At 45.0% G+C, this 144179-nt stretch overlaps 1 long non-coding RNA gene across 1 annotated transcript; it reads left to right on the top strand.

Moving 5' to 3' along the window:
• Positions 1-41458: 41458 nt before the first annotated feature.
• On the top strand, positions 41459-126620 carry LOC146858047 (uncharacterized). The gene is made up of 3 exons (XR_014979644.1): positions 41459-41509; positions 126135-126239; positions 126516-126620. It is a non-coding gene; the product is annotated as an uncharacterized LOC146858047 (long non-coding RNA).
• The last annotated feature ends 17559 nt before the right edge of the window (positions 126621-144179 follow it).

Here is a 144179-nt window from a genome sequence, read left to right as displayed (position 1 = left end):
GGGCGTGGTGTCGCATTGCATCTAAGCCTCATCGGAGAAGTAGTCCCAGAGATAATCTCTATAGGGTTGCTCATACTGAACACAAAAATAAACCCTCATTTTAAGTGTCAGTGCCTTACTAGAATTCACCATTGCTTAGTTCAGATAGTGATTATTGCCTTGTACTATGTGTCACACTTGGACTACTCATCACATGCTTCTATAGGAAAGACATTATGTTTCAAGAGAAATTGATGTCCAGTGCAGTGTACCTTAATCATCTCTTGTCCCTCTATTCAGTCCTAGGGGATTCATAAATGACTGACACTAGGACAGGGACTGAACATGGTAAAAACCTTTCCTTGTTGTCCAGAGCAGACACTCAATAAGATACGTTGTGTGTTTAGCCTTATCAGTTTCTTTCTCATTATGTATTGCAAATGTCTCCTAAGTACTATTTTCTAAGTATCCATCTATGAGAAGACCAGTCCTATAAATCTTAGGGCAGGGAAGAATCACATGTTCCTCCTAGCCTGAAGCCTGGCGCCATTTTGTATATTGTAATACCTCCTGTATTTTTTATATCTACGTGGAATAGATAGGTTGTGCTCGTGGTATGTCATCATTCAGTCTGACGAGATGGGTTTTAAGTCTATAAACAGCAATGTTGTTCCCGTTCTAGGAGAACATTTGTCATGTCAGTTCTATTCCCAAGTTTTTCAAAGACTGTCCATTTTATGTCATTCTAAGTGTGATTCAACTCCATAAAGTGTGCAGTAAGTTGTGTGGTTATGCGTCTGCACCGGATATTGCTATGATGTTCGCATATGCATGTTTTTATTTTGCTTGCTGTCATGCCAGCATACTTTTTTCCACATAGACATTTAATCAAGTATATCACATTCATGGAGTTACAGCTGGTATGAAACCGCTGTTCCCAAGGTGACCTTAGCCCTAAGTTAATTGTTTTAGGCCCCCCCAGCTCCACAGGGCCTGTGGGTGCTAATGTTACACCGCTGGCATCCCAATCTTGGCGCAGAAGTATTTCCCATGGAATTACCATGCTGTTGTAGGTAAATGGTGCCTTCTAATTCAAAAACATTTTTTGTTAGTGTTAGTCTCGCTAGACTCATGATTCAATGTGCAGGAGCTTTAAAGGGTCTTTCTTTTGAACTTAGCATCCCTTCTATGACCCATAGGTTCTCCTACTGAGGAATACTTGTGTACAGAGCCTCTATATCAAGTGTCATGAGCAGATAAGTATTGGGGCCAAAATCAATCCCAGGGAGTATGTTGGGCATGTGTTTAGTGTCTTTTATGTAGTGTTCCATTTTTGTAACTAAGGGGCGCAGAAACCAATTAACAAATTCAGATAAGAGTTCTAAAATGGACCCAATCCCAGAAACAAATGGTCTGCCTGGGACAGGGATGTGTTGTTTATGAATCTTTGGAAGGGTGTAAACGTATGGCAACCCTGGTTTGATTACAGTCAGAAACTCTGCCTCTTTTTGTGTAATCCACCCATTGCCTTTGGCCGAGTCCACTACAGTCCTCATCTCTGTTTGTAATGCAGTAGTCGGGTCACTTGTAAGAATCTTATAATTCCTCTCATCCCAGAGTAGGGTGACGCACGCTTCACGATAATCATCACTTGTTTGGATAACAATAGCTCCTCCCTTGTCTGCTTGTTTAATTACAATATTTTCTCTTGCTTTCAGGAGGGCTACACCCTGTTTCTCTTCCTTACTTAGGTTATGGCAGTGGATTTTGTTGGAGTCTATCCTCTCAATATCCCTACTCATTGTTTCTTCAAAGGAAAATACCTCAGGTGTATAGATGTAGTGGGTGTGTTAACGGTCAACTTTATTTTGAATCCTGTGAATCCTGGTTCTGAGTTCTAATCATCGATGTTTTGAAAAAAAGGTTTTAAGTCTTATATGGCAGTTCTGTCATTTCACAGTGTAGTTTAAATGTTTTAATGTTGCTGACAGGTACAAAACCCTAGCCCCGATTCAGAACTCTTAATTCCCCTGAGGTAAGCATTTCGGTGCTCAGGTTAGGTTTTGAGTTGTAAGGCGCCGGTAATTTAAAACGTGATGGCGAGCTATATATGTACTTGGAGAAATCCCTATTACTTAAGCTCTTTCTAAATTAATACAGAAATTATGCAGAAGGTAGCACACTCTTTGAAATCCGAACCAACTCAGATTTCTGAGGATAGGCAAAAGAGCAATGCTGCTGTGAAGAACACCTCTCCTATTAGAAAACAGTGGATCTCCTAGCTCTGCATGAATATAAGAAAAACATCTGCTTGGTTAAAACTTTTTGAAGGAAAAATTGACTCTCAGCAGCAAAGCGTACAAGCCTTCAAAATCACCAAAGATCTTCTCTCTTCCTCAGGTTTTTCTTCCTTCCCTGGCTCTCTGTGATGAAATCTTGCTATTTTTTAAGACAAAATCATAAAAATACTACAGTTAGTCACCTTGTAAAGAAAATTGCACGGACACCGCAGTGGAAGGGGCAAGTGGCTTCATTTCAGACAACAGCTCAGAGCGGATCTCCTTTGCTGGCTAGTGGCTAACTGCCCCTCCAGGAACATTCACACTCAGACCATGATCTGGAAACCTGCAGTGACAGGATTCCACCAACTCAATTGCATGAACATGTTTAGCACGAGACACAAGGCACCCGAGCACTATACAGCACATCCCCTTCCGTTCTGTATGAACACAAAATTACAATAATGTATAAAGAAATACCCTTTGGCGATCAGGACAGACGTTTGTCCCAGCATACAAGCAAATTAAAATATTAGGAGAAAACAACAGAAAACAGGATGATAAAAACAAAGCTATAAGAACTTCAAGCATTTTGTTAGTTTGCAAAATTAAACAAGATAAACTTGATAGATTAGACATTAGTTATTCAGATGGTTCGCAAACATAAACACAATACCATAAAAGCATTAGCAAATATAGGGGCATATTTACAAGCCCCTAGCACCACAGAAATGCCACTTTTAGTGAAGTTCCTGCGGCAATAGGGCTTTGCCTTATTTACAAGGCAGCGTTAAGTCACTTAGCATCGCTTAAGATGACTTGTAAAGAAGACACCCTTTCTCCCTATACTTAGAGTAAAAGGGGTGGACAAAGGGTGTTGCGGTGGTTGTTCCACCGTAACACCCATTAATTTTGTCACTGTCCCCTATTTACAAGGGCCATGTAAATAGGAGGCTGCGCCAAAATTAAAACCAGGGAAAACCTGGTCTTAACATGGTGAAGCAAAGAGAAATGCTTTATTTCTCCTCGTTTTTGCTGTTTCTCTATGTGCTGCATTGTGCAACACAATAGAAGCAGCAAAACGCCATGAATGATCATTTATGTGCAGGAAGGTGTTCCTTCCTGCACATAATCAATAATTTTAAAAAAGACGATATGCAACTTCTATGTGTGCTGCACACAGAGGGGCTCATTAAGAAAGTAGTGAATCCGCCACCGGCAGCCTATTTTCAATTAGAAAATATTTAGAAACAAAAACATTAATTGTTACATAAATTTTTTTGTTTATTTCCTACCCTCTAACACCGTACAATTCACAACCCACATCTAAATTTTAAAAAAAGTACTTCCATAATTAATATAATTAATTACCAATTAAATAAATATTATTAATTAAAAACAAATTAAAACGCATACAAATTAATTAACTTCCAACACTTTACCCCTATAATCCCCACAACCCACACCTACAATTAAACTGTAAAAAAAATGAATTACACAATTAAAACTTATTTTCAATTAAAAAACTAAAAGTATTTAACAACTAATTATAACGTAAGTAAAATTAATCCACTCCCCACCATTTACCCCAATAAAATTTAAACCCACAAACAAAAAATAAACAATTTCCCTACTTAAATATCAATTACGTAATTAATAATGATCAACTAATTATTAATTAATTAAACTTAAATTAATTCCCACCCTTTACCCCTATAAACTCCACAACCCACACCTAAAATTAATTACACAATTTCCATATTTAATTTCCAATTAATTAATTAAGATTATTTAACATCTAATTATTAATTAAGTATACATAAATTACTTCCCACCCTTTACTGCTATAAATTCCACAACCCGCACCAAAAAATATTACACAATATCATATTTAATTAGTAATTATTTAATTAATTAATGTCAATTAACAAGTGATTAATAATTAATTAATAAACATTACTTCCCACAATTAACACAATTAAATCCCAATTAAATAAATATTATTAAATTAAAAATATTCATTAATTTATTATAATTAAATAACTTCCCACCCTACTCTCCTATAAACTCACAACCCACCACGGAACTAAAAAAACAAAAATGTAATTAAAATAAAATTGATAACTACTACAAATATAACACATAAATTAAAAAACATAAACAATTCTTATTCAACAAAATACATCACATACATTTAAAATGTATACTAAAATACATAACACTAAATAAAAAATCGATGTTTTAAATAACTATTTTTGCAAATGATATTAATGACTTCTATATTTTAAAAAACAGTATTTCTTACCTTAAAATCGATATTCTTGACCTCAATATTCTTGCTGTTGATATTTCGGACTCACAATATTTAGGACTAGATATTCTGTCTGTGCACCCTCAATCAATCAATCATTACATTTGTAAAGCGCACTACCTACCCGTGAGGGTCTCAAGATGCTGGGGGGAGGGAAATGCAGCTACTGCTCGAAAAGCCAGGTGTTGAGGAGTCTTCTGAAGGTCAGCAGGTCTTGGGTCTGCCGTAGGTGGATGGGGAGGGTGTTGCAGGTCTTTGCAGCAAGGTGGGAGAACGATCTTCCGCCGGAGGTTGCTCTTCGGATGCGGGGGACTGTGGCGAGGGAGAGGTTGGCGGAGCGTAGTTGGCGGGTTGGGATGTAGAAGCTGAGTCGTCCATTGAGGTACGCTGGTCCGGTGATGTGGAGTGCCTTGTGTGCGTGGGTGAGGAGCTTGAAGGTTATCCCCATGCTGACGGGAAGCCAGTGCAGGTCTCTCAGGTGGGGTGTGATGTGGCTGCGGCGAGGGATGTCAAGGATCAGGCATGCAGAAGCGTTCTGGATGCGTTGAAGCCTTTTCAGGAGTTTTGCCGAGGCTCCTGCGTAGAGTGCGTTTCCTTAGTCCAACCTGCTGCTGACGAAGGCCTGGGTGACCGTTCTTCTCGTTTCGGTGGGGATCCACTTGTAGATCTTGCGGAGAATGCAGAGGGTGTTGAAGCAGGAGGAAGAGACGGCGTTGACCTGCTTTGTCATGGAGAGGGTGGAGTCAAGTATGATCCCTAGGTTGCGTTCATGGTCGGTGGGTGTTGGAGCTGTTCCCAATGCGGTTGGCCACCAGGAGTCATCACAGGTCGATGGGGTGGGTCCGAGGATGAGGACCTCTGTCTTGTCCGAGTTCAGCTTCAGTCGGCTGTTCCTCATCCATTTGGCGACAGCCTTCATTCCTTCATGGAGGTTGGTTTTGGCGGTGTCGGGGTCCTTGGTGAGGGAGAGGATCAGTTGGGTGTCATCGATGTAGGAGATGATGTTGAGGTCGTGTCGTCGGGCGACGTGGGCAAGCGGTGCCATGTAGATGTTGAGCAGCGTAGGGCTGAAGGATGATCCCTGGGGTACGCCGCAGATGATCTCGGTGGCTTCGGAGCGGAAGGGGGGGAGGCGGACGCTCTGTGTTCTGCCGGAGAGGAAAAAGGTGGTCCAGTCCAGGGCCTTCTCTTGGATCCCGGCATCGTGGAGGTGTGTTCATAGTGTGCGGTGGCAGACTGTGTCGAAGGCGGCTGACAGGTCCAGGAGGATGAGGGCCGCGGTTTCTCTGTTGTCTAGCAGGGTTCTGATGTCATCGGTGGTGGCGATGAGGGCCGTTTCGGTACTGTGGTTGCTGCGGAACCTAAACTGGGACGGCTCCAGGATGTTGTTCTCCTCGAGGTAGCGGGTCAGTTGTTTGTTCACGGTCTTCTCGATGACCTTCGCCGGGAACGGGAGCAGGGAGATGGGCCGGAAGTTCTTGAGGTCCTTGGGGTCCGCCTTGGGTTTCTTGAGTAAGGCGTTGATCTCGGCAGGCTTCCAACTCTCCGGGAAGGTTGCTGTCTCGAAGGAGATGTTGATGGCTTTCCGGAGATGGGGTGCGATGGCGATGCTGGCTTTGTTGAAGATGTGGTGTGGGCAAGGGTCTGATGGAGAAACTGATTCCTCCTTCACCGCCATCCCCTGTGTTGGTGCCGTAAGGTTGACAACGATGTGTGGGTCATATTGATGTACCCACCCTAAAATTGGGAAACCTTGCTCTGCCACGTATACTTTTTCTCATATGCTCCTACCACCAAATCCTATATCAGCTTACACAAACTCTACAATATCGATAACCTCCCCTTGATATCCAGCAGGCAAAATAACCTTAGGTTGTAATGTCATACCTCCCCAAAATTGCTCAAATAAAGCCTTAGGCAGAATGGGGTACATTGAATCCATGTCCACCCTAAGCTGCACCTCACAACCATTTGTTTTTAACCTAGCGTAAAGAAGCACGACACACCACGTTCTAGACCCAACACCCCCCCTCCCTTCACAGGAATGATAACAAAACTAATCTAACACAAAATTAAAGGCAAGAAATAGAATGAGAACCGTTAACAGAAACTAAACATGAAGCATATTATATACAAAGAATTGAGAAAAATAAGTATCCAAAACAACACATAAACAATGGCTAATACCTGGTATAATCCTGAAATTTTACAGGAGCAGTTCTTACTCTGGACGAAACTCCCCTATTGGGAACAAAAATAGAATTGGGATGTACCCCAATCTTGTCATTCACATAGCCGGCTTGGAATCAGGCACCACTGAGACCGCACACTTATTCCACGTTTTTCCATTTTTCAACACTTCACCACAATCATTTACCTCCTTTACCTAAATAGGTGCAGAAACGCCATGATGACCCCTTGTGAACAAACCCTGTCATCTTAACCCTCACTCAGTCACCAATAGTACTATACTTCTTCTATACTGCAGCTCTCACGTCCACCACTCTTCCCACTTTTCCCAGGTCGACAGGTCAAAAATTTTCCTGGACATCCTGGACATCCAATCCTTGATAAGCTTGGATCCTGCAATCCTTCCCCTAAGTAACGTAAATAGAGACATCCCGGTCCTGATGTGTGGTGTAGTTCTCACAGTCCACAACATATCTGCAACTGCCATCTTCCAATGCAACCCATTAATAAGGGCCAAAGGCAACTGGTCCTTGATAACGCGGTTCATCCGTTGCACTAAACCGTTACTGTGAGGGTGATAAAGTGAGGTGAGGATGTGTTTGATAACATTCTCCGTAAGAAAACTCCCCATCTCCCTGGATACCAACTGCGTACCATTATCAGTCACCAATTCTCCAGGGAATCCTTCCCTAAAAATCTTACGACCACATCAGAACACACGCTATCCACAAACTTCACTTCCTGCCATTTTGTCATATAGTCCACCCAGACTAAGGCATGCTTAGGTGAGCTACCTGTAACACCAAAAGGTCCTGCAACATCAAGTGCAAGTTTACACCAAGGCACGTTTTTTACAATAATCGGTTCAACAGGGGAAGGGCATGTAACTTGTGACTTATCACTAAGGACACACATGCAACAATCCGGAACATAATGTTCAATGGCCTTTCCCACACTGGGCCACTAAAAAACCTCCCTTATCCTACGCTTCATGACCCGAATGCAAAGATGACTCTCATGGGATAAATCCCAAACTTTCCAACGCATACAACCTGGAACCACTAACTTACCCCACCTGCACAAAATCCCCCCTACACTGGACAACTCCTCCCTAAGTCTCCTGCATGGAATCATGCAGTGGGTGTATCCTTATTGTTGGGCCAACCGTCATCTCTAAACTCAATTCTTTACTATATATTTGTTGTTTGAGTATGAGATGTTGATCTGACTTTTACGTATTTTCACCGTTCACCAAAAAGTCACTTTTTAAGTCACCAGCCTGGGTTAAGGAAATCGGCTGATTTCCCTTTTAACCTCCTCACGGCTAGTTCACGTATTGTTTTGTTCATTATGTTTTTCGAATTTTCATCATAAATAATTTTCTTTCATAAATTTGCATTGATTGCTCCTTTGTATTCCAATCTCTCATTGTAGAAATTGTGATAACAATTTTTTACCACTCTTGCATGGGACCACTGTTCCTTTAAAACAAACGTGTTTACCCCATGTCCCGTCAGACCCTTAGGGTTTTCCTTGTCTCCTTTTTGGGCCAACCTACAGCAACAAAATTAGCTATCGCCTTAAACTTGTCATTCAACACTGCCTCCAACCATTCCTGGTCTGACAATTCCCCTTACACTGCATCAACCACAGAACACATAGCACACACCATCTCTAATTCCTCAGTTCTTTCATTACTCTCAACACTCTTCTCCAGAGGTAACCTCGACAAACAATCAGCCACATAGTTCTTTGCACCAGCCACATACTCCAACCTGTAATGGAACTCTGCCCCCCCCCTTTGTGGTGAAAAGATCCACCAACGGTTTGTGATCCGTTCTGAGAACAAATTAATTTCCTCAAAAGAAGTTTCTAAAACGCTTCACACCCCACCACAACGCCAGAGCCTTTTCTGTATGGTTGAATATGTGCTTTCAGCACCTTGTAATGTTATAAATGCAAAAGCTATGGTTTTTTCATTGTCATCACATCTTTTTTGCATGAAAACAGCGCCAAGACCCATATTGCTCGCATTAGTGGAGATGATACATAAATCATTGATGATGACCAATTTGAGAGGGCGGGCTTGCACAATTTCTTTCTTAATTAGTTTGAAACACATTGTCATATCTGAGAAATTGCTCACAAATTTACCTTAATACTCCACCAACCTCCCCAAAAAAGTGGAGTTGCTCCTTGTGTTCGGGTTTAGGTGCACTTTTGACGGCCTCCAAAATCTTCACTTTAGGTTCCACCCAAAATATGGGGACCCAAATAATACACCCCTTCTTGGAAAAATTTACGTTTGTCTTTTCTCAGGGTCAATGCAGCCAGCCGCACAATCTCCACAACCTGCCTTACCCTGTCATCATGCTCAGATTCAGTTTTACCAAATATCAAACTGTCGTCTTCAGAAAACATGACCCCCACAGTGTTTTAAAATAAATTTCCCATCAATCGCTGGAACACAGCCGATGCCAGCACAAAAGGCATCTGGATATAGTGGTAAGCACCCTCTGGCGTAATGAAAGATGTGAGATCTCTGAATCCCTACTTAATTCAACCTGGTGGTAAGCTTAAGAAACATCTAAAGAAGTGAAGAAACTGACACCATCGAAAGTCGCCAGCATTTCATTGATATTGGGTAGAGGCTGGCGATCAACCCAAATATTGGAGTTGTGATCCCGCAGATCCACACAAAGCTTCAAGGACTTATCTGCCTTGCACGCGAAAACTACAGGGGCCAACCACTCCATATCTTTAATGGGCTCAATTATGCCCATTGAACGCAATCTTTCTAATTCCAGATTCAATTTGTTGCGCAGGCTTAGTGGTGCTTTGCACACTTTGTGAGTTACCACTTGTGCTCCCTCTTTGAGAATGATTTGATGTTGGAAACCCTATAGTTTCCCCAAGTTCTTACTGAACAATTCAGGATAATTTCAGACCGACTCATAAGCCATTAAATGCCCTATCACAATCACATTTGGTGGAGTAGCAGACTGCGGCACGCAGCAAAGCTTCTTCACCTACCATCTAGATAACACCATGTCAGGATGATTGGGGTCCAAGATAATCCTTAGCTCTCCTGCTCCTCCGACCCCCAACAAATTCGCTCGGTCCTTGACAATATAAACAGATCCTGTAGCAAAATTTCCACCAAATTCCTCATCAGCCTCAAATTTCCCTAGGACCTCCTCCCTCTTGCCCCCATAAGCAACAATTCTTATGTTAGATTGGTGCAACTGAATGTCCCCCAATCCTTCAAAATCCTTAGCATTAATGAGCGTGAAAGGGGAACCAGAATCAGCCAAGAAATTAACCTTCTTGCTGTTTACAGTGATCACACAAGCTGGAGATTTCCTCTTCCGTGACCCAACTATAGACGCTATTTCCACCACACCATTCGCCTGCAAGGATGAGGAAGACAACATTAATAACACATTGTTCTCATCATTCAGGTTATCAAGGTCTTCCTCAATGGCTTTAACAGTTTGCGCAGTAATTTTCTGTGTTGAAGTAGCCTTACACATGCGCGCAAAGTGTTCGTTTTTCCCACACTTAAAACAAGTCTGATTAAGGGCAAAGCAGAATTTAGCATTCCCAAGATATGACTTGCCACCACAATGGAAACACGAAAGTTCTGCCTTCTCATTTCTTGCTCTAACAGATCCTCTTTCTGAATTCCGCACCAAGCTATAACTGGTTGCCTTTGTGCGTTTATCATTGTGCTTCGCACTAAATTGCTTAACTTACCCAGATTTAGCAGTTTCATTCATTTTTTTCCTGCAAAACTGAGAATGTTCACTACCTCTCTCCTTAACCCCTGGATAGACTCACCGGTGTACCCATGATGTGGATACAGGAGACATCTTGTCTGTCAAAACAAAGATCTATTGCCAGTCTGACCAGGTTAAGGAGAGCATCAAAGCTGAAGTAAGCTTAGTTATGGTTAGGGTTTATGGAACTCTGTGAGAGTTCCTGGGCCAACCCAGTGGTCTTAGTCCCCAAGCCTCACCCACAGGTGGGAAGAGATAATTGAGGTTATGTGTGGACTGCAGAGATCTCAAAACTGTCACCAAGACAGATGCTCCCCCTATACCTAGGGCTGATGGGCTGATGTGCTGATATGCAAATTGGGTGCAGTCAAATGTCTCAGTACTTTTGACGTAACTGCAGGGTACTGGTAGATTGGCAAGGCCCCAGGAGCAAAAGAAAAGACAGCATTCTCCACACCAGATGGGAATTATCAGTTCACTGTTATGCCCTTCGGCCAATAAGAATGCCCCTCCCACCTTCCAAAGGTTAGTGAATCAAGTCCTTGCTGGGCTGGAGACCTTTAATGTAACATATCTAGATGCCATTGCTGTCTTTAGCTCCTCCTGGCAGGATCCCCTGGTCCACCTTGGGAAGGTTTTGCAGGCCCAGCAAGCAGCAGCCTTCACTATTAAGACATCTAAATGCCAGATAGGGTAGGGAACTGTTGCATACTTGGGCCGCCTTATAGGTGGAAGCCAAGTGCAACCCTTGCAACCCAAGATCGAGACAATTCTGGACTTGCATCTCCAACAGCTCAGACCCAAGTCAGGGCATTCCTTGGCATGACTGGGTATTACAGAAGGTTTGTGAAGGGGTATGGTTCCATTGTGGCACCCCTCACAGAACTCCCCTCTAAGAAGACGCCAGAGAAGATAAACTGGACACTTAGGGGCATATGTATCAAACGATTTTTTAATCGCAAACGCTGCGATTCGCAAAATAACAGCGTTTGCGATTAAAAAATCGGTAATCGGGATGTATGAGCCAAATCCCATCGCAAAATTAAGGAATTGCTAATTTAGCGATTTCTTAATTTTGCGTAAGCATTTAAGAAATCGCAAATTGCGATTTCTTAAATGATATGTAAAAAGCACCCAAGTTGTGCGAATTATCCTTCAGAAATCGCAAATTACCACCAACTTCCAGTTGGTGGTAATTTGCGATTTCCTTTCAAAATTCACTTTTTTGAATTTTACAAAGTGCCACATGGCGCTCATACATGCCCTTAGGGCATGTATGTGCGCCATATGCACACACATGCTCATTTCAGCGGTGCATCAGGGTGTCATCATGACACCCTTGCACCTTTGAAATTATTCTCAAATTGCGATTAGCAAATTGCGATTCGCTATTTGAGAATTACTTCCCATTCATTCCTATGGGTCTCCTGGCCCATAGAAATGAATGAGCAGGTATTCCTTAATTGCGATTTCGCAATTTGCTAATCGCAATTAAGGAATTTTAAGAAATCGCAAAAAGTTTGCAATTTTTTAAATACATCCCGTTTTGCAATTCTCAAATAGCGATTCTTTAAAAATCGCTATTTGAGAATCGCAAATGGAGATGTTGATACATATGCCCCTTGGTTGTCAAAAGGCTTTTGACACCATGAAAGAGGCAATATGCTCAGTATTCTCAAAGCCCCAGATAACTTTAAACCTTTCATTGTGCAGACTGATTCCTCTGAGCTAGGGATAGGAGCCGTCCTATCCCAAACCAGAATGATTGGCAGGACCAGTGTGTTGCTTTTATTAGCAGGAGGTTACTCCCCAGGGACCAGTGTTGGAGTGCCATAGAGAGGAAGGCCTTTGCTGTGGTGTGGTCTGGTCCTTGAAGAAGTTGAGAACATACCTGTTGGTACTCACGTCCTTGTTCAAACAGAACACAGACCTCTTAGATGGCTTATGCAGGTGAAAGGTGAGACCCTAAAACTTTTAAGGTGGTCTATCTCCCTACAGGGAATGTACTTTACAGTGGAACACAGACCTGGGACTGCCCAAGCCAATGCAGATGGACTTAACAGGTTTTTCCACTCAGACAATGAAGACTCTCTTGGGAAAGGTTAGTCTCATCCTCTTTTGTTTGAGGGGGGTTATAGGAGGGTACTCCTTTTGGCATGGTTACCCTCCACATTTTGCCTGACTCTGATGTATCTTTGACTGAATGTGCACTGGGTTCCTGCTAACCAGGTTCCCAGTGCCTTTGCTCTTTCCCAAAACTGTACCTTAGGTTCAATATATATTAGCAAACCTCTGGAACACATTGAAGACTCATGTAAAAGGTACCAGTGGTATCAAGGGTCTTGTGACCAGAGAGGGTCTCTAAGGGCTTCAGCATGTATTGTGCCACTTTAAGAGATGCCTCACCAAACACAAGCATACTGCCTCTTCAGCCTGCATGTTTTGGTGAAGATAAAAGTGAAAAGTCAGCCTGGCACACATCCCTGTGTGCCAGGCCTACCAGCACTGCAAGAGGCATAGGTACGTCGCTCCTACACCAGGCCTTACAGCCCTAAGGCAGGGTGCACCATACTTCATGAGAGGGCATAAGTGCATGAGCAGATATGCCCCGATAGTGTCTAAGTACATTTTTAGACATTATGAGTGACCAGTAAAGCCATATTGAGTACATGAGCTGGGAGCTTGTCACTACGAGTGCCACAGCTCCATGATGGCCTCACCAAATTCCAAGATGTTTGATTCCAAACATCTCAGATTAATAAAACCACACTGATGCCAGAGTTGGATTCATTAATAAATGCACTCAGAGGGTAACTCAGAGATGCCCCCTAAAAATATAACAACCCACTAGTGTGTGCCTGACTGTTTTGCATCAGCGTGCCACCCCTAGACATGTTTCTGACCCCCGTGAGTTGGGAGCCTTTTGCTCTTGTTGGTCAAAAAGAAAGCCTGTTCTGGGTGGAGGTGCTTCAAACATACTCCCAAGCAGGTACAACATTGAAAGGCGGGGAGCCTCAAAGTCTTCCCGTCCTTTGTTATGCTGACCAGGGCATCTCCAACTAGTGGAGATGCCATCCCCCTGACCAAGCCCCACTTTTGGCGGCAAGGTCGGTGGGAAAATTAGTAAGCAAGAGAGGTGTGTCCCCTCTCAGCCAGGGCCGTCCATAAGGTACCCTGAGGTTAAGTCACCCCCTCCTTTGAAAATCTTCCATATTGTTTTGGAGGATTCTTGCCAATAGGTTTAAGGATATGCCCCCCCTTCCCAGAGGGAGTGGTCATACAAAAAGCGTAGCCACCTTAAAGGTAAGTAGCTCAATGGCTCCTACCTTCTGACCCCTGCAACCTCCCCTAAAACTAGTATTTAGGGTCACCCCTGAACCTTAATCCTCAGTTTACACACAACCTATGAAGAAGAAGACAAAGAAGAGTTGAACCTTGCACGACAAGAATTTCCAGCCACTGACTTGGTCCCAGCCCCACCAGCCGGTCTGTGAACTTCGAACTTTGCAAGCTTCCAAAATTCATCCCGCAGACCAGAGACCTCCAAAACCCTGGGATGACTGCCTGCTTTTCAGAAAACCTCCTGATCTACCGTGGAAAGTGGACCTGTCCAAAAGAAAAACAAGTTTAGGATTGTATCAATTTGTATTGTTTTTCAAAAGGAAGATACAGATCGTTCACCTACAACCAGAGGCCAGCGAAGGAAGGAGGAAAGAAAATGAGGATAATAACAAATGAATTACATTTATAATCCAATAATAAACGTTGACACAGTACAAGCTATGCCCATGTGTTTTGTCTTAATGTCCGTGTTCCACCCCAAAGAGACTCGTGTCAGGTTGTGTATCAGCCATGAGGCGCAGGATTTGTAGGTATATCGGGCAAGTGAGTTCTCAGAAGATGCGAGATAAGTAATTTAGGCAAGGGTCCCATGTTTTCTCAGACTTAGGGAGCATTTGGTCTACGACTGCTGTCAGCTTCTCAATGCCTAATAGATCCCAAAGTTTGTGCAGCCAGTCTAGGTGTGTGGGTATGGAGTCAGTTCCCCATCCAGTTACTAAAACTTCTTTTTCTGCGCACAATGCCAAAGTAAATGCCCTGTCCCTAGGGGAGCGAAGTGGGTATGTCAAAGCGTTGGGGAGCCCTAACAGGATGTAGCTAGGGAAGCGTGGTAATTCAGTTCCACACATTTGGTCAATATCAGCCAATATTTCTTTCCAGTAACGATGTAGTTTGGGGCAGTGCCACAATAGATGTGCTAATGTTGCCACAATGGTGCCAGTATTTATCGCTGCATCCATGTTTCCACTTGGATAGGCAGGCGGGTCTTACCAATAGTGCGCGAGTTTGAGAAGTGTCTCCTTCCCAGTTGCGCTGCATGCGGATGTACGTGTCCGATGCAGAATGTCTGTCCACTCTTTGTCCGTGAACGTGCGTTCACAGTCCGTTTCCCATCTAGACCTTGCTGGTAACAATAAAGGATTGGTAGAGGTGTTCAAGAAAGAGTAAATGTCAGACAGCAAACGGCGATCATCACTCCGCGTCAGGAGCCAGCGCTGAAAGTGTGTGAGGAACCTGTTAGCGTGAGGTTGTACGTATGGCTGAGTCACCCAATGGCAGACTGCTACATATCACCAGTGCCCTGAGTCTTGAATACCAAAATCCGGTTGAATCCCTGGGAAGTCCCTGGGAAGTCTTGTAGTCCCTGTTCATCAAAAAGATCACCTATACGCTTGCAATTAGCCACCTGCCACCAAGAAAAATGTTGTACTGTGTGTAGCCGGGGGGAAATCCAAATTCCCAATGATTGAGTGGTGAGGTCGGGGTAGTCAGGCCTTTGGTCAGGCCTTTGGTAACACTCAGTTTGAAGAACATATTGCATGGATTATTGCTTGATTTCTTTTTTTAAATGAGTGTTCACGTTGGATTCTTTAAACTGTGAGTATATGGGATCATACTGTACGGATATTTTTGATGCGAAAGAATTTTGTATTTTCAACACAAGAGGGTATGTAAAAGGTTTGTCACAAGGGATTGTGGAACACGTAGGTCTTGTTTTTTTATTTTACTCGGTGGTCATAAGCAACAAAAGTTTCACTTTGGGATTGCGAAGGAGGAGTTAGCCCGCAAAAGTAAGGGGAAGTTGGACATGAGGTTAATATGAGATTCAGCTGATGGGAATCAGGCTCTGTTAACTGGAGGAACCGATGCTTTGGGAAGTATTTAAATCGCGAAAGCAGAGAGGAGTTATTTGATTGAGCATTGGTTTGACATCGAGGTTATGGAGTAAGGAGGCGTTAGCAGCGACTACGGGGCATGAGCAGGTATGGGATTGAGAACGGGACCGAGGCAGGTTTTTAGCAGTCTAATGTGAGTGGTTATGGTTTTGGGTACTAGATTCACACATTGGGTTTTAGAGGTATGCTAGTAGGGAGGGGTTACAAACAGAGATCAAGGTAATGAGGGGAAGGAGGACACGCCAGTTTATCAAGAATCTAACGGAGTAACGCGGCAAGAATGGCAGGTTTGGCATCGAGGATGGATGTGGGGGAGGTCACTGCGTTCAGGGTAGACTCAAGAAGGTTTTATTTTTTCATTTTCCATTTCTTACACTGACTGGTTATTTGTTATCTTAAGATTATGTTGCTTAAAGTGTATGGGTTAGTCACTTGCACAGGTTTCACTTTACTTTTATGATCGGATGCACTGTTGCAAAAAGGACGTAGTGTCCTAATGTGGAAAACTAATAGAGGCTCTTTTTAATCTATACAGCTACCCCTGACGAAGGGCTAATAATAGCCCGAAATGCATTGGGATATGTCGAGAACTTCAGCTGTGACAATATGAATTGATATAATCGTCATGATGCGGTAAAAGGCCTGGATTGGCATACCTGCCTCATTTGAAAACATTGTGAGTATGGACAGCCCGTTTGTGAACAGTTAAGAAAAGCATGATTAACTATGAATAATATGGAATAAACATTGATTTTGGAACATGAAAAGCTTGGAATAACTTTTCATTAAAGCTGTGCAATTGGATATGCATCACAATGTTGTTGCTATCATTTTTCAACGCTCAGTTTGTCCCAGACGCCCATGGTAGCCCTGACTATCGGAGAGATATACACTCCCGCTGGGTGGTTCTTTCGCGGCAGCCAAGGTATCTTCCAGATATGAATTCCGGCCACTGCCTGGTCTAAAAAACACCAGTGCTTTTCCGTTAGTGGGCATTGCCACTTCACCAGAAACCTCAACTGCGCCGCCTGGTGATAAAGTATCAGATGAGGCATCGCCAGTCCCCCCTTAGCCACTGGGAGATGTGCACGTTCTCTAGCCATCCAGGCTTTTTTACAGCCCCAAATGAAGGACTCCAATGTTAATTGCAGCTTCTTTAGCGCAATAGAGGGTGGTTGCAATGTCTGCACCGGCATTACATATAAAATCTTAGGTAAAAGAGGCATTTTATGGCAGCTATTCGCCCTAACCAGGAGATAGGGCCCCTGTGTATGGATTGGATGAGCGAGCGTGCTAAGGCCAACAGTGTGTCATAGTTGCGTGAGATGGATTCATCGATTGTGGGGAATAGCTGAATGCTTAAGTATGTAATGCCCTGTGCAACCAAGGAGAAGGGAAATGTGGTAGCCAAGTACGTCTGTTCGGCTTGCGGTATGGTGAGGCTGAGAGCTTGGGATTTGGAGGCATTCATCTTAAACCCAGATGCTTCCCCAAATGCTGCCAGTTCCGCAAGCAGTGGAGGCAACAACTGACACGGTTTAGTGATTGTGAGCAGGACGTCATCGGCGTATAGTGTTATTTTGTGTGCCTGGCTACCCATCTTCACTCCTTCAATGAGAGGGTGCCCTTGGATTTGCTCTGCCAAAGGCTCCATATAGAGCGCAAATAGGAGGAGGGAGAGGGGGCACCCCTGTCGTGTTCCCCTCGTAATTGGAAATAATGGAGATAGAATGTTGTTGACCTGGACCATTATGGGTATAGAATGTTGTTGACATGGACCATGGCCTTGGGGTCTGTATAGCTGGCCCAAATCCACTGGTGGAAATAGAGGACTAGACCTATGGCTTCCAACAATTCTTTCAAATAGGGCCAATACACTTGATCAAACATTTTTTTGGCGTCAATTGATAAAAGTAATGTGGGTGTCTGTGCGTGATTGGTTTTATCGATGAGGTGGAATATCCGCTTTGTATTGTCCCCGCATGTGCATCCCAAAATGAAACCCGCTTGGTCCGGGTCGATCAGACCAGGCATGTACTTACCCAATCTGTTAGCTAGGATCCCCGTAAATAGCTTAGCATCTATGTTTAGGAGGGATACGGGGAGGTAGGAGGCACATTGCCACGGATCTTTTCCAGGTTTTGGAAGGACCGTTATTATGGCCGTTTTCATGGTTTCCGTGAGTGTTCCAGTAGAGCTAAAAGAATGATACAGTCGGGCCACTACGGGGGACAGTTGTTCTGCGAATATCTTGTAAAAGACAGCTATAAAGCCATCTTATCCTGGAGCTTTGTCTACTTGAAGTCCCCCTATCGCGCCGAGGACCTCTTGTGTGGTTATGTCTGCTTCTAAAGGCGCAGCTACAGCCTCCGTCAATTTTGTTAGGGAGGCCTGCTCAACATAGGAGGTGCCATGTGCAGGTTGTAGATCCTCCTTTGTGTAGAGTTGGACATAGAACTCGACGAATTCCGCTGCGCTTTCGGTGTCCCTTGTCAGGGAGCGTTGGTGTTGATCTGTTATAGCTTGCACATGGCAGGCCTGTGTTTGAGAGTGTAATCTATGTGTGAGCAGCCTGCCCGCTTTGTTCTCCCCAGCATAGTATCTCTGCTGTGTGCGGATCAAGGCTTGTTCCCCCACGTCTGTATATAGAGCCTTGAGTTGCTTTCTGGTGGTAGTCAATTGCCACCGTGCCTTGTGGGTCCCATCCGTCTATGAGCTTCCTCTAGGTCTTTTACCGCCCCCACTTGATATGCACGCTTAGCCCTGTGGTCCCTATTGTGCTTTGCCGCTATGGCTATTAAAGTTCCCCACACAACCGCTTTAAGTGCATCCCACAGTGTGGAGATTGGTATGTGTGGTGTATCGTTGATGGTGAGTGTTAGAGTCGGGGATCTCTGGTTGGCGCAAGGTTGCCCTTGAGTCAAGCAGGAACCCTCTCCTCCACGTCAGGGCGCAGGATAACCCCTCGCGAATGACCCTTGCTCACCCTCTAGGTGCGTGGCGTGAGCAGCCAAGGCGATTCCTCAGGCGTTGTTGGTTAAGCACTTACAATCATACACACAGTAAATACATCAATCCCCCCAGAAACGGACACTAGACTTGGATATATATAAAAATACGCTTTCTTTATGTAAAAATAAGGTATATATATCTCAGCAGACTTATCACAAGACCAATAACGTTTTCGCTAGGCCGCCAGGTTATACAGCAGGCAAATGTTCTGGGTTCGTAGTTTCAAATGGATACTTTGTAGTCTCTTTACTTGTAGTTCCAGTACTCACAGAGATCGGTTCCTGCGAACGGGGAAATAAGGCGTTGCGGGCCCCGAGCCCGGTACTGGAACTTCTTTCGTGATGTGGAGAGTCAGCACAGGTCGGTGCGACTCGCAGCTCGGGAAGTGTTCTTGGGTCCTCAATCAGCAGGTGTGGGCACGTAGGCAGGCGCGGCCAGCGACCCTGTAGCACGGCGGTGCAGGAGGGTCTCCACAGCGGGGGCGGCGCGGCCTGAGATGTCCGGGGATAGCGAAGCGGGGTCGCAGGGCACGGTCAGTGCAGCTGGATGACCCGGCGTAGATCACAGTCGTCGGACGGCTTCCGGCAGGAGGGGTGATAGCGCGTTCAGCGCACTCCAATGGCAGGCGGTGACAGGGATGCAGGCGGCCTGGCCCGGGAACAGAGAGCGGCTCGGGACGGAGCGGGGCTCTCACGGGTTGGAGGCAGGCGAGCTTCTGAGTGTCACGGCCCTAGGAGGGGCGATGAGGGGCGCAGTCTCTTTTCCAGCGGGATGCACACACGGCTCGAATTGGAGGACGAGCAAGAAGCACAGAGAACCCACTGTTCCTGGGGTTCAGTTCAGGGGGCAAGCTCAGATCAAGCCCTTGGAGAATGTTCAAGCACAAAGTAGCAAAGTCTTTTCAGTAAGTCTCTTCCTCTCCTTTCTCAGCAAGGCAGGCAGCAGGCCAGCTCCTCCAGCGTCTCCTTCTCCTTCTAGTCGGGCAGAGGTTCTTTGTGGTAAACAGGATTCTGATCTCTTAGGAGCCAGGCTCCTACTTTTATACCATGATTCTTTTGTTCTTTAGCGCCAGGGGGCCTAGGCCTGGCTCAGTCCAGTTCTGGAGCACTTTGTTATGGTGACTCTGCTCTTTCCTTTCAGCAGCAGGGCAGAGACATCAGCCGCCCCACAGGGGGTGGCGCCGGCTTTGTGGTGGCAGAGCACAGGTCTATTCAAGAGTCAAGGTGTACTCCTCCCACCCATCCAGGTGTAATCTCTCTACCCACCACCTGGCAGCCAACCTGTCTCTGGGGATTCCCCAACCCTGCTCCTTACTGTTGCCAGGCAGAACACATACACACAGCAGAGGCGGACTGAGATGGTCAGGTCAGTAAATACTAACTTTCTAAAAGTAGTATTTACAAACCCAGGATACTAAAATAGACTTGACTACAAGAAGTATTTTATCATCCTGAGTTCAGGCATACTAAACTTGACACTTCTACCATGCTCTCTGAGTCCACTGGGGTCACAGCGTCGGCGTGATCCCGGCAGCCCATTCTGGCCTATGGAGAGCAGGTAGCCTTCAATAGTGAAGAACGGAAATGGCTGTAATTCACTACTAAGACATGCCACACACATCAGGGCCTGTCCTACCTTATGCCTACAATGCACCCTGCCCTTGGGCCTACCAGAGGGGTGGCTAATATGTAGGTAAGGGAAGGTTTAGGGACTGGCAAGTGGGGGCACTTGCGCAGTCAGCGCGACGGTCCCGGACCGCGCACAGGGTCTGCGGTGGCAGACCCTAGACACATTTTACAAGGCCGCTTCCGTGGGTGGCGCAACCAGCGCTGCAAGCCCACCAGCAGCATTGGCATTCACGAGCCCTGGCACCCCTGGTGCACTTTACTGGGGACTGACAGTGAATCCAATAAACCAATCGTGAACATCAATTACAGGTACACTTTACCTAGGGAGCACTTGCACTGCGGCACGGATTAGCCGTGGCGCAGTGCCCTGAGCGGACAACACCAGCAAAACAATCGAGGCACACCATCAAAAAGTGGAAGGGAAACTCACGCCAAGGTGCCAGGTCTAACACGTGTCCCCTCCAGCTGAAATGTGGGGAGAACTACCCTTGCCCAGGGGGTTCCTCGTCACTAAGGCGGAAATACCTGGACAGACCGTCAGCGTTGGCGTGATCTGTACCAGGACGGTGTTCCACCGTAAATTCCATACCCTGTAGGGAGATGGACCACCTCAACAGCTTCGGGTTTTCACCCCTCATTTGCATCAACCATCTGAGGGGCCTGTGGTCCGTCTGAACCCGGAAGTGAGACCCAAACAAGTAGGGTCTTAGCTTCTTCAGCGCCCAGACCACAGCAAATGCTTCTCGCTCAATTGCACTCCACCTACTTTCCCGTGGAAGTAACCTCCTACTGATGAAGGCTACGGGTTGGTCCCAGCCCTCCTCAGTCATCTGTGAGAGAACAGCCCCTACACCATGCTCTGAAGCGTCTGTCGGTACTAGGAATTCCTTGGAGAAGTCAGGGGCCAAGAGCACGGGCGCCGTGCACATGGCAGTCTTCAGGGTGTCGAAAGCTTTCTGACAGGTGTCAGTCCAAATCACGTTCCTGGGCTGCTCTTCGAAGTCAGCTCTGTCAAGGGGGCAACGATCGTTCCATAGCCCTTGACAAACCTCCTGTAGTACCCAGTGAGCCCCAGGAAGGCCCTCACTGCGGTCTGCGTCTTGGGGGGTTCCCAAGCCAGGATGGTCTCAATTTTGGGTTGCAAGGGTGCCACCTTGCCACTCCCCACTTGGTGTCCCAAGTACACCACGGAACCCTGCCCGATCTGGCACTTGCTTGCCTTGATCGTGAGGCCTGCTCGGCGCAGCGCCATCAACACTTCCCAGAGGTGGCGCAGGTGTTCAGGCCAGGTGGCACTGAACACTGCGATGTCATCCAGGTAGGCGGCACTGAACGCATCCAGCCCAACCAGTACCTGGTTGACCAACCTCTGAAAGGTGGCAGGGGCATTCTTCATCCCAAATGGCATGACTCGGAACTGGAAGTGCCCATCTGGTGTAGAGAATGCGGACCTCTCTTTGGCCCCATCGGTCAAGGCGATCTGCCAGTACCCAGACGTTAAATCAAACGTACTGAGGAACCGGGCAGCCCCCAGCCGATCAATGAGCTCATCAGCTCTGGGGATGGGGTGCGCGTCAGTCTTCGTGACTGAATTGAGTCCTCTGTAGTCCACACAGAACCGGAGTTCAGGTGTGGCTCCCGGCGCAGCAGCCTTTGGGACCAAGACCACGGGGCTGGACCAAGGACTGCTGGAGGACTCAACCACCCCTAGCGCAAGCATTTTGGAGACCTCCTCCTTAATGCAAGCTCTGACCCTGTCAGTTACCCTGTAAGCCTTGTGCTTTACAGGTAAGCTGTCTCCTGTGTCCACATCATGGACGCACCAATCTGTGACACCAGGAACCAGGGAGAATCGGTCGGAAAACTGTCCCAGCAAGTGGCGGCAGTCTTCCTGTTGTTCGGGCGTCAGGGTGGGTGAGAGGTTAACTCCATCCACTGACCCATCTTTCTCAGAGGCCACTAAGAGGTCAGGAAGAGGCTCGGTCTCCTCTTCCATTCCATCATCAGTGGCCAGCAGCATGCCCACTTCGGTCCTCTCTAAGTGGGGCTTAAGGCGGTTAACATGTAGGACCCTCAAAGGGTTCCTGGGAGTCTGCATGTCCACCAAGTAGGTGATAGGACTTTTGCGCTCCACAACCTCAAATGGACCTGTCCACTTATCCTGAAGTGCACAAGGCTCCACTGGGGCCAAGACCCACACCTTTTGTCCAGGTTGAAGCTCTACCAGAGTGGCATTCCGGTCGTACCACCGCTTCATCTCTTCCTGGCTGGCTTCCAGATTTGCCTCAGCAAGTTGCCTGAAACGCCGAGTCTGGTTTCGGAAGGCCAGCATGTAACTATATACATTCTGGGGAGGTTTCCTGGGAGATTGCTCCCAGCCTTCCTTTACCAAACTCAGAGGTCCTCTTACCGGGTGACCATACAGAAGCTCAAAGGGGCTGAACCCTAGAGACTTCTGCGGCACCTCTCGGTAAGCGAAGAGCAGGCATGGCAAGAGGACGTCCCACTTACGCCTCATTGGACCGTCCAGGCCCATGATCATGCCTTTGAGGGTTCGGTTGAATCTCTCAACCAACCCATTTCCTTGGGGATGGTAAGGAGTGGTGAACTTGTAAGTTACCCCACACTCCTTCCACAGGGATTTCATATATGTGGATATGAAATTGGTCCCCCTGTCGCTCACCACCTCTAGAGGGAATCCCACTCGGGAGAAAATTCCCATCAGTGCCCGTCCCACCACGGGGGCCGTCACTGTCCTCAGAGGGATGGCTTCAGGGTACCGGGTGGCATGGTCCACCAAGACCAGGATGAACCTGTTGCCCAGGGCTGTCTTGGGGTCCAGAGGCCCCACAATATCAATACCCACTCGTTGGAATGGCGTACCGACCACAGGGAAAGGTTGCAGAGGAGCCTTGTGCTTCCCTCCGCTCTTACCACTTGCCTGGCAAGTCTGACAGGTTCTGCAGTAGGAATCTGAATTCTTATGCATTTGGGGCCAGTAAAAGTGGGTGACAAGCCTGTCATAGGTCTTGTCCATCCCCAAATGTCCTGCTAAAGGCACATCATGAGCCAGCCCCAGTAGGAAGGTTCTGAACTTCTGGGGTACCACCAGCACACGGGCTGACCCAGGTTCAGCAGCCTTAGGCTCGGAATACAGGAGGTCACTCTCCCAGTACACGTAGTGTGTTTTGGCCTGAACACCATTGGCCTGGTCTGCAGCCTGTTGCCGCATACCCACGAGAGAAGGGCATTCTTTCTGCTCCCTGCAGAATTCCTCCCTGGAGGGACCTCCTTCTTGCTGCCAATGGGTCAGCTCAGGCAGATCTCCCAGTTCGGCAATCTGTTCCCCGGTAGGCTCCAGAGCATCCCCCTCAGGGTCTACTTCCTCCCGGGCCGTGGGAACTTCGGGGGCCGGTTTCCCGCGCCTCCTGCGCCTTCTCCCTAAGGCCGGTTCCTGGACCTCTCCCTCAGGCTCCAGGACCCTCTCAACACCCCTACTGGCTGCCATGGACCGGGTGGTCACGCACGCCCAGTCGGGTAGACCCACCATCCTCAGATGCGTGGTCTTCTCCACCTTTTCCCAAGGGGAACTCTCCAGGTCGTTCCCTAGCAGACAGTCTACAGGCATGTCAGTTCTCACAGCGACTTGTAGAGTACCAGAGACCTCCCCCCACTCAAAGGGAACTTGAGCCATTGGACAACGACTCTCTACGTTGTCAGCATTGACAACCCTACAGTAGGCATTGGGTACAATTTGCTCTTGAGACACCAGGTGTTGCCTCACCGAGGTCACGCTGGCTCCTGTATCTCTAAGAGCCTCAACCTTCTTTCCATTGATGGTCACCACTTGCCCATATTTCTTAGTGTTAGAGGGCAGGTAGGTTACAGGGACCATCTCACTGTCTCCTAGCGAGACTAGGGTCATCTGCCCGGGACCCCCACCCTCCTGGACTGCTACCTCCTCCCCAAAGTTAACACTAGCTACTTGCCGGGGTGGAGCACCAGTGGGTGCGGTCTTACCAAACAGGCGACACTTAGGATCAGAGGCAATGTGACCCGGGTCACCACACTTATAACAATTGAAGGGCCCCTTTGGAACAGGTCTACCTGTCGGGGCCCCGTTCTGCTGCGGGGGTGGGGGAGGCTGAGAACCCTTCTGCTGGTTCCCTTGGGAATTACTTTGGGGGCCTTTTTGGAACCCCTTCTGTTTACCCTTGTCCCCCCCACTCTTCTGCTGGGGACCCTGCCCACCTTTGGCGGAGTCTCCCACTTGACCCTTGTGGACCCTGGTGCTGAGCCAGCGGTCCGCCTCCTCAGCAAGCTTCCTCGGGTTGGACAGCTTGCTATCTATCAGGTGCTGGCGTAGCTCAGGAAAACATTGACTGGACAAGTGCTCCCATGCAATTAAATCAAGTAGCCCTTGATAATCATTCACTTTGCTACCCTTCACCCAACCATCCAGCGCTCTGCAGAAAAAGGTCACATACTCCACATACGTACTCTCAGGGATCTTCTTGGTCTCCCTGAACCTCTGTCTATATAGCTCAGGAGTTAACCCATACCTGGTCATTAAAGCTTCCTTCATATGGGGGTATGAGGTCTGGACTTCTAAGGGCAAATCTAACAGTGTGTCCCGCCCTTCCGCAAGGAACCTTCCCCACAACCCCGCTCCCCAGTCTTTCTCAGGGACCCGGTGTGAGGACATGGCCACCTCGTAGGCTCTAAACCACTGCCCTATGTCATCCTTTCTAAAATACTCCTTTACTACATCTTTGGGGATGTACACCTTGGACTCTACCTGCGCTGGTGGAGTGCTGCCACCAGAAGGAGCGGTGTCCAAACTTTTCGCCTTCAGCTCCAACTCCTTCAATCTTATGTCATGATCCATTTGGCGTTGTTGTGCCTCCAGGGCCAACTTCTGCTTTTCCATTTCCATTTGTCCGGCCAACTTTGCCATCTCCATTGCATGCGCCCTGTCGGCTGCCCTGTCTGCCAGCTCCTCTGGCGACCGGACCCTGCTGGGCTCCTCAAGGTTGTCGGGTGGAACGATGTCCCCCGCATTCCGTGGGTCTCGTGACTCCTTCCAGGCTCTCAGCGCCTTGGCGTACTGGGTTCTCCTCTTGAATCCAGCATGGGGGACTCGGAATTTTACACTGTAGCCTTTCAATTGCTCCATCGAGTAGCCTTCCAGTCTCTCCCAATCCACCTCATCTATTCCAGAAATCACAGAGAGTGCTCTTCCAGCGGAGTGCGAGCCAGGCATGGTTGCAGTAATGGCAGATGTCTCAACAAATTTAAACCTGTGGCTGCGTTATTTGGTCTGCTCTCACTATCTGGTGATTAATAATTCACTGTATGCAAATTACAAGTGCAAATCCGAAATCCCACCGCTGCCACCAATGTTAGAGTCGGGGATCTCTGGTTGGCGCAAGGTTGCCCTTGAGTCAAGCAGGAACCCTCTCCTCCACGTCAGGGCGCAGGATAACCCCTCGCGAATGACCCTTGCTCACCCTCTAGGTGCGTGGCGTGAGCAGCCAAGGCGATTCCTCAGGCGTTGTTGGTTAAGCACTGTTAGAGTCGGGGATCTCTGGTTGGCGCAAGGTTGCCCTTGTGTCAAGCAGGAACCCTCTCCTCCACGTCAGGGCGCAGGATAACCCCTCGCGAATGACCCTTGCTCACCCTCTAGGTGCGTGGCGTGAGCAGCCAAGGCGATTCCTCAGGCGTTGTTGGTTAAGCACTTACAATCGTACACACAGTAAATACATCAATCCCCCCAGAAACGGACACCAGACTTGGATATATATCAAAATACGATTCTTTATGTAAAAATAAGGTATGTATATCTCAGCAGACTTATCACAAGACCAATAACGTTTTCGCTAGGCCGCCAGGTTATACAGCAGGCAAATGTTCTGGGTTCGTAGTTTCAAATGGATACTTTGTAGTTTCTTTACTTGTAGTTCCAGTACTCACAGAGATCGGTTCCTGCGAACGGGGGAAATAAGGCGTTGCGGGCCCCGAGCCCGATACTGGAACTTCTTTCGTGATGTGGAGAGTCGGCACAGGTCGGTGCGACTCTCAGCTTGGGAAGTGTTCTTGGGTCCTCAATCAGCAGGTGTGGGCACGTAGGCAGGCGCGGCCAGCGACCCTTTAGCACGGCGGTGCCGGAGGGTCTCCACAGCGGGGGCGGCGCGGCCAGAGATGTCCGGGATAGCGAAGCGGGGTCGCAGGGCACGGTCAGTGCAGCTGGATGACCCGGCGTAGATCACAGTCGTCGGACGGCTTCCGGCGGGAGGGGTGATAGCGCGGTCAGCGCGCTCCAGTAGCAGGAGGTGACAGGGATGCAGGCGGCCTGGCCCGGGGACAGAGAGCGGCTCGGGACGGAGCGGGGCTCTCACGGGTTTGAGGCAGGCGAGCTTCTGAGTGTCACGGCCCTAGGAGGGACGATGAGGGGCGCAGTCTCTTTCCAGCGGGATGCACACACGGCTCGAATTGGAGGACGAGCAAAAGCACAGAGAACCCACTGTTCCTGGGGTTCAGTTCAGGGGGCAAGCTCAGATCAAGCCCTTGGAGAATGTTCAAGCACAAAGTAGCAAAGTCTTCTCAGTAAGTCTCTTCCTCTCCTTTCTCAGCAAGGCAAGCAGCAGGCCAGCTCCTCCAGCGTCTCCTTCTCCTTCTAGTCGGGCAGAGGTTCTTTGTGGTAAACAGGATTCTGATTTCTTAGGAGCCAGGCTCCTACTTTTATACCATGATTCTTTTGTTCTTTAGCGCCAGGGGGCCTAGGCCTGGCTCAGTCCAGTTCTGGAGCACTTTGTTATGGTGACTCTGCTCTTTCCTTTCAGCAGCAGGGCAGAGACATCAGCCGCCCCACAGGGGGTGGCGCCGGCTTTGTGGTGGCAGAGCACAGGTCTATTCAAGAGTCAAGGTGTACTCCTCCCACCCATCCAGGTGTAATCTCTCTACCCACCACCTGGCAGCCAACCTGTCTCTGGGGATTCCCCAACCCTGCTCCTTACTGTTGCCAGGCAGAACACATACACACAGCAGAGGCGGACTGAGATGGTCAGGTCAGTAAATACTAACTTTCTAAAAGTAGTATTTACAAACCCAGGATACTAAAATAGACTTGACTACAAGAAGTACTTTATCATCCTGAGTTCAGGCATACTAAACTTGACACTTCTACCATGCTCTCTGAGTCCACTGGGGTCACAGCGTTGGCGTGATCCCAGCAGCCCATTCTGGCCTATGGAGAGCAGGTAGCCTTCAATAGTGAAAAACGACAAGGGCTGTAATTCACTACTAAGACATGCCACACACATCAGGGCATGTCCTACCTTATGCCTACAACGCACCCTGCCCTTGGGCCTACCAGAGGGGTGGCTAATATGTAGGTAAGGGAAGGTTTAGGGACTGGCAAGTGGGGGCACTTGCACAGTCAGCGCGACGGTCCCAGACCGCGCACAGGGTCTGCGGTGCCAGACCCTAGACACACTTTACAAGGCCGCTTCCGTGGGTGGCGCAACCAGCGCTGCAAGCCCACCAGCAGCATTGGCATTCACAAGCCCTGGCACCCCTGGTGCACTTTACTGGGGACTGACAGTGAATCCAATAAACCAATCATGGACATCAATTACAGGTACATTTTACTTCGGGAGCACTTGCACTGCGGCACGGATTAGCCGTGGCGCAGTGCCCTGAGCGGACAACACCAGCAAAACAGTCGAGGCACACCATCAAAAAGTGGAAGGGAAACTCACGCCAAGGTGCCAGGTCTAACACGTGTCCCCTCCAGCTGAAATGTGGGGAGAACTACCCTTGCCCAGGGGGTTCCTCGTCACTAAGGCGGAAATACCTGGACAGACCGTCAGCGTTGGCGTGATCTGTACCAGGACGGTGTTCCACCGTAAAGTCCATACCCTGTAGGGAGATGGACCACCTCAACAGCTTCGGGTTTTCACCCCTCATTTGCATCAACCATCTGAGGGGCCTGTGGTCCGTCTGAACCCGGAAGTGAGACCCAAACAAGTAGGGTCTTAGCTTCTTCAGCGCCCAGACCACAGCAAATGCTTCTCGCTCAATTGCACTCCACCTACTTTCCCGTGGAAGTAACCTCCTACTGATGAAGGCTACGGGTTGGTCCCAGCCCTCCTCAGTCATCTGTGAGAGAACAGCCCCTACACCATGCTCTGAAGCGTCTGTCTGGACTAGGAATTCCTTGGAGAAGTCGGGGGCCAAGAGCACGGGCGCCGTGCACATGGCAGTCTTCAGGGTGTCGAAAGCTTTCTGACAGGTGTCAGTCCAAATCACGTTCCTGGGCTGCTTCTTCGAAGTCAGCTCTGTCAAGGGGGCAACGATCGTTCCATAGCCCTTGACAAACCTCCTGTAGTACCCAGTGAGCCCCAGGAAGGCCCTCACTGCGGTCTGCGTCTTGGGGGGTTCCCAAGCCAGGATGGTTTCAATTTTGGGTTGCAAGGGTGCCACCTTGCCGCTCCCCACTTGGTGTCCCAAGTACACCACGGAACCCTGCCCGATCTGGCACTTGCTTGCCTTGATCGTGAGGCCTGCTCGGCGCAGCGCCATCAACACTTCCCAGAGGTGGCGCAGGTGTTCAGGCCAGGTGGCACTGAACACGGCGATGTCATCCAGGTAGGCGGCACTGAACGCATCCAGCCCAACCAGTACCTGGTTGACCAACCTCTGAAAGGTGGCAGGGGCATTCTTCATCCCAAATGGCATGACTCGGAACTGGAAGTGCCCATCTGGTGTAGAGAATGCTGACCTCTCTTTGGCCCCATCGGTCAAGGCGATCTGCCAGTACCCAGACGTTAAATCAAACGTGCTGAGGAACCGGGCAGCCCCCAGCCGATCAATGAGCTCGTCAGCTCTGGGGATGGGGTGCGCGTCAGTCTTCGTTACTGAATTGAGTCCTCTGTAGTCCACACAGAACCGGAGTTCAGGTGTGGCTCCCGGCGCAGCAGCTTTGGGGACCAAGACCACGGGGCTGGACCAAGGACTGCTGGAGAACTCAACCACCCCTAGCGCAAGCATTTTGGAGACCTCCTCCCTAATGCAAGCTCGGACCCTGTCAGTTACCCTGTAAGCCTTGTGCTTCACAGGTAAGCTGTCTCCTGTGTCCACGTCATGGACGCACCAATCTGTGACACCAGGAACCAGGGAGAATCGGTCGGAAAATTGTCCCAGCAAGTGGCGGCAGTCTTCCTGTTGTTCGGGCGTCAGGGTGGGTGAGAGGTTAACTCCATCCACTGACCCATCTTTCTCGGAGGCCACTAAGAGGTCAGGGAGAGGCTCGGTCTCCTCTTCCATTCCATCATCAGTGGCCAGCAGCATGCCCACTTCGGTCCTCTCTAAGTGGGGCTTAAGGCGGTTAACATGTAGGACCCTCCAAGGGTTCCTGGGAGTCTGCATGTCCACCAAGTAGGTGATAGGACTTTTGCGCTCCACAACCTCAAATGGACCTGTCCACTTATCCTGAAGTGCACACGGCTCCACTGGGGCCAAGACCCACACCTTTTGTCCAGGTTGAAGCTCTACCAGAGTGGCATTCCGGTCGTACCACCGCTTCATCTCTTCCTGGCTGGCTTCCAGATTTGCCTCAGCAAGTTGCCTGAAACGCCGAGTCTGGTTTCGGAAGGCCAGCATGTAACTATATACATTCTGGGGAGGTTTCCTGGGAGATTGCTCCCAGCCTTCCTTTACCAAACTCAGAGGTCCTCTTACCGGGTGACCATACAGAAGCTCAAAGGGGCTGAACCCTAGAGACTTCTGTGGCACCTCTCGGTAAGCGAAGAGCAGGCATGGCAAGAGGACGTCCCACTTACGCCTCATTGGACCGTCCAGGCCCATGATCATGCCTTTGAGGGTTCGGTTGAATCTCTCAACCAACCCATTCCCTTGGGGATGGTAAGGAGTGGTGAACTTGTAAGTTACCCCACACTCCTTCCACAGGGATTTCATATATGTGGATATGAAATTGGTCCCCCTGTCGCTCACCACCTCTAGAGGGAATCCCACTCGGGAGAAAATTCCCATCAGTGCCCGTCCCACCACGGGGGCCGTCACTGTCCTCAGAGGGATGGCTTCAGGGTACCGGGTGGCATGGTCCACCAAGACCAGGATGAACCTGTTGCCCAGGGCTGTCTTGGGGTCCAGAGGCCCCACAATGTCAATACCCACTCGTTGGAATGGCGTACCGACCACAGGGAAAGGTTGCAGAGGAGCCTTATGCTTCCCTCCGCTCTTACCACTTGCCTGGCAAGTCTGACAAGTTCTGCAGTAGGAATCTGAATTCTTGTGCATTTGGGGCCAGTAAAAGTGGGTGACAAGCCTGTCATAGGTCTTGTCCATCCCCAAATGTCCTGCTAACGGCACATCATGAGCCAGCCCCAGTAGGAAGGTTCTGAACTTCTGGGGTACCACCAGCACACGGGCTGACCCAGGTTCAGCAGCCTTAGGCTCGGAATACAGGAGGTCACTCTCCCAGTACACGTAGTGTGTTTTGGCCTGAACACCATTGGCCTGGTCTGCAGCCTGTTGCCGCATACCCACGAGAGAAGGGCATTCTTTCTGCTCCCTGCAGAATTCCTCCCTGGAGGGACCTCCTTCTTGCTGCCAATGGGTCAGCTCAGGCAGATCTCCCAGTTCGGCAATCTGTTCCCCGGTAGGCTCCAGAGCATCCCCCTCAGGGTCTACTTCCTCCTGGGCCGTGGGAACTTCGGGGGCCGGTTTCCCGCGCCTCCTGCGCCTTCTCCCTAAGGCCGGTTCCTGGACCTCTCCCTCAGGCTCCAGGACCCTCTCAACACCCTTACTGGCTGCCATGGACCGGGTGGTCACGCACGCCCAGTCGGGTAGACCCACCATCCTCAGATGCGTGGTCTTCTCCACCTTTTCCCAAGGGGAGCTCTCCAGGTCGTTCCCTAGCAGACAATCTACAGGCATGTCCGTTCTCACAGCGACTTGTAGAGTACCAGAGACCTCCCCCCACTCAAAGGGAACTTGAGCCATTGGACAACGACTCTCTACGTTGTCAGCATTGACAACCCTACAGTAGGCATTGGGTACAATTTGCTCTTGAGACACCAGGTGTTGCCTCACCGAGGTCACGCTGGCTCCTGTATCTCTAAGAGCCTCAACCTTCTTTCCATTGATGGTCACTACTTGCCCATATTTCTTAGTGTTAGAGGGCAGGTAGGTTACCGGGACCATCTCACTGTCTCCTAGCGAGACTAGGGTCATCTGCCCGGGACCCCCACCCTCCTGGACTGCTACCTCCTCCCCAAAGTTAACACTAGCTACTTGCCGGGGTGGAGCACCAGTGGGTGCGGTCTTACCAAACAGGCGACACTTAGGATCAGAGGCAATGTGACCCGGGTCACCACACCTATAACAATTGAAGGGCCCCTTTGGAACAGGTCTACCTGTCGGGGCCCCGTTCGGCTGCGGGGGTGGGGGAGGCTGAGAACCCTTCTGCTGGTTCCCTTGGGAATTACTTTGGGGGCCTTTTTGGAACCCCTTTTGTTTACCCTTGTCCCCCCCACTCTTCTGCTGGGGACCCTGCCCACCTTTGGCGGAGTCTCCCACTTGACCCTTGTGGACCCTGGTGCTGAGCCAGCGGTCCGCCTCCTCAGCAAGCTTCCTCGGGTTGGACAGCTTGCTATCTATCAGGTGCTGGCGTAGCTCAGGAAAACATTGACTGGACAAGTGCTCCCATGCAATTAAATCAAGCAGCCCTTGATAATCATTCACTTTGCTACCCTTCACCCAACCATCCAGCGCTCTGCAGAAAAAGGTCACATATTCCACATACGTACTCTCAGGGATCTTCTTGGTCTCCCTGAACCTCTGTCTATATAGCTCAGGAGTTAACCCATACCTGGTCATTAAAGCTTCCTTCATATGGGGGTATGAGGTCTGGACTTCTAAGGGCAAATCTAACAGTGTGTCCCGCCCTTCCGCAAGGAACCTTCCCCACAACCCCGCTCCCCAGTCTTTCTCAGGGACCCGGTGTGAGGACATGGCCACCTCGTAGGCTCTAAACCACTGCCCTATGTCATCCTTTCTAAAATACTCCTTTACTACATCTTTGGGGATGTACACCTTGGACTCTACCTGCGCTGGTGGAGTGCTGCCACCAGAAGGAGCGGTATCCAAACTTTTCGCCTTCAGCTCCAACTCCTTCAATCTGATATCATGATCCATTTGGCGTTGTTGTGCCTCCAGGGCCAACTTCTGCTTTTCCATTTCCATCTGTCCTGCCAACTTTGCCATCTCCATTGCATGCGCCCTGTCTGCTGCCCTGTCTGCCAGCTCCTCTGGCGACCGGACTCTGCTGGGCTCCTCAAGGTTGTCGGGTGGAACGATGTCCCCCGCATTCCGTAGGTCTCGTGACTCCTTCCAGGCTCTCAACGCCTTGGTGTACTGGGGCTTCCTCTTGCACCCAGCATGGGGGACTCTGAATTGTACACTGTAGCCTTTCAATTGCTCCATCGTGTAGCCTTCCAGTCTCTCCCAATCCACCTCATCTATTCCAGAAATCACAGAGAGCGCTCTTCCAGCAGAGAGTGAGCCAGGCATCGTTGCAGTAATGGCAGATGTCTCGACAAAGTTCAACAAATGAAAACCTGTGGCTGCGTTACTTGGTCTGCTCTCACTATCTGGTGATTAATAACTCACTGTATGCAAATTACAAGTGCAAATCCGAAATCCCAGCCGCTGCCAACAATGTTAGAGTCGGGGATCTCTGGTTGGCGCAAGGTTGCCCTTGTGTCAAGCAGGAACCCTCTCCTCCACGTCAGGGCGCAGGATAACCCCTCGCGAATGACCCTTGCTCACCCTCTAGGTGCGTGGCGTGAGCAGCCAAGGCGATTCCTCAGGCGTTGTTGGTTAAGCACTTACAATCGTACACACAGTAAATACATCAATCCCCCCAGAAACGGACACCAGACTTGGATATATATCAAAATACGATTCTTTATGTAAAAATAAGGTATGTATATCTCAGCAGACTTATCACAAGACCAATAACGTTTTCGCTAGGCCGCCAGGTTATACAGCAGGCAAATGTTCTGGGTTCGTAGTTTCAAATGGATACTTTGTAGTTTCTTTACTTGTAGTTCCAGTACTCACAGAGATCGGTTCCTGCGAACGGGGGAAATAAGGCGTTGCGGGCCCCGAGCCCGATACTGGAACTTCTTTCGTGATGTGGAGAGTCGGCACAGGTCGGTGCGACTCTCAGCTTGGGAAGTGTTCTTGGGTCCTCAATCAGCAGGTGTGGGCACGTAGGCAGGCGCGGCCAGCGACCCTTTAGCACGGCGGTGCCGGAGGGTCTCCACAGCGGGGGCGGCGCGGCCAGAGATGTCCGGGATAGCGAAGCGGGGTCGCAGGGCACGGTCAGTGCAGCTGGATGACCCGGCGTAGATCACAGTCGTCGGACGGCTTCCGGCGGGAGGGGTGATAGCGCGGTCAGCGCGCTCCAGTAGCAGGCGGTGACAGGGATGCAGGCGGCCTGGCCCGGGGACAGAGAGCGGCTCGGGACGGAGCGGGGCTCTCACGGGTTTGAGGCAGGCGAGCTTCTGAGTGTCACGGCCCTAGGAGGGACGATGAGGGGCGCAGTCTCTTTCCAGCGGGATGCACACACGGCTCGAATTGGAGGACGAGCAAAAGCACAGAGAACCCACTGTTCCTGGGGTTCAGTTCAGGGGGCAAGCTCAGATCAAGCCCTTGGAGAATGTTCAAGCACAAAGTAGCAAAGTCTTCTCAGTAAGTCTCTTCCTCTCCTTTCTCAGCAAGGCAAGCAGCAGGCCAGCTCCTCCAGCGTCTCCTTCTCCTTCTAGTCGGGCAGAGGTTCTTTGTGGTAAACAGGATTCTGATTTCTTAGGAGCCAGGCTCCTACTTTTATACCATGATTCTTTTGTTCTTTAGCGCCAGGGGGCCTAGGCCTGGCTCAGTCCAGTTCTGGAGCACTTTGTTATGGTGACTCTGCTCTTTCCTTTCAGCAGCAGGGCAGAGACATCAGCCGCCCCACAGGGGGTGGCGCCGGCTTTGTGGTGGCAGAGCACAGGTCTATTCAAGAGTCAAGGTGTACTCCTCCCACCCATCCAGGTGTAATCTCTCTACCCACCACCTGGCAGCCAACCTGTCTCTGGGGATTCCCCAACCCTGCTCCTTACTGTTGCCAGGCAGAACACATACACACAGCAGAGGCGGACTGAGATGGTCAGGTCAGTAAATACTAACTTTCTAAAAGTAGTATTTACAAACCCAGGATACTAAAATAGACTTGACTACAAGAAGTACTTTATCATCCTGAGTTCAGGCATACTAAACTTGACACTTCTACCATGCTCTCTGAGTCCACTGGGGTCACAGCGTTGGCGTGATCCCAGCAGCCCATTCTGGCCTATGGAGAGCAGGTAGCCTTCAATAGTGAAAAACGACAAGGGCTGTAATTCACTACTAAGACATGCCACACACATCAGGGCATGTCCTACCTTATGCCTACAACGCACCCTGCCCTTGGGCCTACCAGAGGGGTGGCTAATATGTAGGTAAGGGAAGGTTTAGGGACTGGCAAGTGGGGGCACTTGCACAGTCAGCGCGACGGTCCCAGACCGCGCACAGGGTCTGCGGTGCCAGACCCTAGACACACTTTACAAGGCCGCTTCCGTGGGTGGCGCAACCAGCGCTGCAAGCCCACCAGCAGCATTGGCATTCACAAGCCCTGGCACCCCTGGTGCACTTTACTGGGGACTGACAGTGAATCCAATAAACCAATCATGGACATCAATTACAGGTACATTTTACTTCGGGAGCACTTGCACTGCGGCACGGATTAGCCGTGGCGCAGTGCCCTGAGCGGACAACACCAGCAAAACAGTCGAGGCACACCATCAAAAAGTGGAAGGGAAACTCACGCCAAGGTGCCAGGTCTAACAAGCACTTACAATCATACACACAGTAAATACATCAATCCCCCCAGAAACGGACACTAGACTTGGATATATATAAAAATACGCTTTCTTTATGTAAAAATAAGGTATATATATCTCAGCAGACTTATCACAAGACCAATAACGTTTTCGCTAGGCCGCCAGGTTATACAGCAGGCAAATGTTCTGGGTTCGTAGTTTCAAATGGATACTTTGTAGTCTCTTTACTTGTAGTTCCAGTACTCACAGAGATCGGTTCCTGCGAACGGGGAAATAAGGCGTTGCGGGCCCCGAGCCCGGTACTGGAACTTCTTTCGTGATGTGGAGAGTCAGCACAGGTCGGTGCGACTCGCAGCTCGGGAAGTGTTCTTGGGTCCTCAATCAGCAGGTGTGGGCACGTAGGCAGGCGCGGCCAGCGACCCTGTAGCACGGCGGTGCAGGAGGGTCTCCACAGCGGGGGCGGCGCGGCCTGAGATGTCCGGGGATAGCGAAGCGGGGTCGCAGGGCACGGTCAGTGCAGCTGGATGACCCGGCGTAGATCACAGTCGTCGGACGGCTTCCGGCAGGAGGGGTGATAGCGCGTTCAGCGCACTCCAATGGCAGGCGGTGACAGGGATGCAGGCGGCCTGGCCCGGGAACAGAGAGCGGCTCGGGACGGAGCGGGGCTCTCACGGGTTGGAGGCAGGCGAGCTTCTGAGTGTCACGGCCCTAGGAGGGGCGATGAGGGGCGCAGTCTCTTTTCCAGCGGGATGCACACACGGCTCGAATTGGAGGACGAGCAAGAAGCACAGAGAACCCACTGTTCCTGGGGTTCAGTTCAGGGGGCAAGCTCAGATCAAGCCCTTGGAGAATGTTCAAGCACAAAGTAGCAAAGTCTTTTCAGTAAGTCTCTTCCTCTCCTTTCTCAGCAAGGCAGGCAGCAGGCCAGCTCCTCCAGCGTCTCCTTCTCCTTCTAGTCGGGCAGAGGTTCTTTGTGGTAAACAGGATTCTGATCTCTTAGGAGCCAGGCTCCTACTTTTATACCATGATTCTTTTGTTCTTTAGCGCCAGGGGGCCTAGGCCTGGCTCAGTCCAGTTCTGGAGCACTTTGTTATGGTGACTCTGCTCTTTCCTTTCAGCAGCAGGGCAGAGACATCAGCCGCCCCACAGGGGGTGGCGCCGGCTTTGTGGTGGCAGAGCACAGGTCTATTCAAGAGTCAAGGTGTACTCCTCCCACCCATCCAGGTGTAATCTCTCTACCCACCACCTGGCAGCCAACCTGTCTCTGGGGATTCCCCAACCCTGCTCCTTACTGTTGCCAGGCAGAACACATACACACAGCAGAGGCGGACTGAGATGGTCAGGTCAGTAAATACTAACTTTCTAAAAGTAGTATTTACAAACCCAGGATACTAAAATAGACTTGACTACAAGAAGTATTTTATCATCCTGAGTTCAGGCATACTAAACTTGACACTTCTACCATGCTCTCTGAGTCCACTGGGGTCACAGCGTCGGCCCATTCTGGCCTATGGAGAGCAGGTAGCCTTCAATAGTGAAGAACGGAAATGGCTGTAATTCACTACTAAGACATGCCACACACATCAGGGCCTGTCCTACCTTATGCCTACAATGCACCCTGCCCTTGGGCCTACCAGAGGGGTGGCTAATATGTAGGTAAGGGAAGGTTTAGGGACTGGCAAGTGGGGGCACTTGCGCAGTCAGCGCGACGGTCCCGGACCGCGCACAGGGTCTGCGGTGGCAGACCCTAGACACATTTTACAAGGCCGCTTCCGTGGGTGGCGCAACCAGCGCTGCAAGCCCACCAGCAGCATTGGCATTCACGAGCCCTGGCACCCCTGGTGCACTTTACTGGGGACTGACAGTGAATCCAATAAACCAATCGTGAACATCAATTACAGGTACACTTTACCTAGGGAGCACTTGCACTGCGGCACGGATTAGCCGTGGCGCAGTGCCCTGAGCGGACAACACCAGCAAAACAATCGAGGCACACCATCAAAAAGTGGAAGGGAAACTCACGCCAAGGTGCCAGGTCTAACAGTGAGGTAATCCTGAATAGCCCCTAGATCTCCTTGAAGTTTGATATGTATGAAATTAATTTAGGGTTGAGGAGCCACATCGTGGCATTCTGTCTGCTATGGGGCAGGTGCAGTACCAAGGATATAGGGGAGTTATCTGGAAAGGGAAGCGACTTCAATGTCAGGTTTTATTGCTGACCCCAGCAAAGAGGTGAAGACTAGAAAAAGTCAATTCGGGAGAATGACTGGTTTACGGCAGAGAAATGTGTAAAGGATTTTGTTGAAGAAAACCAACTTTAAAGACCAAAGCTCTGCCTGTGGAATTGCGAAACCGATCACCTCTGCACCTGATGCCCACAGCCCGATTTCCAGTGGCTCATCGGTCCAGCAGAGGTTCCCAAGAAAATTAGAGCAAGATTCCACCGTGGGTTCACCCCTGTCAGATTCCACATCAACCCCTGCAGCCTCTGCATGATGACTCCCCTAACAGCGACCGCACCAGTAAGCTGATTTCCCAGGCCAAAGGACACCCCTGCACCCAAAGCCCCTGGGCCTTGAGGAGATCTATAGATGGTGTCCTGATGCTCCCAACTTACCTGTGTAGCAGTAGATTTCTTTCGTCCAGCCTCCTAGCCTGGGCCTGCAGCCTTTTTCCGACTTCAAGATTCCCCATTAGTTTGCATTGGGTGCCCGGTGCTGTGTTAGCACTCTGTGCCCGGCCGCCCCGTGCCGCTGAGGGTGTAAGTCTAGTGCTGCCTTGTGGCCTCCCCTGTCTAACCTTAACCCCCAGCGACTGGGTTACGAAACCGTGCTACTTACCTGTGAGTAGTACCACTTCAATTACCCCCTTTCTTCATTGCATAACATTGGCACCAGATCCCGAAGTTGATCTCTGCACCCGGCCACCCCAGTGCCACTGGTGGTGCAGTAAGGGCACTTACCCATTCATTGACTGGTACTGATCCTTCATCCAAAGGCTCAATAAAGTTAATTGTTTACTTGCATATTGCTGATTGTGTTTCCTCTCATAGGATAACATGTATTGGTTGAAAAATGCACTGTGTACAATTTTTACATTGATAAATAGCGATATTGCAAAACATATTTTACTGCAAAAAAGTATCTTTGGTTCTATGAAATAAATATACTAAAAGTATTATTTTTACAAACCATTGGTCTGGGATTTCGTCATTGAGTGTGTGTAATCATTTCTTGCCTGGGTGTGTACAGCAACTTAGTAACACTGCCCTCTGATAAGCCTAACTGCTTGCCCACACTACCACAAAAGAGAGTATTATTATTATCTACTTTAGTCTCTGTAAAGGCTCTGGGTTTCCACTGGTCTCTCTGTACACTATACCTTACTTTGGTTTAGTATATACAGAGCCAGCTTCCTACACCAACCACCTGCAACACTGCTTGCTAGCCCAAAGAACTGTCACCCCCCTCACTCACCTCTGCTTTAATGTTCATAAAATTTAGAAGTTGCCTTTGACATCATTCTTTCCTTTTAAAGGCACATTTTAAAAAATATTGACCTTATTTTGCCTTTTAAAAACTTTCTAAGTAAATCTTCCCTTCCATACCTTACCAAAAAGGAAAAGGGTCATCCAAGTCATGATAGCGGCTAAAGGCGACTATTGAAGCATGATCCTCTTAGGCCTCCCAAAGAAACAGATTTCACATCTGCAAATCATGCAAAACGCTGCTCCACATCTGTTACTCGGGCTACATACGTTTTGCCATATTTCTCTGCACCCCAAGAAATGTCATTGCCCACCCATAGAAAAGAGGTGTCTTTTTAAAGCACTGCACTTTTGTTATCAGGCCATGACGTGTGCTGGCCCTAAATACATCCAGCTGTTTCAACTGTCACCTTCCATCATGTGCTTTGCTCTATTCCTCAGCCAATCTCTTCTCGAGGTGCCAGAGGCTCAGAGGCTTCTTTTTTAGCTCTCTCATGGCATCATCGGAAGTCTCACTCCATGTTCAGAAAATTATTTTAAATGCATATTTTTACGCTTTAATTATCATTGGTCTTTTAAATGCTGTTTCCTCTCGTAACCCCAGTTTTCAGGTCCTTTTCTTCCTATCTCTCACTCCCTTGCATCCTGTTCTGTCGTTACAAAAAGACACCCATGAGGGTAACTGCTGCTATTGCTATTCATACAAGTGCTTGTAATTTACTTGCTGTTGAAATAAAAACATTTATTGCTTCAGTGCAAAGGCCAAATTCAAGTTTATTACCAAAACTGACATGAAAAACGCTGTTTACCTCCCTTTATAGCCAGGAAGGCTCATTGGTGAGATTTTACCTTGCTGTACAAATTTAACCATTCGCATCCTGGTATTAGGTAAATGGCTCTTAGTAAAGGAATCGCAAATGAAAAAATGCCACGACATAAAACAGATATGCAGATGCACGGAGTAAAAAATGCTATTTATTGTCATTGTTGAAGGGGAAGGGCACCATAACGCACCTGAGCCTTCGCCTTTCCTGAATCATGGCCTCCCTCTCTAACAATAGATAGTGAAATAGCATGTTACACTCTGCTTATCAACATATACATTATATAATTTAAGATATGTTGTAGACATAATATAGATAAAAAATGTAAGTTCATATTTATCTCATGTATCATTGTGTAGTATAAATATAATAAGGTGCGACTGTTTTATTACTTGTTGTTTTTTTTCCTTACCTTCAAGATCCTTGTCAATTCTCAGCTTAACATGCCTCTAATCCTGTCCCTTCTGCCCATCTGGTGAACAGTTACATGACAGTGTTGAAGCAGTGCTAAAAAGAAATTATGAGGTGAATGTAATGAGGGTGCCAATTTGCAACATACAGCAAACACAGCCAAACCCTATCCTGGTATAGTTCTTTTTAGGTCTCGCCTAGGCAGCGCTTGCGCTGTCTCGTTGAGACATGCAGTATACACTATAGTGTGGAAGCTTCATGGAAGCTCCGCCCACTCTCCACCCATCATTTCCATTGGCTTGTGTCTTAAATGCTGCCTTCCGATTGGGTGCAGGTTTGTTAGTCCCTCCTTTTGATGGACATGTCTTCATTTGTGTCCTTCCACGGCTATTGGCCCCTTTACTGCACAGACTACTTTCTTCATGTGCCACTCCCCTCCCCATTGCATTGCCTATGCTTGTTTTATTTGTGTCTCCCCACCCCATCCGAGAACTCCATTTATTTATTATTAATACAGCCCTCACTCGAGTCCTGTTCTCGGCTGCTTATAAGCTGTGCCACAATTCCTCCCTTCGATTCTGTGCACCATTTGTTTCAGTTGGATGCTACATTTGACAGTGTTTGTTTTAATTTTGCTACATTTGACAGCGTTTGTTGAAATTGTATCTGTTTCACCCCTCAATGCGTGTTGTGTTTTATTTGTCTCTCCCCTCCACCCCCAATCACAATTTATTTATTTATGTATGATTAGGTGATACAGCCCATGCTGAGGCTCGAACTCTGCTCTGCAGCTCCAAAGCCGGCAGCTTTATATGTTAAGCCACCTCCTCGCTTCAAGACAAGCCCCTTAAAGGGGTTTATCTTTGTTTCCCTCACCGAGTCACCCTCCCACCATGCACACACCCGTAACCCCTTCCTCCCTCTCGCTTTCCCTGTGCTCTGATTTTTGAACAGAGAAATTCCTTTCTACTTGGCTTTAACTTTAAAGGTGGCGCTGCTCCTGCAAGCACATAAACGCACGCACGATTCAGCTGCTTGGTTTCTTTTCCAGACCTTAAGCAAGCAAGCTCTGGCTCTCCTTAGCCTGCCCCCCCCTTCCTCCCTCCCCCAAGTCAGGCCCCGTCCCTCTCCTATGAGGCAGCAGCAGGCTCACACACAATTGATACACGTAGTTACTTTAAGGCGCGAAAGGAAAGCGCCTTAGGGTAACTACTTGTGTCATTATTTACCGAGCCCCGGAACCACAGTAGTATTTGTCTGCAGACCCGTCAATATATTAGATCGCGAGAAAGCGCTTGAAATGACGGCCCTGTTTAAAAGGCGAGAGGAGCTGCTGATTGGCTGAAGCTCCGACTCCTGTGCTCAAAGTTGTGCAAAGCGAGAAGGGGTCAGTCAGGCCTGCCTGCTCCCCCAGCTTGAAATAGGTGATAACCTCTGCTAGTCTGTCAGTTTGCTCGCATGTGTTATTTCCAGTTATGGCTTGTCCCATTTGTGATGCTTTTAAATCAGGAACCCGCTGTACAAATGGACCGTGGTGTTTTGTTATAATTCTCACATATAGTGGGTTCATTTTTTAAAGGATTTCAACCTGAATGTTTTCTTTTTTTATTGGCACCATTTTTCACTAGTTTTCAGCTATTTCCTTGCTACCGGTAACACGCAGACAACCGTGGCCGGCATAAAGGTTCCGTAAATGTCTCTGCAGCTGTGTTTGGCAGTTGATTTTCCCTTCATTATGAACACATTGAAAATGAGTTGGTGCTTTTTTAAATGGTCGCATTAAAGTCTCACACCGGGTTCACCGGCAATAATTTGAGTTTATGTAGCGCTCGCTGATGCAGTGTTCTGTTTCGTACCGCTGTAGATAACATATTTCTGTTGCACCAAACGTAATGGTATTTCATCACCTCAATAGGACAAATGCCTGAGGCGGGTCTGCCAGTATTTGAGTATTTGATGTGCAGGTTATGGAGTGAGCTTCCTAATTATTTTGAATTGCATAGATCGATGTCTGTCTATCTTTCTGCCTGTCTGTCTCTCTGCCTGCCTGTCTCTCTATCTATCTGTCTCTCTCTATCTCTCTATCTATCTGGCTCTTTATCTATCTGTCTCTCTACCTCTTTATCTGTCTCTCTATTTCTCTATATTATCGGTGTGTATATTTGTATCTATCTCGATCTTCTAAGGAACCCCAGAAATCTATGCACGTCTTTGGCTTTCAGTCCTATTCTATTCTACTCACCTACTCTTACCCTTTGCCCCTGTGGATTGTCTACTTTATTATACTTTAAAATACGTGTGTTTGCAAATTTACCAAATTTCAATGTTTTCCCGCAGCAAAACCGTTTAACCACGTGGAGAAAAACCTTTATCTACAGAATATGAAAAAAAGGGGTGCTTGTGGCTCTGTCTACCCAGTTTGCCCACTTAGGTTCTGCCCTTTTTTATAGGGCACAGTTACCTTTGCAAAATGGATAGAAACTTCCCTGGTAAAAGGTTAGTGAATGAATATCCATCACATGAATGTTCCCAATTACCAACTTCTTACCCCTAAGATGGAAACGCGCATAGTTCTTATACTTTGACTCCGGAAAATCCACAGTTTATTTTGTCTTACGGAGAGGGGGGTTTTAAGTGGAACTTGTGCCAGTTGCATGCTGTTTTCTTAAGGATTAAGGTTTGAATGAGCCCTGGAGTGTCACGGGGCACTACATCAGCTGGTGATGCACATGTGGCAGTGGATAGTTTAGCTCTTTGTGTTTGCAGATGGAGGGAGCTTGTGAACAGAATTTCTATATTTGAATTCATCAGGAATGCAGTCCTTGTGTTTTATTGTTCCCTAAATTGCTTATTTAGCTATCTCTTGTTTTCCTTCCTTTCCTTGCTTTTTTACCCCTTTGCATGGTTTCTCGTTCCTCCTTTGCATGCCCTCTTTGGCTTCTCCTGGCATTCCTGACACTTTTCAGATTTTCCTGACCACTCTTTCTGGCTTTCTCACACACTTCAGCTTTCATGACTCACACCATTGGCTTCCTCAATGCCCCTGTTGCTTTTGCAACCCACCTCCCCTTATTACTTTCTGGAAGCACTTCTTACTTTCTCGACTTTACTCTTATTTTTCACTTCATCCTTTTATTTCCCCTGTGACTCCTTTTGCGTTCCCTGTGACTTTTTTTCCTTTTCTGGTACTTTGTTTTTCACGTGCCCCAAATTATTTTTGGTATGCCTTAGATTGGCTTTTTGTCTTGCTCCCCATTTGGAATTTGTCTTGCACCCGATTTTGCTTCATTCTTCCATTTATTATGGCTTTTCTTTCTTTCTGGCGCCCCCTTTCAGTTCTCTCTTTGCCACTTTCTTTTCTGCCTCTGTGTTTGCATTATCTCTCTCCTTTTTGATTATTTACTATTATCTTGATCTGCTCAAGCTTTGAAGAAAGCTGTTCTAGATTGCTGCTTATATTGTTCGTTCACTCATCTTTTTTACACTTGTCCTCTATTGCTCTTTTTCTTTTTTTTTTTTCAGCCAGTGCATTTTGGCTCATACACTTCTTTTTTAGGTGAAGCCTGCTGGACGGACAGTGCATGTGCTGTCTGTTGCAAGGCATATTGCCAATTACCAAAAACACGGGGGAGGAGCACACATTGCTTATCCTTGGTTAACCTTCCTTGTCATTCTCCTTTACCTGCTTAGTATTGCCTCTTCACCATCACTGTGAATGGCTAACATGGTAGCTTCCATTCCTTGCATTCTTTTGTGTCAAGCAATCCATGAGAGTGCATGTGTTTTCCGGCTGTCTTCATCATGTACTACTTACCCCTGCTTTGCTCTCCGTCACCTGCCCTTCCCTGTTGAGTTCACCCACATGTTTCTCCTCATTGCCTCCTCCCACCTGCACCCTCTGTGTTTCTTACCCGTCGCTCCTGCCCTCTGTGTTGCTTAACTTGACTCTCCCTCTTTGTATTGTTTTCTTATCAGTTTTCCTTCATTCCCCCATTTTGCTTTCGCATTTGTCCCTCTCACTAGGCCTGGGCAAAAATTTCGTTCCGTTCGCGGAAATTGCGATAATTTGACATTTTTGCGTTCCGCGGAGAGCGCGAAAATGTCAAAAATTCCGGTTTCCGCAGCTTGGCGATAATTTGTTTCTTGCTCGCGCTGTAAAATGATACATTCTCGCGCGCGCGCGATCGCCTTACCTGAATCCCTGCGTTCGCCGACAAGTTTTCTTGATCCGGTCGCGTTCTCCATGAGATGTTGTATTGTTTTTAGCCATTTGCGCTGTCTCGCGACAGTTCGCGCCCGCAGTGACGTCATGTGTCGCGCGATCACGTCTTTCTTCTCGCGATCATGCACCGCGAGAACAACTCAAAACAAGATGGCCGCGCCCGCAAGCAACCACATGGGTAAGTTGGCGACCCGCAACCATGCAGAAAATCTCGCGAACATGCCGGAAAAAAACTTCCGCATCTTCGCGATATTTCTGCTTGTTTGCGATAATTTTAAACATTCTCGCGATAATTTGCGAAGGTTAATTCCGCAAATTCCGCCCACCCCTACCTCTCACCCTCACCTGTGTTGCTTTCACATTTCTTACCAGTACCCTTCACCTTGTTTCTCTTGCCCCCCAATTACTTCTGTCTACTCCCTTGCTTCAGTTTCTCCTTCTAGCCAGTGGATCATTTCAAACACCTCAAAAACTCTGTTTCCCAACTCTCTCCTTTCTATATTTCGAAGAGAAGGCTTCAGAGGGCCCCTTTTCTGCTTCCACTGATGTGACATTTAAAATAGTCCTTGTAGTGATAAAGGAAATCAGATGGCTCATTGGTGTGTTTGGTTGGGTTGACTTGCAGAACTGATTAGATTGAATTCCTGCATTTCCAGTATCGTCCGCTGATGCAGTTGTAAGATTGTATTTGATTTGCTTCCCATGGCAGCTCCCACGGCCCACCGAGCCAATGAGAGCAAAATCCGGTCCTCAAATATGCAGCTGTTCTAGAATGTTTATGATTGCAATTGTATTTGCATTTTTCAAATGCATGGAAAAGCTTGCTTCAATTAGGGAATACGAAGAAACGGAAATTGGCCTAAAGAGATATAAAAAATCAGTACACATAAAGGTTATTCTACTAAACAATGATAAAGGAATATAAAGCCCATTAGCTCCTGCAGTATAATCAGACAATCTAGCCGGTATAAAACGGCCGTACATGTCGGCCATTGTGTAAAGTGTTGCTATGCAGAACACACTGTAGGAGTGCTTGTGCCTGTGCTGTAGAGTGAGGCTTTAGAACAGGTGGGTGTGTCAAGAACACAAATAGGTAACATTTTGACACAAAGTGGGTTTGTTATCTGTATGCCGTATATGTGGAATTTGTGCAAGCCGAGGTTCCTTTTTTGGCCTCTAGTATGAGACTCCACATTGTGACCCAGAGTTGTCATCTACAACGTATTCTTCATATTTGTTTTCATCTAGGAGTAAAGTCCAATTGAGAGGATATCAGTGGAGTCGTTCAACATCTGTTTACATCATTAGTAATATTTAGGGTTTATTGTCCTTTGTCCACAGTACCACATGGTTTCTGATAGAGCAGTACCCTCGTGGCATGTGTTAATGTGAGCGTATGAGTAACGGTAAGTGTTTTACTACACAAAGATTGTGTGAGTGATTGGATGAATACATGTATAAAAGTTGTGTTGCTTAACGCTATGTGTGTGAACTCTATACAACAGTGCAGCGCCCATTTCACAAGGCCGCACTTTATCTTTAACTTGTAGCTCCGAAGCTGCATCTCCCCGTGAGGTGCCCTCCCTTCCACCACCCAATACAGTCTGCCTATTCTACGCTCCTCCCACACCTGCTGCCAGGTTAGGGAGACTGTGACTAAAAAATATGCAATACGCCTGCACACAGAAAGCATTATTTGTCTCTGCTGAAGAATTACAGTTTGTTACCAACTTTGTATTTATTGAAAGACGAGGTTAGCCAAAGTACACAGCTGTGTGCCTACAACCATCTTGGCCGGCAGCGGAAAAAGTCCAATTCCATCATACAAAAGCAATGAAGCGTAGCATGACTGCCGGCCCAGCTTAAGCGAGACTAGTTGAATCCGCCAGACTCCCCCACTTTGGCATTTGGCGTCCTGCTTCCCCTCCCCCGCCACTCTCCTCCGTTTTTTGTTTGCTTGGTTTGTCCTGTCTTCAGGACCTAAGAGGTTAAACTATGTGATAGTGCCTTGGTGACACAGTACGGTGGCACTACGCCACCCCGTCCAGTCCCTCCAAGGACTGCGAGTTAGCCTGGGAACATTGTACTGCACTAAATGAGCTGTCTGGGGCATGACACATGAACGTAGCATAGACCTGGCATAGAGAGTAACAAATACTTGTCCTGGGCAGGGTAAAGACACTCACTAGACTTGGAACTGAGCCCTGTTGGCCTCCTCCCGCGGGACCCACGTTAGAGAATTACAGTTTATGGTGGTAACGTCAGGGTTTTTTTTTGGACTCTGGCACTAAGAAAAGAAAGAAAAAAGCAGCACATTAGACGCAAAATAAAAAGCGGCATCGATTAGGACGATGCATGCCTCCTCTGCTATAATCCTTAAATGCATGGAAATCGGGGTTACGCCGCGGACACTAAGAACACACTGTGATGAACAGAGGAGCCGTTAGATAATTAGCTTAAGCAGAGTATGCAGATGTTGCTCTTTGGTACTGTCATGTTAATGCACATTTGCATAAGTGTCTTTATTTCCAAATTATGTCATAATAAAATCATGACAATTGGTTACAATTTCCCAAGGCACAATGCCCACATTTTTCAGAGGCAATTAAATGCCAGAGCTCTACAGAAGTTCAACTTTTAATGACTCTGATACAGATTGCCTAAAAGAGGCAAAAAAACATCAAAGCTTTCAGCAAATTAAGTTTTTCCCATTGAAACTCAAACACTGGCAATTGTTGCAAAACAAGTGGAGCGTTTTCTTAAGTAATTTATGGGCACTTTCTCCTGCCCATGGATCAAATTTTCAAAAGTAAACTGCATTAACATTTAAGACAATAATGGCTGTAGAAAATGGGGGGGTTCGGGCAGAGGGAAGGGCATCCTGTGGCTGTGACAATTTGTCTCCACAGGATACGCTCCATTTTGTAATGTTTTGCCCCTACATCAGCTGGCCTAGGAAGCGTTTTTTAATCTCCTTGCTCAAATCATTGAATTTTAAACAAGTTAGGCATGCCCTGATGTATCTACAGATGCTTCCCTCTGAATGGGTGATTCTGTTGGTTTTATCTTTTTTACAAGCTGTCTGGGTGTCCAAGAAGTCGAGACCAGATTAATTGTATTAATTGTTGCAACATTACTCCAATTTTACGTTACCATATCATCTCCTCAAAGATGCACGGAGCTCACTGACCAATCACGACGCTTATTATCCCTTGTGAACCAATCAAATATCTACATCCTGAGTCTCAAACCAGAGAAGGCTTTAAATACAAGCCTTAACAGCCCCTTGATTTCCAGTATGCTCACTTTGGTGTCATAAGTAGTTCTTTTTACAAGTAGAAGATCTAGTGTTGTTCCTGCTGGATCTGTAGTGTGTTGAAAGCATGCAATGTTTCATTGGTGTTCCTATTAGCATTAAAGCTTCTATGTTGCAGCACCCAGGCTAATGTGCTGCATGGCGAAATACTCAACAGGTCCCAAAGGCGAGACCGAGTGCATTGCAAATGCTTGTTCATGTTATGTCACAGTTCAGTTTGGGATACACTAGTTATTTTCAATCTGCTGTTATTGCTGGCCTAGTTTGAGCTTCCGCGCTAGACCTCTCCTCACCTACAGGCAATAACTCCTTCCCAAATGTTGTCTGCCCACTTTGCACAGCACAAGGAAACCTAGCACAAAAAATAGAAACAAGCAGTGCTAAAATCAATATGACTTTTTTGGACTTGGCCCTCTCTACAGGGTCACCTCCAAACATTTTTCTTTCAAACCTTCTGTTCTCTGAACCCATTTTTTTTGGCTTTTAGGACTCTGTGAACTTTACCACTGCTAACTAGGGCTAAAGTGATTGTGCTTTCTCTTCTTTAAACATTGTGATATTGGCTCAGACCGAATTGGCACATTTAATTTACTTATAAGTCCCTAGTAATGTAGTACTACATGCATCCAGTGCCTGTAAATTAAATGCTACAAGTGAGCCTGCAGCACTTATTGTGCCACCCACTGAAGTAGCATTTTCTAATATGCCTCAGGTCTGCCATTGCAGCCTGTGTGCACAGGTTTAAACTGCCATTTTCACCTGGCAAAATAAACCTTTCGCCAAGCGCAAACCATCCTTTTTAATGCATATAAGTCACCCCTAGGGTAGGCTCGAAACAGCCTATGGAGAAAGGTGCTCTGTATTTAAAAGGTTGGACATTTTCTTTTAAGTTTTCCATGTCCTAGTAGTAAAAAACTCCCACATTTTCTTTTACTTTTGCAAGGCCTATCTCTCCCATACGGTGACATTGGGTTACCTTATTACATAAATAAACTTTTTTTTTTTTTTTTTTTTTTGAAACCGTTTATTACAAAATTAAAAAAATATACAAAGATGGGCCTACAACCTTCAGGCCGGCCGCTAGCAAGCAAGAGGAGCATGTGATACAAACAATAGCGCGCATGCCGCGGCAAAGGGAAATGCACAGAAGTTAGAAGCAGTGGTAGCCACACCATCCGGGCCCACATAACGGTTTCATTTTAATATAAATAACAACAAAAAAAAAACAAATCCACTAGGCAACCCACAATCGGAAACAGCAGCATGTGCTCCCCTAGCGGGGGGACCCTACCAATCCATAGGAGTATCAAGGGGGGGAAAAAGGTCAAGACTGGGATTAGGTGGACTCCGTGCCCGGAACCGGGGAGATAAACTGGCTAAGGGGACGGGGCCGGTGACGGATCGGGCAATAACGGCGGGGTACAGATTCCCCCGCGGTAGGCGTTCCAGGGGCCCCACACGTTCACCCATGTCCCAGGCTTACCTCTCGCAACATACACCACCTTTTCCCGAAACATGCACCAATCCATGTTATCCTTCCATGCCGAGACAGTCGGTGACCTCTGGGAACCCCACAGTTGAGCAATGTCGCGTTTGGCCACTATATATCCCAGAATCACCCACCGCGTCTGCGGCACCGAGTAGTCGGTTGGCTCCCACACATTCAACAGGCATCTCCTCGCTTCGGGCAGCAGCGACACACGCGTAACCACCCGCAGGACCTCATGCACACCACGCCAGAATCGCTCCACCTCCGGGCATTCCCACAAAATGTGGAGAAAGGTCCCCAAAGAACCACACCCACGCTTACACAACCCGTCCACAGCATAGCCCATACGCAGTAGCCTTGGCCCCGTAACATAGACCCTATGGAGTATCTTGAGCTGGACGAAGCGAAGGCGGGCCGGTATGGCCACCTCTTTCGGGGAGGCCACCGCCGATACCCAGTCCTCGTCATCCAGCTCCAATCCATCAGCCACCCATGCCTCACGAAGGTTAGTCAGCAGTCCCGAGCGGTCATTGATAAGTTTTTTATAGATTAATGAAATCGTGCTGTCCGGCACATGTCCATCTAGCACTCTATCCTCCAGAGGGGAATACTCCGGGATGGAGGCAACGTCCGGGAATACGGAGCATAGCGCATGACGGATCTGCATATACCGAAAGTACTCCCTGTCCTGCAACTGGAATTCTGTCTGTAGCATCTCGAACGTTTTGAATCCCCCCCTCGTCCAGAGATCACCCACCCTGCTGATGCCTATCATGTCCCACTTTTCAAAGCCCTTCGAGGTCCACAGGGAGCCCAACTGCTCAGATGCGTATAGTGGCGATGCCCGGGTCAAACGATCTTTCCACCCCATCGCCACATTAGCCGCGTGCCACACTCGTACCATGACACGCGTGGGGCCCGTCAGACGTGCGTCAAGCGAGCTGGAATAAAGCGCTCGGTTATAATCACCACCCGGCAGTAACATCTTATCCATTTCAAAGGCCGGGTTTAGAGCGGGCCCGTACAGGCCGTGATTAATCGCAGCCAGCTGGGAGGCCCAATAATACCGTTTGATATCCGGGAGGGCGATCCCCCCGTCATACCACGGGAGCGTCAGCTTCGCCAGGGCGATACGCGGTCTACCTTCCCAGAACAGTCGGCGCTGCAAACTCTCCACCTCGCGAAAGTAGCGCGCCGGGACGACGTCCATTGTGTTCTGCAGAGCGTATAGGAAACGCGGCAGCGACATCATCTTAAACAATGCCGCCCGGCCGAGCGGCGAGAGCGGCAAGCGCCTCCAACGCGCAACATCCTCCTTCAGGCGCTGTAGGGGGGGAAGCAAGTTCTGACTATATTGGGCCTCCGCGTCCAGGGTAATGAAGACACCCAGGTACCGAAATCCCCGCGGGGCGATCTGGATAGGACAGCCCCGCGGCAGGATAGGATCCTCCCCAGTGAGAACATAGACGCATGATTTAGCCCAGTTGATGACAAGGCCGGAGTTAAGACCAAATGAATGCAATACATCAACCAGTACTATCAGTGATTTACGTGGGGAAGCCAGGTACAGGAGAATATCGTCAGCGTATAGAGATACGCGGTCCTCATACTCGGGGGTCCAGCGGAGACCACGAATAGAAGGTTCCCACCGCAGCCACTCCGCCAGGGGCTCCAAGGCGAGCGCAAAAAGGAGCGGCGATAACGGGCAGCCCTGCCGCGTGCCCCTGCCCAGCTCGAACGGAGCCGACACTCTACCGTTCACCACCACCTGCGCCAGCGGGCCAGACTACAACAATTTTACCCAACTGATGAATCCTGGGCCAAACCCAAACTTCGCGAGCGTCGCCCAAATATAAGGCCATTCGAGCGTGTCAAACGCCATAGTGGCGTCCAAGGACGCCAAAATGGCCGACTCTCGCATGAACGGGACACGTGCGAGCACCCCATGCAAACGCCGCAGGTTAAGCGCTGTATTGCGATGAGGGATAAAGCCGGACTGATCCTGGTGAATTAAGTCACACACTACGCCGACCAGCCGATTGGCCAACACCTTGGCGAGGATTTTGGGCTCCGCATTCAATAGCGAAATAGGCCGATAGGATGTGACCCGGTCCCGTGGCCTCCCCTCCTTATGGATAACCACGATAGTAGCTAGACGCTGGTCTAGCGGGAGGGAACCCGCCGAGTGGGCCGCGAGGAACATCGCACGGAGATGCGGCGCCAGCGTATCCGGTCGCAGTTTATACAACTCGATGGGAAGACCATTAGGACCCATGGCCTTGCCGGAAGCGGCCGAACGTATGGCGAGGGCAATTTCTTCGGAAGTTGGAGCGGCGTCCAACGACACTCTGTCCTCCTCCGAAAGGGAAGGCAGCGCGATATCCCTGAGCAGGGCGTGGGAATCCTCTTCAGAGCGGGAGGACACCGGGGAATACACCCCACGGAAATAGTCTGCAAAGCAGGAGACAATTTCTTCTGGTTCAGTGACACACACACCATTCTGTTTCTCAATCAACGGGACAACTCGACTCGCTCTCTCCTTTTTGTCCAGCCACGCAATCAATTTACCAGCCTTATCACCCACATCATACAGTCTCCCCTGTTGCTCTCTACTGAGGCCCCTGGCCGCCTCCGTGACGAGGGCCTTATAAGCCGCTTGCTTGAGTCGGAGAACATGTAATTTGTCATCCGTCACCCCCTTCTAGATCACCCTCCAACTCGGTTATCTCAGCTTCAACACGGGTCACCTCCTCCCGCTCGCGCCTCCGGGAATGGGAAATAAGGGACAAGGCCTCTCCCCTGAGTACCGTCTTGAACGCCTCCCACAATGAGATCGCCGATAACACAGACCCCACATTCTCGTCAAAGTAGCGCTTAAGGGATTTAACCAGCTCTGCGCGAATGGTGGGGTCACGCAGGTACCAGGGATTAATCGGGACCACCCTACCCTCTCCCCTCGGAAGAATATCAAAGTGCAACAAGAGCGGGGAGTGGTCCGAAATACCCCGTGCCAAATGGCGCACCTCCCCTATCCTCCCAACGTGCGCCGCCGGAACCAGGACATAATCTAGCCGTGAGAGACTACCATGAGCCCCTGAATGGAAGGTGTACTGTAGCTGCGTGGGATGTTTCAAATGCCAACAATCCACCAGCCCCAAGGTATCCAAGAGGCCAGACAACCACGCCTGGGCACGGGGGAGATCCCTAGGGGGGTGACGATCCACAGTTCCGGAAACCACAGCATTAAAATCCCCCCCCACCACTAGAATCCCCTCCGGAAGGCCAAGGAGGAGGCGCCCCAGATCCGCAAAGGTGGTCGTCTGCAGCCCCGGCGGGACATAAACAGACATGAAAACGACCACTCTGCCCTCCATTCTACCCACCAAAACCGTGTAACGTCCCCTGTCGTCATGGTGCACCTCATCAATCTCCAACGGGAGCGAGTACTTAACCATAATGCCCACACCCCTTGAACCAGACGTGAAGCCCGACTGGGCCACAAGGCGGTAGCCCCGTCGATTCATGGCACAAAAGGAGTTGCCAATGAGGTGTGTCTCCTGCAGAAAAACTATATCGGGCGAAATTCGCTTCAAGAACTGCAGGACCACACCTAGTTTTATCCTGTCCCCCAATCCATTAACATTCCAGGACAACAGACTCAGTCCCCTACCCCCCATCATAAACAGAAGCCATCACTCGTCCCCCAGAGAGCACTTTAGAAATAACACAACGATGCTTTTGCCTTGTGGTAGAAACGAACAACACCCCACCCCAACCCACCCACCCCAACAAAACTCCCCCCTCCCTGCACCCCTGCATGAGCCCAGACAGCCCCCCAACTTGCAGTGTGCCTGTCGCCCATATATAATGAAACTAGCTAGACCCCCTAGAGGAGGAAAGAGTACCCCTTCTAGACCCCACACAACCTCCAAGGGAGGGGAAAGAACAAAAACAGAAGCTAGGTCGAAAGTGGCATCATAGTCGTCCAGAGTGAGGCCCAATATCAACCCCTCAGTCCCGATCCAGTGGGCCGTCTCCTCCCGCCGCCCCCCCACCATCTCGAGCACTACCCCCAGACAGAGTGTCCAGCCAGTCCCCGGCCGCTTCGGGACGATCAAAAAAGTGCGTGCGACCATCCACCTCTACCCGCAGCTTGGCCGGGAAGAGCATGGCGTATTTTAAGTTCATGTCCCGGAGCCGGCGCTTAACACCCAGGAAACTCAGTCTCTGTTTCTGGACCGCTTGAGTGAAATCGGGATAAAAGTTCACCTCCATATTTTCCAACTTAATCGGCCCTTGCAGTCTGGAGGCTTGCAAGATCGCGTCCCTGTCCCGAAAGTTAAAAATCCGGGCAATGAGAGGCCGCGGAGGGGCTCCGACCTTCGGCCTTCCCCCGGGAACTCTGTGGGCCCTCTCCACGGCAAAGAATTTACTCAGTCCCCGAGGCTGGAGATGAGTAGCGATCAGGTCCTCTACAAAAAGATCCGCCGCCGCTTCCTCCAGTCCCTCGGGTACTACGATGATGCGGATGTTATTCCTCCGGGCCCGACTCTCGGAATCCTCCAGGCGCCGATCCATAAGCGCACTCGCCTGACGAAGTCGGTGCACCTCCGTTTGGAGGGCCGCCACCTCAGTCGTGAGGCCCGACGCGGTTCGGGCCAAAGAATCAACCCGGTCGTTGGTCTTGGAGAGATCAGCCCTCACCAGGCCGACATCCACGAGGACCGCGTCGATCTTATGCGCCAAGGTGTCGAACCGCTGGCCCACCTAGGCCTTCATCTCAGCAATGGCGCCCATGACGTCTTGCAGAGTCAGATCTGTGGGCAAATCCGGGGCATCAGGGGGGCCCTCAGAGGACTTGTGCGGTCCGCCGGGAGATCCCTTCTGGAGGGTATAGCGGTCCATGATGTTGGCCTGATGTACGGCGCCACGCCGGGTCGACTTGGTCTTCGACCGATCTCCGTCTTGTTTCGTGGCCATCGCCACGGGTCACACACCCGCACCAGCTACGCCGTAGAGGGCAGGCAATCAAGGCCACGAGCTCCGGGGGGGCCACCCCAGGTCGACGGGTTGGGTCACAGCCGGCAGGCAGGCAGGATCTCCCGGCGAGGCCACACCAACACAAAGAGCTCCGCGATCTCACTTGCAGAGACGGCAAGGGGGTGCGAAAGTGAAAGCGAAAGTGTGGGGTACGCGATTCGCCAAGCCCGTCCCGCCGTTGTTGTTCACTTTGCCACTGGATCACCCCCCAGCGCAAATCCGGGGTCCGGCGAGAAGTAGGCCGCAAACTTCAATCGGTGCCCACTCCGGTACCCGAAGTCCGATTCGAGAACGGGAAACGGGTACCACCTCAACTCAGGCTCACCGACACAGTCCCCTCAACCGAGGCAGGATGGAGACAGGATAAACGTAGGAGGTTGCGGAGGTCCTCGGGAGCCTCGCACCTACGTGGCCATCTTGGTTGCGCGCTAGGCTCCTCCTCCATAAATTAACTTTTGATTGGGAACAGGCAGAAACATCATGTTTGGTGTCTGAGGAATTGTAACTTAAATCCCTCTTCATTAGTAAAACCGGTTTTTAAGTCACAATTCAAAAAATGCCACTTTTAGAAAGTTTGAAACCTGAGGAAGGCTTGGGTCCTGAGCTAAATGGATGGAACCACCAATAATGATATGAACAAGAGTATCCAGTAGCTACAGTTAGAGCTTATTCAAAACCGAGCCAGTGAAATGAATTCATAGGCTCGTGTGATTTATGTCACAGTTTTTTAAAATACTCCATAAATTCATTAACAATTAAATCATGTGAAACATTAAGGGCAACACAAACTGATGACATTTTTCAACATATGAATTACATGAAGAAATAGCACATATAAACAAATATTTACAAATGTGTATGATACATCAGCAATTTATGTACAGTTGCAGAAACAAAAAAGGGTAATCCAGGCACCAGTCCGTAAATCAAAAGTAGCAATCAGGCGAAGTGGCAAGTCAAAACCTGCAAACCACTATACTTTCTCCTGCCTATATGCACAGCTCTGGGGATCCTTTGAGTCAAGTTTTGGGTAATTAGGGAGGGAAATTAATTAAATTAATTGAAAAAAGAACTTGGCTAAATAAATTCTCATACAGACGGGAGAGAAACCCAATAATAGCTCTTGGTTTTCCCATCGAGATTAAAGTTGAACAGAGCAAATTATGGTCCACCACATCAAAAGCACTACTGAAATCGTCAAAGCATAGATATAGAGAGCCTGCCTTTGCCCTGGTATACTTGCCGATAAGTAGTGCTAAGTTTGTGCATTGCTCAATGGTCCCTATTCGCTTTCTGAACCCATATTGCACTGGGGTTAAAACAGAGTATTCAATTGCCCATTCCTCCAGTCTTAACAACAGGACCCTACTCATCACTTTCATGGCAGTATCTAAAAGCGAGATCGGACGATAATTTCTAGGGTCCTCTTTATCCCCCCTTTTGAATATCGGTATAACAATAGAATCTCCCCATGTCTTCGGGATTATATCTATGGCAGCTGTATTAATCACTCTAGTTAGGATGGGTCCCCATAAAGTAGAGGCAGATTTGAAAACGTCCACTGGGACGACATCTGGCCCTGGGGCCCAACCCCCGGCGCTTGCATGAATTGCCAGGATGACTTCCTCATTAGTGACCCATTAGTGATGTTCAGGGGGAGGTTTCTTCCCTCTTCTAATATCGCTTCCTGCGCCTCCGTCTTGTCCCCATTACTATTAAAAATTTCAGAGAAATGGTTCACCCATTTATCTGTTGAGACAAAAGAGCAGAATTCTGGGATATCGTCACTCTTCAGGAATGGGGCATTTACCCAAAAGAGTTTGTTATTTTTAATTTTTGCAGCAATAACCAAGTTTTTCCATGCCTCATCCTTAAGTGTCTTCTTCTGGGCGGATAAAGCTAATTTATACTTGCACCGTAAGTATTGAATAAGTAATAGGTTTTGTGGCGATTTAGACAGGGCGTGCTTCAAGCCCCGAAGGGCTTTCGTGCAGGCGCTGTTAAACCACCCACTCTTTTTATTACATGGATGCCCGGGGATCTTTGTTAAAATTGATTTAATCAATTTTGTAATGGTGAAAAAATACTCTACCACTAATTGTGGGGTAATTTCGTCCTGGAGACAGTATGTAATTTCCCATTGATTATAAACTACTATTTTCCTCATTATCAAACCTGGGTCAACGCCCGACCATTTAATTCTGACTGTTTGTTCCAGCCGGGTTTATATAATTTACTGTATCAAATACATCATTCCTTCTCCCCCAAAATAAAAAGGATAATTTTAGCAAATTATGATCACTAAATAAAGAGGGTACAACACTAAGATTGCCACATGGACAGATAGCGAGGGCAGATACTAGTATGTGGTCTATAATAGAGTGGTAATTTCTTCCTATGAAAGTCGGATCAAGAACCCCATTCAGACCACAGCCCCCCTAAGAAGTTGGAAATCATATTTGGCGATCATCTGGTTGAGTGCCTCCCTATAATCATTGTGACAAAAAAGGTCTGTTTCCTTTCTCTCATTTATATGACCACAAGGCTTCAGATTGGGTGCTCCACATGCCTGTAAATTAAAATCACCTGCACAAAATATAACATACTTCGTGTTAATTGAGGATAAAAACATTTCCAAACCCTGATCGAGAGCTGCTACCACATCGCCTCATGAAGAGTCAAAAACATTATTGTAAAAATGTACAATTATTAAATCTTTCGCCCTCTTTTTACTTAACCACAGCAGTTGTGCATGGGGACACAGATTTACAGCTTTTTTAACGTTGACAGAGTGTTTATTGGAGATAAGTACTTGTAAACCCCCCTTTGCTCGTCCTGCTTGTGAACTTATAGCTGCCAAGAAGTAAGAGGAGTACCCTTCCACATGAACCGGACTAACGCACCAGGTCTCTTATAGGCATATGATGTCATAACTAGAGATGAAGTTAGCCCATTCAATTAATGAGACCTTGCTTGCTAGCCCGTTCACGTTCCAGGTGGCGAACTCGTACCCTTCTATTTGGGGACTTCCTACCCAGTCATCTGTTAATAAACTGTTGGGGATGCTAGAATTAACATCACTGGTATTTATAACATTATTGGCTACTACCATCCCCTGAATTGAGGGTTCCTGTAATGTGGGTAATAGTGTATGAACCGTCCTAGGGTACTGCTCTATCTTGGTGTCCAAAGATATATCTTTATCGTACACAAACAAGTGGTCCCCGTGAACCCCGGCCCAGCATGACTCAGCACTGAGTTATTTGTTGTCATCGAATCTGCTCAGTGCTTCGTATCTATTGGGCATAGCAAATAATAGGGCATATGGTGGGCACAAAGTTTGCTTAAACCTTTCTCTTTGGAAATTTGGTACGCCATTGTGGCGTCGGTCTATGCTTCTTAAGTGGTGATAGAAAAATCCCAATGGGAATATACTCACATCTAATGGCCTGACAGGTATTGCCTCTAAATTGTTTAGTAAACCTTCGGCAGTTCTGGAGTTCTTAAAATTGATTATAACACAGTCACCCCTATGACTTTTTTCCAGAGGCCCAATCCATCCTACTCTCCTTGTGAGTAAGATCTTGTGTACTCTATTCGGAGAAAATAGCTGTCTGTCACTAAGACAATGTACTACTTTGTTCGTTAAGCATTCTGTAGTTTCTCTAATCCCTGGTTTAGGGGGGACATTAGCTAAAATGACCGTGTCTGGACAGCTAGTGGGTGGCAAGTTGATGGTAGGTAGGTCTTGTATGGGCGGACTGTTATCTGTATTATGAGGGTGTTGGTTATTATCTCTTTTATGTTCTACCCTACGGTCACTCCTATGAGGTCTACTACTAGATTCTGGGATGTTTCTACTCAGCATCACATCTGATCTGGGGCAAGTTAGGCCCTCAGAATTAGGAGGCTGACCACTTGGGATCTTAATCGTATCACTTCCTATTTGTCTGTGGTTCTCATCCTGATGCACTTGGGTCCCGAGTGGACTTTTTTCCAGAGGCCCAATCCATCCTACTCTCCTTGTGAGTAAGATCTTGTGTACTCTATTCGGAGAAAATAGCTGTCTGTCACTAAGACAATGTACTACTTTGTTCGTTAAGCATTCTGTAGTTTCTCTAATCCCTGGTCTTAGGGGTGACATTAGCTAAAATGACCGTGTCTGGACAGCTAGTGGGTGGCAAGTTGATGGTAGGTAGGTCTTGTATGGGCGGACTGTTATCTGTATTATGAGGGTGTTGGTTATTATCTCTTTTATGTTCTACCCTACGGTCACTCCTATGAGGTCTACTACTAGATTCTGGGATGTTTCTACTCAGCATCACATCTGATCTGGGGCAAGTTAGGCCCTCAGAATTAGGAGGCTGACCACTTGGGATCTTAATCGTATCACTTCCTATTTGTCTGTGGTTCTCATCCTGATGCACTTGGGTCCCGAGTGGACTTTTTTCAAATCCTCCTCCACACTACATAGCCTTTCTTTCAGTGGATTTAATAATTTGTTAATAACAGAGGATAATTTATCACAAAATGGTGTCCAAATATAAGAGTCCATGTGATCTTCTTCTTCGGTTCCCCCTCCAGATACAAGGAGTGCGACTCGGGTTCAGGAGTCAGCAGGGGACTTTCTCTTCCTTTTTGCTGCTGGTTGGTGGGCTTCATTTGAAGATTTTACAGCCCTTAGTGTTGTTTCGGGGGTTGTATGTATCGATCCCTGTTTAGGTTCGGTCATAGTAAAAGACTGACGGATAGGTGCACTAGTGTCATTTGCTTGATCAAATTGGTCAATTTGGTCATTACCTGGGCCCACAAAGTTATTTACGGTAATTGGGTTTTGGACACATCCACTTTCTCCGATCTCCCCATTTTGGCCCAATGGGCCAACAGACAGGCTCCGCTCAGCCACATCAATTTCCTTAGTTAAGGCCTCAACGGCGCAGGCCAAATAATTGTCAATGTTGGTGGTATGCTTGGATGTACTTAGTGGGGTAGTTGCCCCCACCTTTTTCTGACCCATCTTGTGCCTAGGCTGGGATGCCAATGCGGCGACTATGAGCAGGAAAACTCTGTGTCAAATCTTATTGCTGGGGCGAGATGGCAATCAGGGCAATAACAAATAATATATTGATTTAACTCACAGTTTTGTGTTTTGTTCAAATCTGGAATCCCAGGGTCTCAGCCTGATGGTTTAATATAGGGACCAAAATCCAGTGGGGGGACCCTGCCCTGCCTCTTCCTGTCGATGACGGGTGCAGGATGGGCCCGCCCTTGGCTCAGGCTTTGCCCGGGCACGCCCGTGCGCGTTCCATGCTGCAGGAGCCGGCGGCCGGATTTCTAGCACCTCCCGGCGCTGTGCTGTGCGCCGTGATTATTCCTGGCTCTCCTCCCAGTCCACCAAACAATAGGCAGCAGGTTCAGCGGTTCCCGCGCTGTGGGAGCCCGCGGCCGGGTTTCTGGAGCCTCCTGGCACTAGCGTGATGTTGTGGGTGCTGTGCGCCGTGAGGATTCCTGGTGCTCCCCCCAGTCCACTAAACAATAGGCAGCAGGTTCAGCGGTTCCCCCTCTGCGGGAGCCCGCAGCAGGATTTCTAGCACCTCCTGGCACTAGCGCGATGACGTGGATGCTGTGCTGTGCACCGTGATGATTCCTGGCGGTCCACTAAACAATAGGCAGCTGGTTCAGCATTCAACAAGGAACTGACATGATTCATCGAAGAGCACATCATCCTCGACCCCGTCCGAAACCGGATTCTGAAGCAACCACAGCACACAGACTGCCCTACTCGCCGCCACAGACGACATCTACACCATCCTAGACCAAGGCCACTCCGCAGCCCTCATCCTCCTCGACCTGTCTGCAGCCTTTGACACCGCCTCTCACCACACAATAGTCGCCAGACTTCATGACGCCAGCTATAAGGAAATGCACTGAACTGGATCAGCTCATTCCTCAACGGAAGAAGCCAGAGGATCAGGCTACCGCCCTACCTATCCGTCCCCTCGGAAATCACCTGCGGGGGCCCACAAAGGTCATCTCCGAGTCTGACCCTCTTCATCATCTACATGGCCCCCCTCGCAGCCATCGTCTGACAACACAACCTCAACATCGTATCCTATGCCGGGGACACCCAGCTCATACTCTTCCCTCATCAGAGACCCCACCACCACAAAACTCAACTTCCAAAGGGGTATGCCAGAAGTCGCAGTCTGGATGACCAACAGCTGCCTAAAACTCAACGCCGAGAAGACAGAAGTCCTCGTCCTTGGAACCACCCCCTCAGCATGGAACAACACCTGGTGGCCCACCACCCTCGGAAGCACACCCATCCCCTCAGACCACGCAAACAACCTCGGCACCGTACTCTACTCGTCATTCACCATGAACCGGCAAGTCAACGCCGTCACCTCCAGCTGCTTCAACACCCTATGCATCCTTCGCAAGACCTTCAAATGGATACCCACCGAATCAAGGAAGACAGTCACCCACGCACTCATCACCAGCAGATTGGACTATGGCAATGCGCTATACGCCGGCATCAACAAGCCCCTACTCTGCAAACTCCAAACAATACAGAACACCGCGGCCCCACTCATCCTCGGCATCCCCCGACATGAACACGTCAGCTAGAACCTACAGAGACTTCACTGGTTCCCCGTGGAGAAGAGAGTCACATTCAAGATCCTCACTCACGCCTAAAATGCCTGCACAACAACGGACCCAAATACCTCAACGACAGAATAAACTTCCACGTACCCAAAAGAAACCTACGATCATCCAACCTAGCCCTGGCTGAAACCTCTCGCATCCACAGAGCCAGAGAAGGTGGAAGATCGTTTTCTCACATTGCTGCCAAGACCTGGAGCGAGCTACTGGTAGAAATCAGATGCGCTCCCTCCCTGAACAGCTTCAGGAAGATCCTCAAGACCTGGCTCTTTGGCTGAAGGGTGCTGCGCCCCCCCCCCCCAGCACCTTGAGACCCTCACGGATATGTAGCGTGCTTCATAATTCCTTGATTGATTGATTGATTGATTGATGGATTGATTGATGGAGTGCATTGGGAGTACAGAGTAGAATAAAAATCAAATTTCGCTGAGAAAACAAACTCTGAACTATTTCTTTTATGAACATTATGCTTTCCTAAAGATCTTTTTTTTTATTTTTTATTGAGCAGAGCAGAAGGGCAATTAATACAGTATACAATCATCAATAATTGGGATTGAAGAAAATCATTTTTTTAGACGAGACATTCAAATTCTAGTAAGATCCTTGGTCAAAAAAACCAGAAGAAAACAGAGTTCCTACTACCATAATTTCTAAAGTACTAACAGTGATAAATATAAAAATAAAGCAAGGTTGATCAATAGCATATATTATTATTGCCGTTGGCCTGTATCCCCCAATGCAGGTCATATTCAATAAATGCATATACATTTTATCTAATCGAGGAACCCTGCTACATTAAAATACAATTGAGTCTTTCCTAAAATATATAACATTAAAGTCCCATGTGCTAACAATCCTACCATCCTAATTTTCAAAAGTGCTGGCAATGCTCAATATCTAAAATGTTGCAGGGTTGGACAACGTTCTTTGTTGTTTATTTAACTCTCCCTCCCCCCAATGTCGCTCGTATTCATTTATTGAGTAAGCATTCTACCTTGGCAAGAAGCCCTGCAGCATTAAAGTGAAACCGTGACTATCCTTAAGTATGTAACAATAAAGTGCCGAGTGCTGAAGTGCTAAAAAAAGGACTCCCAGCTATCGGAGGATTTCCAAACATTAGTAAATTTTTCGTTGCGCCGACTCTTTTGACGCAAGCCTCTTTGAACCTCCTTGTCCTTAGCATTTTGTTCACCCATTTTAGGTAGGACTATACCTCCTCGGACCTCCAATTTTGGAGGATTAGGGAGCGAGCTACTAGGGAACAGATCTCCGTGTATGTCTCTTTGGCTTTGGTCAGGTCAGACCTTTTTTTGGAGGTTTCTAGCTACATTGTTTGACTAGCCAGTGGACGTCAGGAGGGCAGGTGATCGATGCCCCACCCACCACAGCAAAGATCGCAGGGCAGGCTCGAATGGTGACCGCTCGAGAAAGCGGAGCCGCCGAGAGCCGCCGTTGTGATTTATCGCAGTTACAGGGATAATCCTGAGGCTGTATTTCACTCTGCTATAAGCGCCGTAAGAATGTCTCTGCAGACCTGAGAGTTGCGGGCTGATTGCCAATCCGAAAATTTTGTGGAAGGAGGACCGCAGGCAGGGTGAAGGGCTGCAGGCTCAATGGTGCTGGCGCTGCATCTGTCCCCCAGCGGTAAGAGCGTGGGGAGCATTGTGCATTGTGCAGCCTGAAAACATTATGGCCTGAAGCTTAAGGTGAAAGCAGTGAGGCTGTTTATACAGCAAAACAGAAGGTACAGACGCTCCCTGGGTAGTTGATAGGAGCTAATTACATAATTAGGAGCAGTAAGAGGAGCTGAGGCGGCAGTGTGGCACTGGATGCAGTAAAGATTGCAAACTAAAGAAAAAAGATTACAATAAAGTTGTCAAATTCTCAGCATTGGACAATTTGAGGTCAGTTGTTGAAGGGAAGAGAAAGGAAAAGGAGAAGGAAAACTTTTTTCGGCCTTGTCTGGCTGTTGTTCACCCGCAGCGCTGCCCACGCCACCAGGGAGACAGGATTGGAGTGAGCCACTGAAGTCACTGGAGTTGTTGAGGGATTATCGCATCCAGCACCACAAGCGGTGCACGCTGCAACATCACCATCCTGTGCCCGGAGGTACCTGTCAGCGGCAGGAGGAGGCAGGGCAGGGCAGGGCCCCCTCTCATAAAACTGACAGCACGGACAGGACCAAGGGGCGAGGACCTTTCTTGCCTGGTACCACAGTGCTGTTATATCCTTTGTCATAGCTGGATGTTGTTTTCATCTGTGATGAGGTGGTATTGATCATCCTATTGATCCTCCTATTCCCTCATACAATGAGTAAAAGCAAGGGGTCTGTGGGGGTGAAAGGGACACTGGATGGATTTATTATAAGGGCCGAATCACTGATCAGTCATGAAATTGAACTTACGGAGAGGAGGCTATCTTTAGATCCCTCTTCCCTGCAGAGGTGCTCCTCTTTAGGTATTGCTGCTTCAACTACCCCTTTAGCCTGTTTGACAGCTACTCCGCAGGGGACATCCCAGGCTACATATAGTTATGAACCGCAGACCCCCACTATGGACACTTCCAACGAGCCAAGTATAGCCTTAAGGACTCGAACCTCCAAATTTCAGAGCGATCAGATGAAAAAAGACTTTTCTAGCGAAGGGTAAACGGGGCAAAGGCAAGGACATACATAAGAGTAAAGTACAAAAGGATCCGCAGCATATTTACCCTGCATTGATCCAAACAAACTCTATAAGCACACAGACCGATGATCTCTTGCCCCTAATATCCAGTATCCCTCTAAATGCGACTATCGAGGCTGGCAAGTCTGCTCCGGACAATGCTCTAAACCAGCTTACAGATCGGATTGACATTAATCTTGCCAAAATGAACGAACGTCTAGAACATATAGACATGGTCTTGAATAACTTGAAGTTGAATGATCGAAAAGTGCTTCAGAGTGTGTCTTCTTATATTGCTGATGCTAATGCTAAAGGGGAGGGTTTGGGTGTTGATAATTTATTTTCACTAGTTAAAGTTCCAATCGAGAAAATACTGGATAGGGTTTCTGCTATTGAGGATGTATTGAGAAGAGATCAAGGGGCACGTTCTGCGAATAATTCAAATACCATCGTAATACCTTCTCCTATATCGGATAACGATAGGACAATTCTTGCCCCTCGTGAAGAGATTTCTCATGCCTTAGCAAGGGTACCTGAAGGGCATGAGAATATCATAAATATGAAATACACCAAAACCTCAATAAACAGTAACTCTAGCTGCTCCCAACCACTGCCTAGGCCTCATGTAGCCCACACGAATTGGGAGAATAAGGAAGGGGCGAGATTGCACTTGCCGCCAGAAGCCACACCATACATAATAGTACTGGCAAATGTACCTTCTCTTACTCCCCTAGCCAATGAAACCTGGGAGGCACTAAGGAACAAGGCGCTCTGTTGGCTTGGAACAAAGACTGGGCTAACAGAAGCTCTGTTTGCCGAGTTCAAAATGGTAAGAAGGGTGGGCTGGGTAGGGACGAGGGAGAAAACACTACCTGGCGATTGTGTAGTTCTCACACTTAGATCGCCCAGTTTAATACAGGAGATCTTGCGAAGACTTGGTAGTGTTCATGTGACAACTAAAAGCATAAACGTAGTTCCTCTAGGATTTTTCTACCCTCCAACAGTTCATGTCCAGCATCAAGTATTACAGCAGAGACCTACACCCCCAAATATTGATCTTCAATCTAATATCCCACTGCACAATAGATTTGACATATTCTCTTCCCTGGAGGAGATAGATTGACTCAATCAGACACCTAGACATGTAGTGCAGAGTAAGCCCATTGTAAGCCACCCACATGAGCCAACTCCAACTTCGAGCTCCGCTCCTCCCAAGCAGATAGATGACCGAAAATCCTGCGATGTCATACAAGATGACGGAAATTTGTGCAGTGCTGGGCCATCGGCTGATATCCTTTTAGATGTGGAGGGTGAAGGTGATAGTAATGAATTCTGTTATAAAAAACACAGATTACATCAGCTAAATATAATGATTCCCTGTGTACCTTTAATTACACCATATAATAACAGTCCTCCGCTCAATGCGTCTCCCCCCCTGCAATAATTATGACGCTTCCAGCAGGAACTGTGAAGATCAGGGTGTCCACAAGTGTAGTGCAGAAAAAATAATTCCCGGCAACTTGGCTCACAATACTATTGATCTATGTATGCCAACTCCAAATAATATTGTTGCCACTGGTGATGACAATAGGACTTTGATAACCTCACCAGGGAATAGCTTTAGTATTGTAAGTTGGAACGTGGCGGGGCTACGCAGTAAATGCAGTAATCCGGAATGGTTGGAGTTTATGACAGCCTTTGAGATCTTGATGGTGCAAGAAACCTGGGCTAATAATCCTATACATCTTAATTGGTCTAAGACCTTTCACTCCAAAGCAACTCCATCCAGCCACGGAAGATCTAAGGGCGGCCTCTGTGTTTACGTATCTAATAAACTGGCCTCAACTAGTGCTATCATACACCCACCCAAGTTGTTTTATCAAATAGTCCAGGTCGTGTGAACAACCTCCATTTCTTTGATATTAGTTAATTTTTACAATAATGCTCGTGACCTGGACATAATAGATTCTCTCTGCCAACTTGATGAGGATTAGGAATCTATTCTGGACAAGGGTCCTAATGAAAAAATCCTGCTTTGGGGGGGTGACTTCAACATTCAACCTTGCCAATCTGTCGCTAATAAAGTTTGTGGTATGATTTCTGGAATGGGTGACAACGTAACCCACTTTTCTCATTCAGGGTACGGAGAGAAACTCAATGAGTTGCTTTTTAAATATGATCTAGGTTTTAGCAATGAATTTGGAGGCAGCCCGGTCATTGTACCTTGTCCATTTGATGGTAGCCGAGGAAGGAGTGTCATTGATTTTCTTTTATTTTCCAATCGCTACTCAGCCCTAGTTTTTAACTTTATACTACATAACATCGCATTAAGTGATCACTTTCCACAGAGTTTCTCACTGGAGATCAGTTTTCAAGGTGAGCCTGGCATAGGGCAACCCACCCTTGCAGCGGAAAATTTAGCCCTCTCTCGTCTAAACGGCTTTGCCCTGTGCTGGTCAATGTTCGATCCATCTCGATTTCTACAGAAAATATGTACAAACCAGAGTAGGGCTTTTGAGGTCTGTTTGGATGAAACTGCGGATGCCAACGCGGTTGTGAAGGCCTTAGGTCAGATTAGGGAGGAAATTAGTGCAGGGTTGACTACTAACCAGATTAGTAGGGCCACGAAAAAGCACGGGTGGTTTGATTATGAGTGCACTCTTGTGCACAAGAAGTTAAAGCGGGCCTTGAAGGAGGTACCTAGGAATATCTCCGTAGTACAGAACTGCAGGCGGGCTTATAAGCAAGCTTTAAATCATCGCAAAACTATATATGGGCCCAACTGAAGAAAGACAAGATAACTCTATGATAGGGATGAATGGTGTCCCTACTGGGCTTTTTTTTTCACTGCAATATTTTGATTTTAATTTCACACTGGAGGAGGTGATACGGGTCCTTGGAGCGAGCAAGGGAGGAAAGGCACCCGGGATTCCGATTGATATCTTTAAGGACAATATTGATCTCTGGGGTCCCCTTGTGACCCTGGTTTTTAAGTCCTTTCGGGAAGTTGGTTTCCCAGCATCATGGTCGGAATCACATATTGTACAAATATTCAAAAAGGGAGATCGAAACTGACCCGCACACTACAGACCCATCTCCTTGCGGGCAGACTGTAAAAATATCTTGACTGACTTCCAATATGGTTTCCGCCAGGGTGTTGGGACCATAGAGCAGGCCATTAACCTGAATCTGTTAGTGAGCAAATACACACAAATAAAAGGGGATAATTCGTTCTTGGCGTTTGTGGACTTATCCTCCGCATTCGATTGTGTGGTCCACGATAAACTGTGGTCTATTATGACCTCCATGGGCGTTGACTGTGCCATCATTATCTTTCTTAGATATTTATATTCAATGAATTCTGCCAAGATCAGATATGGTATGAACGGTGAATGTACAAGCCCAGTAGACATCAAAAAGGGGGTCCGCCAGGGGTGTGTCCTCGCACCTTTCTTATTTAATTTATATATCAATGGCCTGGGTGCTACCCTTGTGGACTCATGTATGGACCTGCCTCAAATTGGCAACAGGCCAGTACCAGTAGTATGCTGATGATGCAGTGCTTATGGCCCGTACACCTAATGCACTTCAATATCTTTTAGATAAATTTGTTAATTTTATGGAGAATCTGGGTCTTTTAACTAACATAGGTAAAACGTTTGTAATGAAAGCTGGCCGCAAGTCAGCTAAGGGACGTAACATTTTAATAGGAAACAAGACTTTACCTCAAACACTAACTTTTTCGTATCTAGGAATAATGTTTGATAGTAATGGTAACTGGAAAAGTGCAGTAAAATTAAGAAGAATGCAGTTCCTCAGATCAATTGCGGGTCTGAGTAACTTTTCCATTAAACTGGGTCGTAAACTCCCTAGGGATATGTTGAGTATTTATAACGCAAAATGCCGGTCAATAGCTATGTACGGTTCTGAATTGTGGGGACATGTAGATGTTGAGTCTCTACAGCTGGTAGAAAACGGGTAGAAAACAGGTTCCTTAAAAATCTGTTAGTGCTGCCTAAAAGCTGTTCTAACTTTGTCTGTCATGCAGAATTGGGTTTAACCTACCTGGAGGACCTGATTAGGGAGCAGCCAGTCCTCCTATGGCACAAGTTATGGACATCGGATCACACAAGTTTTAATAGAGCCATTTTACAGGATTGCTGTGACGCTGATCATGCAATGAAAATAACATGGTTGAAATACGTAAAAAATGTCATGCATGATATTTGTCACCCTGAATACTATGCAAAGCCTGAATCTTTACTGCATATTTCCAGAGAATCATTAAAAAGAGTATGTCTGAACAACCAGGAGGAAAAAAGATTAACATTGGAACTTGTGAAGCCCACCGTACTACAAAATCAAATGATATTTACCTGTTATACGATACAACCGTATTTAATCGGTGTTTTAAATGCCCAACATAGATTTGTTTTGACACGCTTCAGACTAGATATTTTTCATCGCTTGACTAGTTTCCCTAATAGAAACAATTGGTCTCGTTGATTAATATGTTGTCCTTGCGACCAGATCTCCAGACAATCAACCATTCATGTATTGTTTTTTAGTAAATTCTATTCTGATTTAAGGACTATTTTTATCAAGACTTTATTGAAATCCTTAAACTTCAGACAATGTAGACTGGCCTATATATTTTTACAACTGCTTCCGGATCTGTTTACTTGTGTGGTAGTGACAAGGTTTTTGAGGTCTGTGATTACCAGAAGGAAGTTTTTAACTGATGCATCTTAAATTTGTAAATGTATTTAATTTAATCGGTTTTTAATGATTTGAATAACTTACTCTTTTTAAATTTGTATTGAACTGCAAACTTTTATGATTCTTTCTATGAATCGAATAAAGTTAAATTGATTGATTGGAGATGCAAAGAGAGCTACCTCAGCCTCGGGGTCGAGCGTCTTATTTATGGCCTGGCTCATCATAGAGAAGATCTTACGCCAAAATATTTCAAACTTCAGACATGTAAAAAATATATGGAGCCAATCGCACCGCCTTGAGTCTGACAAATAAAGCATTTATTTTCCACTCCTTGGAAGCATTTATTAAGAGCTTTTGGGGTGAGATAGACCAACCACCAAGATAAAAAGGCCAACCTTTTAAAATTGACTGCTCTAAGGGCCTTACTTCCTAGGTGAGCTATCTCCTCCCACTCCTGCCCGAGAAGGAACAATTTATTTCACAGGTTATTTTGGCCAGAACTCCTTCAACCAGGGGGGACTCTTCACCCTTTCTTATGCTTTCCTAAAGATCTAAGGATTGTTTAATTTAGAACTTGAGGTTTATTCATGTGACAGAAAAGAAAGGATTCTAATGTCAAGGTACTATACATGCAGTATTTAAATTTGATTACATGTACAGTAGTCAGAGTTCCTAGGCCCTTATTGCCAGTAGCCTCTTAATTCCAATAAAGCTGCTAACTGCAGTTACTGGCCCCATTGGAATGATGAGATACCAGAAACACCACGGATCTCTTAACCATCACCCAGAGCTTTAGCCCCCACCTTGGAACACTCTGCCCGGGTCTGTCAATGTCTGATAGAAATTAGAGACTCAGACAATGATTTGGATGCCCTGTGCTCTCTAAAATGGGTTTCTGATTCACTGTCTGTAGAAATATGCACCTGAAGCAGGAATGGTCATGTCATGCTCCTTGCCTTCAATCAGTTCCAACTCATTTCCAGCAGGGGTCTATATAGTCAAGCAATGGCAGATCGCACTTGCCACCCTTGCTTCTGTCTCCCCCATTCTCGCCTAGTTGCCATGTGAGCAACTACATCTTTTCTCCCAGAATCCATGTTTTTCATCACTGCCTGCTCAGCAGAGGCATGCATGCTTGTGTTGCTACGGATACACTGGAGTGATTTTCAGATGTGTCCCTACAGCTTTTTGTCTGGTGAGTGAAAAGCAGAAGCTTTGTTCACTCTTTCCCCACTTTTTTAGAATCCAGAACAAGACAGGTCATTTTAATCAGTGATGCATACGGCCCATGGGCTTGGGACCTCTACATGGATTCAAACAGGAGAATTGGCTGGAGATTAGATAAGATATTTTGAAGCATTGCGTGTACTGGTAATAGATATCATGTGTTTATAACATTGAGATGTTACATTGACACTAACATTTACTTGCTTTCATTGGCCATTTTTCCATAGACTAACCAATTTATTCGAATAATAAATCCGATGCTACTGTTCACGACAAAGCACAACCCAATTTGTTTCCACAACTGCATTAATGTTGAACACTGTAACACAGAGTTCCTTTTAACTGACAGTGAAATAGAATCTCGTATGCTTCGCTGCATACACGGAGAATGTTTCAGCACTATGCTGTGAAGTTGTCATAAAGTATCATGTCTGTTTCCTACAACTCAATCAAGTTAAGGTGCTATCTGACTTACGAATATTCACAGCTGATAAGATGCTAGCCCACCGTCTCCACCATATGTGCATAAAGGACCACAGCAGAGACACAGTACAATAATTCACAATTGATATGGGTTGACGGGGAGAGGAAGAAGAGAGCAAAACCACAGCTCCTTCAGGTGATCATCATGAATTTTAAGCAACCTTAAATGCAAAGCAGACCTTTAAAATCTGGAACAATAACTCACTAGACCTCAGTTTATATCTTACATGTTTGAAGCCCCCCTCGAATAACTAAGCAGGTCGTACCACAAAGATTAATGCCGTAAGGTAAAGGAAGTAATCACGTTAAATTTCATTGCCTGCAGCACATCTCCTCGGTGGGCTTAGAGCTGCATTCCCCTACCCAATTACACACCACTTCTCGCATGACCACTTAAGGTGAGGGAAGTCAGTAGTTCCAGGGCGGCAGACCAAACCCCACTAGTAAGATCACTTCTGGGGTGTAAAGGGGCACGGAGAAGCTTCAAATACTGACTACCACTGACCTCTCATCTTTGGTAATTTTCAAGGTGACGAGGAGCTATCAATTAATTAGTAGATTTTTAGATCGTTTCTTGACACCCGTAAATGGTATTCAGATGCTGATAGGGTCCAGTTGATTAGCCAAATAGCCAGGTCTTCATGGACTTTTGGAACTCTGAAAAAGGTGGGGAGGTCCACAGATGAAAGCGTAGCTCTTTCCATCTCTTTGGAGAAGAAGCGTACTTTGGATCTGCTAAGTTGGATGCGGCGGTGAGGGTTAGAGAAAGGGGTGCAGAGCGGAAGTCCCTGGAGGGCTGATGGAAGTTCAGGTGGTGGTTCAAGTAAGGGGGTCCAAAGTTGTGTAGGGCCTTGTTTGCATGGGTCAGGAGCTTGAAGGAGCATCTTGTGCAGAAAAGGAGCCAGTGGAGTTTCCCTGAGGTAGAGGGTGATGTGGGTTCATTTAGGGAGATCCAGGAAGAGTCTGGCTGTGGTGTTCTGTGTATCATTGGAGCAGGCGAGCTGTGATCCCTGCATAGAGAGTGTTGCAGTAGTCCAGTCAGCTAAAGATGAGGGCCTGACGGATGGTGTGTCTTGAGCTTTGTGGATAGTAATTTGAATATCTTATGAAGCATGCAGAGGATGAAGAAGGAGGAGGAGGAGACAAAGTTGACCTGTGTCATCATGGGTAGCTTGTTGTCCAGAATGACACCCAGGAAGAATTACTGATGGCCACCAGGATGTGTCTCATGGGGAGCTTTTGTTTCTGAAAATCAGTATCTTTCTTGTCCAAGTTGAGCTTCAGGCAGTTGTCCTTCATACAGATGACGACGTCTGTCATACAGTTGTGGAAGTTGATCTTGGTGTTGGTAATGTTTTCAGAGAGGGAGAGGTTGAGTTGCATGTCATTGGCATAGGATATGATGTTGAGTCCATGGGTTTCGGTGATACAGGCCAGAGGTGTCATATAACTGTTGAAGAGGGTGGGGCTGAGAGAGGATCCTTGGGGTACTCCACAGACCATTTCCTTTGGTTTGGAGATGAAGGGGAGGAGGCCGACTTTTTGCATTCTTCCAGTGAGGAATGAGACAATCCATCTGAGAGTGGCTCATTGGATGACTATGTTGTGCAACTTTGTATTGAGTCTGTGGTAGGAGACCATATCAAAAGCTGACAAGAGGTCTAGGAGGATCAGAGCTGCAGTCTCTCCTTGATCGACTAGGACTTAGATGTCACTGCTAGCCGTGATAAGGGCTGTGACGATGCTGTGGTTGCTCGGGATTGGGAGTCAAGTAGGAGGTTTCATTCCAGATGTGAGGAGAGTTGTTGGTTGATGGCATTATGGCTGCTCACAAGGTTTTGAGATGAGCAGGAAGAAGTGAACTTTCACCCTTCTTGATTTACTTGTCAGGAAGGATTAACTTACTTGACTGAGCCACACCAACTTCTCTCGCCCTATCTTCTACAAACTGCTGCATGCTTACTCCATTAGCTGTGTTTTTTCAATCCATAAATCCACCTTGCTTGCCTCCCCCAATATTCAAGGTCACGCATCATGGCTTGTCACAGGTACTCTCCCACACTTTCATCCTCCTCTGGTCATGGGCATTATTGGCAACCTCTTCCACCCTTTGCTTAGGGCATTGCCAGTCAGGATGTCATATCTCATATGGACCACATGACAGGGCATCATGGCAACTAGGATTGTCAGCGCAATCAATCCTCTCACCATGCTGACACTTCAAAAGCTGCGACCATATGCCACATCTGAGTGGTAGACTACAATGGGATTTTCAATGATCTACATCAGAATACAAGAATTATGGGATTAAGTGATCTACCACAAGAATTGAGCAGCCTGGGATTCACTCAACTGCATGATTACAAGGATTCTGCAGGCTATAAAAGCCACATCAAGGATGTATCCAGGTGCTTGGTGTTAATGAGAGGAATCCTGAGCTGTGCTCCTCACATGTGTTCCTCTGTTTGGGATGAGCTTTTCATCTCTGTTCCTGTCTTTCCAGTTGATCTGATTTTGATAACATCTTGCCAGATGTTTTCTGTTTGCGAGGCTTCTTGAAATTCCTTTCACAGCATCACCATAAAGATTCACCTTGAATCCTTGGTATTATTGACCTTTCTACTGTCTTCAGAGGCCTCCGTTTAGTGATAATCAGGCAGAGAATCCCAGAGAACATCTATCTGACAAGATGAGCTGTGTGGCTACAAACCAACGGCATCTCTTGGGCACCATTTCTGATATCCCTATCCCTCTTTTCACTGTGAGCATGGAGAGCAGTCTCTTGACATGTCTGACATTTTAACAACAAAGAAGACTGTTGGGTTCCATGTCGTTTTGGCACCAATATTTAAATCTACAGGTTAGTGGTGACTTGAGACTGATAAAAAGCCAAACCCGTGGAACCTTGATGCCGAAATGACATGGATGCAGTTCTTTCTGACCATACTCTGGAAGTCCATAATATGGTTGTCATTCTAAAGGATGAAAGTAACAACTCTCCTGCTGTAGTCACTCTAGCTAGCATTCACACAGAGTTACAGGCCCTTAACCTACAGAACTAATCCCAAAGGGCAAACTACAAAGCTACCACGCCAATGGAAAACCCTGATCCTTGCCAAGACAAATTGCTGCCCAGACTCCGGCCACACCCCTATTGCAGTCAGCTCATCTTCAGACATCAAATCTGAACCCAGTCTCGCTTCTTCAGTGGTCAATATACCTTCTCCCCCTGTGGGTCCAGACAAGAGATTTCATGCCCATAGGGAGAATTTCGCTATATTTATGAATCAATGTCTCTGACAGTTCTTGTGCCAGCCAACTGAAGTCCCCGATGACACATTCAAGTTAGCCTTTATATTGTCATTATCCCTAAGGGCTTATTTACAAGCCCATCGCACCACCAGTGCATCACTTCTTGTGACGCACCAGTGGCGCAGAATGCAGAACCATATCTACGAAGCCATGCAAAGCCACTTTGGGTGGCTTTTTATGGCCTAGCAGATATGGAGTAAGGTAAAGTAACGCAGTCGCTGCATTGCCTTACTCTGCATCAAAGTGGTGTTCCATGGGCATTGCAGTGGGTGTTCCCGCGCAACACCCATACATTTTGATGCATTCCAAATTTTAAAAGGAGTTTTTTCGTCTTCCTCTGTATTCTGCATCACACATAAAAGAAGGAAAACACCTCCATTGCTTTTTAGGTCTCGTGAGCCAAAGGCTCGAAGAGACATTTTATATGTGGGATTTTCAAAGTGCTACCCAGTCTTTTGGCTGGCCTAAACCTTGAGTGCACGAGATCACATGCACGTGCACAGCTGCTCCTCTGCTCATTGCATTCCCCCCTCCCTACTCACCCAGCCCTTTGATGCTCTGCTCCATTACTTTCACTTTCGCTGCTTTGACCCTTGCATCCCCCCCTCCCTTCTCACCCAGCCCTTTGATGCTCTGCTCGCATCTCCCTCCTCCCTGGGCGTGAAGGGAGACAGAGCCATCCTGCTTGATTAATGGCTTTGCATTCCCATGTGTTCACGCAGTAAACATGCCCGAGGCAGCACAAGGCTCACCGAGACATTATGGATAGCAACCGTGTCTCTGCCTTCCTGAGGTATGATTATTTTTTGTTGTTAATCCTGATGGTGTCAGACACGATCACATTGGTGGAAGTCTAGCCTGTGCCGCATTTGTGATTACCTTTTATGGGATCACCACCTGTGATTGGCTTTTGGCAAAAGTTACTCTTTTCTGCTCTTTTGGCTCTCACCAACAGGTTCCGTTAGTTGTTATTTCTCCTGAAGGCAATTAATGGTCTAGTGAGCCTATTCTCATCTCTGTTGATGTTTAAAAGATCCCATTGGGTGTTGACAATTTGTCTAATTTTACTATCCGTGGTGGAATGTTTAGTGACCCAAGCCAGTTTTTCATTTTTAGGGCTCGTTCCTCGGGGTGAACATACTTTCTCTGTTGTAGTAGCGTGCCCTCTTCAGGGAGTCCTGAGGCACCATGTGGAGCGCGATCACTTTCACTTCTGCTGTGGATCACTTTCACGCGAGCACGCACACAACTCGCGGCCGCAGTACATTAAAGAGTTAAATACATACTCGCCCTGTAAGGAAAGCAGGACAGGTCATTTACAGCTGAGCATCCAGAGAATATGCAAATGGACATTGACACTCTGCTATTTGAAGCTAGCGTTAGAGTGGGAGAGCAGGGTCTTTGTTAAAGATTAGATATATGAATATCAGTTAATGAACCATTTCGAAATGCTAATGTTTCAAAACGCAAGATGAAAAAATGCGAGCCATTTTCCTACCTGTGATCATTGCAAATCTTAGCAGATACCTTGTGAGGTTATTATTATTTTTTGTTTGGGAACAGGGATCTTGTGTAACCACAGATTCAAAAGGGCTGCGTTGCCCTTTTCTGACTCTATCATGTCGAACAGATAATTCTCTGTTGCAAGGTCATCTTATCAACACCCCACCCCCCTGCTGGAGTCCTATCGTCACTCCCTCTGTGCTGTGCACACACATACCTCGCACACGTCTCTGCATCTTCCTGGCGGTATTTGTACATAAAACAAGGATCCATGTACAGGGGCTGTGAAAGGAGAACTGAGGTCATGCACGAAGCAAAAAACAGGAGTCAAACAACTGAGCAACTGCACACACTTGTGAACACACAACCCGACCACACACCCACGCACAACCACATAGACACATTCTCACACACAAATACAACCACACAGACAACCACTTACAGACACAACCTCACACAAAAATACAACCATACACACACACAAACACAATCACACGCAGCCACACACACACACGACCTCAAAAACACCTTGTTCGGACAGTACCTACTCTGACATGCACGGCTGTACACACTCTATTTGGTATACTTTTTGTTAGACGGTTAGAGAAAGGGATGCTTTAAATGTTATTTTAGCTAAATTATGACTATATATGCACCAGTGTGCGTCTAATATTACTCATTGTAAATTGTGTTTTCATCCATCTATATTGCGTAAATATTTGAAGTGCTGTGCTTTTATTCCCGCGATATTTAATTAAACTCTACCCATTGTGTTATATTATTTGACCACTAATTAATATATCTATAGTACTCATCCGAATCGTATCTAACATTAGGTTTTACTGTTCATGTGAGCTGTGCAGCGACAGGTTAAGTGTGTGTTATACAAAAAACACGTTCGTGTGTGTTAAAAATAAAAACAAGTTTGTGTGTGTTAAGAAAAGTGTGCTCGCGCGTGTCAAAAAGTAGCTTTTCTATTGGCCTTCCATTCGTTGAATTTCTGACTGTTTTACCGCCAAGCTAGAGCAAATCTTTGGCGCGCCCGTTCTAAATAAATATCTAAAAAAAATTATTTATGCAACTAGATAACCCCAACTGTAATAAGTGACGTATTAAACGTTATAACATACGAGTACACAGACATACACATTTATACGTGAACAGTTTTCCGTATAATTGTGCATGCACAGTAATTTCCATAGATCTTGTATAGTAGTCTTTCGTACGTTTCACTTATCGGCCCTTTTAGGAGTTCCGATTTCTGGCAGCTTCTCAGCGGCTGCCCCTCTTAATGCCCCCCTCCCTGCACCCCTTGAATTAAAGGTTCACTCGTAAAGGCGGCCTCGGCGTGCGGTCCCTTTTGCGGAGTAAGTTACGCGTGAAATCCCTTTGTCGCCCCTTCCAAAGAGACCCAAAAGTTGCAGTTGATTGTGTGAGGGTGCTTTTAACAGCCTGAATGTGGGATGTTCCGAAGTTGGCCTCGGACCCTCATTTCCGACGAGTGCTTGTAATTTAGCGCCTCTTTGTGTGTGCTGGCGACGAGCCTGGAGAGCTTATGAGATAACTGAGAACGGGAGAGGGTCTCCGCGCTAACTCTGTGAGCCTTTCAAAACAAACAAGCCAGTTTTTCATTTTTAGGGCTCGTTCTTCGGGGTGAACATACTTTCTCTGTTGTAGTAGCGTGCCCTCTTCAGGGAGTCCTGAGGCACCATCTGGAGCGCGATCACTTTCACTTCTGCTGTGGATCACTTTCACGCGAGCACGCACACAACTCGCGGCCGCACGTCTTGCTTGTTTTTATTGTGGCTTGTATTGCTCGGGCAGCCTCTCCTTGCTTCAGTCCCCCAGCCTCTGAGCACACGTCCGCTTGGAGAGCTTCATCTCACTTCAGCCCCCCCGCCTCGTAGCCCCCCCGTACCCCTCCCCCGCCAGCACACGTCTGCTCAGGCATCCTCTCCTCGCTTCAGCCCCCCGCCTTGGAGCACACGTCCGCTCGGGGAGCTAGGACTGGGATTTCTCGGCGTAGTGAGCCTTTGGGACACTCAGATACGCGACAACATACAGCCATGTGGCATCACCCTTTCTGGTGATTAGCGTCTATACACCGACTTCTAATAATAACTAGTGTGATACTAAACGAGGGAGAGCACTACTTGTGTAAAACATTTATTTTACATTTAATCTTATCAAAATAATAGAGGAAGGTGGCTTCTTCTTTTATGGATGTGGCCTGTATTTTGCGTGGTTATGTCCACAATATGTACACGCGGTAAAGCTTTTCAAATACAGAATCCCATTATGTAGATTTTTGGGCAGTCTTAGCACACGCACTTTGTGGTCAAGAAACGCACTTCAAGTTCTCTGATACTGATAGCAATGTAGGCTTGACAATGGTTACCTTTCCCGTAGCCTTGTGATCTGCCTTCGAGTGACATAGCTCGCCACCCGCGCCTGAAGCAGATGGGTACACGGGTGTCATCACCAATGGCTGCAGTGTACCCGATGTGTGAACAAGGTAAGCCGTGCTTCTCAACAGAGCGATGAGGTAACAAAGAGGGCAGGGCCAACAGGGACAGAGGGCTCGAGCTCAGCAGTCACGTGCCCCCAAACTGCAGCTCAGTGACTAAACACCAGCACCTCAGTTGTGCTGTTTAATTAGTAGGGAAACATTTCCCTCCCAATGCTATCATTATGCTTCATTATCATGGCACTTCGGTTACACAGTTCTGATTTTTACGAATACAGTATTTGCCTACAAGAAACATGAGTGTAAGTATGGTACTGATAGCTATAAAATATACACGTAGATGGCACCTCAGGGCAACGCAGACAGACTCCATGCGACAAGAGCTGTCTACAGCAAAATGAAAAGCTAACAAGCCATCAGTGACACTGGTCATACGAGTGGTGCAACAAATGCTTTCTTCTCATGATGCGAAAACACTACACTTGGGGACATTGCTCCTCACTTCAGCCCCATCCCCCCCACACACACCGCCTCGGAGAACACGTAACTAGTTAATTATCTGGCACGGTTCATATGGTATGTGCTACTTTCCCCAATTCGCAGGCGCACCAACTCCAGTTTAAGTTATTAATTTATTAGCCCTCCAGCCCTTGTTGCCAGCATCCCACTCGATTCCAGCTGGAACAGACCTGGAGCTTTCATTTATCCTTGACCGCTCGTTGCATTTGTCTGGTGAGTGCCTGCCACTCCACCCCCCCCCCCCTCCCCCCCCCCCCAGTTATACTTTTGTGATGCACACTTATTAAGTGCGTGAGTCTGCAGGTTCTCTCTCTTACCCTTTTGCCAACCATTCACCCTCTGCCCACTGTCTGTTCTGTTTTGCCAACCCTCCACTCTCCTCACTTTATCCATTCTTTTTTGCCAACGCTACGCCCTCCTCCCGCTGTCCATTCTGTTTACCACCCTCCTCCCACTTTCCGTTCTCTTTACCACCACCCGCCCTCCTTCAGCGGTCTGTTCTGTTTAACATCCTCCTCCCGTTGTCCGTTCTTTGTCCCCCACCCATCCTCCCTCATGTAGCTTGTTTGTACAAGTTACTGCTTCTGATATTTCTTTGTGGAAAAAAGGCTGCATTGCAATATGGGCAGCTTGTGTTGGAAGATGCTTTACTGTCGGTTGGTTCAATGTGTAATTGGGCGCAGGCAGCGGGAAAGACATTGCAGGCGAGTCCACAAGAGACACACTGCAGGCACACTGGGCCCCATTCATTCACCCCCCTGAACGCATGGTATGATTCCCTTGAATGTCATCATACTTCTTTTCAACAATCCTTCCCTAGCCTTTCTTTTCCTTCGAGCTCATCACCTAAGCGTAGCGTTTTTCTCTCGCCCTTTCCTCCTCCTAACTCCATTCGCACCGCCAGTCACCCTCCCCACCCTTTGCTTTTTGTTGGTATTCAGAGCATTCAGGTCCCCATGTATCTTTCCGTGCCCCTCCCCCACAGGTTCATCCTACCCCACTCTCTTTCTGTACCTAGGTCTATTGTTAATCTCTTGCTGTCTTCACTCACTCTACCCCCATGATTTCTCCTTTACCTGCCCTATCCTTTCCTATCTGTACCTCTCCGCCCCTTCTCATTTTCTCAATTTTCCATTCTCTCTCTCTCATTCTCTCTCTCTCTCTCTTCTGTGCACCCCATCTTTATCCTTTCCTCTGCCATTTGTCTGCCCCCTCCTTGCCTCTATACTCTCCTCTACTCTCTGACAGAGTCTCTCTGCCAATGCTGCAGCCTCCATGTTCTCCCCCTCCGTGCCCTAGCAGCACATGTCATTCACAGTAACAATCCTAGCAGCCCTCCAAACATAGCTCCTGGGCAGCGATTTATAGCGTACTTTACTGTAATGTACAAAGAAACAAGCTAAACTGGCCACAGTAATGAGCGTGTGGCACTAACTGTGTGCAGGAACGCCACCTCTTTCTTGATCACTTATAAACTTGTATACAGCATGCGACTGACATGAGCATTTGCGTTTCCTGTGTGCGTGCCTGTATACAGTCCCTTTCGTTCATGCTGATTCATTGCAACAGCAGTGGTGGTTTCTGCACCAAACTGCAGTAAACTACCTGCTTCCCTATTGCTTTTGGAGCGATTCCCGATTCGCACTAGAGGTTTCTATTGGAAAATGGCAGTTGCTTAGCAGTATGAAAGATGACACTGGTAACCGCTTGTGCTCCAAAATCTATCTAAAAAGGTTATTTCAGGGAGCTTACTGAAGATGTGGCGTCTTTGGAGACGTGCATTGTTTTATGCCTTGTTTTTTTTACTGTGAGCGTAACTCTTTTCATATAAAAAGGCAAAGTGAATAACAACAGTATACCATGCACTCCTGTTACAATACATCTGGAGGGAGAAACCGCATTGATTAGCTGTCCTAAATAAGTATGGTGGGAGACCTAGTAAGATACATCGAGAACTGCAATCAGAGTGGAAAAAAAGGGTCTGGAACCACAGGAGTGTAACATGGCAAATTAAGCGTCTCACAGGGAGACGATGTGGTCTGTCGGCTAGACTGCCGACTTTGGTGCTAGAAACCAGGGTTCGAGCCTCCAGGTCGCGTCCACATCCTGATTCTGGGCAAATCACTTAATCTCCCCATGCCTGAATGTGTAATGTAAATATGGTGCTCATGTAAAGCGCTCAAATATCTTCTGGTCGAGTTCGCGCTATATAAATATGCAACAACACCTATAAAAAAACAGCATTTGCAATGCAATAGGTCTCACAGTTACGCCAGCTTGAGCTATTGCACATAACAATGCCGTATATTTTTGTTTTCGTTTTGAAAACATAAATAAAAGGCATTGTCATTTACTATGCCAATAGCTTAAACTTGCGTAACTGCGAGACCTATTGCATTGCAAATGCTTGTTTTTTGTGCAGGAAAGTGTGCCTTCCTGAACAAAAAAATCATTCCTACATTGCATGCATTTGGCGCAAGGGAGCAAAATCGGCACCAGCCCAGAGGGAAAGGACAGGATCGTATATCATAAATAGGCCTGGGCGGCAAATTCCGTTCCGCTCGAGAAATTTGCGGAATTTGGGTAATTTCGCGTTCCGCGGAGAACGCGAAATTGCCCAAAATTCTGCTTTCTGCGACTTCGCAAATTTTTTTGCTTGTTCGCGTTCTCGAAATGCGTGTTCGCGAGATATTTCTCCCCGAGCGCGCAAACAGCAATTGTGAACAGGAAAAAAGCATCGCGAACAAGCGATTCCGCGTGTTCGCGGAATTTCTGCGTGTTCGCGGAGATTTTTTACCGTTTCGCGGAGATTTGCGTAACGCGAATACGCAAATTCCGCACACCCCTAATCATAAATACGAATCATTCCTACCCTTTCCTTTTGATGCAGGGCAGCATCAAAAAATTGTAAATGAGGCCCCTGGTTGAGTGAGATGACCCTTTGCTTTACAGCTTTGTCACCTTCAGGGGACTGTGAGGAAGTTGTTTGTGAAACACACATAAATAATTTACTTAATCTAAACCAAGGAATTAGGGATTGTCTTTCTTATCTAATCATGTTCTATCAACCAGTTGCAGAAACTAACTGGCCTAAAAAGAAAAGATCCTCTCTCCTTTATCGCAGCCTTTGAGGTTGTTTAAAATACATCCTAGAATAAGTAGTTGATTCTGCTGACTCCTGTGATCACTTATTCAACATAATAGTGATACTGGTTCATATGATTGGAGCACGAAAAATGAGAAAATACTAATGGAAACCCTTAATGATCTGTCCTTCATCAGGGCAAAAGGATATGGAGCTGTGACCATCCACCTATGGGTCAGAGCCTAAGCAGACTTTAAGGGTAAGTGGTCCTCTGACCAAGGACGAGAAAGAGAGGCGTCAGAAGAAAAATCTATGTTTGCATTGCAGCATAGCAAGATATGCTAAGGAATGTTTATCAAAACCAAATTCAACCAAAGTAGTGGCTGTGACACTGGATACGGCCTTGGAGGTTCAGGAAAACTTCAATGCCTGACAGTAAGTAAGGCCAATTTTATTGGGATCAAACCTTGTACCTGTTCCTCATGTTCCATTTAGGTCCATAAATATTGTCATCCAACTTACAATAGCACAATTTATTCTCAGTGGGAGGAGCTCGATTAAGCCACCTGGCATCAGGAGTGACAGGAAATTTCATTGACATAGCCTGTGCTAAGTCATCAGATATACCTATTCATCTGAAAGATTGCCCAGAACCTGTTTGATCCATAGATAGCAATGAGCAGTCCTCAGAGCTAATTGCTTATCAAACAGAACCCATTACAATAGAATGTTATCATGGTCATGTCGAAGGACTTATCTTCAATCTCAATGATACTCCTTTATTTGATGTTCTAGGTTAGCAAGTGTTGTAGGGATTCTGCGTATGCACAGAACTATGCGCAGGAAACCAGAACCTTAGAGAATTGTGGTGTACCAGAAACTCCCCTCAGAACTAAGAACCCCTTATCCGACTAGCTTAGTGTCACATTCGTTATCCGAGATTTAGCTCGGCGGTCCCAATGTATAGACAACCCAGAACATGCGACTTAGTTATTCTCAGGAATGGTGGGAACCCGAAATACCCGTTTGCACTTATATATCAGTCCACAACAGAATAACTAAGACACAGTAAAGTTTAAAGAATTTATTCATAAACCTCGAGTCCTGTTATACAGTACTTTGGCTAACATAAGCAGACAAATGGTTAAGATCATTACCATTAGCATTGTTACAATACCATAGAAAATGAAAGGAGCGATCATATTAATAATGACAGTGGAAAACAACCACCCTCCTTTCTCTAGCAACTAATAAAATATTATTAGACTATTAGAAGGTCTCATAGGCTTGCATAGGGGACCCCATACCGTATAGATCAGCTTAGGTGTATCACATCACAGGATCAGCTCAGTGTTCTCTGCTTCAGCTCTTCTATCGAATGTCCTAACAAAATGCTGCGCTGTAATATTAAAGCCTACGACTTTCTGGTATTTGCAGCTGCGTGCATGTTATGACTAAACAGTGGTACGATCACCCTGAACACAATCAGCCGGCACCGTCTAGTGTCCTAGAACAGTTCTTTACTCGATGTACAGACCAAGGGCACTAGCAACTGTTAAGGATGTATAAATAACATTCACTTGAGACAAGAGCGAGTCTGCATTTCTCAAATGAATAACATGTAACAACAGTGTCGGGTGCAAAGGCAGCAAAAGCAGCAAGATGGCTGTCTAACAGCTAACGTGATTGAGCTAACTTAGCACTGTAAATAGGGAGTGGCCTAAAACCACGTGACATCCCCCTTTGATCGAACCACGGTATAACCAGGGGCGAATATTTTAACAGAACGCAGAGTTCAAGATCAACGATGCAGACTAAAGAGCTTGAAATGTGAGTTCAGAAAATGAGAGGAAAAAAAATTCGAAAAGAAAAATATGTAATAAAAAAAAAAACCAATCCATCGTCCATAGAGGCCAACGATCGTTTGTGAGAAGAGAGGGAACAAAAAAAGTTTCTCCACTTGACTCACCATCAGACAGTGTGAGCACAATTGTCAATGTAGGAAAGTATAAGCAGCATATGCAGCCGCAGCTTCCAGTAGAAAATCATTGGAGTCATCCGCAAAATTGTCTGTCATCCAATTCAGCAAAGAAAAAGAACACACGTGTTCCACAGGGAAATGAGTATCCAGCACTCCACGTGGACAAGAAGCAGGCATCTCGATGTAACTTCGTGCCAGGAAGTCAACTGCTGCCTTCTCGATATCCCATAATCCAAGGACTCCATGCGCCGCACCCAAGGCCATAAACCCGACTCCAGAACAGTCAAACTCATGAACCACTAAGGGATACATCAGTCGATCAAAATCCAGGTCAGGCGACACCAAGTTTGACAAACACATATCCAGAGCCCATTGGAATGGACATTCGAGACAGTGAAAAACAGGCTGTACACAAGTAAAAAACGGGAACCGGAAAGATAATCCATAAGCGACACTCAAGGTAGCCAGTGGTAAAGTCCCATAGGATTCCCACATCCGGCTACGCAGATGGAACAGGCTGAATCCGTGGTCGAGTAGCGCAAGTCGTGCATCCATAGCGTAGAGCGCAGACGAACAGGAGTATGCCAGCAATTAATGCGAGAATCAGAGGAAACCCTCCGAAAACTCCAGAAAAAATAGAATGAAAAATAGCTGGTATTATACCAAAGATAGACTGGAAAGACGTCACAAGGCCAGAGCCTACAATTTTAAAAAAATGGACCAGACCAGTCGTGGAAGACGCATTGAAGATAGTATGTATTAATGTGCCAAAATGCAGGGGGAGGTCAGTATTCAAAAGAGCTTGAACTTCTGTGCGAGTGTTCGCCACCTGAAGGAGAAATGTTTCACGGGACGAAGTCAACGCAACCTCCTTTTGAGACAAAAGAGCCCTTATTCTGCTCATCATATTGAACTCTGCTTTCAAGGTTGGAATCGTCGGCCAGATGGATATATCGAGTCGGCCTTGCGGGGGCGGGAAAAGCACGTTATTACAGCAAATTACCCTTCGTGAAACTGAAACAATATAGGGAATTCCAGCTAACATCCCACAGCAAGCCTCACTATTTAAAAGCAGATAACTACCATTAGCAAGCAGCGTAAATGACGGCGTTATAACTGGCACAGGAATGCCCTTCAATACGCAAGCTAAATTAGGGGCATTCATATTGCACGATCCATGTAATTGAATATGTCTACACACTACGGAATGATCAGGAGCAGTCGTACACTCCTCACCCTTCAAATAAACTTCTTTGCCGTCCCTCTCACATCGATATGTAAATGGGAGAGACCAGACTTCATGTAAGAATGCAGAACCAAGTTTTTCATATCTGCCCAAGGCGTAATGTTTCATGCACGAACTAAACCTATACATAGAAATCGGGAGAGTGACCATCCCATGGATGAGCCACACTGCATAATCAGACTCAGCCACTGAAAAAGGCAAAGGCTCTAACTTTTCTATATGTAGCAATGAATACGTAGCATCTTTCATGGACATGAATTGCTGCTTTGCTGTCAGATTAAATGGGCGGAATAAAGAAGAAATATTCATGTAATCCCAAGGTACTTTCCCCGCCTTTAACGTCTGCAAAGTCCAAGCAAATTGCATAATAGATCGTAATTGATTTTGACCATGATATAACAGAGACACATCTTCCTGGACAATATCCACAACAGATGAAACAATGTTATCCAATGTATATATTCTCGAAGATAAGGTATTAATACTATTATCTATTACTGCCAATACTTTTTCCAGATTGGCCTGGTCAATAGCACGGAGCCTGGAAGCAGCCTCAATCTGCGACAACTTCCAAACCTCGTTGTAAACAGCATACACCCATCTTTTGGATCTTCCCAATGCGGGACCTTTAACAAAATCATTCAAATCAATTTTGTCATGCAAACGGGACAAGTGAATTTTAACAGAATCCAACGTGGAATGTTGCAACCATGTCTGGCACAACTTACCTACCGAGTAGGTAGTGACAGTGTGTGAGGACAGAAAACGTGGGTCTACTCTATCCTGTATGTATCCGGGAATTAACACCAAAAATCTACGTTGACAGGTATCCGAACTCCTCTGCCATACCAACCAACCTTTAGGGTTCAATGCACTAATATTGAAAGTGGAATTGGAAATAAAAGACTGCAACATAGTAATGGACAGATCTGTGTGATTCCCCCAACCAGGATAAGCACACAGATCCGGGATCGAGGGAGAATTTAATTTTTTAGAAATAGCCAATCCAAAACAGGTTGTCTGAAAAATTGTGGAATTTAAAAATAACATGTGGTTTGGGATGAGGCAGGCACGATGTAAAGCTTCTGTTCCTTGTACTTGCCAAGGCTTAGTGCCCCAAACCGATTTGAGATCAATAGTATCTTTCCAAACGTCATACCCTCCAATTGCCAAATCGTCCATAAAGGACTTTGAAAACAACAATATAGTGTGCGTCAAACGCACCTTTGAAATAGATTCGTCCTTAATTTTAAAATAAAAGGATGCATTATTGGACACACTGAAATCAGAAAAATATGAAAATTTGTTGACCAATGTCTTTGAACTACCAACCATCGGGGCAGGGCAATGTTCCCACTGAGTAAAGTTGACTAAACTACGAAATGTGTTAGCCCTATGAAGAAAATGAGTACCATAATGTTGATAACAAAACTGCTCTGCATAGTTTTCAGTATTCAAATACAAATCCTCAGCATCAAATGCGGCATAGTATTTCAAATCAGAAAACAGTGTCTCTATAGTTTTTACATCCCAATCATCAGATCGAATGTTCTGTTTTACCACATCACCCATAGAAACACGATATACAGATGGTACATTAATCACTTCCGTGGGCCCATGAATTTAAAATTTAACAGCATCCCATGCTATTCCATCACGGACAGGCCAGGCGGTGATGTTCACAAAAGTCTGGTCCCTCTTCATGATGTGTGACGATGAATGTGGGGCCAAAGTTCCATTAATTAATCTAATTGTAGAACGTTCATTCAGGTAGTGTCCATTTATAAGCCTAAAAAACACCACCACAAAACCAATGGACATGAACAAAAAAATGCAAATGAGCACCAGCCAAATGTAAATCCAGGGGGGAACCAAAAATTGTCTCTTGAACCAGGCAAAGAATTTTGAAAATTTGGAAGGGGCAGTGGAAGTCAATGATTCAGTTCCAAAGGAAGAATTAGACTGGATAATTTCAGTTGAATGCAAAAGGGGCAATGGAACATCAGCAGGATAAGAATACTCAGCATCATCAGGCAAATCACCATCCGCAGGTGACACAGCAGAATCAGAAAGTACTTGCATTTCAATGGCAACCTCAGGCACGATGTCAGATGGTGGCACCACAACAGAACTGCGCATCATTGAAGGGCAAGAAACTGAAGGTGTCAGACTATGGAGTATCGGCCACCCTGTGTAGCTTGGCATTGTCAACTGAAATGTACCTGTTGTCTCTGTGACCAGGAAGTGGAGGCAAAACAATTGTACGGGTACCCTCAACTCCAAGCACCGGCACTGGTGCACGATAGGAGGGGCCAAACTCCTTCTTCTTCTCCACCTTCTCACGGACCAGATCACCAACTCTGGGTAGCCAGCCAACTACCAGAATCTGAAGTCCAGCTTCGGATGCAGAGGATATGTGCTCCTTTGCTAGAGTGTCTCTTGCTTCTTGAAGATTCTGTAAGACAGTACAGTGGTCATCTAAGTCAAAAGGCGCGGCTGCTGCCGCCATGTCGAGACCCTCAATGTCTGGGACAAACATTCGAACCCCGAAGAGCATCATGTACGGGGTCCTCCCACCCAGAGACCTTCTAGGGAGATTATTAAGTGTACGTTGGACGTCATACAAATGAGCTAGCCAGTTTTTGCCAGCACCTAACACCCTGGCTGTCAATGATTGCTTTAGGTCACGGTTCATTCGTTCCACAACACTATTGCCCTCAGGCCGGTATGGAGACGAAAATTTGACTTGGACTCCCAAACTTCTCATAGCTTCTTTGTACGCCTTAGAGGCGAACGCAGGGCCCTGATCAGAGTGGAGGGTTCCACATGCAAAACTCCCTATAAAGACACGCAATGCTTTGATGACAGTCCTGGCGTCAGCACTCCTGTGTGGCCACACCCAAAGAAAACGTGTGCACGAATCTACTGCAACCAAGATATACTTGTACGCAGTGTCCGAGGAAAAAGGACCGCAGTGATCTAAATAAACACACGCTAGTGGTTGATTAGATATATGCAGCTGCGTTTGTGGTGGACGCGCCATCGTAGATGGCTTTATTTGTTGGCAAATACCACAATTGAGGACATAAGTCCGCGTATGTTTGTACAAACCGTACCACCAATAACGCTGTTGCAACAGTGACACAGTTGCGGACACTCCGGCGTGCGCTGACGCAACACCCTTGTGTGCAGCTTGTACCAAAGCAGGCCTGCAGTCCGAATTGGGAATAACTCTATCCCCAACATCATTAATCCTCACTAACGGGACGTTATCAGGACTTAAGTGATAATGGTATAGAGAAGGGAAACCTCTAGGGAAGTTTGTCCCAGTCTCTGAAGCAGCAATGGCTGCCAAGATGTCATCATCGATCTTACTTTTGGATCTTGTAACTGCTGCTACTAAGTATGTTGCCACTGCTGTTTTAGCTGCCTCGTCAGCCAAACTGTTACCGACAGCATGGACGCCAACTCGTTGGTGACCAAGAGTGTGAATAACATTCACAAGGGGTCGACTGCCTTTTAGTTCAGCCACCCTAGCCCAAAGCGTTTTATGCTTCACTGTGCTACCTTTTGAATCACGAAATCCATTCGCGATCCAAAACATCAGATTGTCGTTGTAAGATTGAACACAATAGTAAGAATCACTCACTATAAGAGTTGTGACTCTATAATCAGCAAACTCCAGTGCAAGCACCAGAGCTCTAAGCTCCGCCAATTGTGCGGTACAATCACCCAAAGTCTGCGTATGCACCGCATCCTGTAAGAATTCTCCATTCACGAAAGTACCAACAACAATTGCGCAAGCCGCTGAATAAGCGTGCCTTGATCCAGTTGCGGGCTGCGCGGACCCATCAGTGTATATGACACAATGGAACTCCTCCAACGGGCGCAATGTAAGTGGAGCCGGATGAACTAATTCATACTCCAAACTCTCCTGAGTCTGTAGCCCTGCGTCAAAAATGTATTCGACATCAGGCGAGGCTAAGGAGGTCGCCCATTGTATCCACCTTGGATGCAAAGCTTTAGAATTCAGCAAAATTGCTTTAGTGACTGCCTCTAGGGCAGGAAATGGTGTCACCACCATCATGCGTTTCCCCTGTGATAGCGCTCGTTCTTTCAGGATTGCCATCTGAACTGCTGTCAAAACCTTTTCGACAGTGGAGAAACGCATTTCAGCCGAAGTATATAAATGAGATTTGTAAGCAATGGGGACCGTGTCGCCCTCATTGTATGTTAAGTACGTGAACCCCTCCACACCCGGTACAATTCTTATGACCAGGTTTGTGTGGTTATCACGAGTTTGTAAATATTTCGCAGTAAGAAGGTCAGACTGCAAAGAGTGCAATGCAGCCGAATGCTCTGGCAGCCAGCAAGATTTGGTAAAAGTTGGTTGTACCAAGGCATATAGTGTCTTGATACGCTGGGCATATTCAGGAATGTAGGTTCGACCAAAATTCAGAAAGCCCAGCAATGATTGTAGTTGTTTCAATGTCGCAGGGATACGAAGGCGTGCGCATTTCTCAAGGAACTGCGGAGCCAAGCCGCGGCCCTCATTGTTGAGTTCGTACCCCAAGAATAATACTGTGTACTCGGCAATGTGGGACTTCTTAAAGTTGAACTTGTAACCAAAGTCCGCAAACATAGTAATTATGTTGTCCACGCGAGCAAGGTGTGGAAGCAACTCGTCGTCTGTTAAGTATATGTCATCAACGTACGAGTAAGCCTCCGGGTCTACCATCTCTAAGAGAGAGACCACACGGGCAGCAAATACCCCAGGACTGTTTTTATAGCCCATTGGTAGCCTTTTGAACACTTTTTGTTTACCACCCGAAGTAAAAGCGGTCCACTCATAACTATGAGGGGATATGTTATGGCAATAAAAGCCATTGGACAAGTCGAGTGTGGTTTTGAACCTCTTTCTCACAAGACTATCGACGAGAGCCGAACTATGGGTATTTTGCACCGCACAATTCCGGCAGTGCGAGTTTAAGTGCCGGTAATCCAAAACTAGGCGGTACGATCCGTCAGGCTTCGTCACAGTGAATAAAGGATTATTCATGGGTGACACACATGTTTCAATTACTCCCTGATATTCCAATTGTTCAAGGATAGACGCGACGTGAGACCTAGCTTCTCGACGCATAGGGTATTGGGGTTGAGGCTGGGGGTCGGACCGCAATGGAATTTCGTGGAGGGCAGAACATTTATCCCACCCCACCTGATTACGATACAACGCAGGTGCTAGCACCCGTGCCCACTCCTCGGCTAACTTCCCAGACTCCTCCTTGGGCACTACGTGTCCAAAAGAAGGAAGAATGACTTCTTCCCCCCTTGGAGCGTCTAGAACGAAAGCCGGGGGCCAATCTTTCTCCGCCAATAGTATATCATAGGTGGTCGTCAGATTATCCCAAAATACCACGTTAATTTTTCGTTGTATGTCACCCTCAATATTGAGGACTACCTCAAATAATCTCTCAGGGGGGGCTACGCGAGTATCAGCAGTTTCTACTGTCACATAGATTTTAGTTGCTGTCGCCTCCAGAAATGGACGCAGTGCTCCCCGCACTACTGTAACTTCCGCCGCGCTGTCTAGCAGCGTCAGCGCCCATTTCATGTTCAGAAGCTGTGTCCGTACCATCTGAGGCATACTTTGCTGAGATTGCAGCAACTTTCTTTTTCTGAAACGGAGGACGTGGACGTGCAGAATCTTCTTGCTTGCCTTTTCCGTCCGCCTGTCGGGGCTGGTCTCGACCTTGAGCACCCCGGCCTCTCCCACGGTCTCCGCCAGCAAAGTGTGAAGCCGTTGATTCCTGTGAAGAACGAGGTGAGCGCTGGTCAGGAACCTGAAACCTATCAGGTGACTTAATACGAGAACGATCACGCAAATCATAAGTGCGTTCAACATACGCCTGAACAGGAGAGGCAGGACGAGTATCCTGTTTCTGTTGCTGTTTATCTTGTTTCTTAGCTCGCCAATTTTGTTTTGGATAGTTGAGTTTATCGTCTTTTGTAGACGAACTCACTTTAGTGTGCTGTACTACTTCAGGAATTTTGATGGTGGGTTTCACGCCAGTGCACTACGTCCAACCATCCTATAGGCTTTTGCAATAACTTTTGCAAACTCCCTCGGCTTATCTTCATCCGCAATTAGTGCCATCATGTTTCCCACTTGAAACTGCATGGCATCTCCTTTGAGATTTCCCATAATCATGGAACATACTATATCGAAGCTGTCGATAAGCCGCATTCCCAACTCAATAGCTGCTTCCGCACCATGATCCTCCTGGACTTTTTTGATAACGGAAGGTAGTACCGACATAGACGTAGTGCCGAAGCACTTCGAATAGGTCGCGGCAAAGACCTTGCCCCAATTGTCACAATCGACAATGTCCGGGACTAGTTCTTTCGGCAAAGTAATAGTGAGTATCCTGTGTTTTTCCACAGGACTAGTGTTAGGAAACACGGCTTCTAGTTGATCGAATTTCTCTGCAAGCCAATAAGGATACTCATCCTTATTCTGGGGGCACTTGCCAACAACCTCGTTTACCATTACAGGACTGATCACCACCGCATGATGGTGATCAGCCCCGTGTCCCGCAACTGTAGGTGCCCCCACCTGCACAGTGCGCGACACATACTGCACTAAAGCCCTATGGACCGTAATCAGGGTTGTGTGTAGTATACGTAAGCTATCCACACCCACCGTCAGGTAGCGTGGATGAGGTGTATGTCCGGCCAGCACCGGCCAAGTAGCTCCTTCAATTGACAAAGGACCCAGTCTCGCCGGGGTGACCGTGTGGGGGAGGGCGCCATTAAACCAAATAGTGTGCTGCCAGGTAGAAATAGGAATTTCTAAAGCCATATATGGGGTATAATGAAGAGGCACCTGCGTAGCAGTGTATTTGTGGAACGTTTTATCGACATCTTCCACAGCCTCAAAGGTAACCCAAGAGTAAAACAACTCATAAGGGTAAGTGGCATTTGCACTAACGACAAACACCACTGCCATCCCGTCATCAGGCACCCCATACGTCCTCAAATGAGCACGTAGAGACACCCTACTATGAGCGGGAATTTCTACCGCCATTAGGACGAAAAAGAAGATACAACGAGATCTTCAGTAGCACTTGGGCTTAGATTAGTGTAACCTTTTTTATTATCAAGCTTGAAAGAACCTATAGCCTAAAACCTAGGTAGGTTAAACCGTCACTCCCGTTATCCGGAAACCAGAGTGAGGGCGTTGTGGACTAATAAAAGCACTACTAAGGCATCTCAGATATTAAGACCAAACGTTAGGTGCGCCATGTTGTAGGAATTCTGCGTATGCACAGAACTATGCGCAGGAAACCAGAACCTTAGAGAATTGTGGTGTACCAGAAACTCCCCTCAGAACTAAGAACCCCTTATCCGACTAGCTTAGTGTCACATTCGTTATCCGAGATTTAGCTCGGCGGTCCCAATGTATAGACAACCCAGAACATGCGACTTAGTTATTCTCAGGAATGGTGGGAACCCGAAATACCCGTTTGCACTTATATATCAGTCCACAACAGAATAACTAAGACACAGTAAAGTTTAAAGAATTTATTCATAAACCTCGAGTCCTGTTATACAGTACTTTGGCTAACATAAGCAGACAAATGGTTAAGATCATTACCATTAGCATTGTTACAATACCATAGAAAATGAAAGGAGCGATCATATTAATAATGACAGTGGAAAACAACCACCCTCCTTTCTCTAGCAACTAATAAAATATTATTAGACTATTAGAAGGTCTCATAGGCTTGCATAGGGGACCCCATACCGTATAGATCAGCTTAGGTGTATCACATCACAGGATCAGCTCAGTGTTCTCTGCTTCAGCTCTTCTATCGAATGTCCTAACAAAATGCTGCGCTGTAATATTAAAGCCTACGACTTTCTGGTATTTGCAGCTGCGTGCATGTTATGACTAAACAGTGGTACGATCACCCTGAACACAATCAGCCGGCACCGTCTAGTGTCCTAGAACAGTTCTTTACTCGATGTACAGACCAAGGGCACTAGCAACTGTTAAGGATGTATAAATAACATTCACTTGAGACAAGAGCGAGTCTGCATTTCTCAAATGAATAACATGTAACAACAGTGTCGGGTGCAAAGGCAGCAAAAGCAGCAAGATGGCTGTCTAACAGCTAACGTGATTGAGCTAACTTAGCACTGTAAATAGGGAGTGGCCTAAAACCACGTGACACAAGTATTCTGTTGCTGCGTGCAAATGTTTGAAAGCTCTACTGGTGCAGTGGTGGAAACCACTCTTGCGGGTTGAATGCCACCTCAGTTCAGTGATATCCAAGCTGTGTTCAAAAAAACAAAATCTAGTGTCCAGCCCGCACACCAGAGTTTCGACAGCAGGCTAGACCTACAACCAGTGGCAATCTTACATGCCTTAACTGAGAAAATGAACATCAGTGAGAATATCTAGATGAGTTGCTGGCTAAAACGTTCATCCAACAATCATTATCTCTGGTGTCCTCACTCTTCCTTTTGTGGTGAAAAAATGGAGAAGTCAGGACCTGTATAGCTTACAGATCCCTATATAAAGTCACCAGCATCCATTATCCTTGATTTCAGTACTCCTGGACCAATTTCACCAGGCAGCCATTATACAAAACAGGACCAATGTGGGGTATAGCATCTTGTCAGATTCTGAGAGGGAGACGAGTGGAAGAACAAATTAAGAATGAAATATGGTGTCTTCAATTGCTTTGTTATGCCCATTGTCTTTGTAATGCTCCAGTGGCATTCCTTTATTTATAAATGAATTCCTTGCTGACTTTCTGGATAAATGTTTGATCATCTACATTGGCAATATTGTTTCTATTACAGTTCTCAGCCTAAGCACGCGAAACAGCTTCCTACTATATTTCAATGTCTAAAATATTTTCCCTTAGCTTGAATAATGTATTTTCCACAGTACAAATGTAGAATTTCTAGAATTCTGTATAAACCCCAGCAAGAAAACAAATGGATCGAAAGTCAGTTGAACCATTTTGAACTAGCCTTCACCTGCTTCTGGCAAAGAAGTACAAACATTCTTTGGATTTACAGTTTGTACAGGTGATTTATTTCTGGCTTCTATTACTTTTGTCCCTGTAGTCTGTCACCTGCAGAAAAGAGTATATTCTTGAACCTCGGAAGCAGAAGCTGCCTTTCAAGAGTTGGAAGACACCAGACCTACCAATTCAATATTTGGTGGTAGCTGATGTGTGCGAATTTGTGAATGGTGGAATTTTGGCCCAACGAGACCCCAACACTGGGAAATATCATCCTGTGGCATTTTTCTCCATAAATCTGCTCTCCACAGAACACACTCATTCCATTATGGAAAAGGAGCTACTAGCCATCAAAGCAGTCTTTCAAGAATAGAGACGTACCATTTTCATAACATTGGCCAGGAACAAAAACCGCCAAATGGATGCTGATGATAAACCACAAAACAGCTCTCATGACCATCATGACCATCATCCAGAAGGAACCATGATAGGCGCAATAGCCTGGGACACATTCCTTGACGTGCGCTCTGCTTTTGTTCACATAGGTCACCTTGAGTGGTAGGAAGATCACAAAAACACCATTCAAGATAAGTCTTTCATTCGAAAACCAGGAGAGTGTAAAACTCTTCTATCCAGTAAATGTTAGTTTTGGAATGAAACACAGTTTAAATATCGACAATTGTTTGTATATGCCTGCATAATCTGCTCCTTAATAAAAGCCTTAATTATTGTCCTGCAGGACTGCTGCAGACCTTAGCTATGCTGCCTAAACCCGGTCATACTATTAATATTGACTTTGGAATCTGGTTTGCCTACTGTTTGTGGCTCGACATCTATCAGGTCATAGTATACCTATTAACCAAAGTAGCACATTTTGTTTCCCTCCAAAGATACCATTTTAAAGAAATTGACAAATATTTTCATTCAACATATTTCATGGTGGCCTGTTGGGCATCCTTTGAAGGAGGGGGCTTTCATGGCTTGTCACAGGCGCTTGCTGCCACTTCCATTTACCTCAGTTACTGAAATGGGGTAATTTAAATGATGCTGTGGGTGACTCGGTGTGGTAACATAAGGTTTAAAAGGCCAGCCATATTTCTTTGATGTCATTCACCACAGTATTCTACTGTAACCACATTTGAAATACTGTTCGTTTGTTTTTGTCAGGTGAATCAAATGTTTGACAGCTGAGAAAGTTTACGTTTGCGTATTAAAATCAAACTAAATTCCCTGTTACATTTTAATTATTAAGTATAAGATCAGCATTTTGTCGCTGGCCTTATTTGAGGTAACATTACAAAGTGGCTTTGCAGCATTTGCTGGCAGGGGGAATGTAGTCATCTTCTAGAACTAGGACATTTTTATTTGCATGTTATGTGCAATGTTATCAGTCGCAAGCAATGTTGGCACAGAAGGTAACCACAGCAAGAAGCCCAAAGGTTACACTTCATGCGTATACCATGGTAGTCCTTAGGGCAGGACTCTAGGATGAAAGGGTCCACAGGTGGTTGTAAGCACACCACAGGTTGTTGTAAGCTTGAGTGTCTCGGGGCTTGTCTGGTAATGCTCTACCCTGCACGTGGTTTCTGATTTCTGAAATATACGGATCCATAAGGGGGGAACCCCAAAAGGTATAGCACAAGATGCATTGCAGTCCTACTACTGTTTATTGACTAATCAGGCAGGCGACCAGCATAAGTCTTATCATAGTTGGCCATCAGTGGAATTCCCATCAGTTATTCCATTAACTTGCCCAATTATAATAACCTGCAGTAAAGATTTTTCCAACACAAAGTTGTGTTCCTCAATTATTTTGCTCTTTATTCCTTGTGCATGCATTCATTCAGCTTTGGCACTGTGTGTGTGTCTGATTACAGGATATTGGCGCCACGTGGATCCACAGGATTTTTGTGTAGAAAGCAACCACATCAAGGAGCCCAAAGGGAGTGCGTCATATTAATACCCCAGTGGCCCATACAGAAGGACCCCGGAATGAAAGCTAGGGTGCCTCAATAATTGTAACCCTGTGCAAATAAGGGTTTGCCTAGTAATGCACCATCCTACACATGAGTTCTGATTCCTGTATTATGAGGTCCAGAGGTAGGGCAAACCTCAAAATGTATGGCACCATGTACAGTGTAGTCCTGGGGCCCTATTATGTAAAGGGGGCACGCTCCCCCTTTGCACCCGGCACACCTTAAAAGAGGTGCCCCAGGTGTAAACAGGGAAAGTGCGCCCTATTACATAGAATGAGCTGACCTCAGGACAGCTGTGAACTCATGCTGCCCAGGGGGCAGCGCATTCTGGTGAAAAACAGAGCGTCTGATTTGAAGCCGCTCTGTGATCCCCTTGCAGGCATGTGCACTGAGTGGCAGTGCCCGCCTGCAAGGGTATGTCTGGGGGGGTACATGAGACCCCTTTTCCCCCCTCCAGAGGGCTTTAATCAGGGGCCGCACTGACAGTGTTCATCCTGACAGCTTCTTTGCCTCTGCGCCCACATCTGTAATACGTGCAAAAAAAACAATTGATGGACAGAATGCAGAACAATGTCATACATTCACCCCAAATCAGGGATCTGGCCCTAAACCCACAATTGTTTTGCTCCCAATGCTATTCCAGTTTGAACACAGCCATATGCAAATCAGCCTTGACCCTGCGCCCAATGGAAACAGTCCAGCCCAAGCTGCCAGGCCAGGTCCTCCTTGGACTGGAAACAAGCATCCTAGGACCGGTTTTGGGGTTACACCCCTCATCAGCCAGAATAGCTTGACTCCAGTGGCATGTAGAGCACAGGACCCACGCCTGGGCATACCCGTCCCACTCGGGGTGACAAATGCAAAAACTTATTTTAACTTTAAAACATAAAAGAAACATACTTGAAAATAAGCAAACTATAAGAAATATAATTTTTAAATAAACATATAATTGTGTTCTCAAGCTTTTGGGCAACTTTTGGAAATACTTATCGCGGCAGTCCAATCCGTGGAGAACTGCACCGCCGATCATACTGATGTTAAGGACTGCGTGGCTTGAACTGTGCAAGCCTATGAGCGGAACAGCAGCTCTTGTGAAATTGAACCGTGCCTTTGTTGTTCTGATGTCCACCAGAGGAATATAAATATGCTAAAAAACTGTTTTTCTTACAGGACCCACCGAGGGGTAATGATTGTCTCCAAGCTGACTACAAAGTCAAGCATGCTTTGCAAGAACGTGTACCTGAACGGCCCACTAGGGGCAATAACCAATAGAATTCAGCATGCGGCTTTAAATGCTTGGAGTTACTTGCAGAGACCAGCTATGCCATGCCTATGATTAAGGAGCAGGGGGCTCAGATACCGGTCAGGCGCATTGAGTCAGGACTGAAAAGCCGGTTCCCCTCAAATAAAGATTCTTTTGAATAGCTGCTGTTGAGTGCGTTCTCAAGCTTTTGGGCAACTTTTGGAAATATATATATTTATATATATATATATGTATATATATATTCACTGAAAAAACCATAGGTTTCAGGGGTGTTATAGTTAGCTGGACATTTCCCTTGTACAAAACCCTAGAAATTCCCCCGTTATAGTTAGTTCAGCTAACTATAACTTGCGCCCCTGCAATGCACTGCTGATGACGTCACATATTACATAACTCATGACAAGGTCAGTGACATCACTGATGACATCACTGATGACATCTCAAATTACATCACTGATGACATCACTGATGACGTCATCCAGTGACTGTGTGTTTCTGTAAAGTTTAAATATGTTTTATATATTTATAGTGAAAGGCCTATGGAAGAATGAGTGGGTGTATAAGTGTGTGAATGGATGATTTAGTAGATGTGTGACTGACTCTATAAGTGAGTGATTAAATCTATGAAAGTGCAGACTAGTGACTAAACTGTGTGAATGTCTGTATCTGTCTGTCTGTTGGTGTGTAAGCAGCTGCATGGGTTTGTGAACAGCTTCATGAGTGTCTATATGGGTTATTGATTGGTTGTCTAAGTATCTGTATGGGTGCCTGAGTGTTTGTGTGGGTGGAGTGGGTGTGACTCTGTGCATAGATGTGTGAGTGGGTGATTCAATGGGTTCATGGTTTTAAGAGTGCATCTGTGATGAACTGTATGGGTGGGTGAGTGTATGTATGGTTGTGTTAGTGAGTGAATATATATTTCATTAGTACATGTGTAATTTAGTACATATGTGAACAGCAGTATTTATGTATGTTGGAGTACAGAAATAACTATAACTGAGAGTGTGTGATAGTGTGATTGGTTGTATGGATGAGTGTATGCTTGTATCATTGATTGTGTAAGACCATAAGAATTTGCTCGTATTTGTATGAGTAATTGATCTTGTGCGTGTATAATTGTATAGGTGAGTAAATGGTAGTGTGATTAATTACTTGCATGACTGAGTATATGTGTGAGTAACTCTATGGATGAGTAGTGTTGTGGGAGTGTCTATATAGGTGTATGAGTGCATATGATAGTCCTGTACTGAGTGACCATAAGTTTCAGTGACTGTACGGGTGAGTGAGTGGATGAGTGTTTAGACGTAAGAGTCAGTGATGGGGTATCTACTTATTGGTGTTGGATTGTCTATGGTTTTGAGAGTGGCAGTATGTAATTTAGAGTGGGTGTATGAAAGGTTATATTAGGGTGTGACAAGAAGCATCAAATGATTACATGAATGACATCATCAGTGATGTCATTTGAGATGTATCAGTGATGTCATTGACCATGTCATGAGTGATGAAATATGGGACGTCATCAGCAGTGCATTGCAGGGGCGCGAGTTATAGTTAGCTGAAATAACTATAACGGGGGAATTTCTAGGATTTTGTACGAGGGAAATGTCCAGCTAACTATAACGCCCCAGAAACCTATAGATTTTTCAGTGAATTTCTAAGATTTTTTAAATGCCAATTGCTAACTATAACGTGCATGAAACCTATGGTTTTTTCAGTGAATTTCAAAGGTTTTTTAAATGCTAATTTCTATCTATAACTTATCTCTAAATCTATGATGTTTAATGATTTTCATTGGATTTCTAAATTTGTCTATTTCAGTGTGTCAATTCCTTTAATTATGTTATTTAAAATATTTTTTATCACAATTTTTTAAACTTATTTTTTCAATTAATTCTTTTAAAGATTTAAAAATATTTTTTGTTTTTAATGTTTTAAAAAAAAAGAGTGTAATTTGTTTTTTAAATATTTTTTTTATATTTTTTAAAATATTTTTTAAACTATATTTTCAATACTTTCTTCGTTTTTTTTCTATTTTGGGGGGGATTCGCGCACCCTATGTGCATTTTTCTCGATCCCTGCGCGAAAGCATCCGCGTACGGTATGCATTGGGTATGTGTTTGTTGCGCGATTGCAATGCGACCGGTAAGCGACTCCAAGCCTATACGCGAGACATACAATGCACGTTACGCGACGCTTGCGCACTTCCGCGATACGTCATGTGCGTGTATGATGCGGTGGGTGCGCGAATCCCGCGAAATTGTTTACATTTAAAAAAACATATATATATGTATTTCATATGAATATTAATTGGAGAAAAACTCTAAACTACTCATAAAAGTAATATATTTTTACTTCTAATCCTATATTCCTTTTAAATTCAATTTTGCGGATGCACGCTGGGTGTGTGCTGCCTATGCACACGGTGCGCGGATCCCATGTGACCTGAAAAAAAGAGATTTGATTGGTTCATTACACTTCCTATTCTAACTTTTGAAAGGCCCCACCCATTTCAATCATTCTTCTTTGACCTTCATTGGAGGAGCATCTCTTTGCAGAGAAGAATCTTTTTTGGACTAAGTTTACACTTAGCTCAAACTTTTTTTTTTCAAACAATGGCTTCAGGGCAGCAGGCATCTCCAGCATCTCCTCATTCATCTGAGGATGATTTTTTTGAAGAACCACCACGCCCACCAAGATATTCATCTGTGGTGTGGAAATTTTTCACCTTTCCTGAGGGGCAAATGAAAACCAATGCCACCTTAGTAACCTGCAAGATCTGCCAGAGAGTGCTGTCCCATGGGGATCTGAACAAAAAATATTCCTGCGGAACAGCAAGTATGATGAAGCATCTGAGGACCCTCCATCCGGTGAACCTTGCTCGGGAGGAATGCCGCAGAATTAGAGTTGTTCCTGCTCCTTCAGATCCATACCAGCCAAGCACTTCAGGGGTGGATCCTTCTGTGCAAAATTTGGACATCCGTCCACAGTTTCAAAACCTGAAAGTGCTCTGCATAAAATGCAATTCTGTTTTATGCTATGGAGAGCAGTCAATCGATCTTATCTGCCGAAAGCAAGAGAGTCATCATTGCTAGTTTTTCTTTTTCCTGAAGTTAATTGTTTTGTTCCTCCAGTTCTGTTTTTTCCTTTTTTTTCAGAAAAATCAAAAAAAAAAAATTGTTCAAAAAACTAAAAAAATATATAAAAGAAGGAAAAAAAAAGTTCTTCTAAGAACTAACTTTCCTGGTTTAAAAAAGAGCTATATTTGTTTGTTAGTGTGTGAAAGTTCAGATGAATGTATGTGTAGTATGTAATTGACTGAATGAATGCATTAGTAGCGTATGGTGAATGTATAAGTGCAGAACAGTGAGGAAGTGCTGCAGCATCACACAGTAACCTCTTTAGCTGCAGTGTGCTGTAGTACTTCCGAAGCACAGGGATGCAACATATGTACATAAATATGTTGCAAATCTATGCTTCTCTCTGCACGGTTGCTTAAACTGCAGCCATGTGGTGACACAGGCACCGTTGCACCATGGTGCAAGGATATCTGTATCATGTGCTGTTTGTTTTTGTGCAGGAAGACACACCTTCCTGCACAAAAACAATCAGAAAACGCATTTTTCTCCTTCAATGTATGCTGAACATTTTAGCATGCATTGAAGATTAAAAAATGAGGAGAAATGAAAACAATTCTCCTTGTTGTGCTTTCCTACACCAATTGGAGAATGGTGCAGCATTCACACACATATCGAGATTTATGATTTCTGATAAATCTGGAGATGTGTCTTGTTCTATGAGTATTCAGTGCAATCACGCACAACACTTATAGAACACCCTTTCAACGCAAAGTGGTGTGTATGATGAGGTTGTATTTACATGGCGTAGAAAAAGTACACAGAGTGCCTTTTCCTCTCTTTGTAAATATGAAAGAGTGTCTTGCATATGTTACAAAAAGTGACATATTTCCGTTTTTAAAATTGCTTGCGAATGATAGAAGGTAAGCACAGTGTTTTGTCTGCAAAGATGCTCAAAGAAGAATGATTGAAATGATTGCGGTCCTTCAATAGGTACAAATCGGAAATATTATGAACCACTCAAATCTGTTTTTTTGGAGGTCACATGATATCCGATAACAGAGAGATTTCAAAACTACATAGGTATAAACAGAGTGTTTTTAAAAACGTGTTCAAACTTTGTAGCTTCTTGCAGATCTGCCCATTCTTCATATTAATAATTAGTTAAACTTACCTTCACAGTAATAGAAATTAAAAATGGTACACATTTTTTTCAGATTTTTTTTGTAATGTAAATTGAGGTAAATTGCTTATTTTAGAATTAGGATCTGTTGAAAGAAAAGAAAAATAGTTATAACATGGAATAATACATTTTTTACAACACAGCATAATTTAAACAAAGTAATTTGTTTGCCTTTTTTGCTGGTCTCAGAATATATTGAATTTCACTAGAAATAGTGATTTCAATCATACTCATCACTTAACAGCGGGCAAAAAAAACAATCAAAAAGATTGTTAAAAAAAACCCAACATGCTATTCTCAGTAAAATACCAGAAAATAGAAATCACACATATATGAAATGCATATGGCTAACAAAATTTTATAACTTTATCTTATAAAAACTGTACATGTTGTCGCTTTAAAATATTCACTGAGTCAATGAGCACAAAAAAGTCCATAATTCAAACATATACCTTTCCTTGAGGCCAAATGGTATTTTTGCACTCCTTTTTATGTAAATTGTCTAAAGGTAATCCTATTAAATTATAATAATAAATTCCTTAGAGAGTGAATTATCTTCCTAAAACTTTGACTTTAAAAATATTAGGTAGGAATTTGGTAATTCCCTAGTCAAACGTTGTTTGAAAACCAACTGGGAATCATTACAAAGTGTCCAGCCTTTGTCACATTTTAGATAGGCAGTGTAATGTCCAGATGTTGTGGAAGGACCATCATGGAATAGTATTGAAATTGCTACAAAAGTCCTTCCTGATATTGATAGTTGTGTTGCTACAAATTGCTTTATTAAAGTATCCAATTTTCTTCCATCAGCTGTACAACGTTGCGTCATTAAAATTATGTATTGACCATATTTAAAAAAAAATAAAGTGGATAACATTTCTGAATTACATTGGCTACACTCCATGTTTTGATTTGCACCTTTAACTAATTTATTGAAAGACACTGATTTACAGTCTGTTAATGTTAAATACAGAAATCTTTCAGTGTCTACATTAGTGGTACATGCATACATGCAATTTTCACAATGATGTTCCCATTTTCTATTTCTACACCTTCATTTTCAAAAATGGTAAGTATATACATTAAAAATTCCTGAGCATCTTGTTGGATATTTTGTGTAAATTCTGTAGAACCAGAACACACATCCAAAAGATTACGAACATCTAAAACAGATTGTATTTTACTTGTATCTGTTGTGAATTTTTCATAAACAGAATGCAACAGAGAACAAAATCTTTTTTGCCGATTCTGCATAATTTGTTCTTGCAAACCTTCAAGATAAATAACAACATTGACCACTACATTAGCATAGCAGTTGACACCTGAATTATTTTCAAACTGATAACCAACAATCTCTTCAATAGTGTCCTTTTTCTTTTTACTTGCAATCACAACATTATCTTGTTCTTTTCCCTTCTCTACACCTTCAGTACAGATATTCTCAAACCTTCTTTTTCGACCAAACACACGCTTTTCAAATACAGGATATTGACCTAAATTGGGAGCATACACCCTTCTTAACCTATTATACTCTTTTACACAGTTTGCATCTGCAGTAACCTTTGTCTCATCAAAAACAAACCAGATAATGTTCTGACTCGCGACAAAGCAACATATGCCATACCCTCTTTAAATACTGTAGATCCAATGTTCACCAATGCACTGTCTACACTTAATCCTTGATATTTATGAATAGTCCCTGCATATGCCAGAGAAAATGGAAATTGTTTCCTACGGACATATAAATCTTCAACAAGCAAAAAACAAACTGAACAACGACCAATTTCTTTAACTTCTTCAATCTGATCAAATTTAATTTTTAAAAATTCAATTCCTTCTTTTTTCTGATAATTAACAAAATCCACCACTTTACCCATTGCTCCATTAACTAAACCTTTTTCTACATCCAAAATACGCCTTAAAATTACCCGACAGTTTACACATGCATATAGTGTCTTTTCTAAACCAGCTGTTTTAGATATTTTTTTTTCTAAAGAATCCAGTTTTGTTTTCAACTTTCCCGTCAAAATAATAGTGATTCCTTCATGCTCTATTTTATCGATGGCTTCCATTTTTATAATTTCTTCATTTTCCAGTTTCAATAGTTCTTCGTTGAATATGGAACACTCACGCAGTGTTGGCATTAAGCATATCACTGATTTATTTTCTGCAATTTTCATGTACACTTTCTCAGGAACTACACTTTCATTTGGAAACAAATTGCAAAGTAATCGACTCTCCAAAGCTTGTTTGCCATGTTCTGTCAGAATTCCAATTCTTATATCTTGAAGAATACTTCCATATTCAGCATCATTTGCCTGTCGCATATTTGTTGTCAGTACTTTGTATTCAAAATAAGTCTAAATGTTCACGTTACCAACACTACAAAGAGACTTTCTGGTATCTTCATGTGCAAGTGTTTTAAATACCGGTTGTCCTTTTACCGGAGTCAGTTGCAGTAGATCTCCAAAAATTATGATGTGTTTTCCTCCAAATAACACGTCATACTCTGTTTTAAGAATTTGCTGCATTCTTAAATGCACAAAGGCAAGCATCAAGTTTGAGACCATGCTTACCTCATCAATAATGAGAAGTTTCATTTTCTTCAGGACTCTTGAAACTTCACAACAAGCTTCTCCAGATAGCTTGTGGTATTCCAATTTGTTCTCATGCTCTACTGGTAGCATTAGTAAACGATGTAAAGTAATTCCTTTAATGTTATGTGCCACCAACCCAGTTGGAGCAGTGACAACACAAGACAAATGCGACTCAGTTGTTTTCTGCAGATAACTTGTAATTACTTTAATTAAGAAACTTTTTCCTGTTTCAGCTTGACCACTCACATACATTCGGATAGGTTGAAATGATGTACATGAGCACCCTTTCTTTTCATGACGTAATCCATGGTCAATCTGCTCTTTCACTTGTTGATATATTTGTTTCTGTTCAACATTTAGTTGTTCTTCCAAGTTTCCTAACTGTATTACATCTTCTTGACCTTGATACATTGCTGTTTCCACCTCATTCATGGCAGTCGCTGCTTCATTTTCAACAATTGGTTGTCCTAGTGGATCTTGACTCAGTGCAGCAGAACTTTGACTGTCTTGAGAACTGTCTCTAGCAATCTCAGTTGCAATTGTAGCTTCTTGATCAATTTCATCATTCAACATTTTCACATAATTTGCAAAAGCACTGCATTGTATGGTATCTTTACAAGCATTAAATGAATCTTCATAGCTCTGAAAATCTCCAAGTAATTCCAGTTCTGAACGCCACGGTTTGATCATTTGCAAAAGGGCTAAATAGTAAAATTCCCTTTTGTCAGCAGTGTCGCAACTCAGTTTCCTGTGATTAATTACATTTCCTTTCCTTTGTTTCACCAGACATCCTTCCGAACCAATCACTGCATATTTTTCCATCATTGATGTTCTCTGTAGTATTCCGTTTAAAAGTGTAGTTTTGCAACACTTCATAGAGACACATGTTCTCAAGATGATGACTTCTGTTTGGGTAATATGTGTCCAACATATTCGTTTTCAAAATATCTGTACTTTCTGGTTCTTTTTCTGCTAAATTTTCAATTTCTTGAACAGATTACATTACCCGATTTCGCATTGCTGCAAGACCTAGACTCACCAAAATGATTCTTCTACTTTTGGAAAATAGACTTGCAGATGTTAACCGATCTGAACAATCATATGCTCCAATTTCACGATGCGATAACATCTTCAAACTGAAACTGTATAATTTCTTACCTAGAGTCTTCTCGTGAAATCTCTTCCCACATTTTTTTCAATTTCGTCTTTTCTGATTTAGTAATGTAGGACGTTACATATTGAGCAACAGCAATAGAATAGTCCGCAACATACTGAATATCCATGTTAGCGTTCCACATGGAAAAAATAACTGGATTGTAGTCATTTATGTATTTTGATTCTTCGCTTCTTCTTAAATTGTAGGTATTTTTTGGAGACTTTCTTGTGATGGTATGTCGCATAGCTGACATAAAACTGTTCACTCTTCCTTTGGATAATACAGGACGTGGTAATCCAAAACGACATTTGGTATAGAACTTATCCTTTGACTTGTGCTTTCGTTGACAGTATTTTCCACACCTATGGCTTTGGAATGGTAAGACTTGTTGTTTTTATCTTCTCTGCTACTGGGTACAGCACATGTGACATAATCTTCAATGAAAGACAAAACAGTTTTATTTGAATCTGTTCCAAATTTGGGGGCGTCCTTAATCCATAACAACATATGCATATGAGGAGCACCTCTTGCTTGATACTCCTTTCTCCAAAAGAAATCCACAACTTCTCCAAGAGGAGGATTCTTTCTATTGCAGATGAAAGACATCATAGCTTCAAATCTATGATTGAAATATCTGCATACATTAACAGGATCCAAAGAGCACAATTCTCCAGGTGTCTTGTATTCAATATTTTTTATATTGGAATTTGCCTCTCGAAGAAATTCAAGTAAATCATCCCAAGCATACTCAGCACAGCTTAGTGTAACAAACCATGTAGGAGTTCCCAAGTTCCGTAGGATACATTTCAGTTCTTCATGACGACGGTACCAATATTCATTAGTCCCACGCTGACATGCCATCAGATTAATCAACTGAGATTCTAAATGATCATCTCTCTGATGCACTTTATCTATAAAATCCTTTGCAGTTACATTTTGCAGATGCATTCCAGTTTTTAAAATGTGATTTACTGCATATGAAAGTCCAGACAAGTCACTTTCAAACAGAAGATGAAACATATAAGGGATACATTGTCGAAATCTTGGATCTTCTGCATATAATCTTGTTGTCCGATATTCAGATGCAGGAATCTGCACAGGACGTTCATCATATCGTCCACCTTTTCCTGTTGGAAACAACTGCGGGAAACAACGAGCTTCCAAGCTCACTTCCCATTCACTCATGGGACTTCCTCTTGCTTTTTTCATTTGGAACAACTCAATCGTATTCCCCATCACCTCTTTGGAATGAAGTGGATGTACACTGTAATGTTCATAGATTTCGTCACATCTGGACATATCCACTTTTTCAATTTGTCCACTTAATGTTTCAGTATCTTCTGCTAAATCTATTTCTTCTTCTCCTACAAACACATTTCTATAGTACTCATTATTTTTTATCAGATACAATGATGCCTTTTGCACTTTTCTAACATCCACTAACTCTTGCCAGATTTTCTTATTCTTAGTAGGAACACCATTAACTAGAATGACTAGTGGTTCATTTTCTGCATGGTTTACACCAATAGTTTCAATATTTTTCTTTAAATCTAACGGTAAATACACAACTCTTCCTTTCAATCCTCTTTGTAACTCTGATGGAGGTAATTTACCTGTATTAGGCTCCATACAAACAATAGCCTGAAACGGGTGCACACATTGAATGAGAATAGACTCATACGTATTTAAATCTATCAGTGCTGGAGTAATAGCAACCAACTCTAGATTATTATGAACAGCTCTAGCAGGCATTTTATTCTCATCTAATTTGTTATAACAATATTTGCAAATATGCTGCTCAGATCCCAAATCAAAACAATCCTCTACCAACAAATAAGTTGCAAATTCCTTCCACTTATCATTATCTTCTATTTCACTTTTTAAATACAGATTGACACCCCTAGTCTGATTTTTATAGTGACTTCGCCGACAACAAATGCAAAAAACATTTGGTCTTTCACCTGAAATTACCTTAAACTTTGTGATTTCATCCTCAAAATGTTTTGTAATCACAGGTTCTACATTGTCTTCAACATTTTGTTCTACTAATGTGTCAGTTTCTGCACTCTCTTGCTGAGGACCAAAGTAACAAAACTCAATATCATCACAAACCTTCTTCACATCTGAAACTGACCCACGCAAAAGAGCACTGTTCAACTCATTTAACTTTAGTGCTGGACTTTTTGCATAATACAATCTTCTCACTAACTTCCGCATTTGAGTATGATGCACTGCCAACATCCTGAAATGGTGAAAAACACTTTGACAAACCTTCCTAGAAAGACAAGCCAGAGAATGACCTTGCAAACCAGTATTTTTTCTCACTCTGCAAGGGTCTAGTCCTTGCAACACCTTAATCTTTTGTTTAACACTTTTTTTACTATATGCTCGTAAAAAACTACATAATTTATCAATAGATTCTTGTCGTACACTGCAAATACTACTGCAATCCCAAGTGTACACAGGGTGTTTAGGACGTCTACCTAGAACTTCATCAGCTATCACTTCTTCTGCATTTCTTTGAACCATTTTCTCTTTGTCAATTGGACAACTATCTCTAACCTCATAACCTCGACCACTGGTGTCAACTGCATACAATCATTTTTTGCTCTGTAAATAACTCTCTTCATTAAAGAAAGGCTCTGAACTGGAACTCTGTTTCCATTCTCCCCAAAAAATTCACAAATTGTTTTTCTATTAATTACTCTTTTCATCCTACTTTTGGCCTTCATTAAATGGATTGGTTTATCTAGTGATCGAATTCTTTTTAATAGTAAAATGAATAGTTTCCTTTTTACTTCAAAAGCCTTTTCAACAATGGTTTCAATATGCTTCTTCTTTTTATAAAATAGAGCTCTCTTTTTATATTTCTTCACATCTTTCAGCAAATTATCTACTACTCTCTTGTAAAATATTTTTTTGCGTAATTCCTTATACTGATTTTGCCTTCTTTTACCATACTTTGTCTCCTTTGACTGTCCATTTGCATTTTCGCTGTTCCTCTTATTTTGAATTTTTTTTCTAGATGAAGCATTCTCAGAAGTTTCAGCATTCTGTACATTCTGTTTGGTCCTACAAACATTTTTAATAAATTGCTTTGTGATCTTACCAGAAGATATTTTCTTTTTAGCCACATTATCTTTTTCATTCAATACTTGTGGTTGATGTTTCTTCAAGTAATTCTCCTGTCCCTGTTCTTTTCTTTTTCTTTTTTTTTCTGGCATGATTTCTCTATTTTAACGGTGAAAAACAGTATCTGTAAAAAAGAATCACAAATAAATGTATATTAATAACTTTCAAATGTATACTATTCTATTACTGTACAAACACATGTTATATAAATACTGACTAAGAAACTATCGCCCTGAAGCACAAGTGTGACGATGGTTAAAACACTGCATGCATAGTGCATACTACTTTGAAGCAGTTCATGCCCTAAAGCCTGCCTCACTAATAGACTACATGCTAACTGACTGAATGATTACAGTACTATAAGGAGAGACACTGGGTGAGTGACAGGGCATTTGCTAGAAGTGTATGGATACTGACTGGGATATTGATGGTGTGAAAGACAAGTGTGTAGGTGATTAGAGACCTACATGCATAGTGGATACGTGTTTGAATCCATCCATATGTTTAGGCCTCTCTCAGTCCAATAGTACTTGGATACTGACTGAATGTTTTGAGTATTGCAAGGAGAGTGCCAGGATGAATTTATAAGTATTTGTATTTTGGTGCAGTAAATACATTAGTACATGGTGCTGAATAAGTCACTGGAGAAGTATAAGGAGAGTGACAGGGTGTTTACGGGAACTGTATGAATACTGTTTGGGATATTGAAGGTGTGAAAGACAAGTGTGTAGGTGGCTACAGACCTACATGCATAGTGGATAGACGTTTGAAACAGTCCATAGAGTAACACTTGGATCACTGCAAAACTACCTGAGTACTGACTGAATCATTAGAGTACTACAAACAGTGTGACTGGGTGAATCTTTTTAAGTTTGGGGTTCTAGTGCAGTGAATAGATTAGTACTTAGTGACAAATGAGTCAGTGGAGGTGTGCAATTGAAGTGACAGAGTGTTTATTGGAGTTTATAGATACTGACTGGGAAATTGAAGGTCTGAAAGACAATTGTGTTGGTACTTAGAGACCCCCATGCATAGTGGAAACACGTTTGAATCAATCCATGTGCTAACGCCTGCCTCACTCCATTAGTACTTAGGTACTGACTGAATGATTAGACTATTGCAAGAAGCGTGCATGAGTGAATTTATAAGTGTTTCAGTTTTGGCGCAGTGAATGCATTACTACATGGTGCTGAATAAGTCACTGGAACAGTGCAAGGGGAGTGACAGGGTGTTTGCTGGAAGTACATGTATACTGACTGGGTAATTCAAGCTGTTAAAGACAAGTGTATAGTAGGTTAGAAGCCTGCATGCATACTGCATAGACATTTGAAGCAGTCCAAGCAGGCATGGTTCCCTACATGAGTACATGGGAACTGACTTAATCATTAGACTACTGCTAGGAGAGTGCCTGGGTAAAGTTTTTCAGTTTTGGCGCAGTGAATAGATTTACATGGTACTGGATCAGTCACTGGATGAGTGCAAGATGAGTGACAGGGTGTTTATTGAAGTATATGGATACTGACTAGTTAATTAAAGAAGTCAAAGACAAGTGTGTAGGTGACTAGAGGCCTGCATGCAAAGTGGATAGACGTTTAAACAGTCCATGAGCTAAGACCTCAGACACTGCATGATTACCTGGGTACTGACTGAATTATTACACTACTGCAAGGAGAGTGCCTGGGTTAATCTTTTTAAGTTTTTGTGTTTTGGTCCAGTGAATAGATTACTACATAGTGCCAGATGAGTCAGTAGAGGTGTGGAAGTGGACTGAAAGAGTGTTTACTGGAGTTTATTGATACTGACTAGTTAATTGAAAAAGTGAAAGACAAATGTGTAGGTGACTAGAGGCCTGCATGCATACTGGACAGACATTTGAAGCACTCCATGGGCTAAGGCGTGGGTCACTGCATGAGTACCTGGGTACTGACTGAATCATTAGAGTACTGCAAGGAGAGTGCCTGGATAAATCTTTTAAGTTTTGGGGTTTTGGCGCAGTGAATAGATTAGTACATGCTGCTGAATGAGTCACTGGAGGTGTGCAAGGGGAGTGACAGGGTGTTTATTGGATTATATAGATACTGACTGGGCAAATGAAGGTGTGAAAGACAATTGTGTAGGTGGTTAGAGGCCTGCATGCATAGTGGATAGTCATTTGAAGTAGTCCATGTGCTAAAACCGAGTTCACTACATAAGTACCTGGGTACTGACTGAATCATTAGAGAAGTACAAGGAGACTGCCTCAGTGAATTTATAAGTGTTTGACTTTTGGCGCAGTAAATGGATTAGTACATGGTGCTGAATGGGTCACTGGAGAAGTGTAAGGGGAGTGACAGGGTGTTTGCAGAAACTGTATAAATACTGACTGGGATATTGAAGGTGTGAAAGACAAGTGTGTAGGTGGTTAGAGGCCTGCATGCATACTAGACAGACATTTGAAGCAGTCCATTATCTAAGGCCTGGGTCACTGCATGAGTACCTGAGTACTGAATGGATCATTAGAGTACTGCAAGGAGAGTGCCTGCATTAATCTTTTAAGTTTTGGGGTTTTGGCGCAGTGAATACATTAGTACATGGTGCTGGATGAATCACTGGAGGTGTGCAAGGGGAGTGACAGGATGTTTATTAGAGTATAGAGATACTGACTGGGAAATTGAAGGTGTGAAAGACAATTGTATAGGTGATTTGAGGCAAGCATGCATAGGGGATAGACGTTTGAAGTAGTCCATGTGCTAAGTCCGGGTTCACTACATAAGTACCTGGGTACTAACTGAACCATTAGAGTACTACAAGGAGAGTGCCTCTGTGAATTTATAAATGGTTGGGTTTTGGTGCAGTCAATGGATTAGTACATGATGCTGAATGGGTCACTAGAGGAGTGCAAGGGGAGTGACAGGATGTTTGCTGGAAGTGTATGGATAATGACTGGTGAATCGCAGGTATGAAAGACATGTGTGTAAATGGTTAGAGGACTACGTGCATAGTGGATAGGGGTTTGAAGCAGTCCATGTGCTAAGGCCTGGTCACTGAATGAGCACTTGGGTACTGACTGAATGATTAGAGTACTGCAAGGACACTGCCTGGGTGAGTTTATAAGTGTTTGGGTTTTGGCGCACTGAAAGGATTAGTACATGGTGCTGAATGGATCAGTAGAGTAGTACAAAGGCAGTGCCAGGGTGTTTCCTGGAAGTGTATGGATATTGACTGGGGGATTGAAGGTGTGAAAGACAAGTGTGTAGGTGGTTATAGGACTACATGCATAGTGGATAGGCGTTTGAAGCAGACCATGTGCTAAGGCCTGGCTCACTGTATGAGTACTTGGATACTGACTGAATGATTAGAGTACTGCAAGGAGAGTGCCTGGGTGAATTTATAAGTGGTTGGGTTTTGGTGCAGTGAATGAATTAGTGCATGGTGCTGAATGGGTCACTAGAGGAGTACAAGGGGAGTGACAGGGTGTTTGCTGGAAGTGTATGGATACTGACTGTGGAATTAAAGGTGTGAAAGAGAACTGTGTAGATGGTTAGAGGACTGCATGCTTAGTGGACAACCATTTGAATCAATGCATCTGCTAAGGCCTGCCTCACTCCGTTACTACTTGGATATTAACTGAATGTTTACAGTATTGCACGGACAGTTCCTGGGAGAATACATACGCAATGACTGCCTTCTAATTCTACCAAAACTTGAGAACAGGAAAGGTTTTTAAGCAGTTATGTGTATGCAAAGATATGAAGTACCCAAATGCTTCTCTCACAGTGGTTCCCAAATGCACACAGACTCACAGTGTGATTCTAGACAAGCAACACCATCCCTGGGTGTTTACCAAAACTCATTCACTACTGTGGAAGGAGTAAGGGGACTGCACACAATCTACATATTTCAGTACTGCACTTTAGTGTCAAAGCCTGACTCACTTTATCAATGCATAAGCAAAGACGGGCTTGCAATGCTACTAAAACTTGACAACATGACAGGTTTTAAAACAGTTATCTGTCAGCAAATACATGATGTTACCAAATGCTTCTCTCACAAAGGTTACCCAAATGCACACAGACTCAGTGTGATTCTAGACAAGCAACACTATCCATAGGAGTTTACCAAAACTCATTCACTACTGTGGAAGAGGTAAGGGGACTGCACACAATCTATAGATTTCAGTACTGCACTTTAGTGTCAAAGCCTGACTCATTTTATCAATTCATAAGCAAAGACTGGCTTCTAATGCTACTAAAACTTGACAACATGACAGGTTTTAAAACAGTTATCTGTCAGCAAATACACAATGTTACCAAATGCTTCTCTCACAATCCTTACCCAAATGCACACAGACTCACAGTGTGATTTTAGACAGCCAACTATCCCTTGTACAAAATACATTTACTAGTCTATAAGATTTAAGGTGACTGCACACATTACAGAAAAATTTCTACTACACATTAGTACCAAAATGTTTCTCTCAAAATAATTCCTAAATGCACACAGACTCACTGTGTGATTCTAGACAAACAACACTATCCCTTGCACTATACCAAAACACATTTCTTAACCTACGAGTACTACATTTTAGTATAGAAACATGACTCGTTTTGCAAATTCATAAACCATGACTGGTTTCTAATTGTACCAAAATATAAACACAGCACAATTATCTGTCTGCAAACACATGAAAAACACAAATGCTTAACACAGAATGGTTTCTACATGCACACACACTGTCAATAAGATTGTAGACAAAAACAAGTACTCCCAGCACTTTAGCAGGAGAAATACATTAGTCTGATTAAAATCAAAATAGACCACATACATCCCCTCACAATTAAATAACTCACCTTTCAAGTTGTTTATAGATTAAGAAGTATATCAGTCACACACCAGATTTTCTTATACAGAATCTCTGCACTGTGCACCTGTCAGCAAAACCAAAGAATGGCAAAGTTTCCCTCTCATTTTCCACACATATACATGTAAACATCAAATCACATTCCTTCCCACATAAATTCAAAGCTAACACACATTTCTATTGGCTAAACATTTCAACCCTTTCCAAATGACATAAATTCGAACCCTACCCCCAATCTGCCTTCTGCCTGTTACCATAGAAACAGGTCATGGAACACTGAACTGAGCACACAGGTCACAAGTTCAGCACACAATGTTGCTAATCAAAACAGCAAGGGTGCTTGATTTTTCAACATATCAGCTTATCATCTATAATGTTCCTTTCAATCAGTTTTTGTTAACCAATCAGAATCATGCGTTTAAAAAACAGAAACATTCACTCTACCTTTCAGTGTAGAAGGTTGTCAAACAACCAATGATTTCTTGTCTTTTTTCAAAATTGCATCTTAGCCACCATTTTAGAAAAATCTTACTTTTCAAACTACCATTTCATTTACAGAGACCATCTGAGTGCATCCAGACCTCCCTTCAAGATGCTTAAAGTGTGGATTGTGGGACACAGCTATATTTTCTGGAGCCAAAGGTATGCAAAAAAACAAAGGCATTCACAAAGACCTAGGTTTGCCAAATGTAGACATTAAATGGATTGGACAGAGAGGGTTAAAGTGGCACCAATTGATGCCATTGGTAAAATCCTATATGCATATCCAACACCCTGACCACATAATAGTAGACTGTGGTGGCAATGACCTAGGCACTTTCACTGGGGTAGGTCTGGAAATGCTTATGAAGGACACCTTTGCAGAATTGATTTAACTTTTTCCCAAAACTGCCTTTGTGTATTCTAACATATGCCACAGGCAGAAATGGAACTGGTCCAATCATTTTTGTCCACAGATTGAGAAAGCTAGGAAACATGTGAATAAATCTGTTTCTGCTTTTCTCCGAGACTATAGAATGGGGTCCATTTACAATAACAATCTGCGCTTTCATATGCAAGAGATGTATAGGAGAGATGGAGTACACTTTACTGATGAAGGAAACAGAGTCTTCCTCAACAACTTTAGACTCTGTATAGGTACTCACTTATAAGTACCAAAAACTCTCAATGAACACAATGGCTCTTTTTAGAGCCACTCAAAAACAAAACACTTAAGCTAGATGTTTATCTCCCAAAAATTTCAGGTTTTTTCCCTTGGATCCGCGCACCCAACGCGTTAGGAACCGTGCACCCAACGCGAGAGAAATCGTGCACCCAGCGCGTTAGGATGCGCGACTCCTAATTTACCGTAAAACAAAAATAGCCCCTATCACTAATTTTTATTTTCCCCGGGGACCCCATCCCCCGGGGTTTATTAAAAAACGTTGGGGTCCGTGGGGGAGCCCCAACGCCCCCACAGTCCCAGCCGGCTCCCCGCATCCTTCGGGAGCCGGCATTGCTTTTCCACATGGGGAACTGCTAACATTTATTTATTTATTTATTTATTTATTTTATAATCTTGTATAGCGCTGAATCACCCCAAGGGGTATCTCTGCGCTTGTAATGACCCTACTGCACCGATGAGCTGGTTAGAAAAGGTGAGTTTTGAGGAGTTTTCTGAAATGAAAGATGGCTGTACAGTCCCGGAGATGTTGCGGTAGTTCATTCCAGAAAATCGGAGCCAGATAAGAGAAGGCTTTGCCGCCGCTCCGCGATTTTTTCAATTCTGGGAATAGAAAGTAACCGTTTAGAACCTGACCTAAGAGAGCGTAAGGGCGTATAGTTATTGATTTTACTAGAAAGATAGGATGGAGCGAGGCCGTTTAGGGCCTTGTAAACGGTACAGCCTATCTTAAAATTCACTCTTTTCCTCACTGGAAGCCAGTGAATCGTAGTCAGTAGGGGCACGGAGGGAGTCCTGAGCGGGGCTCCCGTAACTAGGCGAGCCGCAGTATTCTGCACAACCTGCAGTTTATTTAAAGAAGCTTCACTGGTCGAGAGACGCAGAGCATTACAATAATCAATTCTACTCAAGATCAACGCCTGTATCAATGTTTTCCTGGACGTAAGAGGAAGTAGAGGAAAGATTCTCCTGAGTAAACCCAAAACGTAATAACAGGTGCCAATCTTGGAGTTGACGTGGGCGTCTAAATTGAGCCCTTGATCAATCAATTTTAACACCAAGATTTTTGATTAGTTCTTTGGGGGTCGGGCTGTACCCAACTCCTCAGGCCACCATTTAGGGAACTAACAGATGGTGGCGCCACCAAACAGCATAATTTCCGATTTTTCAGAATTTAGTTGAAGGAAATTACGTTGCATCTATGATGCAATAGCCGTCATACCATTGGAAAAAATTTGTTGAATGTCAGGTCTATTTTTATCGAAGGTGAGGAGAAGTTGGGTATCATCTGCATAGGAGATAGGATTAAAACCTAAACTTCTCATAAGTTTCGCCAGGGGAGTTACATTGATATTAAATAAGGTAGGGCTCAAACATGAGCCCTGGGGGACTCCCCTGGTAACTCGGGAAGAGGCAGATTTAAAAGGACCCAGGGTGACTGTCTGCAATCTATTAGTGAGGAAATCCGTCAGCCATTTCAAAGCGAGTCCTTGAATTCCTAAATCTTGTAGCCTCTCCAACAGAATCTGGTGGGAGATGGTGTCAAAAGCTGCTGAAAGATCAAGCAGCACCAAAAGTGCTGCTTGACCGTTGTCTAATGCCAGCCTGATATTATCGGTCACCTCCACCAAGGCAGTCTCAGTACTATGTTTGGCCCGATTGCTCGACTGGGAGACATCAAGAGAGTGGGTGGATTCAACAAACATCGATAGATGTTTATTAATATGTCTTTCTATAAGCTTACCCTGTAGGGGAAGCAGAGAGATGGGGCGGTAATTAGACAATTCAGAAGAGTGAATCTTAAGATTTTTGCGGATGGGAATAATTTGAGCATGCTTCCATTCCGACGGGAGACTACCAGAGGTCAAGTCACTATTAAGAATGGTGCAAATGGGTAGTGCAAGTTAGTCCGAGAATTTAGAGGATTCTTTAGCAGGAATAATATCGAGAGGGGAACCTGATTTGGTGCAGTTTAAAAGAGATATAACTTCGGCAAAAGCAACAGGGTGAAAAGTGTGTAGTTGAGAGTGTGTATTTATATAATTCGAAAATTCTACAATAGGAAGGGAGGAAGAAGATTTTGCCGATATAATTTTCTGGTAAATATTTTCAACTTTCTGCACAAAGAAAGAGGAAATATTATCACATAGAGATTGCGAAAAGGTGTCAGTAGTTTCACATGCTTTCGGACTGGTAAAAGTTTGCAAAATTTGAAAAAGCATCCTTGAATTACTACCAGCTTGATCTAGTAAAGATGCAATGTGAGTTTTACGGGCCTTTTAAATATTTTTATGATATGTGGACAAGGCGATCTTATAACTGACTTTGTTTTGCTCATGAACATGCAGCTCCCCGTGTGGAAAAGCAATATCGTTTGGTTTTTGAAAGAGATAGCAGGTTTCCCTGCTCTCTCTTTCAAAATCCAAACAAAGTTTGCTATGGGAGGGTGGGAGACTCCCGCCTTCTCATAGCAAACAACAGTGTCCTGGGGTGGGCACCCCAGGACACTGTAGGAGCCAGCCCTGGGGGGTGGCGGTCCCCAGGGCCCTCAAGGGCTCCAGGAGGGGGCCATGCAGCCTCCCTCCCCCATTCATTTTTAAAGATTTTGCCCCCGGGATTTGGCCACCCCGGGGGCTAATTATTAACGAAGCGCGCACCCTGCGCGCATTTCGCCGTTTAAATTTTAAAAAAAAGGGGGCCCCAGGGGGTCCTTCTGGGACCCCCGAAGCAACACTAGTGGGTCAGAGTATTTCTACCCTGCCCCCTTTACATCTTTCCCACACTTATTTCCCTTACTTAATCAACCTCGCTTCTACACAAAATGGCTGCCAACAGTTCCTGCTTTCGAATGTTGACAGACGCTAAACAGCCAATTAGCATGCAGCGCGTGATTGGGAGGCTACGTGCTCGGTTCGCAGAGGGTGCGCTTAGGGTGCGCAGATCCTCCGAGGCCATAGATATATCTATCTTGTTTACTCTAATTTTCTCAGGAACTACTGAACGGATTTACACCATTTATGCAAAAGGCATGAGTCTGAACTGAGGACTACCTCTTTGCCAAATTTGGTGTAATTCCGTTCAGCAGTTCGGGCTGTAGCTGCATCAACAGGTCCGCTTGACGAATCACCACAAAACTTTCAGGATAGGAGCAGACCAGAGCTGGCCAAAAGTTTGGAAAATTTCGCGAAGATTCGTCAACCGGCGCCAGACTTATTGGGAATAGAATGTTGCGGATTTCCTATGGAAAAAAGGTTTATAGTTAGGACCTAGTTACTATAGGAAAATGGCAACATTCTATTCGCAATAACTTTGGCGCCGATTGATGAATCTTCATGAAATTTTCAAAACTAATTCTTTGATGAGATCAGCTCCGATGTTGAAAGTTTGGGGGTGATCCGTCAAGGGGCGGACGAGAAAAAAGGGGGTCCCAAAACGTGTGTTTTCAATGTTCATTTCCATAGGAAAATGTAGACATGGCTACAGGTCGAACGGGTAAATGGAATTACCCCAAATTTGGCAGGGAGAATGGTCTTGGTCTAGAAAGCACACTTTTGTTTATTTTGTGTAAATCCATTCAGTAGTTTTTTAACAATATCAAAATTTACAGATATCGATATTTGGGAAATCTGTCATCTAATTGGCTGAGGCGTTACGAGCTAGCTGCTGATTGGCTGCGAGCCCTGCGATCGGTTGCAACTAGGAAGTGTTGGCCGCCATTTTATGATTCCGTTGAAGCGAGTAAGGGAGTAAGGGAGAAAAAGGGTGAAAAATGTGGGAAAGAGGAGGGTAGGAGCACTGTAACCTCTGTGGGGTGTTTAGGGTGTGCTATAGAGGGGGTGCAAAGCGAACTATTCATACCTACTGGTCTGAAAGTGCTGGGCACGGAAATTAAGTGAGGTATTGCGTAGTCTGATGCTGCTAAGGTGAGCCGCTACGGGAGTCGGGTATGAAAGCGTGAGCCTAAACTGTGTCTTATGGTGTGAAGTCATGTGCCGTGGCCGCAGCAGCACACCTGTGGAAGTAGTGTCAGCATGTGTTTATACCTACTAGGAGAAACTACTGACTCATACTGGTTTGAAAGTGCTGGGGTACGAAAAATATGTGAGGTATTGTCTAGAGTCTCATGGTGCTAAGCTGAGGTGCTGCTGGAGGTCGGGATGCAAGCGTGAGTCTAAACTGTGTGTCATATGCTGTGAAGTCATGTGCTCTGGCCGCTGTGCCACATCTGTCAAGTAGTGTCAGCATGTAGTTATACCTACTCGGAGGAACTTTTGTTTTGAACATTGTAACTTGTGTATGGTGCTTAAGGGGTGTTATACAGGGAGCGCAAAGGTAAATTTACGCATATCAAATCAATACGGTATTTGTAAAGCGCAAACTACTCACCCCAATGGGTCTGAAGGCCCTCGAGGCTGGCGTGGAAATTATGTGAGCTATTAAGTGAGCTATTGCCCAGAGTCACATGGTGCTGAGCTGAGGTGTGCAAAGGTGTCCTTCATAAGCATTTCCAAACCTACCCCAGTCAATTTCCACCACAATGCACAATCATAAGGTCAGGGTGTGGAAGATGCAAAGAGGTTTTAACCAAAGGTAGCAATTGGTGTAACTTCAATCTTCTCTGTGTAAACCATTTAATGTCCACATTTTGTTAACCTAGGTCTAAGTCAATACGTCTGTGTTCTGCATACCTCTTGCACCTGAAAATATAGCTATGTCCTACGATCCACACTAGCATTTTGAAGGTATGGTTGGAAGGTATGGAAAGATGTCTGTAGCTCATGCAGTTCCTTGGTAGAATAAGAGATATGTTTAAAGATAGAGAAGTACTTTTTTTTGCCATACAAAACAATACGTGATTGGGAGTTGAAAAGCATGCTTTTTGAAAAGTAGGGTGCACATTCGTTTTGTGGAAAAGCATCTTTGTGATTGGTTAAGAAAAAGCAGTTTCAATGTGGAGTACATATCAAAGGATAACATTTGCTCAACTGAACCACAGCTGCTACTTGCATTTGGAAGGCACTGTTCGAACTTAAAACAATTGTGAACTTTTAACCTGCACGTGCCGTTAAATGTCGAGAAAATGTTCCCCAAAAATATTGTTAAGTTTAAAAAAATTGATGAACTTTTAACCTGCACGTGTTGTAGAATTTTCTAGAAAGTGTGTTGATAGAATACGTTGCACTTCTGACTTCTATGTGTTGTTGAATATTAAAAAAACGGTTTATATGGAAAATTAAAAAGAAACTAATAGAGAAGTTTTGAAACCTATTCGAATTTGTTCTTTACATGTGTTTATGTGTGGAGCAACAAAATTATAGACACAAACAGCACCAGGAAGAGGAAGAAGCAGGGAGTGGGCTGACGGTGGGAGATGGGCAGAATGGCACATATGCACAATTAAGTACAGCACAAGTATAGACAAACAATGGCCAAAATGAAACACACCAACAAGGAGCACAAGTCACACAACCCGCCAACATCAAATCACTGAACAAGCATAGAAGTGAAAACCACGCTGCATTCATACAGGATGTGTACAAAGGACGGTCGTTGGTGTTGTGGGATGTCTGCGACCTTGGTTATCATGGATGAGATGCCCAGCACGTGGCACATGGGCGAGTTCACGGTGTATTATATTGCCAAACAGCTGCTTCTCTCTCCCACGAGCCCCAACACTTTTCTACGGTGCGCTGTTGTATCTCGTGCACTCGTATGGCACACCATCGTAATGCCTATTCACTCATGTCCTGCTACATACAAACTACACCATCACAGTGCTGTTTGGAGGTGGTGCATGGCACTTTACAACATCGAGTGCTGCGGCCTTTGTGGCAGCCCACACCAGAACACAGACACACTTACCGCACTTCCTGTACACGGACATGTCCGAGACACCCTGTTCCCCTTGCCGGATAGGCATACCCCTGCGCTGACCTGTGTACTCCGGACCAGCACATGCCGGTTGTGCATGCAGGAGGATGCGTGCGTAGCTACATGTCCAGGCTCACTGCCAACGCTGAGGTGACAGCACACTGTGATGTTGCAGGGCTCGTGCCTATCATGCTAAGACAATGACCAAAGGGACACACTTGCTCAGATGCGGAATTGGTGGGCATTAGCGGTCCTGGAGTTGTTGCGATGAGTCTTGTGGCCCTCATGGGTATCTCTGCATCATGCTCATTGATTCTATGGCACCTGTGGGTGTTCTGGTGTGGCTCTTGGCTATGTTCAGTTTCATGGTGCAGGTAGTCGTCCTACTTAACTCCAGCAGAAAGCAGGTGTAAAATACCTGGTGCTAACGTGGCTTATCGCCGGAATTTGTTTCGCATTGCAGTTATTGTGAAAGTTGTGATGTGATTTTTTTCGTGTGCAGAACAATATACGAACTGAGCAGTGTATCTTGTCAAGATCCAGCACTTGACGCACTATTCCCAATAAATATAAATACAATGAGAGTTCTTAATTGATTTTGTGTGTACACTGCAAGTGCAGCCACTTCCTCAGTGCAATTCAATACAGGATTTTAGTATTTAGAATAAATCGCAAAGGTGCACCTTGTGTCTTTTTGTACGGGAACGGCTAATCTGTATTTCATTATCAGCACTTTAATGGAAGTAAAGTTGAGGTAAATCTAACACATTATTCAGAAGTTGGTGTAAACTGCAGAAATCACCAGTATTCCCACGATAAGTGCCCCAAAATTTAACACCATGGTGGACTCCATCAAATAACAGTAATAAGAACAAGAAAGAGACACACAGCAGTGAAGAGAACAACCAAAAACGTTATTATATTTTTTTTAACTTTATTTTTTTATAAATATATATATAACGATAAACGAAAAACTATTTGCAAAATTAATTTTTTTATTAACATATATATAAATGATAAACTAATAAACAAAATGTAACGAAAATAATTGAAAACAAGAAGGCGGAACACTCCTGTGGGGACCATGGATGTCGAACAGAGCCTGGAAAATAAAGCACACAATAAGGGTGTGCGTAATGGGCATATCAAAAGAGAGAGGCACAGAGAAACAGAGAAGGAAAAAAAGCCAGAGAGAAAAAGAGAGGGAAAGAAAGAAAAGGAGTGAGAAAGGGAGAAGGAAGAGAGAGAGTTAGAGAGATAGAAGGAAAAAAAGGAAGAGAGAGAGACAGACAGACACTGCCGCCTCTGCGCATCCATGAGCAAATAATTACCTAGTGCCACCGAAGTGTGTAGCAGTGGGCACTCCATCCCAGATACGTTTCTGAGTCCATCAGTGATGTCATCAGTGATGTCACTGACCATGTCATGAATGATGTAATATGTGACGTCATCAGCAGTGCATTGCGGGGGCGCGAGTTATAGTTAGCTCAACTAACTATAACAGGGGAATTTCTATGGTTTTCTATGAGTAAAATGTCCAACTATCTATAACATCCCTGAAACCTATGGTTTTTTCAGTGAATTTCAAAGGTTTTTTAAATGCTAATTCCTAACTATAACGTCCCTGAAACCTATGTTTTTTCTGTCAAAATATATGTATATATACATGTATGTATGTATATATATATATATATATATATAATATATATTACATTTCTTTTACAATTAAATAATAGAAAATGTGTTCATTTTTTGGTGGAGTAAAATGTACTACTTCCACTCCAACCTCATCAACAGTAAGGCCAGTTTGGAATTTGGAGTGGTCATATTTACTACGCCTACTCCAATGTGAGCAACAGTATTGGCAGCATTCGGCTTTACGAGGGCCAGATTTACTATTCCCACTTCAAAACAAACAATAGTAAGAACAATGTTGAACATTGGAGGGGGTCAGATTTGCTATTGCTACTCCAACTTGAGCAGCAGAAGGAACAGTGTTGGGCATATGAGGGGTTGGATTAACTATTTCCACTCCTATGTAACCAACAGTAGGCAAAGTGTTGTACTTTGGAGAGGTCAGATTTACTATTCCCTCTTTAACATAAGCAACAATAGGGAAAGTGCTAGACTTTGAAAGGGCATGATGTATTATCCCCACCCCACACTAACATAAGCAACAGCAGGAAAAACACTGGTCCAGATTTACTATGCCACCTCCTAAATTAGAAAAAGGACAAATATTTCAAATAAAGAATTATAAAATATATTTTAAATATATAAATATAAATAAATAATATGTGTGTATATATATATACATACTACTTTTAAAATGATATCATTTACATTAATTATTAAAAATTAAAATTACTAAATTAAACATTTCATTCATAAAAAGTAAAAAGAATAGATTTAAAACATGTCCCAACATATAATCATTAAAAATTCCAATACCCAGCAAAACAAATAAACATAATGGTAGAAATAAATTAACAATGAATATTAATTTAAAAAATGATAACACTTTAAATTAATTATTGAAGAATTGAGAATTAATGAAGAAAAACTACAATATAATACAATTAATTAATATTCAAATTATTTAAAAATGTTTAAAAAATGTCCATTTAAACAATTTATTAAAACAAATTGCTATTTGTTTAAAAACATAGCAATGTTATATTCAACTATATTTACAAAAAATTATATAACATACTTAAAAACACAATATTCTGACCTTCAATATTCTGTCCCATGAGTCTTAACTTCAGAATTTGAACACATAAAAAGGTCCCCATGGAACGAGAAGGGGGAGGAAACATAGGAAATACAAGAATAGGGACACGGAGTCAGAACAAGATCAGGAATTAGGGGTGAATATGGATAGCACAAGGCTTCAGGACACTGCATGTGAAGGGGAATTGGAAATAATTAATTTATCTAATAGGATGTTGAATGCTCATGAAGCATCTGTCCTGAAGAAAGGTCTTTCATTTTGTCCAAACAATGCATGTAATTACACAAACCTGGAGATAGATTTGTTTAGATTTTCTAGGATTTTGAAAGTAAAGAGTTTTTTTGCGACTATGGACAAACGTACTAATGTCAAAGAAAGCATTAAAAATTGTGATATGTCAATCACTGATTTGAAGAATGTTCACTTACTTATGTCCTTAACTGAAGGGGAAAGTTTTGGAATTGATGAAACAGCTTAATTGTTAAATATCATGACGGACTACAGTTGTACCAGTGGTCTTAGAACTAAATCCAAATTCACACCACAAGGTTTACAGTTTGCAGCTATAGACATATATGTTAGGAAAACTGTGCAAGAGTTTCATTTGATAGAAGACTCAGGGAGGAAAGGAAAAGGTAGCTCTAGAAATCAGGATCATTTATCAAGGGATGAGAGACTGGCACTCAAACAGTTGAGTTGTGATAACAATATAGTAATTCGGGAAGCTGATAAAGGGGGAAACATTGTCATTATGAATCGATCTAATTACATCCAAGAAATTAGGAGACAGCTTGGGGATTCAAATTGTTATGTGAAATTGTCTGGTAGCCCTATGAAGGAGGTAATTAGACATATTACTGAGAGATTCTATACATGGAAGGAGGAAGGGCTAATTGATGAAGCTGAATTTAAATACTTGCATGTTACTAATCCAACATTTCCATTTATTTATACATTGCCGAAAGTTCATAAATCTAAAATAGACCCCCCGTGCAGACCCATTGTATCAAGTATTGGAAGTGTGACAGAACATTTATCAGAGTTTGTTGATAGTTTTTTGAAACCCTTAGTGTCAAACTTGCCATCTTATATACGGCACACGATGGATGTTTTGAGTAAATTACAAGACTGTAAATTGGAGCACAGCATGTTATTAGTGACATTGGATGTGGTTGGACTTTATACGTGCATCAACAAGGACAAGGGAGAACAGGCTTTGATTCATTTCTTGGATAGTCGGAGTGCTAGATTACGGGACCACTCAAATATGTTGGTGGAAATGAGTATGTTGATTTTGAACAATAATTACTTTCTTTTTGAAGATGAGTGGTACCATCAGGTGAGAGGGACTGCGATGGGCTCCAGGTTTGCTCCCTCTTACGCCAATCTATTTATGGGTTGGTTTGAGAGGGAGCACGCCTGGAGCCGGGGAGCCACAGGATGGATTGACTCCATCCTATTTTGGGCTCGATTCATCGACGATATTTTAATGATATGGAGGGGCAGTCAAGAAGAATTACAAAATTACTTTGAGTATTTGAATGACAATGATTTCAATGTAAGATTTACGATGAATCAGAACCATAAAAGTATAGAATTTCTGGATGTGGAGTTATATATAGATGGTGACACCATTAGGAGTAAACTTTTTAGAAAAAGTACTGCTACTAACTCCATATTACGTGCAGACAGTGCTCATCCTTTGACAGTCATGAGAGGAATTCCCTACGGGGAAATGATTAGACTACGGAGAAATTGTATTTCTGACAAAGATTTTGGAATTGAACTAGACATTCTTGAAAATCGATTACTAGCGCGGGTATAGAGGAAGAAGGATTTGGACAAAGCACGGAATAAAGTTATGAAAAGCAATAGGGATTCCACCTTGGTTCAGAGAGATTGAAAACAACGCAATGATTATCTAGCATTTGTGACTACTTATTGTTCTCTAAAAGATCAGATAGTGAAAGCCTTAAGTAAGAACTGGAACCTACTGAAAGGGGTGCCGGGGCTGTTAGATCATTTGGGGGATCAACCTAAATTGATTTATAGACGTAACAGCACTGTTAAAGATTTGGTTACAAGAAACTATATTCAACCCCTGAAATCCATGGAATCAAATTGGTTACCCCAACCACCTAAGGGTTTTTTTTTGTCTGTGGATCATGCAATATATGTGCACTGGGAGTGAACAAAGTAAGAGAATTCAGGTATAATAATTGGAAACATTATCAGATTAAAGAGTTCATCAATTGTAATAGCATTGGTGTAATCTATGTAATAATTAGTGATTGCAAAAAAATTTACATAGGGAGCACGAAAAGGAATTTGAAGTTGAGGATACAGGAGCATAGACGCTCCATCATTAATAAAGATATCAAATCTCCATTATACCAACACAGGAAGAGGCCAGGTGAATCACTAAATGTAGATCGGTTACCCTGGGTCTGAATTCTGATACTGAACTGCATTATTTTTTAATATAAGAAAACAGTACATGATGAACACGAGTAGTGATTACTACTTATAATTTCAATACTTATTATCATGACTGAATAGTATAAAATCCATAAATGCAGTTGAATGTAGGTTGATGAGTAGGACGATTTATTAGAATTTTCTGGGACATGAGCCGCTGGACTTTAAGGATTTTAAGACAGGATATGTAGATCTTGTAATATAGATTTAAAAGCTGAGTTGTTTAATGAAATTATAGAATCCATCAGTTGGATGTTAGGTTAGAAACTAGAACATCAATATATTTATGACGACCATTAGCATAAGAGAAATAATAATGAGATTGACATTTGACATTTGAATTTCAAATTATTGCCAAAAACCAGACTTAAAAGCTTAGTTTTTCAGGGAAATTGTAAAATGATAAGACGAATATTAGTTATGTTTGATTTAATTAGTATTACAAAATTGGGGTTATGATGTTCTCTTTAAATAAGCAAAAAATGTAATATACTGCCTGTTGGTAATGCTTTTTGTTTGATGTTACATGAGGCATGTGGTTTTGCAAATATAATTAGGAAAGAAAAAGGTCCTTTAAATCGTATGCAACTGTTTAGAATTAGTAGGTTTGAATATATTATAGAGCGAGCAGGGAGCTGCTAACACGCTCGCAGATCTAATGGCGGACTGAATAGGGACAACGGGAAACCGAATAGGCTTACACGCATTCAAAAGACAATGGGGAGTCAATGAATATGCTTGAGGACTTGATGGCGGACCAGATAGGGAACAACTAAGCAGATATTTAAATTAAGGAGAGTTGGATTGGTTGACTCGTTTTCAGGAGAAAGTGAGAATCCCTCTGAGCTAGGGTGCACCGGATTGGTCCTTCTAGCTTGCCGATGGTTTGGATAGGCTATTGGGTAAACACATTTGATTTGCATAATGAAAGGCTTGAAATCCGGACATTTGATTGGATATAGCTCGGTTTAAAGAGGGAGCCTGGCGGCTAAAGGAGGCATTCCGGATTTATCGCACCGGTTTGCGGCGGGTCGGAGGTTTTGACGAGAGACAGCCTTGGAGATTTGAGCAGGTATCAAGGGGATGACACATATTTGGTGTTTTCTAGTTAAATAGAAGGGACAATTATCAAGGATTTTCTAAACCAATAATAAAAACTGGGTCTCATAAATTGATTATATTCTTTTTGTGTAGAGTTGGTATAACACGGGAATAACCATGTGGATTGGAAAATTGGATTTCGTAGCAGTGTATTGTCTGGAAGAGATAAACTAATTTATTCAAATAAGTTTAAAGGTGAGATATGAGGATTTTCTTATATAAATAATGGTGCCTAAAATGGCCATCTAGCGGGATAGGCAATATGCTACATGGAATTTAAATAGATTGATATTGATATTTATGAGTATGGAAGTGGAATGACACAGAATCGAATATTTGAAAGGGAATATGGTGCTGCTACCCAGTTGTATATTGAAGGGTTTGAGAATGAGTTGATTTAAATAGGTTGAAAAGGGAGACTATTGTGAAACATTTGTTGAGACCATTAAGAGGAGATATAAATTAGGATAAGCAAAAAATAATCCCTTTTTTTCATTTAACCTTACAGGGAGCTGATATTTTGAAACAAACCATAAAAACAATAGTACTGCGGCTGTCATACTCAATCAGAATTAAGAGGATAAAAGGACAGGAGAATTGGAGTCACTAGGAGGTGAGACAGATTGAATTAGATTCATTAATGCCGATGAGTTACTGGTTGACATGAGGATTGAAATGTGTTATTGTTTTACTAACTGCCATCCCTTGAATAAATATAGGATTATATTGGGAATGTAGACAGTCATTTGATTATGAGTTTTTGTATAATTTTCTCCCTTGAATTTTATATAGATTGTTAAATAGGCAGGTACCTTAATAGTTGCTATTTTTGAGATTGGAGATAGGGGATTTTGGATAACTTCATGATTTTGTGTATCTTATCTTACAGCCCTGATGATGTCGTAAAGAAGGACGAAACGCGTCGACTGTAACTACATGATTTTTTGAAGTCAGAGGATGTTGAATGATGTAAATTACATCTAATCGGATGATGTTGGATGATGTAAATTCAATCTAAAATAAAGGATCTGAATTTAAAGTGAACATTTCTACGATTTTTGTTTACCTTCCGGATTACAGTATTGGACTGTCAAAGATTTTTTTTTTAATTGACATTGAAACGCTCCTTCTTGAATAATGTAAAATTTGTGATTTGGGGTTTGTGGCCTAACGGTGAGCCACAAGGAGTTGAGCGTACGAAACCTATAATATTTCTTAATTAGGCTCACTGGTGCTCATAGGTTGTGACCTCCACCGTTGTTCTTTGGTATTTGCATTAACTTCAGAATTTGTTTGACACAATATTTATGTCAATCTATATTTTGGAAATTATATTATTGTGGAACAAAGGAAAACACAACTAAGTAATGTTGGCAGGCTGTGTCCAGTGAGCATTCACATCTTTTCTGGCCCTCTGCCTATCTTAACTCAGACCCCCTACTCATGATGACACAGAAGAACACTGCTCTTGTTGTGAACTACCCAAATCCCCAGCCACAGTTGTGGCTCATTAAAATGGGCATTGGAGCACCGTCCTTTCAATATTGCCTGTCTACTTTATTTTACGCACTCAAGAAGGGGGGAGGCAGAGGGTATAAAGCTACGGCCACCCTCCTTCAGTAATGGACAGAGAAAAACCGGAATACCGTATTAGGAACCTAGCTAGGGTGACGTGAGACCCCAACTCAAGTCGAGTTAGACAGTCTTGTTCAGACAAGAAAGAAAAATTTCTTTCTTGAGTCCCCTCACTCACCAGGGTTTCCCCTTGGTGACATGCTTCTCCATTGGAGTCCTCTCAATCTGCTGCAGATTGAGGCGTGCTTCGACTTGCGAAATTACGTAGGAGCACTTACGTGAAAAAATGTGTCGTGCAGAGTTGTGGAGTGGAAGAAAGAAGATGTTAAAAGTACCTGGCTAGTGGGCAAAATAATTTTATTCTAGCTCCTAGTCGGAATATTTAAAAACAGGGGTACTAGAGAAAACAATGCAACCATAATGAGTTAAACACCTCTAGTATTGGTCAACATGTTTCGAGCCTCCCCAAGGTTTTTCCTCAGGACCACACAGGGACCAGCCCTCTGCGTTCCACTCCTATGTGACCTAAATGTGGGGTAAATAAATAGTTAGTGAAATGTGATCTGCCACACCTACTGTGTGTACACTAATTGTTTAATACATACAATTTTACTCAATGGATCGTAGTATTTAATGTGGGGTTCAGTATTGCCCCATGGTCTGGAGGGGTTGAGGGGCTCGTGGTCACACTTTGAGCAGAGCATGCCTCACTGGTGATTCACCTACTCGTACCCCTGGAGACCACATATTATGTCAAAACCAAGGTATCCTGTTCACTCTGACCCTCCCTCTGCACCAGGGTCAGGTACTCAGGCCCTTTTGAAAGGCACATGCACTGCTGCACGTGTGCCAGCTGTAGCAGTTTAGCTGGGCCTAACTGCTTTTCAGCCCTAGTATCTGTGGCTTGCTAAGCTGAACGGCCACTCTTCTCTGTGACAAAGGACACCCTTACTAATTGAACGCAGACGTGGTTGCTGTATGCCAATCAGCTATGGTGTACCTTTCCAGGTTGTCACATGGTGGGATCAGCAAGCCTTAATGACCAACCTCGCCATCCCATGCCCAGGTTGGAAATGAGTGGCATTCAGACTAGGCACCAATGTGTGATACCCCTCCCTCTGGGAGGGGAGGAGGCAGACAAATCTGCATGTGACTGGTGTCATAAGTGACATTAGGTGACATGATGTAAACATATACAGTGTGCATGCTTCAGTTTAGAAAAGCATGTGCTTTGTATATGATCGTCAACTCACTACTTAACGGCATTCCTTCAGAAGACATTGCCGAGGTAGGAGTTGGGACTCACCCCTCCACTTTAAAATTTCACCAGCTGCCACTGCCCAGCTGCCATGGGTCAAGTTGTCAATGTCTCGAACTCCTAATACTTGATTCCTGCATCTGTTGTACATATTTGTGGACCCTAAGTTCCTACCTGTGATACGTTGGATTCTGACAAGTACAGTCTACAATTCCTCTTTCAGGGTAAACAGGAGTGGACCGTGCAGGTAAGAGTAGTGGGTCGGGGTGGGGAGGGAGTAGACAGATGATGGCAAGGGAAAATTAAATTTAAAAAATGAAAAACTCTTACCTTTCACTCACCGCATCCCCAAGCGGGCGATGCAGTGATGACAAGGCAATTGTTTTTATTTTTTTCACATTTAATTTTCCCTCGTCATCATCTGTTGACTCCCTCCCCTCCCCGCCCCACCACTTTTACCTGTCGGGGATGCGGCGAGCGCAAGGTAGGTGTTTTTCTTTTTCTTACATTTAATTTTCCCTCGTCGTCATCTGTTGACTCCCTCCCCATCCCGCTCCACCACTCTTACCTACTCGGGGCGCTTCTGAGGGTAAATTGTATTACATTAGACTGCTGTAGTGCATTATTGGCTTGCTTTGCATTCAAAACTAACTGTGCGTCTCATAAGGCACGCAAGTATCTATATTTATATATATTTATTGAAAAACCCACAGGTTTCAGGGACGTTATAGTTAGGCTGAAATTTCACTCATACAAAACCAGAGAAATTTGGCCGTTATAGTTAGCTGAGCTAACTATAACTCATTCCCCCGCAATGCACTGCTGATGATGTCACATATTACATCACTCATGACATGGTCAGTGACATCACTGATGACATCACTGATGATATCTCAAATGACATCACTGATTACATCATCCTGTGAGTGTTTCTAAAAAGTTTAAGAACTTTACATATATATATATATATGTATCTGCCAAGTAGCTGTATGAGTGTCAGAATGGATGAATTAGTGGGTGCATGACTGACTGTGTAAATGAGTGATTAAACGTATCTTAGTGAATGCATGGGTGAATGACTAATCTGTGTTAATGTCTGTGTCAGTCTGTCAGTTGGCATGTAAGTGGCTGTATGAGTTGGTGAGTAGCTACATGAGTGTCTATATGGGTTGAAGATTGTTTGTCTGAGAACCTTTATGGGTGCCTGAGTCTCTGTGTGGGTAGGTGAGGGGGTATATGACTCACAGCATGGATGTGTGAGTAGGTGAATGTCTGGGTGTATGGGTTCCTGAGTGCATCTGGAAAAGGCTGTATGGTTGAGTGAGTGTGCTTATGGCTGTGTTGGTGAATGTATAGATGTTGGAGAATATACATGAATGTATGTGTGAGTGAGTGATTGTGAGAGTGGCTGTATGGATAAGTGTGTGCTTGTGTCAGTGATTGTAGAAGAGAGTAAGTATGTGTTACTATCTGTTTGAAGGTGGTGTATATATAACTGTATAGGTGAGTAACGGTAGTGTGATTAATTCCTTCAGTAACTGGCTAGGTCTGTGAGTAACTCTATGACTGAGTGGGGGTGTGTGAGTGTCTGTATGGGTGTATGAGTGCATATATCAGTGGCTGTATTGTATGAGTGACCGGGTGTATGAGTGACTGTATGGGTGAGTGAATGTGTGTCTAGACCTATGAATCAGTGAGTGGGTATGTACTCACTGGTATTGGGGTGTCTATGGTTTCAAGAATGGTAGTGTGTATTTTTGAGTGGGTGTATGAAAGGTTATATTAAGGTGTGAGGAGGTGCATCAGATATTAAGTGGATGATATAATCAGTGATATCATCAGTGATGTCATTTGAGATGTCATCAGTGATGTCATGAGTGATGTCACTGACCATGTCATGAGTGATGCAATATATATATATTTGGTTTGCATCAGTGCGTGGGTAGTGCCTGGTTTATTGTATGAGTGCAGGGGTAGTGCCTGGGTGATTATAGGAGTGCACGGGTAGTCCCTGAGTGCATGGATGGGTGTAGGGGTAGTACCTGGGTGATTGCATGAGTACAGAAGTACTGCCTGGGTGATTGCAGGAGTGCATGAGTAGTGCCTGAGTGCATGGATGAGTGCACGGGTAGTGCATGGGTGATTGGAGCAGTGCATGGATGGTGCCTGAGTACATGGAGCAATCTAAAGGTTCCCTAAGTGCATGGATGAGTGCATGGGTAGTGCCTGGGTGATTGGAGTGCGCAGGGAGTTATTGAGTGCATGGATGAGTGCATGGGTAGTGTTTGAGGGACTGGATGAGTGCAATAGTAGTGTCTGAGTGGTTAGATGAGTGCATGGGTAGAGTCTGAGTTCATGAATGAGTACATGGATAGTGCCAGGGTGAATGGAGGAGTGCATGAGTAGTGCCTGAGTGCATATATGAGTGCATGGGTAGTGTTTGAGGGAGTTGATGACTGCAATAGTAGTGTCTAAATGATATCATGAGTGTATGGGTAGAGCCTGAGTGCATGAATGAGTGCATGGGTACTGCCTGGGTGATTGGAGGAGTGCATGGATAGTGCCTGAGTGCATGAATGAGTGCATGGGTAGTGTTTGAGGGAATGGATGAGTGCAATAGTAGTACCTGAGTGATTGGATGAGTGCATGTGTAGTGCCTGGCTAATTGCATGAGTGCAGGGATAGTAGCTGTCTGATGATATCTGAAAGTTTTTAAATAGTGTAAAGGTTCAACATTTTTTTTTAGAATTAAATAACACATAAATAAACGTTATCATGCATATTATGTTATGTGTTCTTCCCGTTTTTTAGTAATTTAGATAGATAACTCTTTGGATCTATTTTAGAATAGTATTGTCGTAAACTGAATTAAAACTCTTTTCAAACTTCACCATTACCTACTGTAAAGAAGACGAAAAAAAAGTTATATAATGTAATGTATTACAGAAATTTAAATATTACACTTTTAAGAACACAACATAATTTTAGAATTACATAACATTTGGTACCATTGCCCATAGGCTGACAGTACCAACATGGCGGACAACCAACATCCCTCCGCAGACAAAGCTTCTGGCTGTGCTGCACCTGTTGGCCTCTGCGACCTTCCAACCAACAAATGCCAGAGTCGAATGAGTCCCACAATTGACTGCACACATGTCTTACTTGTGCCCCCTTGTGACACTGCACGCAATTACCTCAACAGAAAGCACACGCATTCCATCAATGTGCAGGCAACAGTGGACCACATGGGAATCGCCACCAACATCTTCGCCAACTACCCAGGCAGTGTGCATGATTCCTACGCCAAACCACAATCTATCACCAACCAGCGCTAACAGGATGGCACCGATGGAAATGCACCGTCGTTGGCAAGTACCAAAGAAACACACCACATCCCCGACTCCACAATCATGCAAATCACAACTCTGGGAATGCACACATCACAGACTCACATCCAACATGCCAAACAACATACCCACCCACCAGACGTGACAGCACAACTTACTGTGAAAACCTGGGCTACAGAAATACATCAACTGCATGGCACCTCAGCCGCACACTAGCGGAATGTGGGGGAGGTGGGAACCAGGCATGTGTTACGGAGGCAGGTGACCCATGAATGAGAAGGTACACAATGCCAAGTGTGGCGGAGATGTGCTGGACAGACTGCAGTATGCAGACCACACACTTATCCATGTCCACCTACATTGCTGGTGTATGGAGTGTAGTGGACAGTGGACGCAACCATATCACCCCAGCCAGTGGGGAAGATTGCGAAAATGTAGATTGTGACATCCCCCTGTAGGCGTGTGCAGAGTGGGCTGGCCCGGCATACACCAGGCCAGCATAGGGATGTGAATAAAAAGCATGTAGATCTGGACGTGGTTCTCTTACGGAATGCCCAACGTCTCTGCCAGGGCTGCACCTCCCAGCCCGCCACGAGGCCTACTCCGTCGCCATGAGCCGTGTTGCCTGTGATCCTGTGCACCTGCTGCACTCCAGCCCGCTTGCCCCTGACCCATCATGGCTGCCTCTGCACAGCCAGGCCTCACTGCACATCTGCCAACACTGGCATGTGTCAAGGAGGGCCTACCACGTGCCAGCGCAAGCCCCAAGCCAGAGGCCCGTGAACTCAGCAGCCTCCTCAGACCATCACGGCCTCCATGACACAGGCCCGCTGTACTCCTTTCTCGTGTACATACTCCACTGGCCTACACAGCTGCCAGGTCACTCACACATTTGGAACTGAGTCTTGATTGCGCAATGGAAGAGCATACACCTCATGGCGGCGTTTATGTCACTATACTCCCTTCGATGTGATGCCACAAACTCTGTGCATGGCATCCTGCATACCACGTGTCCATGGTCCCTTTCTGACTACTGCCTTCGGCCTACACTGCGGTCGAATAGGGCACACAGTTGGAACTGAGTCTTGATCTGTGAATGGCCGAGTTCATATCATTGAACGCATGGAGAGGAGTAAGAGGAAGACGTGGTGCAATCCAGAGGAGAAATGGATCCTCGATATGGAGGTGATCGAACACTGCCAACCACTGCTCTGGTGTCACTAACGACACGTGGCTGTGGGCCCCTGCTGACCGCTGCCTTGGGCCTACACTGCAGTTGAGTAGGTCAAACATTGGGAACTGAGTCTTGATTTATTCATGGCAGTTTTGATATCATTGGACTGGCTTCCTCGCAGACTTCATACCCCTACAGCTCCGGTGCCACCAAGTCTGTTCCCTGACAGCCATGGACACTTTCTGGTTGAATTTTGGTGGCGACTGAGTCTGTGGACTGAGTGTTGTCTTCATCATCATGTCAGTGATACTGATTTTTTGGCGAAAACGAGGCTGTGGCATTCCACTCCTCAATTTGCCGCGTCCGGATGGCTTCTACCCTTTGCATCATGCCCTGGAGGACACCTTCCACTATCCCCCGTAAGCCTCCACCACATTCACCTCAAACATCGGTGAGGACCCGCTCAGCTCACATGGCCCATCTCACTGCACCGCAAGTCACCGTCCCGTGGCTGTGTGCCTGTGTCGGCCACAGTGCGTTCGGGCCACTAACTCTGTGCTGCTTAAATCCGGGACCCTGTCTGGTGAGATATTGGATGGCCTCTGAGACGATGGATGGCCTTGGGGTCCTTAACGTCAGGATACACAAGCCACCCCCGCCATGACCATCTCCAAACGCCAAATGCCAGTGTGATACAGCCGTACTGGCAGACCAACGGAGTTGCTCACAACTGTCATCGACCCTGCTCGGCACTCCAGTTGCCACTAACTCCGTGCACCATAACTCATGGACCATTTCAGAATGAGTTGTGAGCTGTGGTGAGCTCATGCAGCAATGTCACCTCAGGCAGTGTGGGAGACCTGGGATGATGATGACGAAGATGATGCATGTGTAACACACACTACAGCAGCTACTGTTGCAGGGATTGTGCTTATACACAGAACTATGCGTAGAACCCCAGGACCTCAGTGAATTGTGGTGTACCAGAAACTCACCTCAGAACCCAGAACCCAGTATCCGGCTAGCATAAGTGTCCCATTCGTTATCCGAGATTTAGCTCGGCGGTCCCAATGAAAAGACAACCCAGAACAAGCGACTCAGTATACTCTCAGTAATGGTGGGAATCGGAAATACCTGTTCGTATATTATTCTCACATCAGTCCACAACAAGAATCAACAGAGACACGGTGAAAATAAAAAGAGTTTATTTTTATAGACCACGTGTCCTAAGATGCAGTACTTTGGCTAATACAAGCAGACAAATGATTAAAATCAAAACCATCAACATCGTTACAATTCCATAGAATATAAAAGGGGTGATCATGTTATAATGACAGTGGATACTACCACCTTCCCTTTACTAAGAAGCTAATATTATTAGACTAACAGAAGGTCTCTTAGGCTTGAATAGGGGACCCCATACCTCAAAGATCAGCTTAGTGAAATCACATCACAGGAGCATCAGGAGTCTTCTCGCAGGAAGGCTCGTCTTCGGTCTGAATAATAAACATGATGTCTGTGATATTAAAAGCACCAACTTTCAGTTATTTGCAGCTGCTCGTGTGTTATGACTAAATAGTGGGTCGATCAACCTAGAGTGAGAAACATGCATTGTCTAACAACTCAGACTGTTTGTCACATCGTGTGCAGACCAAGGTCGCTGCGCAGAGCTCGGATGGTAACAACAGATTGCTCTCGTGTGAGGCAAAACTCGAGTCAGCAGTTTGTTTAAGCAATAACATGTGAACACAGTGTCGTGTGCAAAAGCAGCAAGATGGCTTTCTAACCTCTAACGTGGTTATGCTAACTTAACAATGTATGTACGTATTAAGGGAGTCCTTACTACATGCCCCCTTGATCGAAGCACTACTTAGTATGCAAGAAAAGAGAGAACGCAGATTCAAGCGCGACAGAGCAGAACAAGGCGTATCCAATTTAAAAAACACTGGTCAGTTCAGGCAAAGTCCGAATAGGAAAAAACCAAAAGTGGAAAGAAAAAACAAAAAACCTCAAACGTGCCGTGGGGGTGAAAAAATGAAAAAACGCCTCACCGGGCAGAAGTGCAGACGCACAGGGACAGTTCAAGACACGTGAGGAAAACACAGTGGACGATAGTTCAATCAATCCATGAAAGTATATGCAGCATATGTGGCCACTGCTTCCAGCAGAAAATCATTGGCACGGCCACTGAAGGTTTCAGCCATCCAGTTAATCAAAGAAAAGGAACATACATGTTCTTCCATTAGCGGAGCTTCTAGCACCATCAGAGGGCAACCAGCGTGTACTTCCAAATAACTCATATCCAAGAAGTCATATGCCGCTCTCGCGATGTCCCAATTACCCAGGATACCATGCGCCGCACCGCAGGCCATAATCCGAACACCAGAACAGGCGGACTCGTGAGACACTAAGGGCCTCATCAGTTGATCAAAATCCGGGTCCGGAGACACCATGTTGGTTAAGCACAAATCCATAGGCCATTCAAAGGGACAATCTAGGCAGTGAAAGACAGGTTGCACGCAGGTGAAGTAGGAATACCGGAAGGATAATCCATATGCCAGGCTCAAAGCCGCCAACGGCAGGACACCATAATAATCAAGCATCCTGTCACGAAGAAGCTGCAGACGGGACAGGCTGTCGTGTGGCACAGAAAGAGCAGCCATTCCGCAAGATGAAAAGTAAAAGTAGCACACCTGCCACTAGCGCCAGAATTAAAGGGACACCTCCAAAGACGCTCGAGAAAATAGAATGAAAAAATGCCGGGATCACACCAAAAATAGTTTGGAAAGAGGTCACGAGGCCCGAGCCCACAACTTTAAAAAAATGAGCCAGGCCAGTCGTGGACGAGGCATTGAAAATTCTTTGGATCAAAGCTCCAAAATGCAGGGGGAGGTCAGTATTCAAAAGCGCCTGTACCTCAGTGCGCGTATTTGCTACGTGAAGGACAAATGTTTCCCGGGAGGAAGTCAATGGCACCTCCTTTTGGGACAATAGCGCTCTTATTCTGCTCATCTTGTTGAACTCTGCTTTTAAGGTTGGAATCGAAGGCCAGATGGAAGCATCCAGCCTCCCATGCGGGGGAGGAAACAGAACGTTATTGCAGCAGACAACCCTCTGCGATACAGTTACTATATGTGGGATCCCCACTAACATCCCGCAGCAAGCTTCATTGTTTAAAATTAAATAACTACCGTTTGCAAGCAGCGTGAAAGATGGCGTAATCACTGGTACCGGGATACCTTTGAGGACGCAGGCCAAATTCGGGGCGTGTACATTGCAAGCTCCGTGCAACTGAATGTGCCTACATACAACAGAATGATCAGGTGACGTTGTACATTCTTCACCCTTCAGATAAACCTCAGTACCGTCCCTTGTACATCTATACGTAAAGGGGAGGGACCAAACTTCATGTATGAAAGCGGTACCCAGCTGTTCATATCTACCCAGAGCATAGTGTTTCATACAAGAGGTAAACTTAAAAAGTGCGAACGGGAGAGTTATCAATCCGTGTAAGAGCCACACTGCGGAATCTACTTCCGCTACAGAGAAAGGTAACGGCTCCAATTTTTCAATATGTAGCAAGGAATATGAAGCATCCTTCATGGACATGAACTGCTGTTTGTCAGTAAGGTTAAAGGGAAGAAATAACGATGTTGTATTCAGATAGTCCCAAGGGACCTTCCCTGGCTTCAACGTTTGTAATGTCCATGCAAACTGCATAACAGAACGTAACTGGTTTTGACCATGATACAATACAGACATATCATTCTGCACAATATCCACAATTGAAGAAACAATATTATCTAATGTATAAATGCGAGAAGAAAGAGTGCTAATGCTGTTATCAATAACTGCTAATACTTTTTCCATATTAGCCTGATCAATAGCTCTCAATCTTGAAGCTGCCTCAATTTGCGACAGTTTCCATACTTCGTTGTAAATAGCATACGCCCATCTCCTGGATCTGCCACCCACAGGACCTTTAACAAAATCATTCAAATCTATTTTGTCATGTAATTTTGATAAATGAACTTTGACAGATGCCAAGGTGGAATGTCGCAGCCAGGACTGACATAATTTCCCTACAGAATATGTAGTTACTGTATGTGACGACTCAAACCGGGGGTCTACGCGATCCTGAGTATACCCCGGCCTCAGCCCTAGAAAACGACGTTGACAGGTATCAGAACTGCTTTGCCAAATTAACCATCCCTCATTACTAAATTTCGAAATATTGAAAGATGAATTAGAAACTAATGACTGCAAAGCAGGAAGGGACAGATCTGTGTGGTTATCCCAATTTGGGTAAGCGCCCAGATCCGGCACAGAAGGCGAATTTAGTTTTTTTGAAGTGGCCAATCCGAAACAGGTGGTTTGGAAGATGGTTGAATTTAAAAACAACATATGATTTGGTACTAGACAGGCACGGTGTAAAGCTTCAGTTCCCTGAACCTGCCACGGTTTGGAACCCCAAACCGACTTAAGATCAATAGTAGCCTTCCATAGATCATAACCTTTGATCGACAACTCATCCATAAAGGACTTAGAATAAAGCAATTTGGTGTGTGTCAGTCTAACCTTAGAGGCAGACTCAGGCTTAACTTTAAAATAAAAGGATGCCGGGGCTGAAATACTGAAATCAGTAAAATAAGTAAACTTATCAACTAATGTATGTGAACTGCCAAACGAGGGGGTTGGACAGTGTTCCCACTGGGTAAAATTCACAAAATTTCTAAATGTATTCGCTTTATGCAGGAAGTGATTGCCATAATGTTGAAAACAATACTGTTCTGCATAATTAGCCGCATTCTCATACAAATCCTCAGCATCAAAAGCGGCATAATATTTCAAATCTGAAAACAGTGCCTCAATGGCGTGTACATCCCAATCATCAGAACGTATGTTCTGTTTAACTACATCACCCATAGAAACACGAAATACATTAGGCACATTAATGACCTCTGTAGGCCCATGAATTTGAAATTTAACTGCATCCCATGCGATTCCATCCATGACGGGCCAGGCAGTAATATTCACAAAAGTCTGGTCCCTTTTCATGATGTGGGATGAGGAGTGGGGGGCCAAAGTTCCATTGATAAGTCTAATTGTCGATCTCTCTTTGAGATAATGGCCATCCACCAAACGGAAAAAAACTATAACAAATCCAATGGACATAAACAAAAAAATACTGAAAAGCAGCAACCAGATGTATGTCCAAGGGGCTATCAAAAAATGTCTCTTAAACCAACTTACAAAAACAGCAATGTTCGATGGGGGAGTTGAGGGCAAAGAGTTAGTGTCAAAGGAAAAACGGGACTGGCCAAGTGCTGTAGATTGTAAAACAGGCGAGGGTCCACGTGTAGGATAAGCATACTCAGTCTCTTCGGACAAACCACCAGCCGGTGGTATCAGCAAGGGATCAGTAACTGAATGCATCTCGATGGCAACATCAGACAAGGTGTTAGAAGCAGGAACCAACATTGAATTTCTTTGCATTGTCTGGCATGAAACTGCCGGAGTCATACTAAGAAGTATCGGCCACTCGCTGAAGTTTGACATTGTCAATAGAGATGTACCTGTTTTCTTTGCGACCAGGAAGTGGAGGTAAAATGACTGTTCTTGTACCCTGCACTCCAAGCACTGGAACTGGTGCACGATAAGAGGGGCCGAACTCCTTCTTGTTCTCCACCTTCTCACGGACCAGATCTCCAACTCGGGGTAGCCAGCCGACTACCGGAATCTGAACCTCAGCTTCAGACGTGGAGGGCAAATGTTCTTTCGAAAGAGAGTCTCTGGCTTCTTGTAGAGTCTGCAAAACAGCACAGTGATCATCTACGTCAAAGGGTGCGGTTGACGCCGCAATGTCTAGACCATCAAGGTCCGGAACAAACATTCTGATTCCGAAGAGCATCATGTACGGGGTCCGCCCACCCAGAGACCTTCTAGGGAGATTATTAAGTGCACGTTGGACGTTATACAAATGGGCTAGCCAGTTCCGGCCTGTGCCTAAATCACGTGCTGTCAATGATTGCTTTAAGTCACGGTTCATTCGCTCCACCACACTATTACCCTCAGGTCGGTAGGGGGACGAAAATTTGACTAGGACCCCCAAATTTCTCATAGCCTCCTTGTAAGCCTTAGAGGCGAACGCAGGGCCCTGATCAGAATGGAAGGTACCACACGCAAAAGTTCCCACAAAGACACGCAAATCCCTGATGACAGTCCGCGAGTCAGCACTTCTTTGTGGCCATACCCAAAGAAAACATGTGCACGAATCCACTGCAACCAAGATATACTTGTACGCAGTATCAGAAGAAAAAGGACCGCAGTGATCTAAATAAACACAACCAAATGGCTTATTAGAGATGTACAGCTGTGTCTGTGGTGGGCGCGCAACAGTAGAAGGTTTAATCTGTTGGCAAGTGTCACAATCAAGAACATATGCGCGCGCTTGTTTATATAAACCAAACCACCAGTAACGTTGTTGTAGCAGAGATATTGTAGCTGACACACCGGCGTGGGCTGACGCCAACCCCTCGTGCGCAGCTAGGATCAGTGCTGGTCTGCAGTCCACGTTGGGAATAATTCTGTCACCAACGTCGTTAATCCTCACTAATGGGACGTTATCAGGACTTAAATGATAAATATAACGAGAGGGAAAACCCTTCGGGTAATCACCTCCCTTCTCTGTAGCAGCAATAGCTGCCAAGATGTCATCATCAATCTTACTCTTGGATCTTGTAACTGCTGCCACTAAGTATGTAGCCACTGCTGTTTTCGCTGCCTCGTCAGCTAAGCCGTTGCCGACAGCATGGACACCAAGCCGCTGGTGACCAAGAGTGTGAATAACACTCACGAGAGGGAGACGTTCTTTAAAGTCTGCCACTCGAACCCAAAGCGTTTTATGCTTAATTGTGCTACCTTTAGTGTCTCGATAATCATTCTGAGACCAGAAGTGTAAATTGTCATTGTAGGACTGGACACAGTAGAAGGAGTCACTCACTATAAGAGTAGTGACTCGGGGATCAGCAAACTCCAGTGCAAGCACCAGAGCCCGAAGCTCTGCTAATTGCGCAGTACAATCACCCAATGACTGCGTATGCACTGCATCAGATTGGAATTCACCATTTACGAATGTACCTACGACAATTGCGCAAGCCGCTGAATAAGCGTGCTTTGATCCAATTGCGGGTTGCGCAGACCCGTCAGTGTATATGACACAATGGTATTCTTCGAGCGGGCGCAAAGACAGAGGTGCCGGATGAACGAATTCATACTGCAAGTACTCTTGAGTCTGTAATGAGTCATCAAAGATGTAAGTGACATCTGGCGACGTCAGTGTTGTGGCCCATTGTATCCACCGTGGATGCAAAGCTTTAGAATTTGGTACACTTGCTTTAGTCACTGCCTCTAAAGCAGGATATGGTGTTACAACCAGAATCTGTTTCCCATGCGACAGTGCGCGTTCCTTGAGGATCGCCATCTGCACAGCAATCAGAACTTTTTCGACCGTGGAAAAACGTAATTCAGCAGAGGTGTACAAGTGGGATTTGTACGCAATGGGGACTGTGTCGCCCTCATTAAACGTCAAATACGTGAATCCCACGGCGCCTGGTACTATTCTTATTACCAGGTTAGTGCGGTTATCACGTGTCAGCAAGTATTGTGAAGCAAGAAGGTCAGCCTGTAAAGACTGTAAAATTGCAGAGTGTTCTAGCTGCCAGCTAGACTTTGAAAACGAAGGTTGTACCAAGGCGTAAAGCGGCTTGATACGCTGGGCATAATCAGGAATGTACGTACGGCCAAAATTCAGAAAACCCAGCAGAGATTGTAATTTCTTCAGCGTCGTAGGAGCACTTAAGCGTGCACACTTCTCCAGAAAGTGCGGGGCTAACCCCTTACCTTCATTGTTGAGCTCGTAGCCCAAAAACAACACCGTATATTCCGCGATGTGTGACTTCGCAAAATTGAATTTGTAGCCATAGTCAGCAAAACTCACGATAATATTGTCGACTCGAGACAGATGTGGCATCAGCTCATCATCCGTAAGATAGATATCGTCAACATAGGAGTATGCTTCGGGGTCAATTCTTTCTAAGAGAGAAACCACGCGAGCAGAAAAGACGCCAGGGCTATTTTTGTAACCCATGGCCAATCTTGTAAACTGTTTTTGTTTGCCGTCCGAAGTAAACGCCGTCCACTGGCTACTCAGTGTGGACAGGTTGTGGCTAAAAAAGCCATTGGAAATGTCAAGTGTCGTTTTAAACCTTTTACGCACGAGACTGTCGACCAAAGCCGAGCTATGTGTATATTGTACCGCGCAGGTCCGGCAATGGGAGTTTAGGTGCCGGTAATCCAAAACTAAACGGTACGAGCCGTCAGGCTTCGTTACAGTGAATAAAGGGTTATTCATAGGGGACACACATGTTTCAATAACACCCTGATATTCCAATTGTGCAAGGATTGCCGCGACGTGGGGTCTCGCTTCACGACGCATGGGATATTGAGGTTGAGGCTGGGGCATAGACCGCAATGGAATCTCATGGCAGGGGGACAATCTGTCCCATCCCACCTGAGTACGATACACCGCCGGCGCAAGCGCAAGCGCCCACTCCCCAGCATACACTTCAGCTTGGTCCTTAGGCACTGTGTGCGCAAAGGACGGGAGGATTACTTCCTCCCCTCTAGGAGCCTCTAAAATGAACGCCGGAGGCCAATCTGCCTCCGCTAGGAGGATATCATAGGTGGTGGTCAGATTATCCCAAAAAATCCCTTTTATTGTACGTTGTATGTCACCCTCAATTAATAAGACTATTTCATAAAGTCTATCAGGGGGAGCCACTCTGGTGTCAGCTGTTTCAACAGTAACCGATATATCAGTTGCTGTCACCGCCAGAAATGGACGCAGAGCTTGACGGACTATGGTAATTTCCGCTGCGCTGTCCAGTAGCGTCAGCGCCCATGTCCGGTTCCGAAGCTGTGTCCGCACTATCTGAGGCATACCTTGCCGTCAGAGCCGCCACTTTCTTCTTCTGAAATGGGGGTCTTTGTCGTGCAAATTCGTCCTGCTTGCCTTTACCCTCAGTCTGTCGGGGTTGGTCACGCTGTTGTGGAGCACCCCGACCTTTGCCACCGCCTCCGCCACCGGACTGTGTAGCCGATGTTTCCTGTGAAGAACGAGGAGAGCGCTGTTCAGAAACCTGAAATCTATCAGGAGACTTTATAGTAGCACGATCGCGCAGATCATAAGTGCGTTCACTACTTGACTGTACGGGAGAGGCAGGCCGAGAGCCCTGTTTCTGTTGCTGCTGCTTTCCCTGTTGTTTAAACCGCCAATTTTGTTTTGGAAAACTTGGTCGGTCGTCCTTACCAGAGGTTTCTGCCTTACCCTGCTGTTTTAGATCGGGATTCTTTATTACAGGCTTAACTCCTAAAGAGCTACGACCCAAATCCCGGTATGCCTCTGCGATTATTTTCGCAAATTCCTGCGGTTTGTCCTCCTCAGCAACTCGCTTCAGTTCATTACGAACCTGGAAATGCAAAGCATCACCCTTAAGGTTTCCCGTTATCATGGTGGCCACCAGGTCAAATTGACCGAGGAGCCGCATCCCTAATTCTATCGCAGACTCCGCACCATGGTTCTCTTGAACTCGTTTGATAACGGAGGGCAGCTGCAACATAGACGGAGTGCCAAAGCACTGCGCGTACGTCGCTGCAAAGACCTTGCCCCAATTTACACAATCATCTATGTGGGGGACCAAGTCTTTAGGCAAACTAATGGTGAGGATCCTGTGTTTCTCCACAGGAGATGTATTCGGGTATACCGCTTCTATTTGGTCAAATTTTTCAGCAAGCCAAAAGGGGAAATCATCCCTAGTTTGGGGGCGCTTCCCCATAACAGAATTAACCATAACAGGACTAATGACCACCGCGTGGTGATCAGTAGGCTGCCCCGCAACAGCAGGTGCCCCCGCCTGCACATTGCGCGACACGTACTGCACTAACGCCCTATATACTGTAATTAGGGCAGTGTGCAGTACACGCAACTCAGCCACCGTCACCGTGAGGTAACGGGGATGAGGCGTAAATCCGGCTAGTACCGGCCAAGTGGCCCCTGCAATTGATAAAGGGCCCATTCTTGGCGGTATAACCACATGGGGAAGGGCGCCATTAAACCAAATAAGATGCTGCCAAGCAGATATTGGTATTTCTTGTGTCCTATACGGCGTATAGTTCGCTGGCACGGCAGCGGCAGTGTAAGAATGAAAGGTATTATCATCCTCACTTACCGCCGGAATCGTCACCCAAGAGTAGAACAACTCATAGGGATGAGCCGCATCGGCTCCCACCACAAAGATGACGTTCATACCAGTGTCCGGCACCCCATACTGCGTCAAATGACGTTTCAGAGCTGCACGGCTATGCGCCGCAATATCCACCGACATTAGGACAACACACACTCAAAGCTATCAGTAGCACAAGGGTTCAATAACCTTTTTAATGATCAAGCTTGAAGGAACCTATATCAATAGACCTAGGTAGGTTTTAATCCGTCAGACTTGTTATCCGGAAACAAGAATGAGGGTGGTGTGGACAAATGCGAGCACTACTAAGGCGTTTCAACTCATAGACCAAACGTTAGGTGCGCCATGTTGCAGGGATTCTGCTTATACACAGAACTATGCGTAGAACCCCAGGACCTCAGTGAATTGTGGTGTACCAGAAACTCACCTCAGAACCCAGAACCCAGTATCCGGCTAGCATAAGTGTCCCATTCGTTATCCGAGATTTAGCTCGGCGGTCCCAATGAAAAGACAACCCAGAACAAGCGACTCAGTATACTCTCAGTAATGGTGGGAATCGGAAATACCTGTTCGTATATTATTCTCACATCAGTCCACAACAAGAATCAACAGAGACACGGTGAAAATAAAGAGTTTATTTTTATAGACCACGTGTCCTAAGATGCAGTACTTTGGCTAATACAAGCAGACAAATGATTAAAATCAAAACCATCAACATCGTTACAATTCCATAGAATATAAAAGGGGTGATCATGTTATAATGACAGTGGATACTACCACCTTCCCTTTACTAAGAAGCTAATATTATTATTAGACTAACAGAAGGTCTCTTAGGCTTGAATAGGGGACCCCATACCTCTAAGATCAGCTTAGTGAAATCACATCACAGGAG

The sequence above is a fragment of the Triturus cristatus genome, chromosome 3_2, assembly GCF_964204655.1.
Source record: "Triturus cristatus chromosome 3_2, aTriCri1.1, whole genome shotgun sequence".
NCBI lineage: Eukaryota > Metazoa > Chordata > Amphibia > Caudata > Salamandridae > Triturus > Triturus cristatus.
The sequence above is the reverse complement of the archived record's forward strand: the minus strand, read 5'-3'. Positions and strand labels throughout refer to the sequence as shown.